Source organism: Gobio gobio (assembly GCF_949357685.1).
Source record: "Gobio gobio genome assembly, chromosome: 25".
In the NCBI taxonomy this organism is placed as follows: domain Eukaryota; kingdom Metazoa; phylum Chordata; class Actinopteri; order Cypriniformes; family Gobionidae; genus Gobio; species Gobio gobio.
The window spans coordinates 14924770-15068948 of record NC_137121.1 but is presented as its reverse complement, the minus strand read 5'-3'; the positions used below and the strand labels follow the sequence as shown (position 1 = coordinate 15068948).

Genomic DNA, 144179 nt, shown 5'->3' with positions numbered 1-144179 from the left:
GGGAAACGGGAGGGGGCAGGCACCATAGGCCAAATGCCTGCCCCGATTCAAGAACGTTTTTGTCAGTTGGCCACATCGTTTCAAGGCAACCCGGGGATTTTCCTTGCTGCTAAATTAGGTGGGTGTGATGTTAAATTGTTACTCGATACGGGTGCACAAGTTTCAATAATACCAAAACAAAGGTGGCTTGCACTCACGAATGGGGGGGCCCGGCTCGAACATCACGAGGGCGTGGTTAGTGTGGCTAACGGGGGGAGGATGCCGATTTTGGGGCGTTGGCAAACTGTTTGCCAATTTGAGTCCCTGGCTGTCATCGCAGAGTTTCTCGTGGCGGAGTTGGAGCCTCAAGAAATTCTGCTCGGCGCTGACTTTCTGTTAAAATTTGGCGCTGTTATTAATCTTGATCAAAAGAGCTGCCGGTTGATGGGAAAACAAATACCCCTCCTGTGTACAACAAATAATGTTACGCAGTCCTGTGACGTGGTCGTGCATGCTGATACATCTGTTCCCCCCCGTGGTGAGGTTCTGATTACAGGGGCGGTGGACGGGGTGTCTGACAGTTTGCAGGGCATGTTAGAGCCGTCGGCCTCCCTGGGTACCCATTGTGACCTTTTAGTTGCAAGGGTGGTATGTAGGGTGGATCAGGGTTTGTTGCCCGTTCGTGTAATCAATGTTACTGATGACACCCATATTTTAAAACGAGGAATGAAAGTTGGTACGTTATTTTGTGACGCCGTGGTTGAGGGAGGGTGTGTTTCTATGGGGGCCACACTCCCCGTTGACTTAGTTATGGAGCGGCTAAATCTGCATGAGAAGGGGTTTGGGGATGCTGAGATGCGCGCGGTGCGCGAATTGTTGTGTAGGAATATGTCGGTTTTTAGCATAAATGAGGCAGATTTAGGGAGGACGCAAGTAATAACGCATCAGATTGAGACCGGGGATGCTAAGCCTATTAAATTACCTCCGCGTCGTGTTCCTCTTCATTTACAAACTGAAGTGACTGAGCATATTAAGGATATGCAGATAAATGGAATCATTCAGCCGTCATGTAGTCCGTGGGGAGCGCCTGTGGTCCCTGTACGCAAGAAGGATGGGACACTTCGTTTTTGTGTCGATTATAGGCGGCTGAACGATGTAACACGGAAAGACGCGTACCCCTTGCCGCGTATCGATGATGCGTTGGATAGTCTTGCTCATGCCCAATGGTTTTCCACTCTTGATCTGGCCAGTGGTTACTGGCAGGTCGAGGTGGACCCTCAAGATAAACATAAGACCGCATTTATAACGCGACAGGGGTTATTCGAATTTAATGTTTTAAGTTTCGGATTATGCAACGCACCAAGCACATTCCAGCGCCTTATGGATTTGGTTTTGGCGGATTTGCAGTGGACGACTTGCCTTGTTTACTTAGATGATATTATTGTCTTTGGCAGGACATTTGGAGAACATCTACAACGGCTTGATGAGGTCCTCTGTAAATTACGCCAAGCTAACCTGAAGGTTAAGCCTTCGAAATGCGCATTGTTTTCCACTCAGGTTCGTTATTTAGGACATGTTATATCAGCAGACGGAGTACGAGCAGATCCAGCTAAAATTGATGCGGTGAGGCAGTGGCCCGTACCGGTAAATCAATCTGAGGTGCGAAGTTTTGTGGGTTTGGCATCATATTATCGGCGTTTTATTAAGGGGTTTGCTGAAATTGCGCGACCATTACATCGCCTCACGGAGAAGGGTAGAAAATTTAAGTGGGACGATGAGTGTCAACGGGCGTTTTTGCAGCTCAAAACAGCCCTTGTGACCACTCCAGTCCTCGCATATCCCGACCCGCATAAGGCATTCATTTTGGACACTGATGCAAGTGATGGGGGGATCGGGGCAGTTTTGTCACAGGAGATGGATGGCTTAGAGCGGGTTGTGGCGTATGCGAGCCGAGCGTTGACGAAACAGGAGCGCAAGTATGCCACTACAAAAAAAGAGTTACTTAGTTTGGTCGTATTTACCAAATACTTCAAACATTATTTACTGGGAAAAGAGTTTGTATTGCGTACGGACCACAGCTCTTTAAGGTGGCTTCATAACTTTCAGGGGCTGGAGGGACAGCTGGCTAGATGGGTCGAACAGTTGGCCAGTTTTCAATATACCATTGTGCACCGCCCCGGAAAAAAGCATGTTAACGCGGATGCGCTTTCACGATTGCCATCATTTCGTGCTAAGCGAGAAGATTCTGTAGATCCGCGTCTGGATGGTAGCGCTTCTGTCTGCGTTGTGCGTAAATCGGCTCCTTCTGAAGAAGTTGAGGTTGACGATGAGTTGGTAGGGGCCGTTTTACAGCTCGTAGTTCAGTTGTGGTCGCGAGGGGAGGAGGGGCTTGCGGAAGCGCAGACTAGAGCAGAGGTGAGGGTTTTTTTGCCTGTGTGGAATCAATTGGCGTTTGAGCGAGGTCGGTTGGTGCGGCAACCACCCTTGAATACTGATGCAGCTTCAAAAATTCAGGTGATCCTTCCAAAGGTGATGATTCCAGATGTATTAAAAATGTTGCATAATTCGGCAACAGGTGGCCATCTTGGGGTGCAGAAATTACAGGCAAAAATAAAAGATCGGTTTTATTGGCCCGGGTGGTTTGAGGATGTAAGGAAATGGTGTAGAGAATGTACTGAATGTGCTTCTCGTAAGTCTTCAGGTCTAAATGTTCGTGCCCCCTTACAGCTTTCTTCTGTTTCTCGGCCCTTTGAACGGGTAGCGGTAGACATTTTGGGGCCTTTGCCCTTGTCTGCGGAGAAGAATAGGTATATCCTGGTTATTGGGGATTACTTTTCGAAGTGGACCGAAGCATTTGCCCTCCCGAATCAAGAGGCAGTATCTATAGCTAAGGTTTTTGTGCAGGAGTGGGTGTGTAGATTTGGGGTCCCACGCAGTATTCACTCTGATCAAGGTCGTAACTTTGAGTCAACATTAATTGCAGAATTGTGTCGTCTGTTGCAGATGCATAAAACAAGGACGACAGCGTATCATCCGCAATCGAATGGGATGGTTGAACGGTTTAACCGGACCCTGCTTTCCATGCTGTCGTTGTTTGTAGATAGTAACCAACTGAATTGGGACACACTCCTGCCTTATGTCATGATGGCTTATAGGAGCAGCACGCATGCTACTACAAAATTTTCACCATATAAGGTTCTTTTTGGACGAGAAATTGTTTTGCCTGTTGATGTTGTTCTGGGAGTGGGGGAGGTGGAACATTTTGATTCCGTAAGTGATTATGTGGTGAAAGTAGCTGAAAGCCTGGCTACGGTAGCAGAAGCTGTGAAGACACACCAATTTAAAGCATCAGGACGGCAGAAACAATGTTTTGACTTAAAGGTTTCTCATCAGTTTTATACAGAAGGAGAATTGGTATGGGTAAATAATATGGCTCGTAAGCGGGGACTATGTCCAAAATTACAAAGGCATTTTGTGGGGCCGTTTGTTGTCATGGAACGAGTTACGGATGTTCTGTACCGAATAGCACCACCGGAGAAAGGGTCTGAGCGAGTTGTACATTTTAATCGCCTTAAGCCATTTGTCTCTAATTCCTTTGTAGGGGTGCCCGAAAAGCAGAATGGGGGGGAGACGGACCCTGTGCTGCCTCCGGACCCTGTGCTGCCTCCGGACCCTGTGCTGCCTCCGGACCCTGTGCTGCCTCCGGACCCTGTGCTGCCTCCGGACCCTGTGCTGCCTCCGGACCCTGTGCTGCCTCCGGACCCTGTGCTGCCTCCGGACCCTGTGCTGCCTCCGGACCCTGTGCTGCCTCCGGACCTTGTGCTGCCTCCGGACCCTGTGCTGCCCTCTGCCCCTACTTTTCTATCTGTCCCTAGGCTGAATATGGGTGCTTCTCTGTCTGGTGATGGACTTATGGAGTCGGTAGCCTGTGCGTCGCGGGCTGTGGCACAAAACGAACTGGTTGAGGGACGGTTGTCGCGGGCCAGGAAGTTACCAGCCCGGTTGCTGGATTATGAGCTATCTGCTTGACTCGAGGACGAGTCCTTTTTGCCTGGGAGGGGGGTAGTGTAATAGTAGGAGAATGGCGATGGTTAACGTACACGCCCCTCAGTTAATGTGGAGGGGTGTCCCGTAATGAAATTAATGTGCGCAGGTGATGCGTGTGAATCCTGATTATATAAGCAGTGTTTGAGTGCCGCTCAAGAGGCGCGCAGGCTGAGTTTTGTGTGGTGAGAGCTCTCACTTGTGGGGAACGCTAACCGGCCGCTCGGGACAATTAGTGTCTCCGGCGGTGAAGATAGTCAGTAAGCGGGGGGCAAATGTGTTAGATAGTTAGGAGTTGACTCGCTGGCTAGGAGAGCTCCCAAGGACACTGAGAGAACTGTTGAGTGACCCGGAACCCGGAAACTGGGCTGCGGATGATGCGAACCTGAGACCAATCTGCCTACTGTGTGACGTAATCGACAAGGGGAACCCCAGAGAGCCTTCCCTGCTGACGTGAGCTCGCGTGTGACTGCGCCTACTGACACAAGGGCGGTAACGTGTTTTATGAGGTTATGCTGTGTTTTTAACGATTAATAAAGTATTGTGTGTAAACTACCATCCTGGTGTAGTGTCCTCTACTCTCCTGGTTTCATCCAGCTGTTACAATACATTTAATAGTTTTGATGTATTATGTAATACATAATGTATATTTGTTAATGCTAAAGGTATGTAGGCTAAGGGTTAAATGATTCTTAAAACAGAAACTCCGTGACTGTGATTTGCCAAAGTTCAGTTTTTAAAGTTTGTTCGTTTCCCAATCAGGACGGTTTCAATCATATTGTTGTGCAGAATTGTGACCCCCGCCAGGTCATCCCACAGAATGTGATCCTTTGTAAATCCACTCGTATGGGGAACATTTGTGAATTGTTTATGATATAGAGGTAGGCCTATATGCTACAAGCGATAGACTGTGATTATTTTTGGTATTGATGATTCTAAATTGGACTGTTTGGAAAAAGGGACAATGGCCACGCTTACATGCGCACTTTTTTGTCTTTCCGATTAAAATCATTCCGATTGAAAGATTCGGTGGACTGTTTACATGAGACGTTATCTAAACCGATCTGGTGTTTACATGTGCTGACTTTCTGTAGGAATCATTTTGTGACATGCGCACACAGTATGTCTGCCGCATCAGATTCGTTACGTATCGTGGATCTGTGTTGGTAATTTTTATATATATTTTTTTTTTCTGTGGGCGGACATGCAGTAGTTTAACCTAATTTATGTCCTATACAATGGCTATTTCAACAGCTGTGAATGATGAATGCGGAATCAAAAATGAATTCAATTCATTTATTTTGAAAAACACAAAATTAACAATAAAATGCACTCAAATTATTAATAAAAACATAGAATATACGGTGAAACATGAATGAAGCATTCAAGACGTGCTCCGCATCATTACTAGTACTAAACATATATATTTCAGATGATTAAGGAACGATACCATAATCACAAAGGTATAAATATTAACAAAAGTAATTAAAGTAGACTGTGGGTAATGTTACTTAACCAATTTGATAGTTGTTGAATTTGTTTTATTTTTATAGCTAACTTAACTAACGAGAAACAGAGAGCAGCTTGTTCCCCGTTGAAATGGCAGCTCTCAACGGCCACTAGGACTTATAGTTTTATAAAAGCTATTTATTATTTGTCGTAAAGTGTAAGAATCACCTCAGAAAAATAAATAATTCTGTCAGGCGCAGTTGAAGCCTAGGACAAACGCTGTAAAGATGAGATGGTGTAGCCAGGCTATGTCTGTGTCATTATTCCAACATCATGTTCATAACATGTTACGAAATAAAAAGTTTAATACCTCAGAAAAATGAACTTTCCTCTCGTGTCAACATTAGCGTGGTGTGAGCGCGTGCTCTTCAGTTGAGGAGGCGCGCGCTGTATATCACGTCACAGAAAGACGTGCACTCAAAGTAATCGGATCAGGTCGTTTACATGGTGGAATTTTTCGTTTGATCGGTTCATGAAAAGGTTTATCCCACCCCTCTCAAACCGATTACAATTTCATTTGGTTTGGCCATTTTTATTCCGATTGAGGTGTTTATATGGAGTATTTTTATTCGGATTGGACTTTTAAACCGATTACAGTGCTCTATGTAAACGTACCTAATGAGATAAATTAAGATTGTTAAAATTGTTATGTGTGCTCTTGAGAAGTAACAGAAATCAACTGAATGTTGTAAATAAATATACTATCAGAGGAGCTGCGACAGAGCAGATGTGTCCTGCTTCTTCATTTTTTCCTCTTCTTAGGCTACTAGGTAAATTCTCATCTGTTTTGATGCAACAAAACCTGCAATATGAGCTCTGACAACTCTACAGATTCTTTCTGTCATTGTGAACAAACATCTTGAAGAATGAGAAGCCTGATGTTTCTGCTGGTCCTGGTTCTCTTCTGCTCTCTGCCAATGACTTCAAGCGGTGAGGACTCTGGTTTTTATTTAAGATAAAATGGATTGTTTTCAGATTTCTTATGGATGTTTTAGTTTCATTTGTTGCATTAGGTGATTTAAACATAGATATAGCAACTGGGCATGGAATAGATTTGTGATGGCCTTATTTGTCTTCATATTTCAGCTGCTGATGCAATTATTGCAGCAAAATCAAAGTGCTGTGAATAGTTCATTAATGTGAAGCTTCCTGTGAGACTGGTGAAGTCTTACTACTGGACCAGCAGTGACTGTCCCAGACGAGCCATTGTGTGAGTGTCATCTTAGAAATTATTTCATTTTCAAACTGCAAAGTGAACCTGAATGAGACTCTCCATTAAAGAAACACTTTGATCTAAATCTTGTTCTTTTACTTTTCTCTTCAGGTTTCAGATGTTTTCAGGGAAAGAGTTCTGTGTACATCCAGAGACCACCTGGGTGAACGGCCATATTACTAAAGTGGACAAGAGAACAAGAGTCTAAAACAAGCTACACTGTTTCTATATTGAACTGACTGTGATTTGCCAAAGTTCAGTTTTTAAAGTTTGTTCGTTTCCCAATCAGGACGGTTTCAATCATATTGTTGTGCAGAATTGTGACCCCCGCCAGGTCATCCCACAGAATGTGAATCCTTTGTAAATCCACTCTTATGGGGAACATTTGTGAATTGTTTATGATATAGAGGTATACAAGCGATAGACTGTGATTATTTTTGGTATTGATGATTCTAAATTGGACTGTTTGAAAAAGGGACAATGAGATAAATTAAGATTGTTAAAAATGTTGTGTGTGCTTTTGAGAAGTAACAGAAATCAACTGAATGTTGTAAATAAATATACCATCAGAGAAGTGCATTTTATATTGTATATTGTGCTGATGTGTATATAAAACTTTTTTTCAGAATAATTTATGTGATTTGATTGCTGTTTTCATAAAATATAAATGAAAATGTTAATCGTCCTGCAGAATTATTTGTATCCTCTATTGCACACATTTTGAATTTTTTATTTAAATTAATTATCTGGTGGATGATCTATATAGAACAACACAGGGCTCGACATTAAGCATGTTCACGTGCTTGTCCTTCGGACAAGTAAATCTGTCATCCACTTGTCCGAGTAAAAAATGTGCTTGTCCTGAAAAAAAAAAAGATTTTTTTTGTGTGTTGTAAATAAAATGTATTCTGAAGCAATATTCTCACCAGTGTTCAATAAGGCTTTGACATATGCATATTTGTGATATTTTTACCTTTTATGAAGGGCATTTTTCCCCTAATCTTATTAAATATTAGCCTGGTTAAAACCAGACCATTCTCAGTAGTAACTGAGTTATGGTCTGGCAAAGCTTCATAGACAAATCATTTCCAAAGGGGCGTCACCAACGGGCGTCGCTCAAATGCCTCTCGGCGCAATTGGATAGACCTAAAACCAATCAGAGCGATGAGGGAGATGACGTATGCAGAGCGACGGAGAAACATATGAGACTCTGGCCATTTCTCAATATGCGTTCTTGTCTGTACCACTGTCTATGGTCTGTGCTTGTGTTCTCAAAGGAAATGTCCCCGGTTTCCATTTCAGAAATCTGGTCACCTTACCTAAACCACATATTAATGTTTAATTATTTTTTAAAATGTAAACGAAAAGAGGCAGGGTGTTTTATACTTCGTTTTATTATAAATATATAAGATAATGAATGTAGGCCTAACTACGCGTTGCCTGAACCACATGTGTGTGGCTAATATGTTTAAGTTTTTTTTTTTATGAAATGAGGCAGTGGTGTTTTATGACATATTTTGTACGCGAACTTCTAACTTGCGTTCGTGACTTACCAAGTTTGACTCCGGAGAATGAACTCCCGATGACGGTAATAGTTATTATATTAAACATATTATAGCCACACAAATGTAGTGAAGGCAATGCATATTATCTTCAATGCATGTATATAACAAAACGAAATATTTAAAAAACCCGGCCTCTTTTTGTTTACATTAAAAAATAAAAACATGTAATATCATGTGTTCATAAGCCTATGATTATCACTGTAATACAATGAGATATGATATAAAACAAAACCCAGTCTCTTTTTGTTAAATGTTAGTTTAATGCGTGATCAATATCCATTTTAAAAGTATAAGTAAAATGTATAAGAAGCTATACAATACATAAAGCAATTCAGTCAAAGAAAGTCAGCGCTAGGAGACTACAACGGTAAAGTTTAATAGCTTACAAATATAAAGTTATGAAACTTCACTTTACCCTCAGACAAAACGATCTGTCAGGGAACAAATTATAGATTAATGAGAGCAAAGATCAGCCGTTAGATCTACACAAGACGAATCATATCTTCACATCAGAGCCAGCGGCAGACGGCAGAAGGACTGGCCGAGGAAAGGCGCCTCTCGGTGGGGTTGAGCAATTGAGCGCCGCTGGTCCACTGGAGCTCACAACTCCAAAAACGGCAGATAAAATTTTCAAAAAGGCGATCTCTTCATAAATAAACCACAGATTTTGGCTTTAAAAACAACTACATTCTCGCCTGAAAGGACTTGAAAAAAACTATATTTTGTGAAACAACACTACCAGAGGGCTCTCGCTAAGACAAGCAAGCTGGTATATCAGACTTTTGCTGAATCCAGTCGGTAAGACAGCGATAACATCTTTTTTAGATATGAAGGCTTCTTGTGTTGTTCTTTGCTCTGGTTTTAACGGAATGGAAAAGTTTAAATCGCTTAAAACAGCCGCGATAGCTGATAGTGATGTTCCACTGCTGCATCCATCTTTGTAGTCAGTGTACAGAATCTGCTTCACTGTCGCTGCGCTGTCGTCATCGTGTAAAGCCCGCCTCAACGTTTCTGATTGGTGCCCCGATTTCTGGGGCTTAGAAATGGGTTTGAATGGGGTCTTTGCCAGACTACTTGCAGAGCAAATCTAAATTTGCCGGAAGTTGTCTGGGTTTTCCCAGGCTAATTAAATATAGGCTATGATTCAGATTTCCTTTTATATTCTGAAATTCGATCAATAAATTAAATTAGAAGACGACACTGGCTGTTACCAGTCAAATTAAATAATTTACACTGAAAAATTACAACTGCATTATATAATGTTATGAGATTGTTTTAAATATTTTTTGAATATACAAATAAATGTTGGAAAGATGAAACAACCACCAGTAGGTGGCAGCAGGTGACCGTCTGAATGAGTGAGTCATTGAGTCGATTCGTTCAAACGCTGATTCATTCAAGAATGAGGCAGTCATTTACGAATAGTTCATTGAATCTTTGATTCTATCGATTCATTCTAAACGCTGAATCATTCACTAACACGCTGTTGCTGTGACACACGTTCTGCTGTGATCTTTTGGAACTATTTTCGCTGCTGAAATAGAACAAAAACACTCAATATTGCATCTAAAATGTAAGTGACTTAATAATTGTTTATGGAACTGTCATATGAAATCAGTGTCATGTTCAGTCGTGATGTTATTCAGGAAAACAGCACTCTTGGTAATGTGACGTTGCAACTGTATCATGTTATAAATATAAATAAACTCCACATTTTTATGGCAGTATGTTAACTGAGTTTCTCTGTGTGAGCGGTGCACATTTGTCTCGATTTCTCCTCGAGAGGCTGCGCCAGCGTCAACAGTGCAATATGAGGCGCCACGTAGGATTTAAAGGGGTCATAGAATGACATTTTTGTACAAGTTAATATGATTCTTTAGTGTCTAAATGAAAAGTTTGTAATATACTTTAATTAAAAATTCTCATTAGTATTGTAAGAAAACCGTCTCAGGTTACGTATGTAACCATGGTTCCCTGAGAGGGAACGAGACGCTGCGTCAAAACGCTTTTGAGAACGCTTCTGCGTGATTGCGTCTTGAAGCACTTGTGGAATCAGTCCAATGGACAGACGGAACGTCATAGACGGGTGACGTCATAGACCGGAAACTATAAAGCACCCGTGAACACAAACAGAAACTAGCTTCTGAAAAAGCCTGAAAGAAGTCGCTCACGGGCACACAGGGAATATGGCAGGGTGACGCAGCGTCTCGTTCCCTCTCAGGGAACCATGGTTACATACGTAACCTGAGACGTTCCCTTTCAAGGGAACTCGCGCTGCGTCAAAACGCTTTTGAGAACGCAATAACAACGCCGCCATAAGAGCATGTGACCGTATGTGTGAAATCAAAAGTGCACACTACTACGATAGCACCTGCACCCCAGGAGTGGTCAAAGCAGATTAGTTTCCCTTGGTCTGACGCCGAGGAGGACAAAGGCCAGCAGTACTATAGGTATTATAATGCTAGTAGAATTTTTTCCCCAGCAACATAGCCTGGCCTAGGATGAAGAGAACTTTCCCTATGCCGGGCGCAAACCCTTGACTGCAGATCTAAGCCTCAAATAAGCCACAAAGGAAACAAGTAACTAGCAGGTTTCTCCTCAAAGAAACCTCACCCAAAAGGAGCGTGGAAAGCAGCTAAGGCTGCCACATACACCTTCAATGTGGCTAGAATACAGTTTCCTTGTGGACGGAGCTCTGGAGTGATATATGGTCTCAACAGCCTCGGCTGAGAGACCTGAACTTATGGGCTGGGCCCCCTCGGAGGCCAGGCCCAGTTTCACCCTCCTGGCAGGGGTGATGATCAAACTTCTCACTTGAGAGTGAAATTCCCTACTGAACGGAATCTCCAGCAGAGAGCCACCCAGAAGAGAAATTAGGTCTGAGCCCTACTCGGGCCCGCCAGTACGGAGCTATTAACAACAGACGAGCCACGTCTTGGCGAATTCTCTCCAGAACTCCTAGAAGCAGAGCAATCGGGTAAAGGTGTACAGGGGTGGCCTCGGCCATTCCCGTATCATGGTGTCCAGTCCCGGAGGAGCTGGATACCCACAAAAGCTCCGCCACCTCGGTGTGGAGTCTAAATTTACCCGGGCCTCAGCCCCTGCCTCAGCAGGATCACTCATGATCGCTCCCCCAGCCCGCAAAGGAAGACTCTGTCGTTAGCGTAACGCGACGAACATGAGTCCCCAATACCGGCCTTTAGGACGTAAACCAAGGATCTTTCCACATAACTAGAGCACGAAGGCATCGCCGCGTGACTTCAATCATGCGGAGCAGGTATCCCCTCAGGGAAACCCCTTGGTTTTGAGCTACCACTGTCATGGTCTCATGCTCAGCAGGCCAAAAAGGTATCCCCGTTGGACGCAACTGCCATGAAACCTAACAGATTCTGCCATGGTGCCAGTCCCTCAAGACTGACCTCTGACATACTGCGAACAGCAAGCGCAGTGCCCTGAAGCACGAAGGCGCAGGAAACAACTGGCCTGACTGCTCTAGGACCCTCCTCGGAGGGGGCGCACATCCCAGGTCCACTACGTTTCCGGGTAGAACCTGAGATATGTGCTCGTCAGGGACCACTGCGCCCCGAAACACACAAGGTGGCGGGGTTGGCAGAATGGTCCCCCCAGACATGATATTGATATCGTCGGAAATATTAGAGATACCAGTCTCTCGAGACTGGCCTCTGGTGTACCACAAGCAGCAAGCGCAGTGCCCTGAAGCACAAAGGCGCAGGGAACAACTGGCCTGACTGCTCTAGGACCCTCCTCGGAGGGGGCGCACATCCCAGGGCCACTACGTTTCCGGGTGGAACCAGAGATATGTGCTCGTTAGGGACCACTGCGCCCTGAAACACACGAGGTGGCAGGGTTGACAGAATGGTCCCCCTGAGGGCACCGAAGGGAGACGGGCACAGTATAATGAGGTAGAGACCGCCTTCCTATGGAGGGGACCCTCAGAGACATGATATTGATATTGTCAGAAATATTATAGATACCAGTCTCTCAAGAGTGGCCTCTGGTGTACCACGAGCAGCAAGCACAGTGCCCTGAAGCGGCGAACCGGCAGGGAACAACTGGCCTAACTGCTCTAGAAACCTCCTCGGAGGGGCGCACATCCCAGGGCCACTACGCTTCTGGGTGGAACCTGAGATATGTGCTTCTTTCTTCTTCTTTCTTTTTTCAGACTCTAGAGAGTGACCACTCATGATTTCTACCCCCAGCCCGCAAAGGAAAACTCTGTCGTTAGCGTAACGCGACGAACATGAGTCCCCAATACCAGCCTTTAGGGCATAAACCAAGGATCTTTCCACATAACTAAAGGACGAAAGCATCGCCGCGTGACTTCAATCATGCGGAGCAGGTATCCCCTCAGGGAAACCCCTTGGTTATGAGCCACCACTGTCACGGTCTCATGCTCAGCAGGCCGAAAAGGTATCCCGTCGGACGCAGCTGCCATGAAACCTAACAGATTCTGCCATGATGCCAGTCCCTCAAGACTGACCTCTGACATACCGCGAACAGCAAGCACAGTGCCCTGAAGCACGAAGGCGCAGGAAACAACTGGCCTGACTGCTCTAGGACCCTCCTCGGAGGGGCCGCACATCCCAGGGCCACTACGTTTTCCGGGTGGAACCTGAGATATGAGCTCGTCAGAAATATTAGAGATACCAGTCTCTCGAGACTGGCCTCTGGCCACAAGCAGCAAGCACAGTGCCCTGAAGCACGAAGGCGCAGGGAACAACTGGCCTGACTGCTCTAGGACCCTCCTCGGAGGGGGCGCACATCCCAGGGCCACTACGTTTTCCGGGTGGAACCTGAGATATGTGCTCGTCAAAGACGACTGCTCCCTGAAACACACGAGGTGGCAGGGTTGGCAGAATGGTCCCCCTGAGGGCACCGAAGGGAGACAGGCACAGTATAATGAGCTGGACACCGTCTTCCTACGGAAGGGACCCTCAGAGACATGATATTGATATCGTCAGAAATATTAGAGATACCAGTCTCTCAAGACTGGCCTCTGGCGTACCACGAGCAGCAAGCGCAGTGCCCTGAAGCACGAAGGCGCAGGGAACAACTGGCCTGACTGCTCTAGGACCCTCCTCGGAGGGGGCGTGCATTCCAGGACCACTACGTTTCCGGGTGGACCCTGAGATATGTGTTCGCCAGAGACCACTGCGCCCCGAAACACACGAAATGGCGAGGTTGGCAGAATGGTCCCCTTGAGGGCCCCGAAGGGAGACGGGCACCGTATAGTGTGGTGAACACCGCCTTCCTACGGAGGGTTTCCCTCAGAAACCTGACATTGATGGCGTCAGGAGTTTTACTTTGACAAAGCCCTCTTTATGACAATAACTGTCTTTCAATACCGCCTTGCCTTAAGAGAACTTCACTCTGCTTCCACATTTTGGAATTAGAAAGGGCACGAAGCACTCAGCGCATGCTCTTACCATAACCATGGATTTTTAGAAATATGTATATATATTTTCCATATATAAAAAATTCTCAAGCCACAAAGAAATATGATTTAATTTGTCAAAATGAAATGCATTCAAAACCACTCAGATGTTCACTCTTTTGGCTGAATATTCATTGCATGAAAAATGCAAAGAGGAGTCAAACATAGGAACAGAGAAAAAGGGCTTCTTTTTTTTTTTTTTTCTCTTCCTTCTTTCCCCCATTTATAAATGCATTGTGGCAACATGATCTACGTGTTGCCTCGGCAAACACGAGATCCATTGATTTCTCTTATATTTCAGAATGTAATCTACGCGTTGCCTCAGCCAACACGAGATCCATTGATTTCTCTTATATTGCAGAATGTAATCTACGTGTTGTCTCGGCAAACACGAGCTCTGTCCATTATATTTTTAGCAGACCCAGATCTATGCGCTGCCTTGGCAAAACGCAAGATCAAACGCTACTATATTGCAGACTGTAATCTACGTGTTGCCTCGGCAACACGAGCTCTGCAAATCCGTTACATTCTTAGCAGACTGCATCTACACGCTGCCTCGGCAAAACGTGATATGCAGTGTTTATATTGCAGACTGTAATCTACATGTTGCCTCTGCAAATATGAGATCCGAGTCGTTATTTTCTCTTTTTCGCTACGTGCTTTTCTTACACATTTGAGAAATTTATCAATGAATGTCCGCCCACTCCTTTTTTATGAAAGCTGACGCACATACATCTCTGCGCTTCACTCGGGGCAGAAGGAACCGCAAGCGTGCTTCCACCCTGAGATGAAACACTGGACCCGGCAGGTGAAGGCTGAGAAAGGGCGATGCCCGTCTCTAACCCCTCTGCCGGACCTATTTGCGATCCCCACGACTGAAGCCGCCGCTCTGCCTCGGCAGAAGGGACCTGAGCCACGGGGAACGCGAGCCGAAGCGCCCTCCTCGGAGAGCGCCCGGCGGCTTAACAAACAGTCAACACACATAGAATACCGGTATGCATCCCCACCCGTAATGAAATGAGGGCAGGGATGAACACATCCAGTGAATTGCTGTCACATTTGTTTTACTTTTATGTTTTTCTTTTACAAGAACAAAGGTGGAAAACTCCTGCCTAACTTTTTCTAAAGACAGACAAAAAACACCAGTATTTTTTTTTTTTTTTACAGACAAGATTCACACAGAGCGCTTCTTGAAGGCAAAGAAGCTAGTTTCTGTTTGTGTTCACGGGTGCTTTATAGTTTCCGGTCTATGACGTCACCCGTCTATGACGTTCCGTCTGTCCATTGGACTGATTCCACAAGTGCTTCAAGACGCAATCACGCAGAAGCGTTCTCAAAAGCGTTTTGACGCAGCGCGAGTTCCCTTGAAAGGGAAACTCATTTTACCTGGTCAAAACCAGCTCAGTTTTCAGCAACTCATTTCAGTGTATGTGACTTTAAATGATAATGAGCTTTGCTGACCCCGCCCCCTCTGCTCTGTGGGGCGTTCGGTTCGACCCGACACAACACCACAACACACGTGGAGTGTTGCCTTGACAACATTTGAGGGTATATTTTCGAGAAATAATGGCAACGGGAGTCTCTGAGGACACATCTGAGCAACCTTATCATTTTGAACCGGAGTCGGACCAGGAACAGATGACGAACGTTTCTGAATGGTTGGTTAACGTCATGTCACTTTGATCTATCTTTGTACTGGCAGAGTAGCGTAGTCGCTATGTGTTTCCTGATGTGTTAGTTCATTGACAGATTGATGTTATGTTATAAGATTTTTTTTTTTTACATTACTTCTTAATCAGTAACAGACACCGTTATAAACCATGTACAAAAGTAAGCTTAGTGTAGTGTTACCACGTTAACTTTATCACCCGAGTACACAGTTTGTAATAACAAACATAACGCGTTGTTCATTATAAACGTGGGATTATGAATTATATTGAGAACATCATACACAGAAAGCATGCCGTAATGTAATTTACCCTGTAAACTTTAGCCTCATTCATCGTGAAGCGTGCAAGCGATTTGCAAAGATTAATATAAAGGTTAATAAAACGTTACACTCACATCTCCCTGAGGTGCAGCAGGAACACGATCCTTTTTTCAAGAGCAGCTTATTAGCAAAACCTGCTTTATACTGACGCTCGTTTATAAAGCAGTCTGCTGAGAAATGATTCGCGCAAACATTGACGTTGATCGGGGGGAATATTCCCTTCTAAAACAAAACTCAGCAGCCACTGGGTCTTCAGCAGTTCGGATTTAGGAACATCAAAATGACTGCTGTGTTCGTTATTACACCCAACAACACAACACCACAATCGCTTAGACGCCATTCTGCTCCAGCATATCAACAATGGCGGACTGATGAGCGCTCGCTCAGGGCGGGTCTGTGTTGAAACGCTGCTGTCAATCAACAATCTTAGGAGGGGCTTACACCGTGTAACGTCACACGGTCAGACGGCTCGATTTGAGACAGGGGAAAATATATAAGGAGATTAAAAAAAAACACTGGATGTATTTTTATCATTATAGGATGGTTGTGTACAGGCACTGCCAACACACATTTCCGTATAATCAACTTGTAAAAGTGCATGTACCATTCTATGACCCCTTTAAATCAAACTTCGCTTATCAATACATACATAACACACGTGCATATACACCTATAAATTACTCGCATATACATGTATACTATTGGATGTTCAAAATACATATATGAAATACACGTGCACACTAATATGAAATCCACACCAATACATATTATGTTAGTAATGAATGCATACACACTCGTGAATAACTTGCATATACATATAAACTTGACGCACGCATAGACCTATAAATACTCGCATATAAACTTCCATGCATATACACCTATAAACACTCGCACATACATATACACTCACTGCACGCAGACACACCTATACACACTCGCACATACATATAAACTTCCATGCATATACACCTATAAACACTCGCACATACATATAAACTCGATGCGCGCATACACATCCATAAAACACTCGCGCACACATACAGAATAAAACGTGGATGCATGCTTAAGTTGTGTATATATGTATATGCGAGTGATTTCATATGTAGATGTGCGTGAACTTTTCAGTGCAAACGGAAGGCATTTCAGTTTAAAAGGAAGTCATTAATGGGGTCTTCCTCATGCAGATCGACATGAATTTCAGAGTGACCTTAATAGCTGTTACGAAGTGTTTTATTTGCTTGTTCAAGGTGCAATGAAGACGATATCAGGCCTCTTAAGTTTTGAACTGAGTTCAGAGTGAGATTTTGGCGACGGCAGCAGGGGATTGGGTGGGGACGAGGTTCTGATCTGAAAAATGACACTAATTTGTATAAATAAATAAATAAATAATGATATTTTTTTAAATTTAATTTAACATTTCTGTGTGTGTGTGTGTGTGTGTGTGTGTGTGTGTGTGTGTGTGTGTGTGTGTGTGTGTGTGTGTGTGTGTGTGTGTGTGTGTGTGTGTGCATAGTATTAATTCTTGCATTTCTCTATTTCCAAGAAATATGTCAGGGAAGAGGCAAATTAATAATCCATAATAATTTGGAATATTTCTTTTCAGAATTTACTGTGTTGTAAATATAATTTATTCTGAAGCAATAGTCTCACCAGTTTTCAATCAGCTTTGAGATATTTAAATCTGCATATCTTTGATATTTTTACCTTTTATGAAGTGCATTTTCCCATAATTGTATTAAATATAGCCTATGATTCAGCTTTCATTTTTATATTCTTAAATTTTATCTATAAATAAGACACTGTAGGGCTGTTGCCAATCAAATTAAATCATTAACACTGAAAAATGTTATGAGATTGTTTTAAATATTTTTGAATATACAATTAAGAATATTTTTGAATATACAATTAAGAAATGTTGGAAAGAAAACACTAAACTAAACCACCAGTAGGTGGCAGAATGTAAACGTTGTTGTTGCGGGAATATCTAAATCTTACCCGGATACAGCAATGCTATTTTCTGATTGGCTGTTCGGTAGCTGTATTTTCTATTTGATTGGCTGGTGCGTGGCAGGGACTTCTGAACTCTATGTGGAACTCACTTGATTCCTCTCTAATAGCAGCGCAATTTGGTGGGCATTATCCTGGAAATTTCTCTGCGTGAGAAATACAAGGAGTGGCATGTGAGCAGGTTGAAATGCGTGTGTGAGACTTGAGAGCCCTGCGATATATCCTACGGCAGATGATGTTGGCCTGTTATTGATGCTTTGTACAGCAGGCGCCGATGGCCAAAACAAAGTGCGCAATTCAGTTTCTGATTCTGACTGCAGTTGAGCAGAAGGCGACACATTCGATTCAACTGAATTAGCAATTGATAATAATAGTGGGCGAAGCAAGCACATTTCGCAAAATGCCAATTGCTTCAGTTGTAGCACGATCCCTCTCCATGATTGCAAAGTTGCAAATGCGGTAAATAGGCAGGTTACAAATGACTTCCTTTTACACTGAAATTACTTCCTTTTACACTGAAATGACTTCCTTTTACACTGAAATGCCTTCCGTTTGCACTGAAAAGTTCACGCACATCTACATATGAAATCACTCGCATATACATATATACACAACTAAAGCATGCATCCACGTTTTATTCTGTATGTGTGCGCGAGTGTTTTATGGATGTGTATGCGCGCATCGAGTTTATATGTATGTGCGAGTGTTTATAGGTGTATATGCATGGAAGTTTATATGTATGTGCGAGTGTGTATAGGTGTGTCTGCGTGCAGTGAGTGTATATGTATGTGCGAGTGTTTATAGGTGTATATGCATGGAAGTTTATATGTATATGCGAGTATTTATAGGTCTATGCGTGCGTCAAGTTTATATGTATATGCAAGTTATTCACGAGTGTGTATGCATTCATTACTAACATAATATGTATTGGTGTGGATTTCATATTAGTGTGCACGTGTATTTCATATATGTATTTTGAACATCCAATAGTATACATGTATATGCGAGTAATTTATAGGTGTATATGCACGTGTGTTATGTATGTATTGATAAGCGAAGTTTGATTTAAATCCTACGTGGCGCCTCATAGTGCAACGTTAGTTACCGTCAGTTCACATTATTATCATTCACTGTCAATCGCCACTTACAGTAATGAATGCAGAATCGTTCTTGCATTTGGGTGATTCCCTAGTTATTTTTGTTAATGACGTTTTATCAGGATACTTGTCCGTCGGGCAAGTAAAATTCTCTTTCACTTGCCCCTTCAAAAAATCCACTTGTCCCGGACAAGCGTTAATGTCGAGCCCTGCAACATGAATTGTCTAAAACTGACTATACTATCTAAAACAAATCTGTTTAAACAACACATTTCCCTTGTAAGTACTAAAATACTATATTTGATATTAATAGAATTAACTAAATGAAATATCTTCAGTAAATAGACACACTTTGTCCTTCCTGGTTCTGTTCTGCAGTACATTTCGTGGTGAAAGTTTTTAGTCTGATAGCCTTTCAGTGAAAAGATAATAGAACTATAAGCTACATTATATATTATGTAACATTTTCTCAAAATATTACAGATAATAAAATCATACTAAAAATCTTGTCCACTGTTGCTGAACCCAAAATCTGTATCTGTAAAAACTGTAAGATTACAATTTGCAATGAACTGTTTGCTATATAATTGCATAATAAAACTAAAATCAAGAAAGAAAAAAGTAACACGATGCATGATGTTTCAGTAACACTTTATAATAAGTATAAAGTAATAAAGTACTTACAAATCATTTTCAAACTAGTTTATGGTTAATTCATATTTAATATATTGTAGTCTCTACATTGTTAATATACTCATAGGCTAAATAATGAGTTCTTCACTGATTGTCACTGTAATTAATTTTTATTGTTTAATTAGCTCATATGTAAAGAGTTAGATCATGTTTTTTATGCTTTGCTAATTTATTAACTGTAAATAGTTAGATTAGGTCACTGAAAATGGGAAAATGTCATTAATTAAAGGTGTCATGAACTGGCTTTTTAATATTTTTGTATACTGTTGTCTGAGGTCAACTTATGACGTTTGCGTGGTTTTTACATTCAAAAACATCATAATGAATAAGTAAAAGGCTATTTTCTGCCATGGTTTTGAGGCTCTCTCCTGCACGCTCGGTTTTGATGGGCGTGCAGCACTGAAGACTTGGAAGTAAACGCCCACAGCTGGATTGGATAGATTTGCATATTTAATGAGCTTCAGCTCCTCCCAGTACAGTAGGCTACAGTACATTGTTTTGAAAGCGTGGGGAGAAACGCTCACAGGGCTCGCAAAATGCCTTTATCAAACAAACACAATGATTCTTCTCGAGCCCTGGCCCATAACGTTACAAGTAGGAGTCTGATCACGAATGAACCAATAACACCTCAAATAAAGGATATGTTCTGTTACACACGTACACATAATCAATACGATCTGTAACAATACATTACTATCACATATAAAAAACATGTTTTACTTACATAAGTGTGTGTTGCACCATTCCTTGTTGGATCCAATATAGAAGGCACAGCATTGTGTTTTATTCTCAATATGTCTGCAAATCCAGTCTCGACCTGTATCTTGTTTAGAAACGTTTCTGCTGTGAAATGAAGCAAACAAACGCGCAATGTCTTACACACGTGAGCTGGAACCGGCTTGTTTATTGCTCGGTAGCGTGATCCGTTTAGCTCCATAGGTCGGTGGGCGGGACTACAGAAGCAGGCGCATTTATTAATCTGTAGAGGCAGCGTTTGTGACGTCAATGGTCGACATATTCTGAGATCGAGTGTTTTCTGGGCCTGGTGTAAATAAAAGCTTTTCTTTGACTAACAAGGATGTTTTCAGCTCTGAAACTTACAGAATATTCTTATATCATGATGAACTTTTATATATCAAAGGCTCAAGGGAAAGTTGATTTCTCAATTCATCACCCCTTTAACTGTTTTGAACCAACCTTTATTAGACATTAATTGCATTAAGTTTATGAAGTGGTCCTTAAAAAATAACAATAAAAATAATGTCTAATAAAGCTTGGGTTAAAGCACTTAATAATGACATTTCAGAAATATCCAGAGATTCTTCTTCTTTTAGTCGGAAAAGGTGAATTATGGTTTTAATCTTAATGTAAATAACATTTTAAAGTGAAATTTTAAACTCCCAAGTAAATCACACCTTTTTTTTCTTACTGTCAGTACAAGGAAAGCTTCCCCTTATCTTGTCATTATGTTTGCATGTTTTAGTTCTGTGAAGCAGTTTAACTGGTGCTTCTCTATTAGCCTATGAAATCTCACTAAACAATAATTCAGTGCTAAGTTTAACAATAGTGGATTTATAGCTTTAATCAAACACACCTGAACCAGTTAATCAGGGTCTTTGGGTTTACTTGTGAGTAAGGGGTCAAGGTTTAGCACTTAATATTTAGTGATAGCAAAATTCAGATTTGACCATTAATCTTTAGATTTAGTAGCCTACATTTAATGCTGAGCCAGACATAAAAAGAGGAAGCCGTGTGTTGTTCTCCTGAAGCACGTTTTCATTGAATCTGATAGAAAAGTACCTTTCTTACACTTTCTTACATGAGCGATAAAGCAGAAAAAGGATGAAGGAAAGGAAGAGCTAAAAACAACTCGCGTCTCACAATGTTGATACTCAGAAATGGATTTACATGAATGTCTTTATGAGGAATTCCTCTCTTACTATGTTAGAAGGAGCTCAGACGTTATTCTGGACACATCAGCTCTGAGATCTTCAAGCTCAAGATTATTTCTGTCATTGTGAACAAACACCTTGAAGAATGAGAAGCCTGATGTTTCTGCTGGTCCTGGTTCTCTTCTGCTCTGTGCCGATGACTTCAAGCGGTGAGGACTCTTTGGGTTTTATTTAAGATAAAAAGGATTGTTTTCAGATATTTTATGGAAGGTTTAGTTTAATTTGTTGCATTGGGTTATTAAAAAATACAGATATAGCAATTTAGGATTGAAAACTTGTTCTTATTTTCATGGGCATGGAATAGATTTGTAATAGGCCTATTTGTCTTCATATTTCAGCTACCAGGGCAATCAATGCAGCAAATTCAAAGTGCTGTGAAAGGTTCACTACTGTGAAGGTTCCTGTGAAACTGGTGAAGTCTTACTTCTGGACCAGCAGCTTCTGTCCCATACGAGCCATTGTGTGAGTGTCATCTTAGATATTATTTCATTTTCAAACTGCAAAGTGAACCTGAATGAGACTCTCCTTTAAAGAAACACTTTGATCTAAATCTTGTTCTTGTACTTTTCTCCCTCAGGTTTCAGATGTTTTCAGGGAAAGAGTTCTGTGTACATCCAGAGACCACCTGGGTGAACGGCCATATTGCTAAAGTGGACAAGGGAACAAGAGTCTAAAACAAGCTACACTGTTTCTATTTGAACTGTGCATTTTATATTGTATATTGTGCTGATGTGTATATAAAACTATTTTTTTACAGAATAATTTATGTGATTGGATTGTTGTTTTAATAAAATATAAATGAAAATGTCAATCGTCCAGGGCTGCGTTTCCCAAAAGCATCGTAAGCCTAAGTTGATCGTAAAAACGATCGTACGAGTGATCTTAATATTAAGGTCTGTTTCCCAAAAGCATCGCAACTTAAGTAGCACTTGAAAATGATCGTAGATCTACGAGTGCTCTGGAGTAATCGTAAAGCTCTAAGTGTATCGTAAGAGGACAGAGTTATGAGGTCACCTACAGGACAACCGGCAGATTACACCTTTAACTTAATTCAAGTGCATTGTGATAATACTATAAGGTTTTGATTGTACTTTATTGTACACTTTTTTATTATTATTTTTATTTTAATATTCTCATTATTATCAATGTTGATAAAAAAACAGTTCTGCTGCTTAATATTTTTGTGGAAACGGACTTTATGATCACTGGATTTTATTATTTTTTTTTTATGAGGGCATGTAACAAACTAAAAAATTATAAATACACATCTGAATTAAATGAGGATATTTATTTCGTCTTTTTGAAATGTATATTTTCGTGTTTTTTTTGTTTTTTTTGTTCAGCCATTTTGTCAGTGCCTCAGCCTGTAGGTAGTTGCTTTATATAGCCTAGACGTGTTTTGATTGCTAATCCACATCAGATGACAATTATTAGGTGAAACGTTCCGAGGAAACGATTCCATATAAGGTTATATTTCAGCACTTCGCAAATGGACAGCGACTCTTAAGTAACACGCGTGTTCTCGCGCGTTCATGTTAAGTACATTTTTGGGAAACACACGTGGAATTGCTGCGAGTGATCATAACTTTGCTCGTATAACACGCTCTTTAGAGCTAAGATGCATCGTTATTGGGAAACCCGGCCCTGCACAATTGTTTCCTCTATTGCACACATTTTGAATAAAAAAAATTCTGGTGGATGATCTATATAAATAACATGAATTGTCTAAAACTGACTATCTAAAACACATCTGTTTAAACAACACATTTCCATTGTAAGTACTAAAATACTATATATTTGATATTAGTAGAATAAACAAAATTAAATATCTTCAGTAAATAGATGTGGCCCTCATTTATCAAAAGTGCGTACACCAAATTTCCAGCGTACACCTGGCGTACACCCAAAACCACGGTGACTTTGAGATTTATCAATATGGACGTTGGCGTACGGCACGCTCAAATCCTACGCCAGCTCAGGAGGTGGTGTACGCACGTTTTGAGTTAGTGCGAAAATGCGCAGAAAAACAATTCCTAACACCACAAAACGCACTGACAAAGATATGCTATATTATGACCCACTGTAAAACAACAACTAAAGCCCTATTCGCACGGGAGAAGTAGGCTATTATCTGAGGACCTCGTGTGATTTAGAAATTACTCCCCCACATCTGAATTTTGCTTGGCACATTCGCACGAGATAAGCTGTGATTTTACTCGAATTTACTGACTTATCTCCCGGATATGATGTAAAGACTTGAAAATCTTTTTTCGTTATAGATATAGCTGTATGAAATTATAAACAGTCGTATCGATATCATTTTGATTGTTTTATAGTAATAAAAATAATTTTGTTCAGTTAGAGAACAGACGCAAGTTCTGTTTTTGTGTTTTTCATTAAGAATAATATTAAACACACCATTCAAGCAATTTACTCCCAAATTGGTGCTCATTCTAAAGTGAAAGTAATCCGCGCGGCCGCACAGGAATAACGGTGCACATACAGGGCTCGACATTAAGCATGTTCACATGCTTGTCCTTCGGACAAGTAAATCTGTCATCCACTTGTCTTATTGTTTTTTTTGTGTGTTTTGTAAATAAAATTTATTCTGAAGCAATTTTCTCACCAGTGTTCAATCAGCTTTGACATATGCATATTTGTGATATTTTTACCTTTTATAAAGGGCATTTTCCCCTAATCTTATTAAATATAGGCTATGATTCAGATTTCCTTTTATATTCTTAAATTGGATCAATAAATTAAATTAGAAGACGAGACGTCAAATTAAATAATTTACACTGAAAAATTACAACTGCATTAAATAATGTTATGAGATTGTTTTAAATATGTTTTGAATATACAAATAAGAAATGTTGGAAAGATGAAACTAAACCACCAGTAGGTGGCAGCAGGTGACCGTCTGAATGAGTGAGTCATTGAGTCGATTCGTTCAAACGCTGATTCATCAAGAATGAGGCGGTCGTTTACGAATAGTTCATTGAATCTATGATTCTATCATTCATTCTAAACGCTGAATCATTCACTAACACGCTGTTGCTGTGACACGCGTTCTGCTGTGATCTTTTGGAACTATTTTCGCTGCTGAAATAGAACAAAAACACTCAATATTGCATCAAAATGTAAGTGACGTAATGTTAATAATTGTTTATGGAGCTGTCATTTGAAATCAGTGTCCTTTTCAGTCGTGATGTTATTCAGGAAAACAGCACTTGATAATGTGACATTGCAACTGCAGAGCTGCCAACTCTCACGCATTGGCCGTGAGACACACGCATTTGATTGGTTTCACACGCTCACACGCCACACCCCCGATTTCTCACGCTGAAGTGCCAACCCGGTCTGTCAAATGCCTGAAAGATGAGTTTATCTAGGCTATATATCTATATCTACATGTTGAGCCGATCATGCTTTCGGTGAGGGGGTTCAAGATAAATGGGCAAATAAATACGGTGTTGCGCGACCTAAAGTTACATACTGTTTTGGGTTCTGACGAGAACGAGCCTGTAATGAGCGAAGTTGAGCGCTGTGACGCTCAGAGGTGCGTTTCCCGAAAGTGTCGTTCGCTAACTATGGTTACAAGTTCCGTCATTATAAGCATAGTTAAACGAGCCGTGTTTCCCGAAACCATAGTTCCAACGAACGTTCGCAAACAGCATCGCAAAGTTGATTTGCATACATTTTGTTCTTGCACTGATGTTAAATTTGTAGCCATTTTGCACTTGGGCAGCCAGTTTGAGATATAGGCTATATTTGAGTATTGTGTGTAATGATTCTGACAATTTTTTCCATTGAAATGACTGGGGAAAAGTGTCCCAATAACCCTGAATTCACCCTATACTCTTTGAAATCATAATTACATTGCATTATGAAGCTTGCACCCCAAATATTATAACATTCTTCATGAACAATTATTCAGTTATTTGTAACAATCTCATTGTAAAAAAAGAAGAAGAAAAAGAAACATGGTTTCAATGTAGCCAGCTACTTTTTGATAGTAACTTGTAGTGTAGCTATTTTCAAAAGGATAGCTTGAATGTAACTTAACTACTCAAAGTAGTTTTTACTACAACACTGTTTTTTTTTAGATCAGCCACAGCAAAAAAGAACCACACAACAGACAGAAGAGCAACAGACAGGACAGACAGTTATTTTCCTTTTTCTTCCCTGTAAATGTATGCTGTAGGTTGATGTATAATCAATTTGTTCTATTTAGACAAAACCATGCCTCTACATAGTGCTTTAAAATTGTGTGTGTGTGTGTCTATAGGATACTGTATACAAAGCGTCATATAGATGCATTTTGTCTTAATAGAAATAATTAATTATCAACCTTATCTATCAAAGGCAAAAAAGAAATCAACAACAAAAACCAATACTACCCCATTCAAATGCTGATGCAGAGAGAGTGTTTTCTGTGATGTGTGTGTAGCTATTTTATATATATATATATATATATATATAATTTATTTTATTTTTTGTTGCAATTTTTGCTTTGTTCGCGGCAAAATTTTGGTTGGCCCCACCAAATCTCACTCTAAGTTTTTTTGAAAAGTTGGCAGCTCTGCAACTGTATCATGTTATATATATAAATAAACTCATTTTTACAGCAGTGTGTTAACTGAGTTTCTCTGAGAGGCTGCTCGAGCGGAAACAGTGCGTTAGTTACCGTCAGTTAAATACATTATTATCATTCACTGTCAATCGCCACTTACAGTAATGAATGCAGAATCATTCTTGCATTTGGGTGATTCCCTAGTTATTTTTGTTAATGACGTTTTATCAGGCTACTTGTCCATCGGGCAAGTAAAATTCTCTTTCACTTGCCCCTTCAAAAAATCCACTTGTCCCGGACAAGCGAACAAGCGTTAATGTCGAGCCCTGACATATGCAGCCTAGCTCCATTCTTCGTGAAAGATAAAGATAGAAATGCGCACAGGACACAAAAACCTTGCAAAAATGATATACGATCCGCCTAATCCCGGCCAAATCACAGAGATGCCGATTCGCACGGGACTAATATTATCACAGGACCTCGGTGTTCGGCGAAATATGGTAGGTAATTTGCGGGGGAATTTTTGCTTTACATATTACAGACATGGCCGATTCGCACGGGATTAAGATCACATACATTCTCTGCTATTATTACAAATCACCAGAGGTCCCCACATAATAGGCTACTAATCCCGTGCGAATAGGGATATAGTAATTATAAACTTCAGTGTTTATTTTTGTGCAACATGGACTCAGTGTTTAATTTGTGTGACTTTACCAAAGCATTTGATTTGTAGGCATATGTATCCCTCCAGTTGCGATAGAGGAGTGAGGGGCCCACAGAGGTGAGTATTTGTGTGTATACCTCTTCAGTAGTGGAGGCGTGCGCGCTATATATCACGTCACAGAAGGATGTGCACTGTAATCGGATCAGGTCGTTTACATGGTGGAATTTTTCGTTTGATCGGTTCATGAAAAGGTTTATCCCACCCCTCTCAAACCGATTACAATTTCATTCGGTTTGGGCATTTTTATTCCGATTGAGGTGTTTACATGGAGCATTTTCATTCGGATTGGACTTTTTAACCAATTACAGTGCTCTATGTAAACGCACCTACTGATTCTTCTCGAGCCCTGGCCCATAACGTTACAAGTAGGAGTCTGATCACGAATGAACCAATAACACCTCAAATAAAAGATTATTCAGCCTTTGACAGCGTGCTAAGGTATATTCTGTTACACACGTACACATAATCAATACGATCTGTAACAATACAATACTATCACATAGAAAAAACATGTTTTACTCACATAAGTGTGTGTTGCACCATTCCTTGTTGGATCCAATATAGAAGGCACAGCATTGTTTTTTATTCTCAATATGTCTGCAAATCCAGTCTCGACCTGTATCTTGTTTAGAAACAAGTCCACGGGGAAATGAAGCGAACAAACGCGCAATGTCTTACACACGTGAGCTGGAACCGGCTTGTTTATTGCTCGGTAGCGTGATCCGTTTAGCTCCATAAGTCGGTGGGCGGGACTACAGAAGCAGGCGCATTTATTAATCTGTAGAGGCAGCGTTTGTGACGTCAATGGTCGACATATTCTGAGATCGAGTGTTTTCTGGGCCTGGTGTAAATAAAAGCTTTTCTTTGACTAACAAGGATGTTTTCAGCTCTGAAACTTACAGGATATTCTTATATCATGATGAACTTTTATATATCAAAGACTCAAGGGAAAGTTGATTTCTCAATTCATCACCCCTTTAAGTGTTTTGAACCAACCTTTATTAGACATTAATTGCAGTAAGTTTATTAAGTGTTCCTTAAAAAATAACAATAAATATAATGTCTAATTAAGCTTGGGTTAAAGCACTTAATTAATGACATCTCATTCTTGACATCTCATGACTCATTCTTCTTTTAGTCAGAAAAGGTGAATTATGGTTTTAATCTTAATGTAAATAACATTTTAAAGTGAAATTTTAAACTCCCAAGTAAATCACACCTATTTTTTCTTACTGTCAATACAAGAAAAGCTTCCCCTTTTCTTGTTATCATATTTGCATGTTTTAGTTCTGTGAAGCAGTTTAACTGGTGCTTCTCTATTAGACTATGAAAACTCACTAAACAATAATTCAGTGCTAACTGTGAGTTTAACAATAATGGATTTATAGCTTTAATCAAACTCACCAGTTAATCAGGGTCTTTGGGTTTACTTGTGAGTAAGGGGTCAAGGTTTAGCACTTAATGTTTAGCGATAGCAAAATTCAGATTTGACCATTAATCTTTAGATTTAGTAGCCCTACATTTAATGCTGAGCCAGACCTAAAAAGAGGAAGCCGTGTGTTGTTCTCCTGAAGCACGTTTTCATTGAATCTGATAGAAAAGTACCTTTCACTTTCCTACATGAGCAACAAAGCAGAAAGAGGATGAAGGAAAGGAAGAGCTAAAAACAACTCGCGTCTCACAATGTTGATACTCAGAAATGGATTTAAATGAATGTCTTTATGAGGAATTCCTTTCCTACTATGTATATAAGAAGGAGCTCAGACGTTATTCTGGACACATCAGCTCTGAGATCTTCAAGCTCTACAGATTCTTTCTGCCATTGTGAACAAACATCTTGAAGAATGAGAAGCCTGATGTTTCTGCTGGTCCTGGTTCTCTTCTGCTCTGTGCCGATGACTTCAAGCGGTGAGGACTCTTTGGTTTTTATTTAAGATAAAATGGATTGCTTTCAGATGATTTATGGCAGGTTTAGTTTCATTTGTTGCATTGGGTTATTTCAAAATATAGATATAGCAACTTAGGATCTAATTGAAAACTTATTCTTATTTTCATGGGCATGGAAAAGATTTGTGATGGCCATATTTGTCTTCATATTTCAGCTACTGATGCAATTATTGCAGCAAATTCAAAGTGCTGTGAAGGGTTCACTACTGTGAAGGTTCCTGTGAGACTGGTGAAGTCTTACTACTGGACCAGCAGCACCTGTCCCATACGAGCCATTGTGTGAGTGTCATCTTAGACATTTCATTTTCAAACTGCAAAGTGAACCTGAATGAGACTCTCCATTAAAGAAACACTTTGATCTAAATCTTGTTCTTGTACTTTTCTCCTCAGGTTTCAGATGTTTTCAGGGAAAGAGTTCTGTGTACATCCAGAGACCACCTGGGTGAACGGCCATATTGCTAAAGTGGACAAGAGAACAAGAGTCTAAAACAAGCTACACTGTTTATTTGAACTGTGTATTTTATATTGTATATTGTGCTGATGTGTATATAAAACTATTTTTTTACAGAATAATTTATGTGATTGGATTGTTGTTTTAATAAAATATAAATGAATGTCAATCATCCTGCAGAATTGTTTGTATCCTCTATTGCACATTTTGAATTTTTTATTTAAATTATTTATCTGGTGGATGATCTATATAAATAACATGAATTGTCTAAAACTGACTATACTATCTAAAACAAATCTGTTTAAACAACATATTCTCTTGTAAAATACTTTATATTTGATATTAATAGAATTAACTAAATGAAATATCTTCAGTAAATAGATACACTGTCCTTCCTGGTTCTGTTCTGCAGTCCATTTCGTGGTGAAAGTTTTTAGTCTGATAGGCTTTCAGAGGAAAAATATAATAGAACTATAAGCTAAATGATATATTATGCAACATTTTCTCAAAATATTACAGATAAAATCCTATTAAAAATCTTGTCCACTGTTGCTGAAACCAAAATCTGTATCTGTAAGATCACAAGGGTTACAACTGTAAGATTAAAATTAGCAATGAACTGTTTGCTATATAATTGCATAATAAAACTAAAATCAAGAAAGAAAAAAGTACAGGATGTTTCAGTAACACTTTATAATAAGTATACGCTAATAAAGTACTTACAAATAATTTTCTAACTAGTTTATAGTTCATTCATAGTTAATATATAGTAGTCTCTACATTGTTAATATACTTATAGGCTAAATAATGAGTTCTTCATTGATTGTCACTGTAATGAATTATTATTGTTTAATCAACTCACATGTAAAGAGTTAAATAATGTTTTTAATGCTTTGCTAATTTATTAACTGTAAATAGTTCTCACTTTAGATTAGGTCACTGAAAATGGGAAAATGTCATTAATTAAAGGTGTCATGAACTGGCTTTTTAATATTTTTTTATACTGTTGTCTGAGGTCAACTTATGGCGTTTGCGTGGTTTTTACATTCAAAAACATCATAATGAATAAGTGATAGGCTACTTTCTGCCTTGGTTTTGAGCCTCTCTCAGGACACGCTCGGTTTTGATGGGCGTGCAGCACTGAAGACTTGGAAGTAAACGCCCACAGCTGGATTGGATAGATTTGCATATTTAATGAGCTTCAGCTCCCCTCAGTACAGTAGGCTACAGTACATTGTTTTGAAAGCGTGTGGAGAAACGCTCACAGGGCTCGCAAAATGCCTTTATCAAACAAACACAATGATTCTTCTCGAGCCCTGGCCCATAACGTTACAAGTAGGAGTCTGATCACGAATGAACCAATAACACCTCAAATAAAAGATTCTTCAGCCTTTGACAGCGTGCTAGGGTATGTTCTGTTACACACGCACACATAATCAGACTACAGAAGCAGGCGCACTTATTAATCTGTAGAGGCGGCGCTTCTGCATTCTATGACGTCAATGGTCGACATATTCTGTGATCGAGCGTATTCTGTTCTTCTTTTCAGCTCTGAAATGTATATTCTTATATCATGATGAACTTGTATATACCAAAGGCTCAAGGGTAAGTTGATTTTTCAATTCATCACCCCTTTAACTGTTTTAAACCAACCTTTATTAAACATTAATTGCATTAAGTTTATTAACTGTTCCTTAAAAAATAACAATAAAAATAATGTCTAATGAAACTTGGGTTAAAGCACTTAATTAATGACATTTTCAGAAATATCCAGAGATTCTCATTCTTCTTTTAGTCGGAAAAGGTGAGTTATGGTTTTAATCTTAATGTAAATAACATTTTAAAGTGAAATTTTAAACTCCCAAGTAAATCACACCTATTTTTTTCTTACTGTCAGTACAAGGAAAGCTTCCCCTTTTCTTGTCATTATGTTTGCATGTTTTAGTTCTGTGAAGCAGTTTAACTGGTGCTTCTCTATTAGACTATGAAATCTCACTCAACAATAATTCAGTGCTAAGTTTAACAATAGTGGATTTATAGCTTTAATCAAACTCACCTGAACCAGTTAATCAGGGTCTTTGGGTTTACTTGTGAATAAGGGGTCAAGGTTTAGCACTTAATATTTAGTGATGGCAAAATTTTGACCATTAATCTTTAGATTTAGTAGCCCTACATTTAATGCTGAGCAAGGCCAGAAAAGAGGAAGCCGTGTGTTGTTTTCCTGAAGCACGTTTTCTTTGAATCTGAAAGAAAAGTACCTTCCACTTTCCTACATGAGCAACAAAGTAGAAAAAGGATGAAGGAAAGGAAGAGCTAAAAACAACTCGCGTCTCACAATGTTGATACTCAGAAATGGATCTACATGAATGTCTGTATGAGGAATTTCTCTCCTACTGTGTATAAGAAGGAGCTCAGACGTTATTCTGGACACATCAGCTCTGAGATCTTCAAGCTCTACAGATTCTTTTTTGTCATTGTGAACAAACATCTTGAAGAATGAGAAGCCTGATGTTTCTGCTGGTCCTGGTTCTCTTCTGCTCTGTGCCGATGACTTCAAGCGGTGAGGACTCTTTGGGTTTTATTTAAGATAAAATGGATTGTTTTCAGATATTTTATGGAAGTTTTGGTTTCATTTGTTGCATTGGGTTATTTAAAAATACAGATATAGCAACTTAGGATCTAATTGAAAACATATTCTTCTTTTCATGGGCATGGAATAGATTTGTAATAGGCCTATTTATCTTCATATTTCAGCTCCCAGTGCAATTGATGCAGCAAATTCAAAGTGCTGTGGAGAGTTCATTAATGTGAAGCTTCCTGTGAAACTGGTGAAGTCTTACTACTGGACCAGCAGCACCTGTCCCAGACGAGCCATTGTGTGAGTGTCATCTTAGACATTTAATTTTCAAACTGCAAAGTGAACCTGAATGAGACTCTCCTTTAAAGAAACACTTTGATCTAAATCTTGTTCTTGTACTTTTCTCCTCAGGTTTCAGATGTTTTCAGGGAAAGAGTTCTGTTTACATCCAGAGACCACCTGGGTGAACGGCCATATTGCTAAAGTGGACAAGAGAACTAAAAGAGTCTAAAACAAGCTACACTGTTTATTTGAACTGTGCATTTTATATTGTATATTCTGCTGTGTATATAAAACTATTTTTTTTACAGAATAATTTATATGATTGGATTGTTGTAGTTTTAATAAAATATAAATGAAAATGTCAATCATCCTGAAGAATTGTTTGTATCCTCTATTGCACACATTTTGCATTCTTTATTTAAATTATTTATCTGGTGGATGATGTATATAAATAACATGAATTGTCTAAAACTGACTATACTATCTAAAACAAATCTGTTTAAACAACACATTTCCCTTGTAAGTACTAAAATACTATATTTGATATTAATAGAATTAACATAATGAAATATCTTCAGTAAATAGATACACTGTGTCCTTCCTGGTTCTGTTCTGCAGTACATTTTCTGTTCAAAGTCTTTAGCCTGATAGGCTTTCAGAGGAAAAATATAATAGAACTATAAGCTAAATGATATATTATGCAACATTTTCTCAAAATATTACAGATAATAAAACCATACAAAAAATCGTGTCCACTGTTGCTGAAACCAAAATCTGTATCTGTAAGATCACAAGAGTTACAACTGTAAGATTAAAATTAGCAATGAACTGTTTGCTATATAATTGCATAATAAAACTAAAATCAAGAAATAAAAAAGTACAGGATGTTGCAGTAACATTTATAATAAGTATACGGTAATAAAGTACTTACAAATCATGTTCAAACTAGTTTATTGTTAATTCATTGTTAATATATTGTAGTCTCTACATTGTTAATATACTAATAGGCTAAATAATGAGTTCTTCACTGATTGTCACTGTAATTAACACAATTATTATTGTTTAAGTAGCTCATATGTAAAGAGTTAGATCATGTTTTTATGCTTTGATAATTTATTAACTGTAAATAGTTCTCACTTTAGATTAGGTCACTGAAAATGGGAAAATGTCATTAATTAAGTGCTTTAAACCAATCTTTATTACGCATTAATTGCATTAAGTTTATTAAGTGTTCCTTAAAAAAATAACAATAAAAATAATGTCTAATGAAGCTTGGGTTAAAGCACTTAATTAATGACATTTTCAGAAATATCCAGAGATTCTCCTTATTCTTTTAGTCAGAAAAGGTGAATTATCGTTTTAATCTTCATGTAAATAACATTTTAAGGTGAAATTTTAAACTCCCAAGTAAATCACACCTTTTTTTTTCTGTCAGTACAAGAAACGCTTCCCCTTTTCTTGACATCATATTTGCATGTTTTAGTTCTGTGAAACAGGTTAACTGGTGCTTCTCTATTGGACTGAACTCACTAAACAATAATTCAGTGCTAACTGTGAGTTTAACAACAGTGGATTTATAGCTTTAATCAAACACACCTGAACCAGTTAATCAGGGTCTTTGGGTTTACTTGTTGTGAGTAAGGGGTCAAGGTTTAGCATTTAATATTTAGTGATAGCAAAATTCAGATTTGACCATTAATCTTTAGATTTAGTAGCCCTACATTTAAAGCTGAGCCAGACCTAAAAAGAGGAAGCCGTGTGTTGTTCTCCTGAAGCACGTTTTCATTGAATCTGATAGAAAAGTACCTTTCACTTTCTTACATGAGCAACAAAGCAGAAAAAGGATGAAGGAAAGGAAGAGCTAAAAACAACTCGTGTCTCACAATGTTGATACTCAGAAATGGATTTACATGAATGTCTTTTTGAGGAATTCCTCTCTTACTATGTATATAAGAAGGAGCTCAGACGTTATTCTGGACACATCAGCTCTGAGATCTTCAAGCTCTACAGATTCTTTCTGCCATTGTGAACAAACATCTTGAAGAATGAGAAGCCTGATGTTTCTGCTGGTCCTGGTTCTCTTCTACTCTGTGCCGATGACTTCAAGCGGTGAGGACTCTTTGGTTTTTATTTAAGATAAAATGGATTGCTTTCAGATGATTTATGGCAGGTTTAGTTTCATTTGTTGCATTGGGTGATTTAAAAATACAGATATAGCAACTTAGGATCTATTTGAAAACATATTCTTATTTTTTGCACGGGCATGGAAAAGATTTGTGATGGCCTTATTTGTCTTCATATTTCAGCTCCCGATGCAATTAATGCAGCACATAAAAAGTGCTGTGAAGAGTTCATTAATGTGAAGCTTCCTGTGAAACTGGTGAAGTCTTTCTACTGGACCAGCAGCTTCTGTCCCATACGAGCCATTGTGTGAGTGTCATCTTAGACATTTAATTTTCAAACTGCAAAGTGAACCTGAATGAGACTCTCCTTTAAAGAAACACTTTGATCTAAATCTTGTTCTTGTACTTTTCTCCCTCAGGTTTCAGATGTTTTCAGGGAAAGAGTTCTGTGTACATCCAGAGACCACCTGGGTGAACGGCCATGTTGCTAAAGTGGACAAAAGAACAACATCTGCTGCCACGACATTATCGACAACAACAACATCAACAACAACTGCTGCAACAACAAAAACAGCTTCTGCTGCAACAACTGCTACTACAGCAAAGACTCAGAGCCCCACAGTCTCAAGAAACTCCACTGTTCCCATTTGAACTCTGCATTTCATATTGCATATCTGATCTATGTGACTGGAGCTTTTTAATAAAATGTAAATTATTATAATGTAGTGATGTTTTTTTTAAGTAATCTTTTTATCTAAATGGTATTTATTTTCATTTAAATTGAATAGTAAAAGTAGATGGGTAAATCTAGTAAATCTAGTAAATAAATATAAAAAATCTAGTAAATACTATAAATATTTGATATAACACAACTTTGTTTTTGAAATTCATTTTGCATCGATAAGGTCAGCTTCATCATGTGTATACTTGTAACGCAACTGCTCCGAGAGACACAGGTAGAGGATCCAAACACAGCTTTATTGAAAGGGTAATCCACAATCATAGTCAAGAGTTCAGGCAAGGTCAAAACTCAGGCAGGCAGGCAGGCAGTCCAAACAAACAAACAAACACAACAAAGCAGGGAACACGGGCAAATAATAATCCAGAAACAGGCAAGAAATCCGAAATCCAAAAACCAAAAGCTGAGCTTAGAAAGGCCTAAGCCAGTTTTTTTTCTTGAAATCATTAGAAATTCACAAGGTCATAGTAGAATAATATGGAAAACTATTGATAAATTGATTGGAAAAGAAAAGTCAGTATGTGGGAATATTTGTCTCAATATAGAGGGAAAAATTATTGAGGATTCTTTTGCAAAAGCATCAAATTTTAATGATAATTTTTTAAACAATGTTCAAAAAATGGCTCATAATTTTCACATTGCTCATCTCCCTCTCACAATCAGTGACAAATCTGATTTTAATCTTAGCTTAATCACTAAAACTAAAGTTGAGAAGATTATTACTGTGCTAAACAATAGCAAATCAAAAGATATTTATGGACTTGATACTTCTTTTCTTAAACAATATAAGGACATCTTTTCTGATCCGTTGACAATAATGATTAATCAATCGATTAGTGAGGGTGTTTTTCCACCAGCCTTAAAATCTGCGATTGTCACTCCAATATTTAAGTCTGGGAACAAACAAGACATGAACACTTATCGTCCAATAAGCATCCTCCCAGCTGCGTCAAAACTACTCGAGAAGACGGTGGCAGAGCAACTGACCACCCACTTTGAGTCACAAGCTCTTTTAAATCCAATGCAATTTGGTTTCAGACGAAAATATTCAACAGACTCCGCCTGTTGTTACTGCGTGGAAACTATCAGGGCATATGTGGATTGGGGAAGGGTGGTGGGAGCAGTCTTCCTTGATCTGCGTAAAGCTTTTGATACTGTCAATCATCAGATACTTTACAGTAAATTAAATCAATATAGTCTCTCTGAGCACACCCAAAATTGGATAAGATCTTATTTGAGCGACCGACATCAGTGTGTACAAGTGAATAATATCCAATCTGCGTTCAGAGCCACTTCGATGGGGGGTGCCGCAAGGGTCTATTTTGGGACCCTTGCTTTTTAGTATCTATATAAATGACCTCCCTGCAGTGTGTTTGGACGTTGACATAATCATGTACGCTGATGACACGGTTATCTTCACTTCTGGGGAAAACGAGCTGGAGGTTGCTGACAAATTATCAAAAGAGATGCAAAAAGTTGCACAATGGTTACATACGTCTTGTTTGACTTTAAACGTTGAAAAAACAGTCTCAATGTTTTTTTCAAATAGACGTAAATTACAAGTAACTAAGGAAATTCGAGTAAATGGACAAACAGTTAAAAATGTAAATGAAGCAAAATATTTAGGTCTAATAATTGATTCGAACCTTGGTTTTAAAAGTCATAAAAAATCTTAGTAACAAATTGAAATTTATTTTGATGGACTATAAACATATTAGAAATTCATTAACTACGGATGCCTCAAATATATATCTCAACACTATGATTGTTCCACATCTTCTATTGCATGTCCAGTTGGTCTCAGGCATGTAAAACATTGTTAAAATTACTTGAATCATTGTATAAAAGGGCCATAAAAATACATGATAAGAAGCCTCGTCAGTACCATCACTGTAAAGTACAAAGTAAATATAACATCTTGAGTTTTGAAAATCTTATTAAATATAATCAAATTTCTGCTTTATTTAAAATTATCCATAACACTGTTGCTCCCCCATTGAGAAAATTTGTCACATTAAATTCGGAGAGAATTTCTAGAACCACACGGTCGACAGTCAGAGGAGAGTGCAGAGTTCCAAAATGTAGAACCACATATGGTCAACAATCGTTCTTTTATAAAGCAGCGAATCTTTGGAATATTCTTCCAAATGAAATTATTTAGTGCACAAACTATAGTACATTTACACGCCTGACCAAACAGTGGTTATTATTGAAGCAAACTTGTACGCACTAAATTGACTATTATATGAATTATGTATATTCTGAGTGAGTGAGTGAGTGAGTGAGTGAGTGAGTGAGTGAGTGAGTGAGTGAGTGAGTGAGTGAGTGATAGATTCCTGAAGTGGAGTGTGTTTTTATGATGTGAGTGAAGTATGATTTTATGTATTATTCTGTATATGTTTTATGAACTTCTGTACATAGGGCCTATAACATCTACCTGTCCAGGGACTGCGGGTGGAAATTAGCATTTTTTGCTATAACCTGGCACATGACATCTCTTCTTTTTTAGACTAATGTTTTTTCTGTGCATTGTCCCTGATCAAATAAATAAATTCAAATTCAAATTAAATTCAAAATTCAAAAGACATGAAACCTTATCAATTTAAGATTGAACATTGGTCTGGGGAGTCTGCTCTGTATTTTCTACTGCACACGTGAGCATAAACATGCATAAATTAAATAACTCACGCAATTGGATAGTCCTTCAACCAATCAGACCACAAGAGGAGTGATAAATGAGCATAATTCAAATGACTCTGTACGCAATTGGATGGTCCTTCAACCCGTAAAAGTGTAACAGAAGCAGTAGAAATGAATGTACAGGTTTCCAGACTGAGTTGCCAGGCGAAATCAAATCGCTGGCAGATCAGGCTGGGTTTACCCAGTCTACATGAAACTGGGAAGAAAGCTTAGAATTGCATGTGTTACACTAGACAAGACTTAGCAATGAGTGACAGAATAGACCAGGCTTTCATAGGGTGAACTAACAAGGTAAATGAAACACAGGTGAATGCAATCAGGAATCATGTGTCCGGGCAGTGAGTATTGTGGGTAATGTACTGTAATGTACTGTAAGTCTGTGGTGATATGGAAATAGTCTGAGGTGGAGTGCCCTCTGGTGGATTGCACGGGCACTCTCACTGGTGATTGTGACAATACTGGGGATGTTAGCGATTAATCAATGATCGATTAATTGTCGATAATACATTTAATTGATAAAACTTACAGATCGCCGATTAAACATGTCATGTTCAACCGCTGCTCAACCGTTGTGTTATGTTTGGGACCATTATAGTCATCATGAATATAAGTGTGCGTGAGCATTCACAGCCTTTTGTTTTGTTCAAATGTTTTGGGCGGATCTGACAGTTCAGTGTTATTTTGTGTAGGCCTATATGTATCTGATTTATCTCATATAGGCCTAGGATGCATTTGGTTAAGAATTAGAGTAGTAGTAAAGCTTAAACAGCAATGCACAACTAATATGATTGGGACTGTCATATTCCATAACATTATAAAGAGAACAATATTTTAATAAAACATTGTGAATTGTTTGGGTTTAGTTGGCAGTAAAAGCACGTCCACAACATGAGCCATTCTGAATAGCACGTAACTTAATTCAAGTTCACTTGTGCATTTGCATCATTTTGTGCAGATTTTTTAAATATTATGTTTAATTTGTATATATCTGATTAATCTCATATAGGATGCGTTTCGTTGAGTTAAATAACCCGCTAGCAAGGGCTTCATTTTCCCGGTGTTCATTCAGCGCACGCAGCTCAAACAGCAATGCACGACTAACAATAACTATGATTGGGACTGTCATATTACATAACATTAAAGGGATAGTTCACCCAAAAATGAAAATTCTGTCATCATTTACTCACCCTCATGATGTTCCAAACCTGTATGGGTTTCTTTGTTCTGCTGAACACAAAGGAAGATATTTTGAAGAATGTTTGTAACCAAGCTGAGAGAGCAACCATTGACTACCATATTTTTTCCCTACTATGGTAGTCAATAGTTGCTCTCTCTGCTTGGTTACAAACATTCTTCAAAATATCTTCCTTTGTGTTCAGCAGAACAAAGAAACCCATACGAAGACCGTGAGGGTTTAGGATGCCATTTGGGACAGGAGCTAAGGCAAGGGGGCGCTCGCGAGCACCCTTCTGAGATCTAAAATGACAAATGGGACACTCTGCGGTCTCATGGACTTAACGGATACGAGCACGCAGTGGCCATTGTAAGTCCACAAGATCGAAAGTGCACATGAAGTGTGCCATTTAGGACAGGGCCTAAGATCGTTTCTCAAAACCAAGCATGCTAACTTCGGACTTGCGTCCTTGGTAGTTCAGACTTGCCAAGTTTGACTCAGGAGAACGAACTCCCGAGGACGGGAGGGCACAAGCCTGGTGATTCTGCTAACGGAACAGCAGCGTTCTTGATAGCGAGACTCAGCTCGCTCTGGGTACTCCGGTTATCAATATGTATATTTTAGGCTGTACATTTTTTTTTGTATATTTACATATTTACAAAAAAAACGAAATATGTCGTAAAACACCCCTCTGCCTCTTTTCATTAATAACCACACAAATGTGGTTCAGGCAATGCATAGCCTACATTGATTATCTTCACTGCATGTATATTTATAACAAAATGAAATATATAAATATATGTTTTAATGATCAATAATAGCCATTATAAAAGTATACATCAGATCCAGCGACAAAACGCCAGAAGGACTAGCCGAGGTAAAGCTGCTGTTGCCGGGGTTAATGAACGCTGAGCGCCCGGTGATCGCCTGGATCTCATCACTCTGAAAACGTCAGATCAAGGTTTCAAATAGGCACTATCTTTATAAATAAACCACAGATTTTAGCTTTAAAGGTCCCATGGCATGGCATTTTTCTATTATTTTATAGTGTTTTCTGAGGTGTACTTATATTATTAGTATGATTTTTACATCATAAAATGTCATAATTTAGAAATAAAAGGCATTTTTTCTATACTGCTGTTTTCCCTGTGGCTGAATGCCCTGCTTCAAGAGGCGTGTCTGCTGTGAGACTTCAGTAAAAACGCCCACTGTTGTGATTGGCTGACATCTTTGCATTTTAAATGAGCGGAGGGGGCGTGGTTTAACGAGGCACGAGCAGGCACGAGTCTGCCAGAGAGACGGATGGACCTGTGTTCACTTCTCATCAGTTCTCTCAGCATGTCTCAGTTCAGGGTGAACTGTTGTAGTTACTAGCATATACTTCAGGTTATTAGTTTATTTCTAGTCGGAGGGGCTGTCACTCATGTCAGAAAGTTAGTAACTTTAGTAAATTATGGATCAGCGCTGACTCGAGACGCGAACCGTTTAGAACGATTCAGTCCGATTTGGTGAACTGGTTCCGTTCACTAAAAAGAACCGATTCAAAAGAATGATTCGTTCGCGAACCGGACATCACGGAGACGAAGCGATTGCTAACAAAGTTATTTATAGTAACTACTGAGTTATGAGAGCACTGTCAGTCAGCGCGAGTTTATTGTGTTTGTATCTGAGAGTTCTGAATAAACACGAGTCCCAGTCACACCGAGTCCTCTTCATCATTATTCTACCAACTTTGTAACACATGCAATGTACCATTACAGCGAGATGAACGAGTTAGTAAGTGTTGAGTACAGCATTATTTCTAGATATGTTCCAATCATATGAATAGCGTCATTGACGCGCATTGAGTAACGTTACACAGCGCAAACAAAGACACAACAGCTGTAATCGAATGTAATCCAGTTTATTGTGGGGAAAGCTGGCTAGCCTAGCCGGATACCCTCACGCTTACCCTCCTTCTGCTTAATCTCACGCCGCGTTTGGTGCCTCCGCTGTGGGCCAGATGCAGTACTGGGGGTCGGGGATGTTGGAGGCCGAGCTTCGGCGTGTGTGAAGTTTATCTCTAAAGATGTGGCTGCTGATGTTAAACAGAAAAGACTGTATGCACATTTTAGAACAGATAGACGCGACAAGGACGTACAAAAACACTGACTCACAAGATAGAAAACACAAAAACACTGTTCTGTCGGGAGAGAGAGAAGCCGCTGCGTGTCCACAAATAATAAATAATAAGCTACACATAAGAAATCAATGATCACAGATCAGAAGGAACTGAAGAAAGACTTCTGTTTTCATTTGTACATCCAAACACTGAGAAACTGCCAGTGTTCACTCGTTCACAAGTAACGTTAATGATCTCGAGTGTTTGCATGGGCGTGCCAGATTCTCTGGGCGGGGGAAAGGGAGGAAACCGTTCCTGCTTGGACGTCAAACCAGGAGACTTCAGGATTGGCTCGTCTGGCCTGTCATTTTCTCAAAGGCAGAGAAAGACAGCCAGAACTCGGTTTTACACCGATCAACATTTCTATCCACTTGGGGACAATATTCAGGCTAGGGGAACTCATATTAACGTTGAAATACCTCATAAAATGAAAATTTCATGCCATGGGACCTTTAAAAAAGTACATTCTCGACTGAAAAAGTCTTAAAACTACATTTCGTGACACAATAACAGTAGTATTTTTAAATTACGCTGGTTTTCTCATCTGCTATTGATAGTTACCTCTCGATGCATCCTCGATAAAAGGGGCGGATCAAGGACACATCCGGGGATTTTAACTGTACTTGGCTTGAATTGAACTTTGAATTAGGGTGCGTCTCAGTCAGCTCCCTAGTTCAGTAGTCAGGGCACTGATCAGGGAGTCAGCCAGTTGATTGATTCCATGATCAGTGCCCTGACTACTGAACTACACTCTAAAAAAAAAAGGTTCTATATGGCACCAAAAATGGTTCTTGGCTCATAATCATAGGGGAACCTTTTTTAGTGCTATATAGCACCAATTTTGGTGCTTCAGTGGTTCTTCAGTGGTTCTTCAGAGGTGCTATAACACACAGTCAAAGAACCGGTGAAGAACCGCTGAAGAACCACTGAAGCACCAAAATTGATGCTATATAGCACTAAAAAAGGTTCCCCTATGATTACGAGCCAAGAACCATTTTTGGTGCCATATAGAACCTTTTTTTTTTAGAGTGTAGGGAGCTGATTGAGACACACCCTTGGAACAGAACTTGGGTAGCGACTAATGACGTTTCACAAGTCCATAAGTACAGACAAGAATGCATATTGAGTAACGGACTACACTCTAAAAAAAAAAGGTTCTATATGGCACCAAAAATGGTTCTTGGCTCGTAATCATAGGGGAACCTTTTTTAGTGCTATATAGCATCAATTTTGGTGCTTCAGTGGTTCTTCAGCGGTTCTTCAGAGGTTCTTCACCGGTTCTTCACCAGTTCTTTGACAAAGGTGCTATATAGCACCTCTGAAGAACTGCTGAAGAACCACTGAAGCACCGAAATTGGTGCTATATAGTACTAAAAAAGGTTCCCCTATGATTAAGAGCTTTTTTTTAGAGTGTATAGTACCTTAGTCAAAGAACCAGTGAAGAACCTCTGAAGAACCGCTGAAGAACCACTGAAGCACCAAAATTGGTGCTATATAGCACTAAAAAAGTTTCCCCTATGATTACGAGCCAAGAACCATTTTTGGTGCCATATAGAACCTTTTTTTTTGAGTGTAGGTGAGGGGAGGAGTGAAAAAAGTGCAGGCAAGATGGACAGTTCTCTCTTCTCGTTGAGAATCAGACACCTGCGAGATCAAGGGCGCTTTTATATGGAAAAAAATAGGATGAACAAGACACCGAAAGTTTTGGTTGTTAGCCGCGTGCAGGTGGGGAGGAGCTGGAAACGAAGACGTGAAGTCGGACACTTTCTGATTCCTGTAGTGACGCTCACGCTGGGTTTGCTTTGCATACTTTATCTCAGCTGAAATGAAATAAATGCAATATTTGTCAAATACACAGATGTTTCAGAGAAATTTTCATTCAATACTTTATGTACTGCATACTACAGCATCTGTTTGTTTAAGAATAAAGTTCAACATAAGCCTATACTATCAATGAAGTGAGGTCTATGTTTTTTTATCAGTTTTATTTTGATAAACATGACACAAAAATACATCGCGACTACATGAAAAGAGGTTTTACAGTTACTTTTTTTTATTTGTGAGCATTAGTGGCACTGAAGGTTTTAGAATACACACGAAAAACACTTGGGGTTACTTGACTGTAACCCTGTTCCCTGATAAAGCGGAACGAGATGCTGCATAAGCTGATGCAAATGGGAAATGTCTTTGACATAACCAGCTGTGAAAATAGTGTGAAAACACGTCAATGAAATTGACCCGGAGGTATTTATAGCCTCGGCCGGTGACGTCATAGGCGCACCTGCTGCACGAGGCTATAAATAGATGAGCTTCCGCTGGAGCAAACCAGATCTTCTTTGTTTGAAGACCAGTCCTGAAGCATCATCAGCACGGCCTAGCAATGCAGCATCTCGTTCCGCTTTATCAGGGAACAGGGTTACAGTCAAGTAACCCCAAGTGTTCCCTTTCAAAAGCTACACTCAATGCTGCATAAGCTTATGCAAATGGGAACGAGAATACCCACGCCGCCGTGCTTGATGGTGCCTGGACCCCTTACGGTTGTGTAGGTGTGCACAAGAACGCAAGAAGCCTCAGGCATTAGCCTGTGATGTCGACTCAAGGACATGAGAGCCCAGAGTGGCATGAGCATCCAAGCTATAAAGTCTTAAGAATGTGTGCGGAGAGGACCAACCTGCCGCATCACAAACACTTTGTAAGGGAGCACCCCTTGCTAACGCAGTAGAAGAGGCGACTCCCCTGGTGGAGTGAGCCCTTAATCCTATAGGCGAAGCTTGACCGCGCACCTCATAGGCAAGAGCAGTAGCATCCCTGACCCAATGTGACATTGTTTGATGGTGGCAGAACCTCTGTTACGGCCCCCATGGCAAACAAACAGTTGCTCTGACTTACGCCACTGGCTAGTGCGGTGGACGTAGGCCTGAAGAGCATGGACTGGACACAGTCTATGAAGTTTCTCCTGATCCGGCGTTGTGAACGGCAGAGGGCAGAAGGTTTCAAGAGTGACAGGATGTACAGTCGACAAAGGAACCTTAGGCAGGTAGTCAGGGTGGGGATGCAAAATCACTTTCACCAAACCTGGGGCAAAGTCTAAGCAGGATGGCGATATTGACAGAGCCTGCATGTCCCCAATTCTTTTCAGAGAAGTTATAGCCATAAGAAAAACCATCTTTAGAGTCAGAAGTTCGTCATACGCTGATTCTAGAGGTTCAAAGGGGGTCTCAACCAGACCCTCGAGGGCTAAAACTAAGTCCCATGAAGGGATCTTGGCTCTTAATGGAGGCCACAACTGCCTGGCACAACAAAGTGAGCAGGCAGAAGATGCCTCCCAAGCGGCACCCCATCCACCAGGGCGTGGCAAGCCAAAAGAGCGGCCACATGAACCCTGAGAGTGGAGGGGCAAGCTAATGTTTCAAAGGGGGTCTCAACCAGACCCTCGAAGACTAAAGCTAAGTCCCATGAAGGGATCTTGGTTCTAACAGGTGGCCTCAACCGCCTACCCCACGAATGAAGCGAGCGAGTAGAGGATGTCTCCCGAGCGGCACCCCATCCACCAAGGCGTGGCAAGCCGAAAGAGCGGCCACATGAACCCTGAGAGTGGAGGGGCAGGTGCCTGATGACAACTTTTCTTGCAGAAAATCCAGAACTGAAGTTACCTGGCAGTTGACTGAATCTACATTGTGTCGTACACCACCTTTCAAAGACACCCCATTTATTAGCATAAACTTCCGAGTGGAGGAAGCTCTAGCACTTGGTCTCAATAACTGCAGGCGAAAGCCCCGTGTCCCTCAGTTGGTGCCCTTCAGGGGCCAAACATGAAGGTTCCACAGGTCGGGCCTGGAATGGAATATCGTGCTCTCTGCCTGAGACAGAAGGTCCCTCCTCGCCGGAATCGCCCAAGGCGAGCCGTTGAGGAGAGACACTATCTCCGAGAACCAAACCCTGTTCGACCAACGCAGCGCTATTGATAAGAAGCAAGACCCTTGTTGGCGAACCCCGGCTAGAACTCCCAGGAGCAGAGCGACTGGAAGGAGGGCATACAGACACATTTTGGGCCATGTATGAACCATCACACCCAGACCCAGCGGGGCTGGGTGACAGAGAGAAGCAGGGACATTGCGCTGTCTGAGAAGAGGCGAAGAGGTCCACTCCCTGTGGTCAGCTCTGTAAAATCTGATCCAGATCTGCTTGACTACTTCTGGGTGGAGTTTCCACCCCCCCATCTGTAACTCTATCTGGACAGTAAATCTGCTCCTGCCCTTGAATGTACACTGCTCGAGTGACAGGAACTTGTTCTGAGCCCAGAGAAAAATCTGTCTCGCTATTCTGATAGCGTGAGCACAGACCCCCCTGGTGATTATATACAAGATATTTAGCTGTACTGTCCACCCGCACTAGGACATGACAGCCCCTCAATTGGGGGAGAAAGTATTTCAGGGCCAGAAATACAGCCGTCAACTCGAGGCAGTTGATGTGCCAACTGAGTTGATGACCCTCCCATTCCCGTTGGGCTGGACGACCACTTAAGGCCGCACCCCAGCCCGTCAGGGAAGCGTCCGTCGTTAGCAACTTGCGACGACAAGGTACGCCTAGAGTGGGACCCAAGGCAAAAACCGGGGTCTGAACCACATAGTTAGTGTACGAAGCCACATGGCGCGCCACTTTATTTGCCTGAGGATTGGCCCTAAGTCCTCTGGCTTTGAGCCACAACTGAAACGGTCTTATGTGCAACAACCCCAAAGGGAAACCCGTGGATGCTGATGCCATTAGACCTAACACTCTGGTGCTGATGATCAGTAAGATCTTGGTCTAGCCTGACTTTGCTCAGGGAATACTGAATGGTCTTGATTCAAGCGGGAAACCATTGTGCCCACCTTGTGACAAAAAACCGAACAAACCCTAGATAAGTCGTTCTCTGGGCAGGAGAAAGAACACTTTTCTTGGTGTTGAGTCTCAACCCTAGAGAAACTAGATGAGCCAACACACTGTGTTGAAGCACCATCTCATGTGATTGTGCTAATTTTAGCAATCGCCTTTGTAATTCAAAATTTGAATGTCCCGGAATCCCAATGGAGCCAGTAATACATCCATACATTTTGTTTATGTGCGGTTACAAGGCTAGCCAAATGGAAGACCCGAAATTGGTAAGCTTTTGCCCCCAAGAGCGAACCTCAGGAACTTCCTGTGTTGTGGCAGACTTTATATGCGAATACATGCGTCCTTCGGATCAATCGTGCCGAATCCAATCACAATGTTGAATATGCGACACGACCGCCTTCACTGTAACATCTTGACCTTGAGTACTTTAACTGCTTCACGGTTTAAGACTCGAAGATCTGAGATTAGACACCCCCCCCACCCTACTGGGGACCAGGAAGTAACTGCTGTCACTTGTGACAGTACGAACGCCAACTCCGCCTTCACGGAAGTGGAGACCACGCCGTTCAAACAAGGAGGATGACAAATAAATTAGTTTACTAATTTTTACTGTGCTTAACACCAATGCAGAAACGCCTGGCAGAAGTTAACACGCTGCCTGAGACTCTGAGAGTGACAATTTTAACACTTCCTGTTGAGGGGATGTTAGACGTTCTATGTCCTGGATGATAGCAGGATTTAAACACTGAACGTCTAACATTTCACTGGAAACCACTGCCCCCCCGATACACCAGAGGCGGCGGGGATGGAGTAGTTTTGAGGATAACGGGGTGGGGCGAGCAAATGTTTGACACGCCCTGTCCCGTGGGGGCAGACTGGGCACCAGACCACCGGACTTCTTATATTGATGACAGTCCCGAGGTCTGCCCTGGGAGGTTGTTGAGGATGACGAGCCGGTCTCCAATCTTTACGAGGGAGAGCGCGACTCGCCACACTCTGCTTATTACCCCCCTAAATCTTGAAGGACTGAAGAGAGGTTGTGTGGCTGATAGCCCCTCCCCTTGAGTGCATTGAGGAAGAAACTGAGTGAACACTTCATGTTTCTTCCACTCCTTTAAATCTGGCCACTACAGAGTTAACTGAGTCACCAAATGAACCACTCAAATCCTTCAGAAGGTCAGCCTGATATGCTTGCAAGACAGCCATAGTGTGCAGCGCAGCACCAGCCTGTCCCTTTATATTTATTATTCTTATATAAATCATATACAATATATATTGATATAAAATAATATATTATATATATATATATATATATATATATATATATATATATATATATATATATATATATATATATATATATATATATATATATTCCATATAAAATAATATACAATATATAATTCATATATATAAGCTTTGCCCATGACAGCCGATGTTTATTTTCTACATGGCTTTATGGGGAGGTATGTCTCTTTAATGAAAATGCAGACCCAGGCGAGAGATAGCTCGTGGGCGTCTCCCACCTGGGGTATTCTCACATATCCACGCGATTTCGCACCCATGATAGTCGAAAATGTCGACGTCAAGGGTACAAAAACACGTGAAGTAAATGTTTTTTTTTCTAGACAGAAACCTCAAGCTCACTGCGTTCGGGGATCTCTCATTCACGGTACCAGACAAACTGCCCTGGCCACCGCGCGAACAACCACCTCGATAAATTCCTCGTATGGATTCACCATCATGTGAGGAACGATCGCAGGTGGCTGCTCGAGGTCCGCGGACCCAGAGATTCATCATCATTCCCCGCGCGAGCCGAAGAAACGCTGGAGCGCGCTTCGGGATCACGCGGGGAAACATGCATTTGTTGAGCGAGCAAGCGAAAGGGACGGACCCGTCTCTTGCTCGTCAACAAACCCATTCGAGAGCTCCGAAAACTGGTGCGGACTGAAAGTAGCCCAGACGAGCATAAAGCATTCTAACTGTAAAGGCTTGCAATGCTCGCACTCGTCTGACTCAATGCAGCAACCGCATGCTCTTCCCCAAACACACACAGCAATACACGTGTGCATCCAGTTCTGTTTTTTGAAAGAGAACATGGATGTACAGCGTTTTACTCTGCTGACTCGTTTCCAACTGATCAGATTTAACTAGAACTCTTTCCACTTATGTTTCTTTGTAACAGAGATGAGAAAGAGAGAGAAATCTGCACACTGCCATGTTGAAAACTAACTCCTAACAAAGATCTCGAGTTGAGTCTTGAAAGAGAGAGAGAATTTTTTTTTTTTTCAGAGACTTAACACAGAGTTGGTCTGAAAACAAAAAGACCTGGTTTGCTCCAGCGGAAGCTCATCTATTTATAGCCTCGTGCAGCAGGTGCGCCTATGACGTCACCGGCCGAGGCTATAAATACCTCCGGGTCAATTTCATTGACGTGTTTTCACACTATTTTCACAGCTGGTTATGTCAAAGACATTTCCCATTTGCATAAGCTTATGCAGCATTGAGTGTAGCTTTTGAAAGGGAACACGTGATCGCTGTCATGAGGTGAATCCGGCCAATCGTGGAAAAGTTGTGTCGTCATCAGTGCTCGTGCAGTCGCTCTGGAGAAGCTGCTCAGAATGAACCAGCTGCTCTCGAATCACTCTCGCGGTACTTTGTTGACATACGTCACAGTCACCTGGCATTGGCGCTGTCTCAAGTCAGACACATTTCTAACTGGCATGGACTGCTTTAAGTCAGCCGCCGATCGGTCTGCACAGTGCTGTATAAAGTCAAACAAGCCTTGTGTCAAACACACCAGGCAGTCATATGCAAAAGTTGTTGCCCATGTGAGTTGTTGCCCATTACAGATCCTACAATATCAAAACAAGCTGTTTTTGGGGCTTGATTAAAGGTCCCATGGCATGAAATTTTCATTTTATGAGGTATTTCAACATTAATATGAGTTCCCCTAGCCTGAATATTGTCCCCAAGTGGATAGACATGTTGATCGGTGTAAAACCGAGTTCTGGCTGTCTTTCTCTGCCTTTGAGAAAATGACAGGCCCGACTAGCCAATCCTGAAGTCTCCTGGTTTGACGTCCAAGCAGGAACAAGTACCCCAGAGTGCAGTATGGACGATGGGGCGGGGCGACACGTTGGGGCGGGGTGACACGTGTCGCCCCGCCCACCTCAATGTTTATTGGATTCTGATTAAGATGAGCTTATTGGTGTAGAGAAGTATGACGCCATGGGCAGCCTTGGAATGCGGAAGTAGAGAACAGACGAATAAACTTGTATACATTTTGCGTTTTTCGTCATTGTTGCGTTTCCACAATTCCGTGGAAGTAGAAATAGAAAGAGCGGTGGTCATTACTCTGTTTTTTTGTAAGTTAGCGACACAGTAATATAATGCCAAGTATGGATATGTACATGTACCTTAAATATATATAGCAAACTATGACACGGCAAGTCTCTGAACACCACAATAGTAGTAACCACATAAAAAAATATTGTAAACTATTGTAACCACAGATTAACAATGGTTTTGCTACAAAAACTAGTTTAACTTTCTTTGGCTCCACAAATAGTAATTAATGCACCAAAAAACATTATTTTACTATAATAAAATCATGGTTATTTTTTAAAGGGAGAATCTCTTTATTCTCTTAAGAGCTTTAAAAAAAAAGACAGGAGGACTCTCATTTTCTTTATTACTGCACTTTACTGAAAATCTCAATCCTGAATTTACATAGTAAATGTATAAATCAATATATTTAAACCCCTTTGAAAAAAAAATCTAAAATCATTGGTTACTGAAATATGGCACAGAATTTTCAAAAGCAAATGAAGAATTGATTCGTTAAATTTTAATACATAGCAAATGTTAGCATCAAATATAAGAACAGCAGAATGGAATCTATACAAAAGAAAGAACCAGAGAGATTGAAATGACTAAAACTGTAAAAATGTGATACATGTTTGCCATAGCTTTTCATTATTCCCCTTCTGCATAAGTTATCGATTCAACACATCAATGTGTTTCCTGCTGCAAAAAAACAGTCCTGGGAGCAAAATCCTGTGCAAACATCTTCCGAGTAGAAGCCCAGCAGTTCACCTCGTCTACCTCTTCCCCTATACCCTGGTGGATAGGACTTGAAAAGGGCTCTGCAGTCCAAGCATTCCCTGATGCTGTACATCTCTCTGAACTCTTTGCGGTAGTCCTGAGAGAAACATTTCCAGTTGACCACACCTTAAAGTGTAAAGAAAAAATACAGGAGAGATAAATAAAGATTTTGAGTTTAAATGCATCATACCACAGAAAATCTGAATATATGTTCCTTGTACAAGGGAGGGGAAAAAAACATACTGTCTAGCCAGGCAAAGTGTGCAGCTTTCCGAAAAACTTCATCTGTGACCACATCCCTAAACCTCCTGCATACCAGTGAAAGGGTCAAATATGCAGAATCACCAGTTGTTAAAATAACTTCCTTGAGGACGTTGGAAAGGATTTCCAGGGGAAGCTGTTGAAACAAAAACATAAATGTTAACTTGTATATAAAAGTTGTTGAAAAAAAAAAAAACATTGACTAAAGACAACCTTGGTCCAGACAAACCTGATATATTGTTGTCACAACAGCAAGATCTGAAAAAAAAAAAAAAAAAAAAAAAAGAGATTAATTTTCTTTTATAATAATCATATAATTAACACACATTAGCTACTTTCCCACTGTCAGGCCAGTGTGAGCAAGGGCTTTCAACAGACCAGGCGGAGTTAAGAGCTTTGGACCTGTAGCACAGAGACCAAAATCACTGCATTTTCATCATCAGGTCAGCGAGATCGCAAAACAAACATTTGGGGCAGTTTGATTGCATAAAGTGCCCCATTATGCTTTTTTTAAAGTGTTCTCATTTAGTTTTGGAGGTCTCCTACAACAGGTTTACATGCAAAGGTCAAAAAAAGTGTTTCATTTTCTCATAATATAACGACTCAAATGACTCTATGGATGAATCAGTCTCTCTCCCTCATTTTCATGAGCTTACTTTGGTCTGATTTGGTCAGATAGCCCAGTCTGTTGTGAATGGTCTACCGCGTACAACGCATATTTCGGAAATAAACGCCTATTACCATAATGGAACTCCAGCTCAATCAGGAGGCTTCTTAAAAGATCAGCTATTGTACACTGTACAGACAGTAAGGATGATGTTGATTTTATATCAATTCCAGCGAGAGTCCGAATCGATGACGAAACATCAGAAGAACTAATTTTTTTTTCAAGCCCCAGTTGGCCCGCATTGGACCAAGTTATTAGGAGGCCCAGAAACCCCTGGCCCTGAGGAAGCCCGAATGAGGAACGAGCAAGGCCTGGAAGTGACAGTGAAGGCGTGTCGCTTTGGGCCAAACAGTGGAAACGCTGCTATTGGATGACCAACAGAATCCTTGTACATCCCTTCCATTGCATATCTGACAATTATGTAGCTATAACATTTAGAAAAAAAGAAAAAAAAAACCTAGACTAAAAAAAGAACACTCAATTCATAATTATTAGTGCACAAATAAATAACCTGCTTTGTCGGACTGTCCCTGTAGACATTGGCTTTTGTTTGGTGAACCTCCTCCCCTCAGTGGTTGAGCGCTAAAAGAACAAATGACAAGAGGTAGATTGGTGGATATAGTAAAGAGTATTGTTTAATGTAGGACCATGCAAACAGCTACACACATTTGCAGAGTGAAGTTGTCCAGTATAAGAGCACACCACCACCTCCTGATCAGGGGCATGTCATTCTGAAAAACAAAATAAATATATACAATCATCATTGTAAGAGCCACTTAAGGACTAGTTCATCTGAAATAATAATTTAGTTTAAAAACAGTACAAAAATATATATATATATATATTTCATGAAAATTCATAAGAAATGTATTGGTTTAAAATGCATAATTTAGTAATGTTTAGATCTGATAACATTTCAGTATTTTGAGCTTCCAGTCAGATAGCACTACGTCATAGCATTGGATGTATAGTTCGTTTTTTAGTTTGAAGTTAGAGACGTTGGAAGCAACACAGTTTTTTGACCGTGCGTACCATGTCTATGTACAATTTAATTTTTTTGGAAGTAAACATTTAAAAAGAAGACTTTGTTTTGCTCGTGTTTCAAATACTGGTTGCAGTTAGACTGGCTTCAAAATGTGGTACAGAAGAATTAAAAGCAACTAACGTTAGGTGCCACAACATTAGTCAAAAAACTCGCTAATACGAAGCTACGCTGGATTACCTGGATAACGAAGAGGACGTGGCTAGATTGTTGCTGGTTGAGGAAGCAGCGGATCGGACTTTAACTATAACCAACTTCAGACGAGCTGCCGGGTCTGTACGCACCAGTGAGCCGCGACGGACCGAAACGAGCACGCAGTTTCGCCGCTGCTTATCGAGCTTTTCTATGCCCCGCTAGCTTATGGCTAGTGAGAAGTGACGCTGCGCGCTGAAGTGACATTCTCAAAGATAAGGTAACGAAAACTACTTCTTACCTGTGTGGATTGTCAAGGAAAAACGTGTTTTGGATGCACGAAGATAATGAGTGAGTTTGGAAGAGAACGAAAATATATAAATTTCTCCCTGCAAAACGTATGCTGATAGAAAGCTCTGATCCAGTCAATGCGGAGTTATGGCGATCTTTAAGAAGTTGTTTTGCACTCGGTTTATTAAGAAAAGTACTTTTGAAGAAAGTGCTTGAAACGTTTGCATACAATTAGAGCATTAACTATTCAGTTTGTAAGATGGCTGAGGAAGATGAACATAGATGTATCAAAGACACTATGGAACAGAGAAGGTCACATAAGCTGACAGAGAAGGCATTAGAAGAGAGATTGCAGAGGTGCATTGCACAGAGAAGAAGAACATTAGGAACTCTGACAAGTAAAAGAAATGAGTTAGAGACAATGATGAGTGATGCTCAAAATTTACAAGCGGTGAAATTTGTGATGGAAAATGATTTTGCAACATCATTAGAGGAGTTTAACCGTCTCAACAATGAAGTTGCAAATCTGCTGACTGAAGATGAAAAAAGCCATGATCAAAAGAACTGGTTCGAACCTAAAATGGCAACTATTAGAGGATTTATGAAAACGACAAAAAAATGGATTGCAGCTGAGCAGGAACCCACAATGCCAGTGGAAAGAGTGCTGCAAGAAGAAAATAATGTGGATGATTATCTGCAAGAAACTGTTAAATCAAATGACAGCGTTTCACAGGTGGGGGTCGGCGATGTTAGCCATGCCAGCTCACATGGATCACGAGTAAGTCGCACCTCAGCTGCGTCACGAATATCATCAACAAGAGCTAGACAGGAAGCGGAACATGCAGCCCTGCTCGAACGTGCTGCAGCGCTAAAGAAAATGCAACAGCTTGAGTTTGAAGCAGCTAGAATCAAAGCTGAAAAAGAAGAATTAGAGTTGGAAACTGCGTTAGCTGAAAGTAAAGCAAAAATAAGGGTGCTTAAAGAATATGAAAGATCTGAAGATGGTTTTAGTAGCTATGCAGCAGAGCAAAAGCCGCAAGGTGGTCACATCAAGGAAAGAGCAAGCATTGTGTCTCCTCAACAAGCTAACACGAACACTCATGTTCAACCACAATCACGGTACTCCCAAATACAACAATCTCAACCGATCTCCAATTATGTGTCTAATGCACAACCTAACAGAGGTGGAGACATGCTAGCAGTTATGCAAAAACAGAATGTAATCACTGAGCTACTTGTAAAACAACAGCAGCTATCTCATCTACCAACAAAGGACATTCCTGTGTTCAAAGGTGATGCGCTACAATACAAATCTTTCATGAGGGCGTTTGAGCATGCAATAGAGCAGAAAACCAGCAATGATCAAGACAAATTGTACTTCTTGGAACAGTTTACGGCCGGTGAACCTCAAGAGCTTGTTCGCAGTTGTGCTCATATGACACCTAACAAAGGCTACTGCGAGGCGAAACAACTACTACATAAGCACTATGGGGATGAGTTACGGATTGCCAGTGCATACATGGACAAAGCGCTTAAATGGCCTCAAGTGAAGTCGGATGATGGGAAAGCATTGAGCGCCTATGCAATGTTTTTAATTGGATGTCGCAATACTATGGAAGACATTGAATTTTTAGAGGAGATGGACAATCCAACCAACTTACGGACAGTGGTGTCTAAGCTCCCGTACAAATTGAAGGAACGTTGGCGCGCTGAAGCTTATGATATGAAAGAGCGAAGAGGCAGGAGAGCAAAGTTTTCTGATTTGGTGAGCTACATAGACCGCCAAGCTAGAATAGTGATGGATCCACTCTTTGGTAATATTACAGACAGCCGTCCAATCCAAAGTGGAAAGACTGACCAAAAAGAAAAGCAGTATGGAAGGAAAGAGGTCCGTGGAAGCAGTTTTGCAACCAATGTTTCCACCGAAAGCAAAGGGCCTCAAAAAACCCATGTTAAGCCAGCAAACTCAAGTAAAACTGTGAGTGCCTTTGAGAAGCCATGTTTGTACTGCGAACAATCTCACACTCTTGCCTCATGCAGCAAAATCAAACATCAACCACACAAAGAGCGTGTGGATTTCTTAAAACTGAAGGGCTTGTGTTTTGGATGTTTAGTTCCGGGTCATCTTAGCAAATTTTGCAAAAGAAGAATTGAGTGTAAAGAGTGCGCTTTAAAGCATCCAGACATTTTGCACATAATAAAAGAAACAGGTTCTGTCTCACCTGAAAAGAAAGATGATCATCATGGAAGTGAAATATCGTGTGCTCAAGTTTCTATTCTGCGAGAGTCCTGTAGCCTCACGGGGGCCGGAGAAGCGGAATGTGTGTTGTCTATAGTACCGGTGAAGATCAAATCGAAAAGGAGTGACAAGTGTGTAGAAACATACGCCTTTCTGGACCCGGGAAGCACAGCAACATTCTGCACAGAAGACCTACAAAGGAAACTAAACATTAAAGGGAAACCGACACGAATACTTCTAAGCACCATGAGTCAAGACAAACCTGGAGAACAGAAGCTCATGAACAGTTTTGTCATATCAGACCTGGAAGTGTGCGGGCTGGAAGACACCAAGTTCATTGAGCTATCTAAGGTGTTCACTCATAGTAACATACCTGTTCACACCGAGAACATACCTAAACAGGCAGACATCCAGAAGTGGCCTTATCTCAAAGAAGTACGGTTGCCAGAGATTAAAGCGGATGTAGGTCTGCTTATTGGAGCTAACTGTTCAAGAGCAATGGAGCCATGGCACGTTATTAATGCAGAGGATGGAGGCCCTTATGCCGTGAAGACTGCTATTGGCTGGGTTGTGAATGGGCCCGTAAGAAAGGAACTGGATGACACAATGAATGAAACGCCTACCTTTTCAGTTAACAGAATTTCTGTGATGGAAATTGAGAAGTTGCTGGTCCAACAGTATAACACTGATTTTCCAGAGCGTAACTACGATGATCGAGAGGAAATGTCGCATGAAGACAAACAGTTTTTGCAGTCTGTGCAGAAAACGACAATGTTTGAGAACGGGCATTACAGCATTGGACTTCCCCTCAGGAATGAGAAGCTCCAAATGCCTAATAACCGTTGTGTGGCGGAACAGCGCATAGCCTGTTTGCTCAGAAAGTTCAAGAAGAATCCTGATTTCTTTGAAGAGTACAAGGACTTTATGGAGAACATCATTGACAAAGGTTATGCTGTCAAAGTTCCAGTCAAACAGCTGAAGCGTGACGACAACAGGCTGTTTTACATACCACATCATGGGGTGTATCACCCGAAGAAAAGAAAGCTGCGGGTGGTTTTCGACTGCACAGCTTCGTTTCAGGATAGGTCTCTGAATAGAGAACTGCTCCAAGGACCCGACTTGAACAACACGTTAGTTGGTGTGCTTTTAAGATTTCGTGAGGAGCCAGTAGCTATAATGGCGGACATCGAATCGATGTTTTATCAGGTCAAGGTGCCGGAGCGTGACGCAGACCTACTCCGTTTTCTTTGGTGGCCCAACGGCAAGTTGAACGAACCTATGGAGGAATTCCGAATGACCGTGCACCTCTTTGGAGCCACTTCTTCACCAAGTGTTGCCTCATATGCACTGAAAAGAACTGCTGAAGATAACAAGGCTGATGTATCTTCAGAAGCTGTCCAGACAGTTCTGCGCAACTTCTACGTAGATGACTGTTTGAGGAGTGTAGCTAAAGAAGAAGATGCGGTGACCTTGGCTAAAGATCTTCGTACCCTGTGTGCCAGTGGAGGCTTTGCTTTAACAAAGTGGATGAGCAATAGCAGGAAGGTGTTAATGTCAATCCCTGAAGTACATAGAGCTAGCGAAGTGAAAGACCTAGATTTAAGACATGATGCTTTGCCAGTTGAGAGGACCCTCGGTGTACAGTGGGACACAGAAACTGATAGTTTCACCTACAGTATGAAACTGCAAGACAAGCCGATGACCAGAAGAGGCATCTTATCAGTCGTGAATTCCATCTACGACCCCCTTGGCTTTCTGGCTCCGGTTATCTTGCCCGCAAAACTCTTGCTGAAAGATCTTTGTAAAGAACAATATGGATGGGACGAGAACATTGGCGGAAAACATGCTGAAGATTGGAAAAGATGGATCGAAGATGTCGTTCATCTCTCTACCTTCCATGTGAGCAGGTGTTTGAAGCCTACAGATTTTGGATGCACTGCAGCAGCACAGTTACATCATTTTTCGGATGCTTCAGAGTCCGCATATGGCACTGTGTCTTATCTGCTGCTAGAGAATAGTCAAGGTGAGAAGCGTTGTGCATTTCTCATGGGGAAGTCAAGAGTGGCCCCACTCAAACTGGTCACCATTCCCAGACTTGAGTTGACCGCAGCAGTCGTCGCTGTTAAAATAGACAAGATGTTACATCAAGAGCTTCAAGTTCCACTGCAACAATCTATTTTCTGGACAGACAGCACTACGGTGCTTAGATATATTGACAGTGAAACTGCTCGTTTCAAAACCTTTGTTGCAAACAGAATCTCGTTGATCCGAGAGGCAACCAAGCCATCACAATGGAAGTACATCAGAACAACGGAAAATCCTGCAGATCAAGCCAGCAGGGGACTGAAAGCTAAGAGTTTGGTGCAAGGAGGAACCTGGATCAATGGGCCGGACTTCTTGCTGAACAATGAATGTGACTGGTCGGAACAGCCTGTGAGAAGGAGAGAAAGCCTTGAAAATGATCCGGAAGTCAAGAATGGAGCAACAGTCAACATGATCAAAGCTGAGGAAAACATAGAACCAATCGACAAACTGATCAACTATTACTCGGACTGGCATAAATTAAAACGATCAGTGGCCTGGATTTTAAAGGTGAAGGAAAATCTGTGGAAACTGAAAGAGAAAAGAAAGGAAATATCAATAACGATCAGGCAAGCTGAAAAGAACCCTGAAAAGGAAAGATCAAAGTTAGAACAACAAATGAAAAAATTCAAAGCAACAGAAAAGAAATCACTTACTTTGGATGATCTGGTTGCCGCAGAATCGGAAATAATCAAATTCAGTCAAAGACAACAGTTTGGAGAAGAAATCAAAGTACTGGAAAAAGGTAAACAGCTCAGTCGCAGCAGTCAGCTGTTTAAATTGGATCCAATTTTTCAAGATGGCACGTTAAGGGTTGGTGGAAGACTCCATAAATCTGCCATGCCAGAAAATGCTAAACATCCAGCAATTCTTTCAAAGCACAGCAGAGTTGCTACACTGATTTTGAGAGACATACACCAAAGAACAGGACATTGTGGACGAGGTTATGTCTTGGCACAATTGAGATGCAGGTATTGGATCCCACAAGCCAATTCTGCAATTCGAAGGATAATCAGCAAATGTACAGTGTGCCGCAAGAACAATGGAAGGATTGGTGAGCAAAAGATGGCAAACCTGCCTGAAGATAGGCTCTTGCCAGATAAGAAACCATCATGCCTCCTTTCACAAATACCGGCGTCGATTTCTTCGGGCCGTTTGATGTCAAGAGGGGCCGGGGTACAGTCAAAAGGTACGGCGTGATGTTCACTTGCCTCACTCTCAGAGCAGTGCACATCGAAGTTGCAGATAGCCTCGACACAGACTCCTGCATTAATGCAATCCGTCGCTTTATATGCAGGAGAGGTCAAGTTACCATCATGCGTTCTGACAACGGCACAAATTTTGTGGCCACTGAAAGAGAGTTGAGAGAAGCCATTCAACAACTGAATAATTACAAAATTGAAAATGCTTTGCAACCAAATGGAATAAAGTGGATATTCAACAGCCCAGCCGCTTCGCACCAAGGCGGGGTTTGGGAAAGACAAATTCGGACTGTGCGAAGAATCCTTAACTCCCTTTTGAAAGAGCAAGCGGTGAACGATGATTGTCTTCTGACAATAATGTGCGAGGTCGAAAGCATCATCAACGGCAGGCCGCTTACAACGCTTTCAGATGATGTGAACGACGTAGAACCTCTAACACCCAATCACTTGTTGCTGTTGAAATCTCAACCCAACATGCCTCCAGGGATTTTCAGCAAAGATGACATGTATTCAAGAAGGAGATGGAAGCAGGTTCAGTATCTTGTGGATTTATTTTGGACTAGATGGACACGTGAATACCTTCCACTTCTTCAGGAGCGCCAGAAATGGCTAAAGCCAAGAAGAAACTTCATGACGGGAGATGTTGTGCTACTAGTGGACAGTTCTTCCCCACGGAACTCTTGGCTCATGGGAAAGGTAGTTGAAACGTTGCCGGACTCTTATGGAACAGTACGAAGAGTGAAGATAAAGACCAAGACCAACACTCTGGAAAGGCCTGTAAACAAACTGTGCTTATTGGAAGAGGCGATGTTAGAAGAGTGAAGAAAGAAGAAACAAGTTGATTGTTCATGGACATTTAAAAACTGTTTGGCTCTCAGTGTTTAAGTTTATAATTGCTTAGTCCTCCTGCCTAACCAATTAGGGGCCGGATAATGTAAGAGCCACTTAAGGACTAGTTCATCTGAAATAATAATTTAGTTTAAAAACAGTACAAAAATATATATATATATATTTCATGAAAATTCATAAGAAATGTATTGGTTTAAAATGCATAATTTAGTAATGTTTAGATCTGATAACATTTCAGTATTTTGAGCTTCCAGTCAGATAGCACTACGTCATAGCATTGGATGTATAGTTCGTTTTTTAGTTTGAAGTTAGAGACGTTGGAAGCAACACAGTTTTTTGACCGTGCGTACCATGTCTATGTACAATTTAATTTTTTTGGAAGTAAACATTTAAAAAGAAGACTTTGTTTTGCTCGTGTTTCAAATACTGGTTGCAGTTAGACTGGCTTCAAAATGTGGTACAGAAGAATTAAAAGCAACTAACGTTAGGTGCCACAACAATCATGTATGTCTATTCAATTAAATTGATAGATGTCACATGGTTATGACATACCTCTGTAAAATCAAATCTAAGCCCCAAAGCCATGTACAGAGTGTACTGTTAGAATCCACAAATAACAAGAAAATGTGCATGTTATTAGCATGTTATGAGCTTACAAATTTAACTAAAATAACTATTCTGATTTAACCTACCATCAGTATGTACATCCCACAGTTGTTTCCACCCATCTGCTTTGGGATTCCCTGTGAGGTTTGGAGTAAAAAAAGCACATACTTTTACCATCACAGATTCTAAATCACATCAGTTGTTAATGTTAAATATTTTTGTAATGAAATAGACTTTTGTTTTCATTTAAATATAATGTTTCACTTCAAATGTAATCGCAGCTTTCTCTGTCCACTCTCGGCTGTCAATTAGTTTTGCAATGTTCCTGTAAAGAAAAATTATGTACAACTGTTAGGGATGTAGTTGTCCATATCAATTAACCTATCTACATCTCATTTGCAAACAAGTGTCATAGGTGGTTTGTTATTGCATAACTGTTCATGCACATCACTGAAAACTCCAATGAACACAAAATAAAGTTCTTGAACAAAAATAGAGGTTACGGTTTAAAACAGAACAACCGTAAACTCTGAACTCATTCTGAACACTTCTATAACCTGAATGTGTCAATGTATGGTCCAAATGCTGCTTGTTGCATGGAATCGAGAAAATAAATGGCTCTTGTCTTTGGTTTCATAATCTGTAAAACGCACATGCAATGCTTTGTACAAACATCTCTGAAATGGTTTACTGTATATGTAATTAATTGTAATGTGCAAATAAACTAAATTCAACAGCACATTATTGGATATATTAGTGCTAAAATTACAACTAACTGTTAACTTAGTTCTCATCTGAATTACATTACTTACACACAGTAGCCAGTGGCCAGGTAGCCAGGCTGGCAGAGCCACAAGGTCCGTCTGGCTCACATTAGCCTAAAATGTATGTACAAACATATCAGAGCCTAGAAACTATAATGTTTATATTCAATGACAGTACAATCTTTCACAAGATAAAACATTCCAGAACTCACCGGAAGGGACAACTCTGGAAAACAAGAAAGTGGCGGAAGCCAGGTCGCTACCACGTAGGGATTAGCAACATGCACATTGATATCCTGTAACAAAGGAACAAGTGTCAGATACATACAAATGTATCCTGTTTTCAATAAAATCCTTGAGACTGCTACCTTACCATGCGGAAAGCGATGTTCTCAACGATTCTTAGGCAACACTTCAAAATCTATAATTTAATAAAACAAAAAAAATCAGTTCCTTTGAGATTTTTAATCTAATTTTACTTATAAAAATGTATTTTACCGTTGCTTCAACTTCTTCTGCCAATCCTAAAGTCATGAAATCAGAACGCAACAACACAGTTGATCCCACAGACGCAATACGTTCCTCCGGGTCACTGTTAGGGTCCAATACATGTGCAACCTGGAAAAAAAAAATTTAAGCAAGCATAAACTATGATCATGTTAAGATTTTTAGTGTCCACAAACAAATGACTACCATTTTCTGAAGATGTTCTGGTAACGGTTGACCCCACACTGCTTTATTTGGAAGCATGTCCTCCACGGCCCAGAAGGGCTTGTGGCTTGTAGTCCCACTTTGACATGTGTGCTCTTCGCATGGTGGCTGGACAGCAGCTATAATAAAAAACGACAATGACGACATCATGAATTATCACTTCATAAACTTACTACTACAACAGCACATTCATACCTGGAATTTGACTGCATACTCCAGTATCAATTGTGTTGGAGGGTTGAGGATTCACGGCCAAGGATGCATCTAAAACACATCAACATATACATACACTCTCTCTCGCAGTGTGCATCTTATATTTTCAATCATAGATGACTGATCTTCCTACCACAACAACATTACATTCATACCTGAAATTTGACTGCATGCTCCAGTATTAATTGTGTTGGAGGGTTGAGGATTCACGGCCAAGGCTGCACCTAAAATACACAGAAGCATATACATACATACATACACATATATACATACACATATATATATACACACATACATATATATATACACAAAAAAAAAAAAAAATTATATATATATATATATATATATATATATATATATATATATATATATATATATATATATATATATATATATATATATATATATATATATATATATATATATATATATATATATATATATATATATATATATATATATATATAAACACAGTGATAATATATTACCCAAAATGATCTTTCCATTGCAATCAAACTGTAATTCGGTGTTCTCATCAGCAAGTTTTCTTAACTGTTTTACAACCTTATTGTTACGTGCAACATTTTTATGGTGCAAAATATTTCTTGCAATGAAAATGTGGGATGATGGTTTCATCATGTTCAGGAAGTAGTTCTTTTTCTTCATATCTGAAAAGAGTTGCTCAGCTGTCTGACTGTTTATTTTTCCAGCAAGCTCAGGGACAAGGCCAATCCTCCTCAAGGAATCCCTAACGTCTTTGCTATTGTTCTGATGGAACACATCACACAACGCGTAGTGGTCAGATGAACCAGTAACAGGGTGACCATCTTGATCAGCTGGTTCTTTTCGGTGGTTAAGCCATGGCAAACTGACTTCCAAGTCATTTTCAGATGCCGCCTTGATATTTTCTTCTGATGGATGCAGTAAACGACCGTAAAAAGGATGAAAAAAATTCTCTGAACGTTGGTTTGCATGTGAGGCTAGTCCCCTTGGGTAGTCGTACACTGTAACATTGGGTACATGTTTCCACGAAAGCAGGAGGTCAGCATAATCACGAGGGCTCTCTGCTCTGATGTTAAATTTAACAGAATACACAACCCCACAAGGGCAGGTTATAACAGCCCAGCCACCTAAAGGGGGAAAAAAACGATGAATACTCAATATGTCTGTCTCAGAACTGTACAAGCAACTTGGTAAACAGTAAATAACAACCCGATAACAACAAAACGAGCTGGTCTGGCTGCATTGATAACATGAGGCTACCGGTTTACCTGCTGCTCGCTTATGTGCTGAGCTCACCAACTGTGGACGCTCTCGGATCTGGATCATTTGCATCTTCCCGGATTATTCTCCCAAATTCTGTGACTATGCTGTTTTCTGATGCCGGATTTACATCAATCCACATGGCTTCATCTGACTTTTCTGACTGTTCTACTAAGACCTTGCACAAGTACGGACTTCTCAGTTGGACAGAAATTCGGCAGTTCCAGTCCATCTCCTGCAAGCGTGACTATGGAATCATCAACGCACGCCCGACAAGATCAACAGGTTTTTGGATTATTCTACTCCTGTTCCTATCAGGTAACATCCATCCTAACCCAGGCCCAGAATTGATTGAGCTTTTGAGTCCTAACGATTTGAAAGATAGCAGTGGCTTGCGTTTTATTCATGTCAACGTGCGCAGCCTGATTAATAAAATCGATGCTATTCGACTGTGGGCTAAACTGACAGAAAGTGACATAATCGTCTTGTCAGAGACGTGGCTCAAACCATCAATCACAAACAATATGATTCATATCGAAGGGTATAATCTCTTTAGGACGGATCGTGTGGGTAAAGGAGGGGGAGTAGCCATATATGCTAAGGCTTCGTTGGAATGTTGTTCCATTGAAACAATAACAAAGCCAAAATTCTTCGAACTATGTGCAATCAAATTAAATCTCCCCAATGGCGCTTCTCTGACTGTGGTAGGATGCTACCGCCCACCTTCGGCTACAGCTGGTGCAACTGCCCTGCTGTCTGACTTTTTGCATACACTGCCTAACGAGTACATTGTCCTAGGAGACCTGAATTGGGACTGGCTATCGACTCCATCAGCGTTAAGAGACTTATGTGATGCGTTACATTTGACCCAATTAGTACAGTCACCTACACGCTTAAATGCAAAACGAATGGACAAATCTACATTAATTGACGTCATTCTGACCAATGCTCCACATAAGTACTCAGCTACTGGAGTTTTTTGTAATGATGTCAGTGATCATTGTATGGTTGTCTGTGTTAGAAATTGCAAACTGACTAAAACCAAGCCACGGTTTATTTTTAAACGAAATTATAAACGTTTTAATGAACAAGCTTTCCTTCATGAAATCTATCAGAGTGATTTAAACTTAGTTTGTGATATGGATGATGTTGAGCTGGCCTGGAGTTATTTTAAAAATACCTTTTTAGCCATAGTTGACAAACATGCTCCTATTAGAAGATATAGAGTGAGGGGTAGAGATAATCCTTGGTTTAATGACTCTATTGCAACAGCTATTAGAGAACGGAATGAAGCATGGATCAAAGCAAAAAGAAATAATAATGATAAATGTTGGTTAAATTATAGGGTATTAAGAAACAAATGCACAAGACTAATAAAAAGTACAAAAAGTGAACATTATCTGAATTTAATAAATGAAAACCTAAATGACCCCAAACATTTTTGGAAAGCAATTAAATCTTCTTCGGGTGATGTGCCACCCCCCACTATCCCTGAAGTTATAATGGCAAGCCATGGTGAAGTAAGGGGTAAACAAAATATAGTAGATACTTTTAACAAGCACTTTATTAATGCAGGAATAGCTACTCAGTCGGCACTCCAAACCAACTCTACAGATAGTGTAACCTCTATCACAGACTTGTCTAGTGTAGGTTTAAATAATTTTAACTTTACTCCTATATCTGTCTCTGAGGTACGAGAGGCACTGTCAGGCTTGGACTGTAAAAAGTCGGCTGGCCCAGACCAGATTGAGCCATATTTCCTCAAAACTGCTGCAAACTTGATTGCTGATCCTATTTCCTCCCTTTTTAATCTTAGTTTATACAGTGGTTCTATCCCCAAGTCATGGAAATCTGCATTTGTCCTCCCACTATTAAAAAGTGGAGACCCGTCAGCCTTAGACAATTATCGGCCAATCTCCAGGCTATCTGTCTTGGCTAAATTGTTTGAGTCTCTTATAAATGAGCAACTAAAACATTTTTTAGCTGACAACTGTATTTTAAGTCCCACTCAGTCTGGTTTCCGGCAAGGACACAGTACAATTACGGCTGTAACCTCTGTTATCAATGACATTGTTAATGCTTTAGATGATAAAAAGTCTTGTGCTGCTTTATTTATTGATTTATCTAAAGCATTCGACACTGTTGACCATTATCTTCTTCTGCAAAGATTGCAAAACATAGGTTTTAGTAACACTGTGCTAAATTGGTTTTCGAATTATCTGAGTGGTAGAACTCAGTGTGTGGCATTAGATAATTGTACTTCATCCTTGCTTGAAGTAAAAATGGGTGTCCCCCAAGGATCAATTTTGGGTCCTATTTTATTTTCTATTTATATAAATAATTTAGGTTTGAATCTGAATCAAGCAAAGGCTCACTTGTACGCAGATGATACTATTTTGTATACCTCGGCTATGTCATTGAAGGAAGCAATTCATAACTTACAGTCTGCCTTTAGTGAGGTACAAAAATCGCTGGTAGGATTAAAGTTGGTATTAAATGCTAAAAAAACAAAATTAATGGTTTTTACACGTTCACATTCACTTATCGATTTCCCTATTTTAACACAAAGTGGTACTCCAATAGAGAGAGTGAGTTCCTACAAATACCTAGGTATTTGGTTGGATGATAAATTGTCTTTTGGGGTCCATATTGAGAGCCTTTTAAAAAAAAACTCAGACCCAAGTTAGGTTTTTATTTTAGATTAAAGAAGTGCTTTCCATATTCAGCAAGGAAAAGGTTGGTGCAGAGCACATTCTTATCAGTTTTGGACTATGGTGACCTAATTTATATGCACTCTTCTTCATTTTTATTAAAAAAACTAGATGTACTATACCACTCAGCTTTACGTTTCATTACAGGTGCAGCAGCTAGGACTCACCACTGCACTCTGTATGAAACTGTACAATGGTCCTCCCTCTCCCTCAGAAGGAAATTCCATTTATTGATTTTTATTGCAAAAGCACTAATGGGTAAATTACCCATCTATATTTCAAATTTGCTTATTTACCAAAATAGTGTTTATAGGACAAGGTCGTCAAAGAAAATACTACTAATTATTCCATCAACAAGAACAGCCCTTGGTAAAAAAGCGTTCTCATCTTATGCACCAAATGTCTGGAATGAACTCCAAAACACCTTAAATCTAGTGTCACTTCCATCTATCAATACTTTTAAAAACCTTTTAAAGTCAACTCTGACTGAACTGTACAGTTGTTTTTAACTAGGTGCCTTTTACAATTGTATGTTTGTATCTGCTAACGTCAAGTAAAATGATTTGTTTGTGTTCTAGTATGTATAGTGTATGTATAGAGATTTGTGGTGTATTATGTAATTTATGTTTTGTCTTTTATGTATTGAAACTTTTGGCCGCCAGTCTTGGCCAGGACTCCCTGGGAGAAGAGTTACTGTAACTCAATGGGACTTTTCCTGGTTAAATAAAGGTTAAATAAAATAAAAAAAAATTATACATTTTAGAACCCCACATCTTCACTTCACCTCAATTTGAACAGCAAATGTATACAATTTATGTATTTACATATTATATGTAAACAATAACATATCAATACTTGTGGCACACCCTAATACACAACTGTACAGTCTGACTTACCAGATGCACCCCACACTTTCTCAAAAACCTTGTTGTAGGTGACTCTATTTGACATCCTCTGTTTTAGCCGGATGATTAAATCCATCTTAGAACCTTTGTGATCTATTCCACACCCCTTACAAAGGGCCCTTATTTCTCCAATCTAAACAAAAAGAAAAATGGCAACTATAAATTACACATAATTACAGAACAAAACATCTCAATTAACAAACCATACCCGGAGATTTAGCAGCTCATCAGCAAGCCTTTCTTCTGTAAGTGGTATGTCATCCTCAGTTGAGTCTTGTGAAACATGAAGCTTTGCATTCTCTGTATTGAGAACCATGTTGGATGACCTAGTATGAACACCAATCCATGGAGCCCAAAAGCTGTAGCTTGGGTGCACAATGAAGGGGTTCGTCCTCCCACCTAATAAGGAAATAAGCTAAATTGCAGTAAAGAAATAAACTTGGGTTTATTGTATATCGGAAAAGTGATCCAAGGCATACTTGTATAAAAACCTCGGCTTATCATCTCTACTGTTACTGCCTCCCAAAACTTCTCACTATCCACATGGCCATCATAATTTGGCGGAGGGGGGTCGATTTCACTCACTATAATCAATCAATAAAATTAAATGAAACATAGAACATAGTATTTAAAAAGGATACATTTAGATTAGATTCATTTATATTGCATTTTATGAATCTATAATGTTTTTTTTTCATTAAGCTCTATGAAATGATAGGTTTATGTAAAAAAGTCTTAAACAAAAACATTAACAATGTGGACATGATTAAAAAATACAGTTATAAACACACATTTAAATAGATCAGTTATACTATAACATATAAATAAATTAAAAAGGTACCAGGCATGCCAAAGGCTCCCTTCTTGTGGAGATCCATTATGACTACACTAGGGTAGTGCCCACAGTTAACACAATTGTAACTGTAATCTAGTTCCGTCATGGCCTCAAAGTGCAAATAAGCTTGTAGGACAAGCTCAGGTTTAGGGAAAGGCCCACCTTCAGTTGCATGTAATGTTTCCATTACCCTACTTACAGCAGTACTATTCTGAAATTAAAAATAGTAAAAAAAAAAAAAAATAGATTGAATGAATTAAATCAATAACAGCAACTTGAAAAGTTCATGTAAAATTAATAGAAAAACAACGAACTGGGACTATGACATACCTGTACAGAGTTTCTTAGGAACACGCATAAGTGTAATGATAAAAGAATATGGTCATTGAAATTATGCAGCCCGTCTGACCACTCTTGGTACCTATATGTAATTTCACAGTTTGGGCACTGTCTGTAGTAAGTTGATATTCCTAAAGTAGAAAATAAATGCATGATTCTAAAATATCCATGAAAAATATCTGAAAGCACATGTTAAATGTAACAATGATCACACATACCTTGGATTACACCAGAAAACGTCAGGATCTTGGCATCTTTTGTGATGAGTCTTGGATCACTTAAGCTTTGGGTTCTACACTTGGTACATTTCAATTCTGTGGGAATCAGATGTCTTGGAAAGGACTGATTGGAGTTTGCATCTCTGGAAAGATTTAGTAAGGTCTTGGGAAGCTCACTGGGAAGTTTTTTGTGTGTCATCGTGTAGTGGATCATTTCTTTGATGTTGGAGTCAGATGGTGGATAGCTGTTGTCATTTTTTTTTCCTTCAGGTGATTCAGGTGGAACTTCCTCTACACTTTTCACCTTCTTGAACAACTCTTTGTGATGGTGAAAGAGATGCCACTTTGAAACAGCCTTGTGAATACAAGATTTCCTTGGCATTGAGCAAGGGCAGTACCAAGAGTTTTTCTTAACATCATACGAGACCATTACTCTGCCAAGTCTGCTGTAATATGAGCGTTTTTTTTCAAACACAGACACATGCAATTTGTTGAGTTGGTCTCCTATTTGTACAGACACTGACAATGGAACTCCTTCGGCCTGAGATTCCTTCTTCAGATTAATTAATTGTTGCTTTCTTGCCTCTCCAAACCATTTCTGGTCAACCATCACACACAATGTGTCTTCTGTAAGATCAGTCTGAATTTGACCAACACGTGGACAATAGGATAAAGACTGCAAGTGGTCACACTCAAATGGCCGAATACCACTTCTGTGGGCAAAGTCTCTAGTAATGCAGCACTCATCCAATTCACACTCCGACCTTTGTGATTGTCCCCAGGTATTTTTCAAGACGTGGATTGGAGTGGATGCACCATGGAAAGACTTTTCAACAGCAAAAATTCCACTTTTGCCATCAACGCACTGGCATCTTAAATACCTTAGGGATGATACAGTCTCCTTGCATTCTGTGTGTCGTCTTTGGATGTGCTTTCTTAAGTTGTTTTTTAATAATGTCAGATTACAGTGCACACACACAACCGTTTTAGGCTTCACAGCAGCAGTCCTCAGACCTTGGTTTTCTTTTACTGGACAAGTTGGACGACGACGACGACGACGACGACGACGACGACGACGACGACGACAACGACAACGACAACGACAACGACAACGACAACGACAACGACAACGACAACGACAACAACAACAACAACAACAACAACAACAACAACAACAACAACAACAACAACAACCTTTACTAAGTCTTTACTACTTAATGTGGCTAATGTTTTTAAGATCACTGTGCATACTGCCTTTTATACAGTAGGATTAAGGTTGCAGCGGTATAAAATTTCATGGTTAAAAGTTCATGCCTTCCCATGCTATCGGAATCATTGTAAATACATTTACATTTATGCATTTAGCAGACACTTTTTTCCAAAGCGACTTACAACTTGGAATAGTATTATAGTAAATTGTATAGTATTATATAGTAAATATTAGTTTCCTAGCTAAAAGATGGGACATGAATGCCCTCTCAAGTCAAAATTTGAATGTAATGAGCTCGTAATCACAATTTCAGAAGTGGGAAGTAGGACATTTCAGATAGCACGTGAAAGCAGCATTAAACTGTAACGTTAGTTGGGGTAAAACTGTGGCTCTGCGGTCAAGACCCTTCTCGATTCAAGTCTACATCCATGTCAGCACTGAGCTGAACTAAATCATCGACTACACGTTCCAAACTAAATAGAAGGTAGTCGCTTGGTGCATGATCTATATCCTGTTAAATGCAAATCATTATCAATGGGACTTAAAGTGATAGTTCACCCAAAAATGAAAATTCTGTCATCATTTACTCACCCTCAAGTTGTTCCAAACCTTTGTAAATTTCTTTGTTCTGCTGAACACCAAAGAAGATATTTTGAAGAATGTTGGTAACCAAACAGTTAATGGACCCCTTTGACTTCCATAGTATTTTTTTCCCTACTATGGAAGTCAAAGGGGTCCATTAACTGTTTGGTTACCAACATTCTTCAAAATATCTTCTTTGGTGTTCAGCAGAACAAAGAAATTTACAAAGGTTTGGAACAACGTGAGGATGAGTAAATAACAGAATTTTCATTTTTGGGTGAACTATAACTTTACAAAAACCTAATAATTATATATATATATATATATATATAAAAAATTATAATAAACTTAGTATCCACAGTAGTACTACAGTGTAGCGATGATAGCAATCCTGTTAAACCAATCCTGCATTGAGAGAGGTTAGGACTGCCTATGAGACAGAAATAGCACAGTTCAAAATGATACATGACAATTTATTCATTAATTCATTTATGCATTTCTACATTTATTTAATTCTGCATTTTTATTTATTTATTCATTTATTTATACTTAAGTATTCTCGTCCTCCATATTATTGTTATATTCACCTGTAAATTCTGTTTATAGTAATAGCCATCTGTATATTATATTCTAGTACATATTCACCTGTAAATTCTGTTTATAGTAATAGCCATCTGTATATTTATTCACTGTATATATTCATCTGTAAATTCAGTTCTGCTTATAGTAATAACCATCTCTCTACTTATACATATTTATATATATATTCAGAACATTTTTATGTCCTGCACTTACGCAACCATTGTATATCCTGCACTTGCTGCTATTGCACTTCTGGTTAGACCTAAACTGCATTTCGTTGCCTTGTACTTGTACTTGTGTAATGACAATAAAGTTGAATCTAATCTAATTGTACCGTTAAAATCTTGTACCACTGCAACCCTGATTAGTATACGTTTACCAGTCTGTTACCTGTAGAACTTTTGACATTTCCACACTGAAGCTCGGATTCTGATTCAGCTGTAACTGCTGGCTTGGTCTCCATGTTTGGAAGAGACCCTTAAAGCAATAAAAGAAATACCAGATAGAACAGATCACTCTACATGCAGAGGATTATGCCAAACAAAAATGTAATATTTTGTTTTTGTCAAGAAGTCTGACCACTGTTTGAAGAAGCGAGAGTTATCGATGTGGGATCTTGTCTTTTTGCTGTGTCACAAATCCTCCGCACTTTCAATGCAGGGCTCTCTCGCATGCAGGAGTCCGATCCAAACCTCTTTGTTCCGGAGGTGTTGTGGATGTGCTCCTGCTGTATGCTCAAACCCACTACAAAATGAAAAATTATTCATATAAATAATTTGATGAAGTGATTCAAACATTGAATTATCAAATAATTTATCGCTCGACCTCAAATCTCTAAATCAAAATATTTAAACAGTTTTAAGACAACGAAAGACATTGCTATTGTCTATTCAATTACCTGTGGTGTCTTTATTCATGACATTCTTATGATTGTCTGATGTAGTGAGTGAAGCAACTCCTGGTTCACCGACATCACAAGGTTCAGGGTGGCTTGATATGTGAGTCATTAATTGTGACCTATTAATAACGGTCTTCTCACAAAAACAGCAGTGAAAATGTGACCTTGCTCGGCACTGGCCGCTGCATTTGATAATAAGGAAATCTGAAAATGTAAGAACTAAGCACATTACCAAGCAAACTTAATTTATAACTATAGTAGTAAATAGAAATAACCAGTTTGGGAAAAAAACCCACAAACCTTTGTATTTTACTGCTGCTTCAAAATGTCTACGAACATGGATCTGTACCATGTGAGCAATTGAGTTCGTAAAGTCACAAAATGGGCACAGTTTATGAGTAGACTTCATATACACCTCATGTTCTGCTCTGGTTACGACGGTGTGGTGCGTCATGTTTTTATAGAAAAGATTTTCTAAAGTAGAAAAATACAGTTTAATTTTATTATGGGATATGCTTCAGAAATTATACTCCAGATTCGACTCTCGACCACCGTGCTAAACGTTTAAATATAGCTATATTAACTTACACAGCCATTTTACTCACCTCGTTCAATCAACTTGCTGTCTCGTTACTATTACTGCTGTTGCTTTCTACCGTTCTGCCATAGGTTTCGACGTAAACTGCCCCCTGCTGGGTCGGAGCAAAATGTCAAAGGCGGGAAAATAAAATATAGGCGGGGCGACACGTGTCGCTCCGCCTCGATGTGTCGCCCCGCCCCAATCGTCCAGACTGCACTCTGGGGTTACTCAGCAGGAACGGTTTCCTCCCTTTCCCCCGCCCAGAGAATCTGGCACGCCCATGCAAACACTCGAGATCATTAACGTTACTTGTGAACGAGTGAACGCTGACAGTTTCTCAGTGTTTGGATGTACAAATGAAAACAGAAGTCTTTCTTCAGTTCCTTCTGATCTGTGATCATTGATTTCTTATGTGTAGCTTATTATTTATTATTTGTGGACACGCAGCGGCTTCTCTCTCTCCCGACAGAACGGTGTTTTCGTGTTTTCTATCTTGTGAGTCAGTGTTTTTGTACGTCCTTGTCGCGTCTATCTGTTCTAAAATGTGCATACAGTCTTTTCTGTTTAACATCAGCAGTCACATCTTTAGAGATAAACTTCACGCACGCTGAAGCTCGGCCTCCAACATCCCCGACCCCCAGTACTGCATCTGGCCCACAGCGGAGGCACCAAACGCGGCGTGAGATTAAGCAGAAGGGGGGTAAGCGTGAGGGTATCCGGCTAGGCTAGCCAGCTTTCCCCACAATAAACTGGATTACATTCGATTACAGCTGTTGTGTCTTTGTTTGCGCTGTGTAACGTTACTCAATGCGCGTCAATGACGCTATTCATATGATTGGAACATATCTAGAAATAATGCTGTACTCAACACTTACTAACTCGTTCATCTCGCTGTAATGGTACATTGCATGTGTTACAAAGTTGGTAGAATAATGATGAAGAGGACTCGGTGTGACTGGGACTCGTGTTTATTCAGAACTCTCAGATACAAACACAATAAACTCGCGCTGACAGACAGCGCTCTCATAACTCAGTAGTTACTATAAATAACTTTGTTAGCAATCGCTTCGTCTCCGTGATGTCCGGTTCGCGAACGAATCATTCTTTTGAATCGGTTCTTTTTAGTGAACCGAACCAGTTCACCAAATCGGACTGAATCGTTCTAAACGGTTCGCGTCTCGAGGCAGCGCTGATCCATAATTGACTAAAGTTACTAACTTTCTGACATGAGTGACAGCCCCTCCGACTATAAATAAACTAATAACCTGAAGTATATGCTAGTAACTACAACAGTTCACCCTGAACTGAGACATGCTGAGAGAACTGATGAGAAGTGAACACAAGTCCATCCGTCTCTCTGGCAGACTCGTGCCTGCTCGTGCCTGCTCGTGCCTCGTTAAACCACGCCCCCTCCGCTCATTTAAAATGCAAAGATGTCAGCCAATCACAACAGTGGGCGTTTTTACTGAAGTCTCACAGCAGACACGCCTCTTGAAGCAGGGCATTCAGCCACAGGGAAAACAGCAGTATAGAAAAAATGCCTTTTATTTCTAAATTATGACATTTTATGATGTAAAAATCATACTAATAATATAAGTACACCTCAGAAAACACTATAAAATAATAGAAAAATGCCATGCCATGGGACCTTTAAATAAAAATGCTTGTTTTTATAACAAGGAGGTTTTAATGGTACAAAGACCTCTTAAGATCAAGGGTCGAGGCAAATTTATTTCCTCATGTCATGATCCATTTAATGCTGAGCACAGTAGACCTGAAAAGAGGAAACGTCTCTGTTGTTTTTCTGAAGCACGTTTTCAGTGAATTTGAAAGAAAAGTACCTTCCACTTTCTTACATCAGCAACAAAGCAGAAAGAGGATGAAGGAAAGGAAGAGCTAAAAACAACTTGCGTCTCACAATGTTCATACTCAGAAATGGATTTACATGAATGTCTTTTTGAGGAATTCCTCTCCTACTGTGTATAAGAAGGAGCTCAGACATTATTCTGGACACATCAGCTCTGAGATCTTCAAGCTCTACAGATTCTTTCTGTCATTGTGAACAAACATCTTGAAGAATGAGAAGCCTGATGTTTCTGCTGGTCCTGGTTCTCTTCGGCTCTGTGCAGATGACTTCAAGCGGTGAGGACTCTTTGGTTTTTATTTAAGATAAAATGGATTGCTTTCAGATGATTTATGGCAGGTTTAGCTTCATTTGTTGGATTAGGGAATTTACAAATATAGCTGTAATGATTTTATTCATAATTTTTTTTGTTGTTGGCACTATTATGGTATAGATTTGTGATATTTTGCATGTCTTAAAATTTCAGCTCCCCTTGCATTTGAGGTACATTCAAATTGCTGTGGAGAGTTCACTAATGTGAAGGTTCCTGTGAAACTGGTGAAGTCTTTCTACTGGACCAGCAGTGACTGTCCCAGACGAGCCATTGTGTGAGTGTCATCTTAGACATTATTTCATTTTCAAACTGCAAAGTGAACATGAATGAGACTCTCCATTAAAGAAACACTTTGATCTAAATCTTGTTCTTGTACTTTTCTCCTCAGGTTTCAGATGATTTCAGGGAAAAAGTTCTGTGTAGATCCAGAGGCCACCTGGGTGAACGGCCATATTGCTAAAGTGGACAAAAGAACAACATCTGCTGCTGCCACAACATCATCAACAACAACAACACCTGCTGCAACAACATCTACAACACCTGCTGCAACAACACCAACATCAACAACACCTGCTGCAACAACATCTACAACACCTGCTGCAACAACATCTACAACACCTGCTGCAACAACATCTACAACACCTGCTGCAACAACATCAACAACACCTGCTGCAACAACATCAACAACACCTGCTGCAACAACATCAACATCAACAACACCTGCTGCATCAACATCAACATCAACAACACCTGCTGCAACAACACCAACATCAACAACACCTGCTGCTGCATCAACATCAACAACACCTGCTGCTGCAACAACATCAACATCAACAACACCTGCTGCAACAACATCAACATCAACAACACCTGCAGCAACAACATCAACAACACCTGCTGCAACAACATCAACATCAACAACACCTGCTGCATCAACATCAACATCAACAACACCTGCTGCATCAACATCAACAACACCTGCTGCTGCAACAACATCAACATCAACAACACCTGCTGCAACAACATCAACATCAACAACACCTGCAGCAACAACATCAACAACAACTGCTGCAACAACATCAACAACAACTGCTGCAACAACAAAAACAGCTTCTGCTGCAACAACTGCTACTACAGCAAAGACTCAGAGCCCCACAGTCTCAAGAAACTCCACTGTTCCCATTTGAACTCTGCATTTCATATCGCATATCTGACCACTATTTTTGATGTGTATGTGAAAATATTTCCTAGTAAAATAATTTATTGATTTAATTGATTGGACTTTTTTAATAAAATATAAATTATTATAATGTAGTGATGTTTTTTTTAAAGCAATCTTTTTATCTAAATGGCATTTAGTAGTTCAGTAGTAAAAGTAGATGGGTAATATCAAGAACTGACAAAATGTAAAATGTGTACCTTGAATGCAATGTAAGTCGCTTTGGATGAAAGCGTCTGCAAAATGCATAAATGTAAATGTAATACAAAAAAATCGAAAAAATAAATATAAATACAATAAATATTTGATGCAATACAACTTTATTGTTAGTTTTCACGGAAATTCATTTTGCATCGATAAGGTCAGCTTCATGTGTATACCCACTCAATTTACATATATATTCCATTTACAACATTTACAACACAAGACATGCTGTTCATACAAAACATACTCCAAAAAATAAACTCTAATTTATCACAGAACTGTTCCTGGTTAAATAGTCTAATGCAAAGAGTTTTTTAGTCCAATTATACTGAGGGCTCTAAAATGCCTATTTGATGTTAGAAGTTCATGCTCACTGTAATACATGTGAGGGATCAGAAGAAGCACTACGAGCCACTCTGATCATACTTGAGTTGTGATCTATCTGAAGAGATTGTCCCAGTGGTAAGCCAATGATCTTTGCACAAATACGAACTTGCTTAAAGGGGTACTTCAGCGCTGGGAAGATGAATGTGTATTTAAATGAATGAGTCATTTATGTAGTAGAATTAGAAATGTGAAATTATTTTTGAATTTGGTGCCTTTTAGACTGAGAAAAGACAGAAAATTGGTGTTTGTCTCAAGTGGATGAAAGACAACAACTCCCAGAATGCACTTGCTTCGCTGCCCAACGAGGCCACTCCCAAAGCTACAGCTACTGGTTATCACTTGCCCACCATGACACCGCCCCCACCGTTGTTTGGATTTTCATAGTAATTAAATAATTTTGTTCAGTTAGAGAACAGACACTACAATTAAAAACTGAACGTGTCTTTTCAATAAAGTGTGAGTGAGCCGAACAAAAATCATGCCACAGATGCAGCAGGAGTCAGATTTCATTCATCACGAGAGAAGAGCAGAGCAGAGCTGAGGTAAGCGCGACACGTTTTTTTGGAAGTTTAACTTTCACAGGAATTCATTGAAAAGTTGAAACACTCGCTTTGCTCCGCACTACGCCGAGCGGCCGTGCGCATTTACATTCTGTGAGTGAGATCCCACCCCTATGGGCGGGTTGATAACATGCGTAACTAGCTCCTTCTACTGGCTGTAGTCTCTAGCCTCTGGCCAAAAAATCCTTTGGGATTTAAGATTTGTTTCCAGAAATAAAATGCATAATTCTCTCGTCTCAGGGGGGCATGAGGGGGAAAGTACGATCATTCGAATATACTACCGGGTAACCCTTTAAATAATTTAGATTTAGATTTACAGACAAACTACTGGCTTTCTTTGATTTGGTACACTGAAAGACACATCTGTCTTCCTCCACAGTCAATACTGACAATACTGTGCACTAGTAGGTCTCTAGGTAAATCGGCACATTTCCAAACGCTTTTCTTTTACATCACGTAGATGAAGAAGGCAAGCTGGCAGGCAGTGTGATGCTTTGGGCAATGTTCTGATGGGAAACCTTGGGTCCTGCCTTCCATGTGGATGTTTCTTTGACATGTACCACCTACCTAAGCATTGTTGCAGAACATGTACACCCTTTCATGGAAATGGTATTCCCGGGTGGCTGTGGCCTCTTTCAGCCGGATAATGCACCCTGCCACAAAGCAAAAATGGTTCAGGAATGGTTTGAGGAGCACAACAATAAAAATACATAGACATTTTTTTTACTGTGTGTCACCCCTTCATTATTAATCATTTTATTGCTGTCTAATATGCATCATGTTATGGAAATTGGTTTGTTATGAGGGAAACAGAAACGTCTTTCCTTAGCATTTTTGAAAAGTTCTGCGTAGAGATGATAACATTGTCAAAACGATGCCCGTTCACACAGATCCCCGAAACAACTAAAAATGCTGTATTATCCAGGCGAAGCCATTGGTTGGCAATGTCCCTTTGTAAAGAAACGCAAAGCGCCTACAATATAGACTGAACATGTAATACGCATGTGCATGACGTCTCCGTTTTCACAAATGTGTACTTGACAAGGAGACGATAACGATTTTGTTTTCAAAAACTTGCACTTTGAAACCCATTTTCAAAAGTTTGCATTTTCATGCCCCCCAAAACAATGTTGTCGTGAAAAAGAATGGCCAAAAGACATAGCAGGTTTTCCGTTTTTAGTTGAAAATGGAGTAAATGCCCCCGATGCAAAAGCTTAAAATTCTCCCTTAATTTGACACTAGCAAGGCCGATCTTGAGCAAAATGTTCAGTGTGTTGCAGTCTAAGATACTACAGCGCACTACAATAAAGAGCTGCAATTGTGACGCAATACAAAGCAGTGAAATACGTGAACGTAAGAAAATGCTGAGGAGGTGATTTTAATGATGCAAGATCATATATTCCATTCACAAGAAATCTACTTCCTCCCTTCTCAGCGTGAAAACACTGTCTCTCTGTGTCAAAAATTTGTTTTTCCATTGAAATTATTTTCACAGTTATGAGTATGGTCTAGTTATTAAACTAGAAAAGTACAGAGCTCCTAAAGGGACGATAGAAAAATATGAGATGGGAATAAAAATGTGTTCACTTGCCAAAGTTTTGCTTTCCCAGAGAAACTTTATGTTTGCTTGCAAAACGCAAAACATCGACGTAATTTTTCTTCCCATCACATATTTTTTCCTTTAACATGTCCATTTAGGCGTTCCGTATTAAAGATATTAAGCAGAAGGGGAAAGTCAAGTCTAAAAAAAAAAACTAATGAAAACCATTACGAATGCGCATAAATGCCTGATGGACATCCGCTCTTTCTAAGAATATTTGCCCCTGTGAATGCTGAGCAAGGCAATTTGAAGAAAACATGAATTGGACCCTTTCTTACGCAGAGGAGAAACAGAAGTAGAAAGAGGATGAGGAATGGAAACAGCTCAAACCATGATATGTTGATCCTCAGAAGTGCATTTACTTGAATATATATTACGATTATCTATGAAGTTACCCTCTGCATGACACTCTGAAATGTTTTCTCAGAATATATTTGCTTTCACTTGGGTTCCTTTTAAAATGAGTTCAACTAAAAAACACAATTATTTGATTATTTACTCACCGGCATGTCTTTCAAAACGTGAAAGAGTTCCTTTAAACAAAAATAAAATAAAAATTAATCGCTGAATGTTCAAGATCCCCTTTACTTAAAATGTAATTGAATGGTGATCATGCTATAATAAAATAAGAATGTCAAGGCAATATTTCTAATAAACAATGAGTTTCATTCTGTTCCTCTCACAAAGCTACCATGTCTTCAGATGTTTTGAAATATGCACACAGGCTCACTGTAAACCCTAATGCTCAAAATAATTCATTGGTTTGAGTAGAGCCAACTCAAATTAAACACATTAGTTCAAACAAATGAACTTGTTTGAGTATTTAGAACTTTTTATTTTGAGTCCTCAAAACAGACACATTTTAAGTCTGAATTGTTTCATTGTTTTGAGTTTTATGAACTTGTTTCTTTTAATTTAGACAAAATTAAATTGAACCGAAACTTGGCTTGGATTTCTATTTCCCAGCATGCTTTGCCACGACACTCAAAAGGGGAACCAAATGCCTAAATTTGGTGTTGTTTTTTTGTGCAAGTTCAGCAAATCCGTAAAAATAGGGCACAATGTACTGTATTAATTTAACATAATTTTCCGTATTATTTTTAAGAGTGCAGAGATATTGACTCTAAATCTGTTTGTAATTAGCCACTTGCAGAATACCTGCACAAAACTGCACATGTATCTATTAAAAATATTTATTACATCATTATTCTCCCAGAGCCAAAACATAAGAATTTTTTTTTTTTGTGTAATTGTCTGTAAGGGACAGACAAAAAGGGAACAGATATTGATCCTCATGTCACAGACAGAGTTCTGAATGTCTAGTCAATGAACTTCTCACCTTCAATATATAACGGGACACAGATGTCATTCGGTAAACACTTTCAGACCAGACTCACGAAGGGCTGAAACGTGTGAGCCGATTCTCCTGAAGAATGAGGAATCTGATGTCTCTGCTGCTCCTGCTGCTCTTCTGCTCTCTTCAGATGACTTCAAGTGGTAAGTAATGATCTGACATTATATACTTCAAGTTATTTGTGCTATTATAATGCAATTCATTTTGGGCAACCTCCAACAGTCTATTTTATTCCATCAGCATATGTCCATAAATGCATTTACTGTGTGTTTATTAAGTTTAAAGGTGAAACCTTTTGAAATGTTTTATGAAACACTTTCAGGTCCTATAGCACTTGAATCTGGATCAACATGCTGTTTCCAGTTCTACAGTTTTAAAATTCCTCTGAAACGAGTGGTGTCTTTTTACCGGACCAGCAGCCGCTGTCCCATATCAGCTATTGTGTAAGTGTCCTCTGAAGATTTCCAGAATCCAACTCAACGATTCAATCTGATCAGATCTTTTACTTTTTTTTGGCCTCAGGTTTCGGACAGTTATCGGAAAGGAGTTCTGTGTACATCCAAAGACGTCCTGGGTGAGCGACCATATTGCTGAAGTGAACAAGAGAAACAGAACAACAGCTACAGCTACAGCAAAGACTCCAAGCACTACAGTCTAAATATCTATTTAATGGAGAAAAATGTTCTGACTTATTGTCCTATTGTTTCTCTACAATGCTTTTTATTAATCTATAATAAATGTTATTATTAATATTTCTTTTGTTTCAATTATCTTACATTGTACACCAGCTGCATCGAAAACATTTTCTTACGCAAATTTGAAGTTGTTGTATAGTGTTTTGTGGACATTAAAATGACTTTTAATAATAAAAGTGGATTTAAGGTGTCTTCTCATAGTGATCTTTCATAATAATACATACTAGTATTTATTTCTGAAGTCTTTTTGTTTAGGAATCATTAAAGGGTTAGTTCACCCAAAAATGAAAATTCTGTCATTAATTACTTACCCTCATGTCATTCGACACCTGTAAGACCTCCGTTCATCTTCGGAACACAAATGAAGATATTTTAGCTGAAATCCGATGGCTCGGAAAGGCCTCCATTGGCACAATGCACTTTACACTCTCAAGACCCATAAAAGGTACTAAAGACGTCATTACAATCCATCTCACTACAGTGCAGGTTCTACAATAACTTTATAAAGCAGCGAGAATCGTTTTTGTGCGCAAAAAACCCCTAAATAACGACTTATAGTGATGACCGATTTCAAAACAATGCATCATGAAGCTTCGAAGCGTTATGAATCAGCGAGTCGAATCATGATTCGGATCGCGTGTCAAACTGCTGAAATACGTGACTTTGGCGATCCAAACCGCTGAATCGACTCACTGATTCATAACGCTTCGAAGCTTCTTGATGCATTATTTTGAAATCGGTCATCACTATATAAGTCGTTATTTAGGGTTTTTTTGCGCACAAAAACTATTCTCGCCGCTTTATAAAGTTATTGTAGAACCTGCACTGTAGTGAGATGGATTGTAATGACGTCTTTAGTACCTTTTATAGGTCTTGAGAGTGTAAAGTGCATTGTGCCAATGGAGGCCTTTCCGAGCCATCGGATTTCAGCTAAAATATCTTCATTTGTGTTCCAAAGATGAACAGAGGTCTTACGGGTGTCCAACGACATGAGGGTAAGTAATTAATGACAGAATTTTCATTTTTGGGTGAACTAACCCTTTAAATATATTTCCTTTTAAATGTATCTTCAAATTACACAGCGGATAAAACAATTAAATGAATCATCCCAAGAAAAGTGCTTAAAATTCAACGAAATGTAACATAATTTCTACATCTACACAGATACATACCCCCCCGTACATATGAGTAAAATTGTGAAATAAACCTGCTGTCATGATCACCAGTGAGAGTGCCCTGTGATTACCACCAGAGGGCACGCCACCCCGGACTGTCATTCCATCAAAATGATAACCTTGAGAACCTTGTTTATAAATAGACTCCATAAATAAAATAAAAAAATAGCTGGATGCTTTTTACGGAAGTTTACTACACTGGCATCGATGGAATTAAATACTAAATACTACAACTTTTTAAAATTAAAATAGACTATGTGTTTTTATGTCATATATATTTTTTTATTTAAAATGTTTTTCAGTGAATATTACACTAACTGCTACTTGACATAATCTAATAAAACTGTCAAGTTACCTAAAGATACAGATACTTTAATCATGAAAAATCTTAACATATGACAATATTCAATTTTCTCTATATTAAAATTAGCGGTAACACTTTACAATAAGGTTAACATTAGTTAATGCATTAGTTAACATGTACTAACCATGAACAACACCTCTGTTCAGCGTTAGTTCATCTTTGTCACAGTGCATTAAGTAATGATTTTAATGACAAGATTTTAATAATGCATTAGTAAATGTTAACAAAGATAAATAAATGCTTAATAAATACAAAAGTGTGGTTCATCATTAGTTCATGTTAACTAATGTAGTTAGCTAATGTTAGCTATATATTAACCTTATTGTAAAGTGTTACCAAATTAGCAATAATAATACAGCTCATTCAAAGTTTACATTAGATCAGTAAGGTTTATTATTGAGAGATAATCAGATGAACACAGTTTATTAAAATAATAATAACTCTGAAATCTTACAATACTATATTGCAGGTGTCAAGATCCCAGCCTGTGTTCCCCTGTCTTGTGTGAGGACTTTTTTTTTATTGGTGATTTCCTGTCTTGGTCTTGTGCCATGTTTTGCTGTATATTAACATTCTTTTTCTAAAGGCAATAGAATGTCCTATTTATAGATTGAAGCTACTAAAGTAGTTCATTAGAGGGCATGTGTGGGTAATTACAAATATTTCCCCCTTTTCTCTTTTCCTGTCTGAGCTCTCGATGCTGACATATACTGTATATATTATTTTTACATTTTTTTAATATTGCATATGCATATGCATCTGCCGTGCCGAGGCAAAGTCAAATACTACATATTTTTCATTTTTCCTCCGTCCGAGTGCCTGCCACTACAAAAACCACAATCCATAGTAAAATCCAGTGAGCCAATGAAATGCAAGTGGGTGGAATTCTATGACATCACCAAGTGGCCAGTCAATAGAGGTTGATTTCTCTAGGAGGAGGACAATCGCCTTTCATGCTCGGAGCATTGTAACATTTTTCTCTGGCCGATGCTCGCATGCTTGTTTTTGTCCTGTGCACGTTTACCTCCCATAAATATCTTATCACCAGCTCAGTCTTTTAAGATTGAATTAGTCTGGAGAGTCTGCTCTGTATTTCCTACTGCACAAGAGGCGGGATCAACGGGCATAGTTCAAAAGACTCTGTACGCAATTGGATAGTCCTTGAACCAATCAGACCAATGATCTGTCGATTCTCTATTCGTCATCGTGTTAAAACCGCCAATAGCGTGCCAGGTGGATAAGCCGGTTTGTGATTGGTCCCTGCAGATTTGTAACGGAAGCAGAATAGAAAAATGTACAGGTTTCCAGCCTGAGCTGCAGGGCAAAATCAAATTGCTGGCAGATCGGGCTGGGTTTATCCAGTCTAGTAAATATCCATTAATTTAGTCCAAATCTACGGTGGCCCAGTATAGTGCACAACACAACGCAATATAAAAAGCAAACATAAGTTCACAACACAACGAAAACAAGCCACAACACAAAGAAATCAAGCCACAACACAACGAAAAAGCCACAACACAATGGAAACAAGCCACAACACAACGGAATCAAGCCACAACACAACAAAAAAGCCACAACACACCGAAATCAAGCCACAACACAAAGGGAATGCTCCCAACCACTCGGGGGCACTCGGAGCGCGGTAAAGTTGCCACTGTTCTATAGAATCTGCAATCTTACAAAGATATCAATAACACAATTAGTTTTAACAGCATGTAGGCTAACCATTGTTTATAGACATTAAATATTAATTCAAAATCACCTACATCCATTATAGCTGCATATTTATGCAAGAGAACGCTTTCTTTGACCCGATACCACGGCGCTAAGGGAACATCTGCCAATTCCACCAAGTGTTTGAAACGTATTGTATTAATTAAAATTACTTTTAACATTTAAAAACAGACATGTTAAAATTCCACAGCTTGATTGTATTAACTGACTTAGTAATGTACAACACAACATTGGAATTTGAAAATTAAGTTTCAACTTGGAGGAATTGGCAGACATTCCCTTAGCGCTGTGGCAGCGGGTCAAAACGTTCTCGTAATAAATATATAAATATGCATCTATAATGCACGTAGTGTTTAAATATTTGTAAGACTGGCGTGGCGAATCTATAGAAGGAAAACTAACTTTACCGCACCCCGAGAGTCCCCTAGTGGTCGGGAGCGTTTCCGTTGTGTTGTGGCTTTTTCGTTGTGTTGTGGCTTGATTTTATTGTGTTGTGGCTTGATTCCGTTATGTTGTGGCTTTATTTCTTTGTGTTGGGGCTTTTTCGTTGTGTTGTGGATTTATGTATGCTTTTTACATTTCGTTGTGTTGTGCACTACTGGGCCACCGTACAAATCAGAATCAGGCGTGAGGATTCATCATCAAGTAAACGTAAAATTATAAAGACAACTAATTAATTATATATGAAAATTAACAAAACAGAAAAACTAAAATAAGATACATTTTATTCTATAGTTTACAATAAAATCCAAAGTACTGTATCTAATAGATAGTATATAGGAAGAAGGATCCAAAAGAAGTAAGATATTTGCAGAGGAAGAGGAGTAGCAAAAGTACAAAATAATAACATAGAATATATATGCAGGAAACTTGCATCTTCCTAAACTTGTGTTTTGGTCTGATAAGAAAAGGTCAAACAGACGTTTATGTCACATGCTAGAGTCAAATGCTACAGTTGCAAAGAGAGACAAAAATAGATGTGGTTTGTCACCTTTAAGAGACTCTCATATCTGCGGCGATGGAAACAGATTATATTTCGAAACAAAGGTACATCACGTAATCAAGGGAAAATACACCCTCCCGCTCGTACAGTAAAGACGAGACACCAAAGCTCTTACATTTGGAAAGAAACAAACATATCAGAGCATATAGTAGAAAATGATTAAAGAAGTCAATAACATGTAAAAGAATAATAATTAATGATGATTAAATGAATACACTATATTGCCAAAAGTCTTGGGACGCCTGCCTTTACATGTACATGAACTTTAATGACATCCCATTCTTAATCCGTAGGGTTTAATATGGAGTTGGCCCACCCTTTGAAGCTATAACAGCTTCAACTCTTCTGGGAAGACTTTCCACAAGGTTTAGGAGTGTGTTTATGGGAATTTGACCATTCTTCTAGAAACGCATTTGTGAGGTCAGGCACTGATGTTGGAAGAGAAGGCCTGGCTCACAGTCTCACCTCTAATTCATCCCAAAGGTGTTTTATCGGGTTGAGGTCAGGACTCTGTGCAGGCCAGTCAAGTTCCTCCACACCAAACTCGCTCATCCATGTCTTTATGAACCTTGCGTTGTGCACTGGTGCGCAGTCATGTTGGACCAGTAAGGGGCCATCCCCAAACAGTTCCCACAAATTTGGGGGCATGAAATTGTCCAAAATATTTTGGTATGCTGAAGCTTTCACTGGAACTAAGGGGCCAAGCCCAACCCCTGAAAAACAACCCCACAACATAATACCCCCTCCACCAAACTTTACACTTAGCACAATGCAGTCAGGCAAGTCTTGGCAACTGCCAAACCCAGACTCGTCCATCGGATTGCCAGACAGAGAAGCATGATTGGTCATTCCAGTGAACACGTCTCCACTGCTTTAGAGTCCATTCCATGAAGCTCTCTACGCACTGTTCTTGAGCTAATCTGAAGGCCACACGAAGTTTGGAGGTCTGTAGCTATTGACTTTGAAGAAAGTTGGGGACTTCTGCGCACTGTGCACCTCAGCATGCGCTGACCCCACTCTGTGATTTTACGTGGCCTACCACTTCGTGGCTGAGTTGCTGTTGTTCCCAATTGCTTTCACTTTGTTATAGCCTAATTAATACCACTAACAGTTGACCATGGAATATTTAGTAGTGAGGAAATTTCATGAATGCACTTATTGCAGAGGTGTAAAACTATAACAGTACCACGCTTGAATTCACTGAGCTCCTGAGAGCGACCCATTCTTTCACAAATGTTTGTAGAAGCGTCTGCATGCTTAGGTGCTTGACTTTATACACCTGTGGCCATGGAAGTGATTGAAACACCTGAATTCAGTGATTTGGAGGGGTGTCCCAATACTTTTGGCAATATAGTGTCGCTATCAATCACTAAAGAAGAGATAAAGATTCATAAAAAGGAATAATTAAAGTCATCAATCAAAAGAATAAACTGAATAATTTTGAATATGAATCATTTGATTTTAAATAAGATTTAGGTTTACAGACAAGCTATTAAACCAGGTCATACTGCAATACAAAATAACACTAATTATTTGCTCCAAAAGATCTGTTCTGTCTTCTTACAGAGAAATTCTACACGAGGAGACCATGACAGATCAGAATCTATCATAATACCAAAATATGAGGCTTGATTAATTTCCACATTGTGAATTTTCATTGGATGTAACTGAATATCATCAGAAAACTAGTAATGCAGTCAGTATTATAAACCATAAAGGTAACTAATGGCAGTTACAATTCAGAGAGAAACATGTATTGTTTATCTTTGCTATCTGTATTTTGTTTCTGTGAAACACATTGGATAATATATAGATTTAGCTGTAAATTAATTTTATTTCTCACCAACAAATCTAGTTGATTATTATTAAAAGCTGCTGAAAACTATGGGAAACTTTATCAATACGTGGTATAGCTCTGAAGCGCAACTGCATTATTTTAAGGAGCCTGTGGAAGGTCATTTGAATTGAAATAGGGTATTTACGTGAATGCATTAGCTGCATTTTTAGCACATATAGCAACACCTTCAAGAAAAGAGGAAGAGGGTTCAGAGACAAGTGCCGTACTTAGAAAAGGCTGCGTCACTGGTCCAGAGAATCAGCATATTGGGGATTTCTTTCAACACAAAAAACTAATTCGCTGTCTCTATATAATGGAGTGCTGGCAGTTCACCGTATCCACCTTTTTCCTGGTTAGCGAAATTACCCATGACTCATAGCGGGTTTGAACCGGAAGTCGGTTGTCCTTTTCCGGTTCGAAGCTTGTGTACGTTTGATAGCTTGTAGCTCGCTATCTTGTTTGCTGTAAACGCCGGTGTTTCTCCATGGATGACGCACAAATGGACAAAAAACGGAGATGGATACACACTATGGATGTTTTAACAAGTCGTGATGACAGTACTGTAACAGTCCCTCATCCATCCCGTCTGACGGACTGGTTAGATGACATGAAGCAATGGCCCGATGTTAGCTACATCGACGTTGTTAATTACCTTTTATTTTCTGAAGGTGTTGACGGCGAAGAATTGCGTAATTACAAAAGCACAGAAGCATATACTTACTTGCATAGTAACAAAATAGGTACAGTATTGTTGAAGAAACACAGCGGTTTTATATTTTTGAAGGCAGCAGTAGAGCCCAGTCAGAGTGTCAATAAAGCTAAACATACAGCATGGGTAATGCTGAGGGAAAGTGGAGTCATTGAGACAGTCGGCTGCTCTTGCATTGCCGGGTTAGGGAAGTCATGTAGCCATGCAGCAGCTATTCTATGGAAGGTAAAAATAAAAAAACTACATATGCACAGCACTTGACAAAATTTACTTTTACACTTGTAATTTAATATACTTATGTTCATGCTTACTGTCTTTGTATTAATAATAGCAATGTTAATAGTAAGTGAATAAATAACCAAGACAGTATTGACAATGATGCCATTATTGCAGGTGCAAAATGCAGTGATTGGTGGAAAGACAGGGCTTGCATGTACAGATGAGCAGCGCAGGTGGAATGCAGGGACATCAAAGAACCTTGAGCCTAAACGTCTGAGTCAGATTAACTTCAGGCACCACAAGGCAGAACAGCAATACAGTGTTAACTGTAGGGCTGTAGCCAGTCAACCACTCCCAAATACACCACATCATATGTCACAAAGATTTCAGAGACAGTGTGGACAAAGCCCCCCTCCAACCACTTTTTGTCCTAAAGAACACTTTAATTGGGAAGTGTTATAATGCCTCACCATCAGCAGAACAACCTAGCGCTAGTTACAGTGCAGTTCATGACAAATTTCTTCAGCCACATCAGATACACAATAACGAGCTTAGCTGTAATTCATGCAAGGCATTCTACCAGGCATACGTTGAAGTTAGTGATGCCCAAGCAGCTCAATTAGAATTAGAAACCAGAGAACAAAGTGCCTCTGATTTGTGGCACAATTGTAGAAAAATCAGACTTACAGCAAGTTCTGCAAAAAAGGTTCCCGTCCATGCAACCACAAGCAGTGACAAATTTCTATGCACATATATCCCTCATTTCGTGGTAACTATGCAACTAACTATGGAAAAGCAAATGAATGTAAAGCTTGCCAAGAGCTAAAAGAAGAGGGCATGAGCATTACTCATAGGGGCACTGTTGTGAGTGTCCAAGAACCATGGCTCTCTGCCAGTCCTGATGGGGTCATTGACTCGTGTGTGCTACTGGAAGTAAAATGTCCAGTGCCAAATCAGCCCTAACTTACTGTTCAGCTTACTCAGAAATGCAGTGATGTCAAACTAGTAGATGGAGAGCTGCAATTGCAAAAAACTGGCAGTAGGGGATATTACATGCAAATATAGCTTACAATGTTTTGCACAGGTCTAAAATCTGCTACCCTTTTGATCTGGACACCCAAAGAGCATGTTTCCCTTACCGTGCAGTATGATGAGGCATTTGTGAGGGAGCAAGTCAAGCGATTGAGAGGTTTTTATTTCTCACGTATGCTACCTCGGCTTGTACATGAATATGCTGCAGGACGGTTCAAGCTAAATAAAAGATACATGGAGGTAATGGACAAGGTTCAGTGAACATCTGCACATGTGGCATATAAAAAGGAAAACATTCACACGTCATATTTGAAAAGTTGTTAACATTGAATGTAGTATACAGTATACCAATTTAGTTGAAAAATACATATTTACATGCTGTACAACAACAAATGTTCACATACACTCTACACTTTTTGAAAGCATTTAGCCATTGTGGTATCATTTAATTTTCATCAGTTCATTATATACTGTAAATACTATTGTATATGCATGGATCACATTAAATCATTAAACTTTGTTAGGCCTATATACAGATCAGTCTCAGGTTGACACTTGTAGTTCTGAAAGTTAAAATGCACAACATAAGGTAATGTTTATGTATGTTTAATGTATGCCTTAGTTTGAGGTAATTGTTTTTAAAGAAAACATTTTCTGAAATGCAATGTAATATGGCACTTAATGTTTCGTTTTTGAGTGATATTTTAAACAATGTAGGCAATAAAAATGTTGCTATTTCCGCAAATTAAACTAGCTCTTCAATTTCGCACAAGATCCTCCCTCAGATTAACAAGAGCAGCGCACACTCTTAGAATCTTGTCAATTTTAGGAGCCATAGTGATTGGAACAACCTGGGACAGTATTTTGTAAACTTTCAAACGGCGAATTGCTCTTTCACCTGTTCCTCTATTAGCTGTCCACGCTTTTTTGTGAAAGACGGCATTACTAACTTCACCTTTCTCTCAAACAGCAAGTCTTTTATGGTAAAGCCTCTATCTGCCATGACCTCATCTCCAGGCATTAAGTAGTCCAATATGCCCGAGTCCATAGTGATAAACATGTCACTGCATCGTCCTCCATATGCTGCAGAAATGAACATAATTAGTCCACATGGGGCAACAGCTACCAGGTATTTCACAGTGTTATGCGAATAATAATGACTGTATGTTTCTCCTCTGGAATCAAGGTTTTTGGGTTTCTGTAAAAGGCTCTCACTGCAGTCTATAATACATGTTGTACTGGGAAAATTCCTCTTGAAGGCTGCAGGCATGGTTGCCCAAATAGTTTCTCTTGGAAGCCATGGAATTAGAGGTCGTAAAACTTCTTCTAGTTTGTCGATCCAATATGAGAGTATCTTGCTAGCCATGCTCAGTGATACATGAAACTGTCTGCTTAGATCACCTATTACACGGTTAGTTTTTAATTTCATAAGTGTCATGAGAACTTGATCTCGAACAGGCATTGCAAATGAATTACTGGCATGTCCTTCCAGTGTTGATGCAAAAATGTCAAATGTTTCTAGATCTAGACCAGTGTAGAGCAAAGCATCCGCGTTACATTGAAGCAAAAAGTAGGCAATATCATCACATTGAGTCATCTTATCCTGCACATCTTTTCTGCTGGCGGCCTTGCAGTAATTATGATCTTGCCGGGCAGGGTCCTCCCACTGTGTATGGACTGAGTGTAACTGTTGATGAATGGGAGTTGCAGAACTTGAGTTGCTGATCTGGTCTGAAGCAGTTGTGGACAGGTCCGCTGAGCAGTCTGACCAAAACAAAAGTATTGCCAAAGTTACACAGTAGGAAAGTAAATACTAGAAGTACAACATGTCATAATTTACCAGTAAATGTACATTTTGTATTAATTATTATTATTTTCCGTTTCCAGCCCAACGTTATATAACCAGTATTTATATATATATATATATATATATATATATATATATATATATATATATATATATATATATATATATATATATATATATATACACACATACATACATACATGCATACATACATACATACATACATATATACATACATGCATATATACATACATGCATATATACATACATACATGCATACATACATATATACATATATACATACATGCATATATACATACATGCATATATACATACATACTTATATACATACATACATACATACATACATACATGCATATATACATACATGCATATATACATACATACATAAAAAATACTGGTGTGTTTATATATATTTAAATATAAACTGTAAAGTTACAGTTTAACTTACGAGGTCTGTTTTCGATGTCTTCATTGCTGCTGCTAGCCGTTTCCGACACAGTTAGCCGGACTAGCTTTCTCCTCGTCTTCGGAGGAGGTCGGTCATAGCCCAGGTAAAGCTCCGGATCAGGATACAGTTCGGTTGGCTTTTTTTTTTACGAAATGGAAAGAGCAAACATACACTTTCTTTGGAGGGTGTTTTAGTTTCAAAGCTGCAAGCCACGCTGTTTTGCGTTCCTCATTCCTTGGCATGGAGTGCAAAGCATAGGGCGATGGACACGGACAATTTCTTCGAAGTTGTTGATGTTCGAAGCAAGACGTTTCCGACAAAATCTTCAATTTTTTTGAATTGTTATGGCAACCAACAACGGCACAAGTTGAACCTGAGCTCATGTTAACAACATTTAAACAAAACTTATTCTAATCAATGTAATGTTGCCTTCTCTGTCGATATCATGGCACGCTAGTAGAGGTTAGCCGCTGAACAGGAAACACAATACCGGAAACCGGAAGTAAGTCAGGACCCATTGGTTGCTGGAGAAACAGGCGGATAAGTTACTCTCACAACATAGTCTTGTGTGGTTTATCATACCTGGAGAATGATGACCATCTTGAAGATTTCGTTAGTGTTTCTGATGCTGTGCTGTGCTGTGCAGCTTACCTCAGCTGGTGAGTGTCTGCTTCTGACATCTTTTTTTCTTTTTCATGTGTAAAGCATTTCAGGCTCCAGATTAAAACCTTTCCAGAGGAAACTTAAGCCATCCTTAACAGTTGTTTAGTTATCTCTTTTTGAAAAAACTGTATTTTAAAAACATATACTGTTTAAAAATGTGTTGAATCACATTTTACAAGTGAATCATTCACTTTTTCAGCTCCTCAGGAAGGTCAGGCTGCAAAGAGAAAATGCTGCTCTGAAGAAACCAGTTCCAGAATACCTCTGAGAGTGCTGGAGTCTTATTACCGGACAAGCAGCAGTTGTCCCAGCAGACACATTGTGTGAGTATCCTCTCCATAGGTTTAGATGTATATATTGCTAACATTTACTCACATTCATGTTTTTTTTTTATGTTTTCGCCTCTCATTTCCCGTAGGTTTGTAACAATTCATAAGAAACATCGCTGTGTGAAACCTGATAATATGTGGGTCCAGCGGTACATAAACCACATAGACAAGAAAAGAGTTTCAGGTTCACTGAAATGAACCTTCTACAAAATTTCTACATCTACACGGATACACCCCCCCCCCCCCATATATGAGTTAAATTGTAAAATCAACCTGGAATATTGTATTGTAACATTTCAGAGTGTTGTTATTATAATGTATTTTATTTGAATGTGTTGATTCAAATGTGTTGAGCTGTATTAATATTATTGCATATAGAAGTTGTCAAATGTTAAGATTTCCTTTGTTTTACTGTCCATTATTTAATTATCTGTCCTTATATTTATACGTGAAAGTTTTATTAGATTCTGTCAGTTAGTGTAACTAATATTTCAAATAAAAAACATTTATTTTAATTTCAAAAGGTCTTTGATTTATTTTGTTCCATTGGTGCCAGTGTTGTCTCCAAGAAAACTTCCTAAAAAACATCCTGCAAATACAATATATACACTACCAGTCAAAAGTTTGGACACACTTTCCCATCAAAGAGATTGGGAAAGTGTGTCCAAACTTTTGACTGGTAGTGTGTATATATATAATTTTACATTTTGCTATTTTATGAACAACCGGTTATCGAACATTTTAACATAAAAAAAATCCTATAATTATTATGAATAGGACTCATTACAACTACTATTTGAATATTTCACTAGAGGGCACACAAACATCATTACCAGACCTCTAATGGCTGAGATTCACTGTGGGAACCTTAGTTGGGGACAAATAGATGTAAAACATCCTGCTATATTTATGAATGAAACATGCATATTGTTTAGAGGCTGGATAGAAGATGGAAGTCGTCTACATTGTGAACTGGAACTGCACCCCCATTGAAATTCACTCCCTGGACTCTTGCAGTCCCCCCAAAAACATAGTCCTAGCTCTATCCCTATCTCTACCCATAAATCTAACCCTACCTATAACTTATCCGTAAAATCAGAGGGAAATGATATTGGTGAAAATGTTTTTGTAAAGGGATAGTTCACCCAAAAATGAAAATTACCCCATGATTTACTCACCTTCAAGCCATCCTAAGTGTATATAACTTTCTTCTTTCAGGCGAATACAATTGGAGTTAAAAATAGAAAATTAAATGTCCTGGCTAATCCAAACTTCATAATGGCAGTGAATGGAAATTTCGTCAAAATTCGTCTGAAAGAAGAATGTCATTTACACCTAAGATGGCTATGGGGTAATTTTCATTTTTGGGTGAACTAACCCTTTAATTGTAAACCTATCCCTCAAGTCTGATTGGTTGATTAGAATATTGTTCCAGGACCAATAAGGATGTTTGAGTTCTACTTGGTTAAATCGCATTCACCATGCTCCATACTAATGTACTCTATTTTGAATTGCACCTGTTAACGTAGCTGATGTCTTGGCCCGAGGAGCTGCGGGGACACACTGATATATAAACATATTCTCATTGGCTGCATTCTGGTCATTCACAAAAGTTAATATAGCGCAACCACAGACGCAGACGATCCCTTATGTGAGGAACTTGCATAGGTTTCCTAAACTATTGAGTGGATAAAAAAAAAGGAAATAATTTCATTTTCCTAAAAGATGTAACTAACTGAAAAATGTTTACTCCACCCCCTACCCTTTTCCAGCAGCTCCTGGGAGCTTTAGATGCCAAAAATAATATTACATCAAAGGTAAATGTCTACCCTCTGGTTTTTAATGGAAATAACTTCTACCTTTAAATAATCATATCAGACAATAACACACAAGGTGTTTCTCAGAGTGTGTATTTTCACTAGCATGATCCAAACAGACGCTGACAAATGAACAGTATTCCGGTTCATCATCTGAGCACAAGGTCAGTTTTAAGGTGCCTATAGGGGATAGAAATATTATAGCTATTTCCTATGTGAAATGCACTGAGCAGCTCTTATACATTTTAGCACCTTGTACAACATCAAATTTAGAGGAAGAGAGTTGAGAGACAAGTCGTTGTTTCTACTCAGAAAAGATTGACTGGTCCAGAGAATTAACAAGGGGTTCTTTCAACACAAAAACTAATTCACCATCTCCATTTCTGCTGGTAGTTCACCACATATTCTTTTCTTGAGGTGTATCATACCTGGAGAATGAAGACCTTCATGGTGTTTCTGATACTGTGCTGTGCTCTGCATCTTACCTCAGCTGGTGAGTTTCTTCTACGCTTCGGTCACATAGGTTTTAAAGCATTTCAGGCTTCATTTTCTGAAGCACAGTCTTGTATTTGAGTATTTGTAAATTGAAAAATCTCTCAGTTGCTGAGCTATACAGGATTGTGCTCAAATGTAACATTGTATCTCACCAACAGCTCAAGCTCTTCCAGTCTCTGAAAGGTGTTGTTTAATTTCCAATTCCACATAACATAATTTTTAAAGCAGCACTAGGTAACTTTTCAACCTTTATAATATATTTTCAAACCTCTTGTGATGATACATCGACTTACAATAGGTTGAATGACACGTCTGCCATAGCCTGACGGGGTCTGTATAATTTAAAATCGTACTTTTAAACTTCGGGTTTCGGGTAACCCGGGAAAAAAAAAGAACTACAAAATTCGACTGCTTTACGGCATATACGTCACTTCAACCACTTCCTTAAATTCGGACTACGAGCCCAACTATCATTTATTTGCCGAATGTTATAGTCATGACCGAAGCAGCACAGAAAAATAAGAAAGCAAAGGTTTTGTCGGAGGAGAGCAAAAAGAGGAAACGAGAAAGTGATCGGATTAAAGGCAGGACGAGGATCAACATTGGGCCAGCGTTTGCTCGTTGGCGTGAGCTGGAGGAGGAGGGGCTACATTCTTGCAAGTAAATACGTAAGACGTACAAAATCATATTTTAGGATACCTAACATGTCTGTGATATTGGTTTATTTGTCTTGCCTCAAGCTATAATGCAAATCGATTTTTCAAATTTGCAGATTCATCTATGGTAGCTTGATATTATAATATTGACGATATATGGTTATTACCTACCACTCAAACATTGAATTGAAGTATAGATTCTGTAAAACGGGAACCAATAGACTAGGCTACTATAATGACGCTGGCTTGTAAACGTGAGCATCGCGATCATTTGGCGTTTGAAAAAAAATAAAAACCATGAAATTATATTCATATGACATGCTGAAACATATGCCACTGTACCTGGGATGAAGGCATTTCACACGCGACGCAAGCAGAACACCTGCATGTGAACTCCGGCAGTGTTCAGGGCTATCATGGTTGTCATGTCAATAAATGCAGTTTACGACAGTAGTAGAGGACAATACTGTTTCTCAACTGTAGGGGGACCCCGAGAGCAAAACCTACCTAGTGCTGCTTTAACATGTTTATTATTTCAACACTTTAAACCAACATTTCAAACGTGAACCTTTTTTCCCTCAGGGTCACAATCCCTAAAACCCAATTTTGTGTGAAACCAGATAAAGAGATAAAGAGAAAAATGTGAGCTTTGCCACTGAATGCAACATATGTCCACAATTATGCTGTTTATGCTTCTGAACCACTCTCGGTTTTTTACTAAACATATTTTTGTTCCATCTCCTCATTAACAGAAATGGTGTGACAACAGAAGCAACCCTCACCACAGTCATGCCCTTGGCCTCCCACACCGACCCACCTTCACTGTGCCCTACCCAGCACCCAAGCACCGTCCCAACATCTCACTCAACATATCACCCCTCCAATTCCATGACCACCCCAGCAACACTTCCTCCCATCCTGCCAAAGGAAGATGCACACCGCCCTCATGGTTGTATTGTCCAGAGAACATTTTTCATTTAAATATTCTGAAACAGTTTTAAGTTCTTTATCTATTTCGGAAATATTGGATAGCCCTTCTTCATATCTTCAAACCATATGTATGTCTAAAAACATGTTGAATCACATTTTGCTATAATGAACCCATCACTTTTTCAGCTCCTTGGGAAATTGAGTCCGCAAACAGAAACTGCTGCTTTGAAGAAACCAGTGGCAGTTCCAGAATACCTCTGAGAGTGCTGGAGTCTTATTACTGGACAAGCAGCAGTTGTGTGAGTATCCTCTTCATAGGTTTAGATATGGTTAGATGTACAACTATTTTGCTAACATTTAGTACTACTCACATTCATGTTGTTCAAATGTTTTCGTCTTTCATAGGTTTGTAACAATTCATAAGAAACAGTGCTGTGTGAAACCTGATAATAAGTGGGTCCAGCTGTACGTAAACCACATAGACAAGAAAACTGTTTCAGATTCATCAAAATGAAACTATTGTATTTTAACATCTCAGTGTTATTATTGTAATGAATGCTATTAAAATGTGTTGATCTCATTATCTGTCAATAATACACCTTACTGATCTGAAGTAAACTTTATATGAGCTGTATTATTATTATTAAGAGTAAATGAAAAAATATTGCTTATAGCATTTATAATTTGTTAAGATTTTGTTTGTTTTATTGTCAATTACAGTATCTACCTTTTATATTTAGGTCTACTTTCCCCAGTTTAGGGAAAACAACAGTTTTATTATATTATTTCAAGTAGCAGTGTAACTAATATTTACTTCAAATATTTTAATTTAAAAATATTTTGATTGAAAAAGTATTGGATTTATTTCCTTCCACTGATGCCAGTGTTTCATCAAGCAAACTTCCTAAAAAGCATCATGCAAATGTTTTTGTTTTATTAATGAGGTTATTTTTTATGAACAAAAGGTTATCAAACGTTTTAAATTATTTATTTAAGGCAATAATAGGCTAGTATTAATTGGTATACATCACAACTACTGTAGTATTCAAATATTTCACTAGAGGGCACACGTTACAGATCATACAAGGCTCATAATGTAGCCTACTCTCCCGAGTCTGTTGATAGCCTAATTAAAAGTATTTTCTTTTTTCTTTTACTGTCTGAGATCTCTCTGCTGACACATTTTGTTTTGTTATTTTTTTTATTTTGTTTTGAAGTATTGCGCATGCATCTGTCGAGGCAACGTCAGATACGGGCATCTTTTTCACTCTTCCTCCGGCCACGTGCCTGCCACTACAAATACCACAATCCATTGTAAAACATCCAGTGAGCCAATGAAATGCGAGAGTGGGTGGAATTGTATGACATCACTACAAGTGGCCAGCCACTGACCAATAGAGGTTGATTTCTCTAGGAGGAGGACAATCGCCTTTCATACTCGCAGCATTGTAACATTTTTCCCCGGCCGATGCTCGCATGCTTGTTTTTGTCCTGTGCACGTTTACCTCCCACAAATATCCATTCATTTAATCCAAATCAGAATCAGGCGTGAGGGTTCATCATCGCTTCTGCACTCGACCCTTTCTGAGTCGACTCATCTTTTATGCCTGATCTATTGGGATTCAGAGTGGGTGTTGTCACAGGACGATGATCGAGAGACCCGACTCAGCTGTTTCCAGCGTTGCAGTGAGTACAGTATTCATGCATTTATCTAAAGCTGTCCAGAAAATACATTTAAGGCACATCTGGCTCATTGATTCATGGATTTGTATGGTGATGGGCGAATTGATTCCTAGTGTGACTGTCCCCTAATCATCTATCTGTTATGGCAAGCCGCATTCACATCCATTGCTTAAAACTAACTAGCATCTATTTTTGATACAGTTTATTTCACCAATAGCTACTCGTACATTTTTAAACGTTATGTTATCCAGTACATATTCAATTAGTAACTAGTACTCTATAATTACATGCATTTATTAATTTGCTGTTTATCACTATATAAATAGTAACTATTTCTTTGATACAAGTAACTTCTGTGACTGTCACTTCTTCAAATTCTGTGGTGAGTTGCATTTCAGGAGGTGTCTACTATTAATAGTACTAATAAAAATGCTATTGGTAACAACAACAGTTGGAATACTTACTAGTTGACAGTGAATCGCTGCTATCTGAACCACAGATCCCTATAGAATTCAATGGCAAATATTTGCAATTTGGCAAATATTTAATAAGGTAAATGAATAATAATATTATGTCTAGTACTACCTTATGAAAACCATTCTAGTCACGATTAGATTACGTAAAAATAAGTATTATTAATGTAAAAACAGATGCTACTTGTTTTACAGAACTAAATGTTAAAATGGCTTACCATAATCTGGGGTTCTGCGATCCAAAGCTCACTGGTTCTTGTGTATTATTGATAATTATAGTAAAGCTCATGTAGTAAAACATTGTACTTTCATCCAAACCATGCAAAAATTAAGAAACAAACTCTTCAGAATCTACATTTTATGTACATGGTACAATATCTTATAACATAATGGCGTCAAACACAATATCCATATTACCATACCATGCTGTAGGCATTTTAAAAGTGAACCAAAATTGTATTTCAGGCCTTGTTGCTGCTGTGTCAGGTCCGACCATACACGTGTAATAACATGTTGAATATGTTGAATGTTCATTGACCTCAAGACAAATGATCGTGATTCCAGATGCATAACAAATGTGTTTTTAGAGTAAATAGCTTTTAATAGTTGTTTGGAGAAGCAAATGAGAATGACAGGCTCTAAGCGTGATGCCCAGCTCCCTTGCGGAGAGCAGTGAGTGGAGATGCATTTCAATAGGGTTAGAGAGAGAAGAGCAGCCAAAAACTGTCACCAAGCATATATCACAATCCCCTCTGTGTGAACTTGAAGGAAACTGACTTCATATATCTACTTAAAATCAACATGGGGCCATTTGGGTAAAAATAAGTGCTCAGAAAAGGGAAGTATTTTGTTATCTAATGCTTTGACGGTTATACATTTTAATGCTCCAAGTGCTTTTTGTCTCTGCTATAGTTAGTGTCTTCATATCAGCTCTTTTATACATCCTTCAAAGGATTAATGAATTGCACAAATGCTAAACCTATTCTGAATAGTAAGCTTGTGAACACCCACAATGTTTTCCCACCTAAGCCATTTGCATCCTTCAATCTAACATGGATAGGGGTTCAATAATCAATGATTTGATTCACTCATCTGGTCAGATGTTGTATTGTTTCCCATGTTGGGCCATGACATCAATCTTACAGTTATGTAAGAGCGCATCAAGAGCGAAAGCATGGAAAATGCCCTGAGCTGTTCACAGAGCACGGCTATTTATAGACTGGTGTATGAATTATATAGTATAGATTTGAAGAAGATGCAATTGCGTTTTGGGATGCGAGTGTCCATAAACTGTCAGAGGATTCGTATCAAATCCATTTTGATTTATTGTTCTTTTAAAGAGAGAGTTTTTTATCCCTTAAATTCGGTCATAATTTATTTATGCATGTCGTTCCAAAGCTGTATGATTTTAGGCATGCACCGATATTCAAATTCTGGCTGATGATTATTTACTGATTCCTGGTGATGATTATTTTCTGATAACTATAAATTGCTATTATATTATACTTTTTTATTATTTAATTATATAAAAAAGAAATATAATGGTTATTTTGAAGTTTTTAATTATCGACAATGACTGGTAAGTTTTTCCGTTTGGCTGTAAAGTGTCAGAAGCAGCTTTTATTTTGACAGCGACATGACTTTTATTTTGCGAGCGGCATCCAAGACCAAGTCCTATCTATTTGAACGGGGAAACTTGGAATCTCAAAAACTGCTTGCCGAACTGACAATTAAATAATAACATATTTCAAATCGGCAACAAAATCTGACATGAACTGTCCCCTAAATGTTGTTTCTTATGCTCAAATAGCATTAAAAAAACCGGCTAGACGAACCAATGTGGCTAGGCTAGACGAACCAATGTGGCTAGGCTAGACGAACCAATGTGCATGTGCAGTCCTAAGCATGAGTCTCAGGTTTCTATAGGAACCGGAGCTTCTAACAGCAGCTGCAGTGATGCAATGACTTTACCAATCAGCGATTGGCTCTTTTAGTTTAGAAGGTGGGACTATTCCACCATATTGCGCTTTGCAGTTTCTCCGATTCATAAGTAATAGGAGTGAACCGTCTTTCTATATCTATAGTTTTTGGCTATATCCAGCATGCCACTGATATATTTGTGTCATATTAACTGTGTACTGTATGTAAAATTACTGATACCCTTTCTTTATTTCAGAAAATATGATTGCGTGCAATTTTACCTGATTACACAAATCTGTTTATTTTATAGATTTACTTTTAATTGATGACATTTCTAATTGACTAAATATGTTACATAAATGTAAATGTCATTGCATCAATTGTAATGCATGTTATTTCAATTAAATAGCGTAATATCATATATATAACTTTATTGCCATTGGCCAACCTGCTTTCTTTAATATAATATATCATATAATCGTTTGTCTAAATGAAAATCTAAAATCAACCATTTTAAATGCTACAAGTGAAGTTTGTCGTTGAAACCTCATAATGTTCAATATGAAAAATTTATATTTTGTAGGGCTGCCACTAACGACTATTTTTATATCGATGAATCTATCAACTAATTTTAACGATTGGTCGATTAATCTATCGACTAATTTATTAAAAAAAGTATAAGTGTAAACAAGCCCTTGACAAAATGTAAAACTAAAAGAGTAAAAATTTAAAAAGGAACAAATTTGTAAACCAACATAACAAAAAAAAAGAGAATATCAGCAAATACTTTTTATATGGAATGGTATTGTCACGATACCAAAATTATGACTTCCATACGATACCAGACTAAAATACCTCAATACCGATACTGAATCAATACCATGGCAAAAAACTGTAAAAGTAATTGAATAATATGACAGAACTTACTATTCATTGTTTTAGGGTTAAAAAAAACCCTAAAAACTCACTTGGCCAGCATGTTCCTGCCCTGCCCTGCTTCACATAGAATATTAGGTCCGGCCCTTAAAGAGCTGCACCGATCGAATTCATTGTAACACCCGATTTCTGTATACGTTCACTAAAGACATATCCGACTGCGTTTACCCGAATACTCGCCAGGACGTGCATTTTTAAATATTTTTTACCATTCAAATGCAATAATCCGCAAAACTGGCGTCGCGATCAGTCTGAATGAAAGGTGTGTGCGCGCTTCAGGACAGAGTCCGGCAGCGTGCGCGAGCACGTCCCGGCTGCGGCGCACTTTTCTGTTGCTTTCTTTTTCCTGAGCTGCGCGTATATATTTGACTGTTCTGCTTGATATTTGACTGAGTGCTGTCATTTTTAAAGTACCGTTATACAATTTCATATCGTACCCAACTTACCCAGTCGACTACAATTTTTGACGTCGACAAATTAACAGCGTTGATGCAGTCGATTGTATCGACCAATCACGACAGGCCTAATATTTTGCTGAATATTGTATTTATCAGTGTTATTAAATTATTAGTGTTTTTAAGGTTTGAGCATCAAGTGACTAAATGTAAAATTAGGGGAAATAACAACAATACCGATAAACTAGAACAATTATTGGCCGATAACCGATATGGTACCAAGTACAACGTGACATGCATCCCTAATGATTTTTCCAAGAATGATAACAAAATTTACATTTTTACATCAACCATGACATACACTGTTTCCCAAAGAGTCTATTGGCTTGCATTTGTGGTCATGGTCATTTATTCAGGCCAAAAAGAGTTAACTCGCCCTGGTGATTCTAGCCCTCCCCGTTCAAACTATCTGCCTCTCTCTAAATGATCAGCATGGCCCCTACTAGTTAGTTTTCCATTGGCCTACCATGCATGAAGCTCAGCGGAGCCAAAGCAGAGCGATCAATTGTGTTTGCCTCGCCTAGCGTGTGCTTCAGCGCTGTGCTTCCGACAGCATGAGATTACAAGAGGAGGAAAGCGACGGAGAGAAAGGGATGGAGGAGCTTAAAAAGGAGAACTTGCATCTGGACAAGGCTCTGGCTGTGATCTGGAGCGAAATTCACTGTCTTCATGATGACATTGAGTTCATGATGGATTTGATACGAAACGTAAATGAGCATGTGAAATAGGCTTCACCTCATGTCTGTCTGTCACAAAATCCCATGTGTCCTCCCTTCCCGAGTCTCCAAAAGCTGTTTGGGCAAGCAGTTTTGGTGTGTTACTTTCATACGTGCTTAACGCAGATCTGTTTACTTATCCTCAAATTAGCAAAATTCCATGTAATCCTTTGTTGTGGTATCCCTGCATGTTAGATTAGGAGTTTGACTGTGCTAAGTCATTATATTAGCATAGCCTTTAATATATTTCCTCTGAAGTCTTCTTGAGCCCTGTTTTGAGAGGGATAACAGTAATGGAGGATCTGTTCTGCTCTTTAATCAGTGGAATGTGGAGTAAAGCTGTGTTCTCTTCCAGCAGAGGAATCTGGAGGGTTATGTCGGCTTCGCCAACCTCCCGAACCAGGTGTACAGGAAGTCCGTGAAGAGGGGGTTTGAGTTCACACTCATGGTTGTCGGTAAGTCGCAAAATTATTTTGCTCACCTCTGAGAATGCGTTCTGTGAAATGGGTGCATGTTCCAGTTTGATAGTTTTTTTTTTTTTTTGTTGTTGTTGTTGTTGTTTTTTTTGGTTGGGTATATTTCTGTACAATTTTAGACCTTTTATCAGATAAAAAAAAGTGTGTTAATCAATTGCGTTGTACAGAGCCCCGCGCATGACAAGAATTTATGTTGTGATGTTGTCACGAATTACCAATTTGTTTCCATGACGTACTTATACGTCAGCGCGTTTTACTAATTAATTCCCTGGGTTTTACTAAATCGTGGCCACTGTGTAATTCATTCCTTTGTTTCAGTTAAATCAATACACTGTAAAATCCAACAGCGATTCTAACTAACTGTTTTTAGTTAACTTTACTAAATGTCTTAATTTCATTGTAAAAATGTAGTAATCTGTACTATTCACATACTATACCTTTTTACTTAGAAAACCAAAGTTAAGATTCATTGATTGATTTGAGTGCCATTTTGTTCAAGCAAAAAAACTCACCATTATGGTGATGAGTGTTCCCTTTGGTTGGGCACTTAAACTTCATTCCTATTGATGCAGCGATGCAACAAGAAATCAGTTATTTGGTTACAAAGGGAGGGAAGTAATAAATGGGTTGCTTTTAAAAGTTTCTGACTGAATAATGAACTATAGTTAATGATTTAGTCAGAAATTAGGTCACCTTTTAAAAGCAACCTACGTAATACTTCCCTTCATGTCATATAATGATTAAAATGTGATAAAAAAATGATAAAAAATTGTATTGCTAACACTTCTATCATAAACACCTTATGACAATTTTAATTGGGTTGATATAATCCTCTATATTTGTAACAATATCTTGCAGTTGATCATGCTTGAGTCACACACTTCAACATTCAGCATGCAAAACACAACAAGGTAACAACAATGGTAGCTATACTAAGTCAGGAGTAAATCTAAAGTAAATTTTCAAGTACACGATTTAACTAAAACGAATATATATTTTTTTCGACCTCATGGGTGATCTTCACACCATTTCCAACTTCACTGTAAACCCTAACACTCAAAATAATGACTTGGTTTGAGTAGAGCCAACTTAAATGAAAGAAATTAGTTCAATCAAATGAACTTTTATGAGTATTTAGATCTTTTTTTTTCTTTTGAGTTCACAACATTTTAGGCCTGTCACGATAACAAATTTTGCTGGACGATAAATTGGCCAAGAAATTATTGCGATAGACGATAATATTGTTGTTCTGAGACCATTTTCATCTAAAATAATGATAATGGCATAATAATGCAGGTATACCTTTTGAAATATCAATAAACTTTTATTTCTAAAGACTATTTAACACAGAAAACGGAAAGCATTTTAAATATCCAAAATAAATGAACAAAACAACCAAAACAAAAAAAGCAATGGACTCTCAGTCTGTTAACAAAAAAATGCACTTGAATAAACAGCTAAACTGCAACAGATTATTGTGTTTTAGGTAGTGCTGGGAATCGATAAAATTTTTTTTATTAATTAATCACATTTTTATTTCACGAATTAATCACGATTAATACGTTATTAATGTTTTGATATTGTAATAATTTCAGTTACTCTCCAAATTAATGTAGAAACAATTTATTGACAGCATATTTTAAATGTGTTGTATTGTCATGTTTTTATGAATTAAGTTTTCATTAATTACGTTACATTACAGTATAACTGAAAGCTACCAATTTCAACATTTATTAGGCTTTAAAAAAACAACTTTTAATTTAAGTGAACTTTACATTACCCCATTATAATAAATGTTATTTTTACCTGTTTCTTCCCTGTTAGACATAAACAGAAATGTAATAGTTATCAAACACCTTTCTTAACTGCATAAATAATAAATGAAATATAGATTAATCATCATTAAAGCTACTATTTTCTCTGTTCCCGTTGTTCTTTGATGAACATTAATGACAGGCATCATCAGTGCTCCTGTCACTTTAAGAACAGCCGCTGACGAACATGACGCGGATCTCACGCGCTGTCCCGCGCATCTCATTTCCTCACAACTCTTTAAGTTCATTTAAGACGTTATATAACTAATTTAAAACTCCTAATATGAGAATACTCAAAATTCTCTGTGTTGTTATTGTTTGTTCATGAGCAAAAGAGAACTCGACGTGAGCTGGACTCAGGAGACTTGACGCGAGACTGTCTGTGCTTCGAGTCTGTCTGTGTGTGTCAGAGTGTCCCTCGATTAGCTGACATGAGACGCAGCCACACAGACAGGACACTGACACACACACACACACACACACACACACACACACACAGACAGGACATTGACATACAGCCAATTCTCTTGTGTCTTGTCGCGCTTAGAAGCATTTACATGTATAAGAGCGTGATCATACAATGTAACGCTCTGCAAAAATGGATATAAAAACGGAAAAATTATCGAGCTATTTTTTTTTATCGTGCGATTAATTGATTTATTGACTATCGCGACAGGCCTACAACATTTACACATTTTAAGTATCTGAATTGTTTCATTGTTAATGGTTTGGGTTTTATGAACTTGTTTCTTTTAATTTAGACACTTACATTTAACTAAAACTGGGCTGGGATTTATATTTCCCCGCACGTTTTGCCATTACATTCAAAAGGGACAGTAAATGCTCAAATTAAGTGTTATATAATGTTTTTTGTGTGCAAGATTAATGTTAAGTGGGAGATTTTGTAGTGTTTAATGTTTAGCTATGCTAATTTAGAGCTTCTGTTATGTGGGTTTTTATTGGGTTACTATCATGGAGTGGAGTATGAACTTAGTTAGAACAGATACAGTATGTTAAATGTTTTCTATTGCTGTACTCATTCAGCAAGTGCTATGCTGTGCTGATGCAATCAAAGCATTGTATTACCAATGAGCAATTTAGTGTTTATTGTATTAGTTAGTTTAATCTAGCCAAGTTTCCACTACAAAATATTTAAATTGAGATTACTTCATAGTTTTAAGTTAAATGTACGAATTAGCTTACTCAAATATTTCAAGTTAAGAACAATTAAAATGTATGAGTACTAAATAAAAAACTGCAAGTTCTGCTTACCTAAACTTTGAATTTATTAATTAAAAAAAGTTTTGCCAACTTATTCAGGTTTACAGTGTATATTAATATATTTTACTGTAATTATGTCTTCATGAAACATTTAGGAGACATCCAGGAAGCGTTCAGTTAACACTAACATGTCATTGCGCTCAATGTTGTGAAATTAGTATATATTACTGAAAAAATGAATGCTGAAGTTTTATAAACGGTTATATATTATTTACTATATAATCATGGTAACAGAGTTACAGATAAGAGAAGATACTACTGACATCAAAATATGAGGGTTTTAAGTTCTTTCACAATCATGTCTGGAAATGATGACGATGCTGATGTCATAATGACAATTTTTTTTTTTTTTTTTTTTTTGGTAGTTCATTATAACAGGGTTGACACAACCTGGGGCAGGTTACAACTAAAACTTACATTGTCAACTAAAATAAACTCCCCCTCATAGATATAAATATAAAATTTGAGTGTTTAATTTCCATACATATTTTCATACAAATTTGCATATTTCCTCATATAGTAAGGAGAAACAGAAGTGAGGCCTTCAAATTAAATTAAAAATGTCTGTAATACAGTAAAGTGTTCTTATTTTGCATGCATGAGAACCACAAATGGCACTCGTTTTGTAAAATGACATACAATGAGCTTTCTGTTTTTACTTTATGTAAATAATCTGTGGCTTTGAATGAAAGTGATTTTTTTGCTGATGAACACATGAGTTTATTCCCACATATGAGAGTAGATAGATGACAAGTGTTTGGATGATCAATACTATTGTCATCATCACACTCTCCCTCTGTGGTTTGGATGCTGTGACTAAAGCTATATTGGAAATATGGATCTCGGTGACATAACTGCTGTGGCGCCTCACCATAGTAACCGGGTGCATGTCTGTTAGCGCTTGAAGTGGGTTTGCTTTCCAGCTCTGGAGCAAAATAATCTATTTAGTTCACTCTTCCTCTATTCCTCTTCCAAGTTGTTACTGTGTCTTTGTCTCTCACTCACTCACTACCTCTGTTTATAGGCTAGTTGTCGAGTTTGGGGTTTCCTGTTTGGTAAAGCGGCCTATTGAGATGCTTATACTGGTATCAGGAGACATAACATCATACATCTTCCTCAGATTTAAAACTGTCCTTGGGCACGTCCAATGGCCTTTTAAAGAACAAAGCTGAAAACTGTCGTCTTGTTCTCTTGTCACTCATCCTGACGGACACTACAGTGCCTTGGCTGTGGACTCCAATTTTCCCTCCAAAATTTTAGGGAGGAAAAAAATCTGTTTCCTGTCTTTTCTCTCTCTCTCTCCCTTGTGTTTTTTTCCACAAGCATTTCCTTTCTTGAGCTTTCCCTCTCACACCAGCTGGCAAAATGTTTCTTCAGGGAGAAAGCGTTGGAAAATGTGAAGAGTTGTCGAGGTTCGTTTTTCAAATTGAGTTATCTAAGGCGTGTTAGAGGTGGTAACGCAGGCCTTGCAGTTTCTAGTTTTGTTTAAAATATGATTTTATTTGTACAAAGTCTCTTTTAATAGCCTTTACTCAAGCTGTGTAGGAGAATTCACACCTGTACAAGCAACGAATAGAAAAAAATCGTATACATTTCACCCATTTTTTCGTTAATTGCACTGTTTGCATTCCTTCGCAATAACAACGCCGACAGCTGTGTTTGGACAACTTGATGTTTTAAAGTGATGATTTTTCCAATCGGTAGCTGAAGTCTTCAGACATGACATGTTGTTGAATTCCATGTCATTCACAGATACAAGGGCAGCAATTTGTCTAATGTGGCTGCGTTAACATAGCTACCGCTAGGAGCTGCTACTTTACACATACATTACTATGCTGTAGGTCCGTTTAAAAGGTCCCTGGCTGAAACCCGGACACACACATGGAGGATATTTAATCCCTGGATTATGAAGCCAAAGCTTCCCCTCTGTGGCCTGCCAACAGGTCATCTAACAACCTGGTCATGGAGCTAAGCCTGTCAGACGGTTTTCAGCCAACACATCGGCCAATGCACAAACAAACACTGGCGTATCTTTGGGTTTTCAAACAAACTTTCTTTTAAAGTTTAATTCAAGTCAAATATGGGAATATTTAACGTTTGTTTTTTGTCTTTTTTCATCAGACTTGGACTAAGTCTATGAAGTAGAGTAACACTATTATGTTGATCTTCTCTCACTCTACTTAAGCCATTGATGGGTTTCATCATGCTGGACAGGTTTTTGTTTAGATGGGGGTTTTAGATACAAACATCATATTTTCATTTTTGGCAGTATGAAAGTTATAAGTGGTGAAGATTTTGCTATTTCCAGTGCAGTCCGCTTTGCTAATTATTAAGAGAATTATATATATACATTTATATATATTTATATTGATTATCTTATTATTATCAATAATCAATGTTTTTGCTGCTTAATATTTATGCGGAAACTGTGATGCATTTTATTGAATAGAAAGTTCAAAAGAACAGGATTTATTTGAATTATAAATCTTTTGTAACATTTTTAATGTCACTTTTGATAAATTGAATGTGTTCTTGCTAAATAAAAGTATTACATAATCATTTTATTGACCCATTTTGAATGTTGTATGTGCATTTACCGAATCTATCCATATTTACTACAAATAATACTGCAATAATGACGTGTTCACTTGTTAGCCATAATATTTTTTAATTGTTTTTTTATTTGTATTTTATTTAGATTTTTAGTTTTAATTAGAAAAATCTGCTAACTCTTTATCCCAGTCTGTCCAATTGTCCTTTAGTTACTGTTATCTTCAGCATGTTTATGAATCATTCTGAATCATTGCAAAACAATGTTGAATCAAAGCGACTTGGACCAAATTTAGATTTAGTGAACTGGAATTGAATCGTTGTCTGAGTTAATATATATACACTCCAACTCATTGTAATGTAGTTTTTCTGTCACATTATGGGAAGTGAAGTGTTTAAACTAACTGCGTCATTTCAACCACTGGTTTCAGATCCATAATGAAAACATGCAGTAGTGCTGAGAGGTCACAACTTTAAATAGTGGTGTAGGTTTCTGGAAAGCTGGTTTGGACCTTCTAAGAAATTACAAGCCCTTTAATATAATGTGGAAAGTGTATCTTACCCGACTTTTATTTTGCGTGAAGACAGACGGATATAAATGAGAACAATGCCATTTGGAGAACTAATATTCTAACAGTTGAAGCATTTCTTACTCTTTTATTAAGGCTGTGTGTATGTTACAAGTTCAGAACAGAAAACAAGAAATTGATGCACATCGCAGAAACAGTCCATAGCTTAAGGTAGAAGATGTATGTGTGTGTGGGGCAGAGTCCTGCACGGGTCCGATTTTAAAAACCCGCACCCGCCCATACCCGCAGTGCTTAAACCCGCATCCGACCCGTTTTCCGACAGCAGCACTAAATAAAATCCGCACCCGACCCGACCCGCTTAAAATAGAACCGACACCCGACCCGCACCCGCAATAAAATCAGTTTAGCATATCACATTATAGACACACTTACAAAAATGTTTATATACAGAAGTTATTACACGACCATTAACACAAGGACAACTTCTGCCGGGAGCTTAACGTGGCTTAATGTAGTGTTATTAAGAGACCAAACTCAGTAAACATAATACTAATAACGTATACTATGTACAAAAAATCAGATGAGCCCAGAATATGAACGCAACGCGTATAATTACACGTTAAACGTTTTCCTACCATAGAAAACCATTATTAAAAAAACACTTAACGTGGCTTAATGTACTAAGACAGTGTTATTAAGAGACCAAACTCTGGAAACATAACACAAATACTGTTCGATAGAACTGCTTGTGCTTGGTTTGTTACCACAGTTATCTGCGTGCTTCCTCAGCGATGAAGTTCCACATTTGCGTCTATCTTCTCTTAAACTCCTCATGATCCATCTCGACGGGTGCAGGCAGAGCGGTTGTGATTCTTCTGTGAGGGCACGCGCGCGCCGCACGGCCACAGATAAACTGATATGGATTTGAAATTTTTATCAACTTGGAATACAGGCAAGGCATATTTTTGTATATGCATATTTTTAGGAACACATCTACAATATACATGCATATGTTTATATATAGGCCTATATTCGTTTGCACGTGACTGTTTAAAACCCGTGTTTAGACCCGTGTTTCTCCCTTGTCCGACCCGACCCGCACCCGTATCCGACATACTAGGATGTTTTTCACCCGTTTCAGCAATATTCGCGGGTCACCCGGGGTACCCGCACCCGTGCAGGACTCTGGTGTGGGGATCTCACATTGCCCTTGGAAGCGGGAACTTCCACCATATCTGCATGAGGCTACATCTTCATTACTCTGGAGACATTTGATGCCACAAGACTAAACATCAAGGCAAATATGCCGTTTTCAAATTTATCCACTTGGGAGAGCTTCATCAAAGCTCAATTTTCGCAGGAAAAACAATGCCTTCTCCATATGGAGAAGGCCAAAATGTAGAGAAAATGATGCATTTTCAAATGTATCAAGATTAATGTAGACCAGTGGTTCTTAACCCTAGTCCAGCACATTTTGGGGATCTCCTTTGTCTAACACACCCATTTTAGGACTTGGAGTTTCTACTAATGAGCTGATGACCTGAATCAGGCGTGATTGATTAGGGAGACATGAAGGACCAGGACCAGGGTTAAGAACCACTGGTGTGGACGTAGCATGAGTTGATATAGAGCAGGGATGTCAAACTCAATTCTGGGAAGGCCACTGCCATGCAGAGTTTAGCTCCAACCCTAATTAAACACATTTGATCAAACAAGCTAATCAAGGGGTGTGTCTCAATCAGCTCCCTTGTTCAGTAGTCAGGGCACTGATCAGGGAGTCGGCCATTTTTAGGGCTGTCTCAATCGCAAAATCCTACCTGTGTACTGACTCGTTCGCTCCCTAAAAACTAACATTTATCATTTATTTACTGTTGCATGTATATGTAACAAGTTATCACAGTGTACTTTTAAATAACATTAACAAATAATGTCAGATAGATATCAGTTCTGCTGTTGTTCATAAATACCAATAGTGACGTTGTAGAATGAAGATGTTGTCATGTAGGACAGAACTAGAGTCATTAGTGTCCCAATGTGTAGTGAGCCAGGGTCCTTACTGGCCTTACCAGTGCCCGAATTTGTGTACACAACAGATTCATGACCTAGGAAGCTATGGAGATGATTCAGAGGCATCCATGGTCTTCTGGAAACTTCCAGATAGGTATTTTGGAACTACACTCCAGTGGCCCTCCAGGAGCGGAGTTTGACACATGATATATGTCTATGTTGATTGTTCACATGCAGTGTGTAACATCACACGCGTCACCTCATAGATCTTATTTTCTATGTCTAGGACAGATTGATTTTTCCTATTTGACGTGACTTTTGTGTTTGTGTGTGTCCATGGGAGTTTTTACAGGGCATTGCTGATTGTTATCTCAGGCTGTTCGGAGATGAACTCTGACCTTTGTTGCTGAACAATGGATCTTATCACTACAGGAGCCCCTCTCCGCAAACCAGTTAAACACACACTAACTACCATGCGTGCATTCTCACGTCCTATAAAATCAGTAACTGTAGTAAATACTTGATGCGAGTGTTTTCCAAAGCTATAGTTTTTGCGAAATTGTTCAAATGATCATAGTTTTCCCTGTTCTCAGTTTATCTGTTGGGGTAGTGCGACTCTCTTTCGCTCTCTGTCTGCTATCTGTTTGTTAAAGAGTTAAGCAACTGTATGGCAATGGTACTAGAGCCCCTTTTATGAGGGGAAAAAGAGTGAGTAAGGAAGAAAAGGGATAGCTGGGATTAGATGGGGGCAGGGCAGTGGAAAAGGGGTGGAGGTGGGGGATTGTCAGGATATCTGAGCCCAGTAATGGGCCCTGGGGTGTTTTCTGGCCCATAGCATGATGACAGGAAGAGGTAAATAGATGAAAGTCAAGAAGAATGTGTGGAATCTCCTGGAAAGTTTGTTCATTTGTCCCTGTCCTCCCATCCACCCGTCCATTCAGGGTAGCAGTAATGAATAAGAGTAGAAAATACATATAAAAAAAAACGAATCTCTAAATCTGAATAGGGCCGTTTATGATTGATTGATTGATTGATTGACTGATTGTCATATGACATTTTTTGAAAGTCCATTTTTAAAGGACTTTTCCAAATGATTAAATGAAGGATTCACCCAAAAATGACAATTCTGTCATCATTTACTGATCGTTCCAAACCTGTGATGTTTTTTATTTCTTCTGTTGAACACAAATTAAAATATTTTGAAGAATGTTTGGAACTAAACAACATTGCAGCCCATTGACTTCCATTGTATGAAGAAAAAAAAACTATTTCTCAAAATACCTTATTATAAGTAATACCGTATGAGTAATTTTGTGCTTTTGTTTTTTTATTCGTTTTATTTTTGAAATATTTCTATTTAAGTTTGTTATTTTTCATCTAATAATTATATTTTATTTCAATTAATGGAAGCAATTTATTAATAGTTTTACTAATGAACGACATGAGGTTGAGTAATTGACAGAATTTTCATTTTTGAGTGGATCTTTTTAAATGTAAAGGTAATTTTTCTGTGCAATCTGTTTGAGGTTTATGTCATGTAATGCTAATTTGATAGCACTAGCTCTGCTAGCTAAACTATGTAAAATATGTTTATTGACGTTTTTGATATGTAAATATGTAATAAAATGAAACCTTATGATGGTGCAGGACATGCTTCATCAGCATACTGCACAAAACACCGGTTATTCAAATGCTTTTGATAACCACTTTTTCAAGCTAAAAGCTAACTGTGTCAAACTGGGTCAGGAAGTGATCCTAGCATGCGTTTTTTAATTCGGAAATGTCTGTTCCCCTGGTAGCCTGGCTGGGTCTAGTTCAATGTAAAGCCAGTGGAAATAGGGTTTATTTATCCGCATAATGTGGTTGTGCCAGTCTATTAGTGCTACTATATAACTTTTCCTCTATTTAATGCTTTTCTAGTGTCTCTATTTGTCCCCTCTGGAGAGGCACATGGGCTGTAGTACTAAAAGACAGATGATAGAGGACCCAAAACGAAAAGGGGAGGGGAGTTCACTCTATTCATCCATGGGTCTGATAAAGGTCAGCCAACTGTGAACTAGACCTGGATCCTTGCTGTGTGACTGAAGTGTCTCGTTTTCAGAGATCATGTGGACCGATATTTAATTATAACAGGGAATGAGGCTAATTGGGTCTGGCTTTACCCTGGGGGAGTGAAAGAGAAAGAGAGGGAGAAACGGGGCATTAGAGATAGCTGGAGCTGAAGCTGGAGACGCTTGCTAATCTACTCATTCTCACCCGTTAAAGCAGTGGCATCAGGATTTCATGAACACATCCTGCGTGTGTGTGTGTGTGTGTTCCTGTAAAGCACAAGCTAACCTCTGGAAATGGTTTGAGCAATCGGATTTGTAATGAATTTTCACAAATATTTTATTTGGTTTTAATCAATCAGCTATGTAATCTAAAGTACACTACAATAATTAAAATTATTAATATTATGAAAAGTTGTTTATATGATTGCAACATATATTTTTGTCTTGTTTTTGGCTAAAGCTATCTGCATATATTAGCAGAAGAGAAGATGCTTTTTCCCATTGGGTGTTGGGACATGGCTTCCATTAAAATGCCAGTGTAAGTGCAGACAGACCAAACAACACTCTGTCTCTCTTTATCTGTCTATCCTCCCCCCTTTACTTCTCTTCCACTGGTCGCTGATGTCCTTACACCCCACCCCCCTCACACACATACACATAGATGCTCTCACAGTCCAGTCACTCTGTCTTGTTTAGGTAAGTCCACGTAGCCTTGGGCATGGAGGAGTACATTTACTTAACAGACAGAGGGTGGGTTTGGTGTCTGTGTGTTATCTCTGGCATTGCACAGAGAATCTTTAAGTGTGTTGAACCGTTTTGGCTCCATAGGACACACTGGTAACTGCTCCTGCTTTGGCAAAGAGAGGGAGAGGGTCCAAATGAGGGGGTCAGGGTTGAAGTTTGAGCACTGATATCAGGGCATTGGATCATCTGGGTCTCATTTTCCAATTGAACTGCTGTTTGTTTTTTTCTAAACTGCATTGCGTCATAAGCTTAAACACAACAAGAAATCAAATTTTTGATTAATATTATTTATTAATGCATATAATAGAGCTTCTGTGGATGAGCTAATTTTGTTATTTATAGTTTTAGATTTAGTTCATCTGAAGCTTTAGAAACAAACGTAAAAAAACAGACTATATGAATCAAATTAAGTTTCACCTTACAGAAGGTAAATTCAAATGTCTAGTCCATATTTATGACATTATAAGCAATGATACCGGCATTTTCAAGCCTATTTGCTTTAACCAGGGTCTGGTGTGGTACATGAATAAGGCAATAATTGAAAGCTCAGAAGCTGAGGACTGTCAGTGGGAAGATTGTTTATTGAGAGAAGGAGCTTTCAACACCCCCTCTTGAAGCCTTGGATCAAGCTTGTGTCAAAAATGTGGAGTGAGAATGTGTATTTGAGTGGGTGAAGATGGTGTACACTTCAATGAAGCATTGGTGGTTTGCTCCAGATGAGCTCAAGTGTCCGTCTCCGTCGCCCCCCCCCCCCCCCCAATTCAAGAGATGTTCAAAATTAAACCGCCTCATGCTCATCAGTTGTAGAGAGAAGTCTGGAGTTGGCTAGAAAGAATGCAGCAAGCAATGTTTTATTCCTTTAGCATAAAGGAGCTTTCTCTCTCACACACACACACACACACTTCCTTTTTGTCCACAACATTTTCCCCATGAATCCGCTGTCTTTCGATTGCTGTCTTCAGGAAGAAACTATTGAATTTCTGGCCAGAGTCCCACATGTGCCATTGGTTGGCTCAAAAACAACAAACTAATTGTGTGTTTCTGTGTGGGTGGATGGATGTGAGAAAGCTTGTGAGGATCTGTGGGGAATCTCATATTCATCACCTCCTGTTTTTAAGTATGGATAACTCAGTCTCTTGCATTTGGCATTTCATCCTCTTCTTTTTGCCTGTATTAGTGCATTTCATGCTACCAGTTGAGCATGGCAACTTAACATTTTTGTTTGCCTCTTTTCTAGGTGAGTCTGGACTGGGCAAATCCACGCTCATCAATTCCCTCTTTCTGACAGACCTGTACTCCAAAGACTACCCTGGCCCATCTCAGAGGATCAAGAAGACTGTTCAGGTATGCCCTCTTTAGCTGACCTTTAACTCCTGATACCGATCCTCTGGCCTTTCCTTAATCTACCATTTATATATATTAGGCATGCTCTGGTAGTCTGTTACATGGTGTTCGGCCATATACCGATTACATTACTTGCCCACCGTGGTACAGCCCTCATTGGCTTTTTTTATAGAAATAAAAACCATATAGTCCAGTTGGACTGCTCTATATTAGTCTTGCCCGCTCTTTCTTCCCTACCTTTGACCCTTTATCTAGAGCCACCATATGAGCCAAATGCCAAGAGCCAAATGTGATATAGAGAAGCCATGAGGGAGGCTCCTGGGGTCTGATTTCTTAACCTTACCTTGGACCAGGAGTTAGCAACCTTTTTTTTAATGATCAAAGTGCGCCATTCGAGTGGAACTGTGCAGCCTGTTTTCTTGAGTGCCCCCACTGTTGTGCTGCAGGAACCAATTTGTGGTCTGTCCATGGTGAACTTGTTGTCAAAACTGGCTTACATGGTGCTGTAAGCAAGCTGTGCAAGTAAACAAATCCACTCTGCGTTGTACAGACAATTGGGACCAGTTGAGTAGCAAAGTTTTGTAAAATTTTTAAAGTGCTTAGCTTCTTATGCAGCTCATTAGATTAATGCGATAAGGCCCAAGGATACTTCCTTATAGTCGTGCAGGTAATCACATTCATGCACTCAGTGTTGTTTTTTTGCCTCTTCAAGTCCTAGGCTGAATCCAAAATCGCCCCCTAAACCCTCAATCACTGTTCCCTATGTTAATCCACTAATACAGGTCACTTGAACTGAGTGAATGAAAATGAGTGAGTGAATTCAGACAGCCGTTAAGAGTTCATCGGTTGTACACGTTATTGCGGTGCAATGTGGGATAGAATGAGTGCACTCGATAACGTCCACTATGATTTTGGACACCACTACAAATGGCTGTCCCCTCGAATAATGCCATATTTGCGTTCCAATTTCGGATTCATCCCTATAGGCAACCAACACCAGAATGCATTCAGACAGCTGGAGTGCAGAGCACCAGTCAGACTCAAGCAATCACAAACAGATTGCTGCCTTCTGAGAGTTCCAGGCCAGAGCAAATGCTCCCAGACTCACCAGAGGAAAGAGACAGCAGAGTTTTGACCTTATATGGATTTGATAAACAGGGTAAGAACAGATGCTGAGACTAGAACATCAGAAATGGGGGAGGATACACTGCAAAGGGCTTGCGGTATGATGGAGTGACTCAATTGGAGTGTTGTTTAAAGAGGATAGGAGGGGCGATTATGAAGGGGTCTAGATTCCTCTGGAGGCTAGTAGGGTTCAGTAGGAGGTCAAGAATTTTCCCACGAAACCCAACACCCGTCATTGACTTTCCCACCACCCTAGAGATGGGACGGGTTCTGAGGTGGCCCAGCCCTTTCTGGTATCTAAGTGCAGCCACTCTCGTTCCTCTTTTATTATGACAAGCTAACAATCTCTTGTCTTTGCTGCATTCAAGACTAAGTTCACGGTTAAGGTTCGGAACAACGTTGTTTTGAAGCTTGGTTGAGCTTGGATGACATGACAAATACTTTCTGAAGGACTTGGTGGCAATCTTAAAAATAAAATAAAAAATACCCTAATCATGCAAGTACAGCTCCAGTCTACTTGAATGGGGAAAGATCAAAATCTCAAGAACTTGCCTGCCATGATTATTTTGCAATAAACAAATGCCAAATTCTGCTTCTCGAGGGCCACTATACTGCAGAGTGTACTTCAATCCTAATTAAACACACCTGAAACAGTTAATGAAGGTCTTCAGAATTACTAGAAACTTCAGTCACAATTCTGCATGACATTGGCCCTCAAGGAGCAGAATTGGGCACCTCTGCAATAACATGTCAAATGCACCAATAAAACCTGACTTGTATCATATATTTTTCTTCTTTTGCTCAAATTAGGGTGGTCAAATTCATGTGTGTCCTGCAGCCATCGTGTCTAACCCTGTCTCCAATGACCCCCTAAGACCTTGCAGTCCTTCTCCAAGTCCACACTTTTGGTGACGTAATGTCAGATAGATTGTTGGGTAGAAGTCTGCAGTGGAGATCGCATCAGTAAAGGCTCGTGAGCACCCTTCTGAAACCTAAAATGATGACTGGGACACCCTACAGCCTCATAGACTTCACATATACAGTGACTATTGCAAGACCTGCAAGTACACAATAGCCGCATTTACACTGTCAGGCCAAATGCGGGCGTGCTAGTGTGTGCCAGGGCCAGGCGCGTTTCCACTGTCACTTCCGGGGCTTGATCAGAACTCATCGTGGGGTTCCTAGGGGCCAACGGCCAGGGTTTTTCGGGCTTGAGGAGTGGTTTCGAAACAGTGAAAAACAGTTTATCTGAGTCTGGAGACGGCCGCTTGAAGAAATCAGACAAATTATATTGGCTATCACAATTGTGTATTTATTTTGTCTGTCAGTACATCTCATCTCTTTATACCGGTCTGATATCCATGTTTAGCTCGACATATTTCGGGAACTTCCTCTGTTTCTGTAACTGTATTGGGACTGTCACTAGAGAGAGTGCTAAAGCTCCTCAGGTCATATTTTTCGTGGAAAATTTTTATGAATTATTATTCTTTCTAAATGTGATGTAAACATACTGTCCTGTGACTACAAATAAACAGAAACAGACACGACTGAATAAGTACATGTGTTCTCTTTCTTTTGTTTTATATGATATTATGAATTAAGATCAATGTATCACTTATTCTAAAACTGTGGTAAAACATTGATTCTTGGGTTTTAAATCTTTAAGCAAACGACAAAAATGCCAACAAACGGCCGCTTTTATCATGTTCGTTTTGCGATCTCGCTAGTTTCCGGTGATTTCTTTCTGATTCGTTTTCTGATAAAACTTCCATTTGTTAGTGAAGTGATGGGTTTGTGTGACGCTGTTCCAGAGAGGCATATTACAGGCGGGTTTTAGTTAAGCACTTGGTGCTACAGGTCCGAGGCTATTAGCCCGACCCGGCCCGTTGAAAGCCCTGGCTCGCACTGGCCCGATAGTCAAAAAGCGGCTTATCTGTTCACATCTATCATAGTTTGTTGGGATCTTGTTTAGGGTTATTTGCTTTTCTCAGCACTGTGCAGAAACCGTCCAAACACAAACTTCACATCTTACAGTTTGAATGCAACTGTGGCATCTGTCACCCAACATCTAAACAAATCCATTCTCGTTTGGATAGATGATCTAAAACCAAAGGGGCTTTGCTTTGCTGCCGCTGGAATTCAATGGAAGCTTCATCCCAAGGCACCACACAAAACAACTTAAGTTTTAGAGATTTTAGATTTCATCCTGTCACTTGGTGTACGCTTACTCAGACTTCACATTCCCAACATCACTACTTTCACAGATGAAATCTGTCAGACATTTTAATGTTTCCCATGTTCATGCTTTCCTCTTGAGACCATATTTAACTTTCTCTGGCACTGTCCTGGGTGGCAGGATGCCTTTGCGCGATGCACTTGCTCTTGAGTTGTTCCGCCATGAATGCCCGTGGTATAAATTTGTCAGCCTGACCAAAGGACGTGTTGTGATGTGTGGCTGTCTAGTCCTCTGTGGTCAGTTTAGGCAGGACATGGAGACCGCGGTGAGAGTATTTATATTCCAAAACAATCTGCAGTGTTTGTGATAGCAGCCACACAAGGGCCACTCTGGTTGCATTTGAATGAAAGTCTTTACATTTTTGTGGCTTTGTGTTTCTACATTTGAATTCATTTCTTTTTCTGTGTTTTTGCAATCTGAAGTGGCCCGATGTGCCTCATAAACGTCCTAGCATGAGCGAGAATGGAAGTGTTTTATTAAGGTTCACTCCTCTTCTCTTTCCTCCATTGCCCTCGTTTTCTCTTTCTCACTCTTTCTTCTCCTTGAGTCTCTCCTTTCTCTCCTTCCCTCTCTCTCCTCTTTTTGAAGAACTAAGAAAGGTTGTGGTTGTTTTTGTTAGCGAGAAAGTTGCGCACATGTGAATGAGAGTGCAGTTTTAGAAAAAGAAGGTCAGCCAAAAATAACCAGGCCTGTGAGAATAAGCGTTTTTACTGAAAGCAGCTGAAATAACTTCAGGAGATGAAGCTGAAACGACGGAGATGACTATTTCGGTGTCTCATCTCAACTCTGTGTCTCACACATGGCCTAACCTAGAATGCAACTAATGCACATGGTTGCCTCTATTATTAGTTGACTAATGTGAAGATACCAACTAGTTGATTTTGGATACTGACTACTTTAGTTTTTTTTTTTTACTTGATATTTTAAAACTGTAACTGACTAGTTTATTTTTTTATGATTTAAGTTATGATGTTACTATTTGTTGGACAATTAGTTGACTATCATGGCTTATCCCTTGTTAATGCATATCTGTCATTTACCTGCTTTTGTATTAGCTATAAGGCTATAGTGTTCATGATGTTTATGTTCTAGAGCCATCCATTTTTTTTGTAGGCTCACTTTTGGTTTGATGCATTGCAGATGTAAATGTACAAACTGTACAAAACTGTATTAACCTCCACTCCTCCTTAGGGTTAGTTCGCATTAATGTTCTGTCAATGATGTGAATCTGGAACAAACAGGCAAGGTCGCTGTCTCAGGCTATGTCACACATCCTGTTGTGACAATTCTGGTCCTTCTTTCAGGTGGAACAGTCCAAAGTGCTGATAAAGGAGGGGGGCGTTCAGCTCACGCTCACCATCGTCGACACACCAGGCTTTGGAGATGCGGTGGACAACAGCAATTGGTGAGTTCAATTTCAAGGGCCTTTCAGACTCTTGCATAGACGCTGACAGAGACATAAACTCCATTAAATCTCTGACTCATCTCTTCTCCCCTTTTTCAGCTGGCAGCCAGTCATCAACTACATCGACAGTAAGTTTGAAGACTTCCTCAATGCTGAATCCCGAGTAAACAGGAGGCAGATGCCTGACAACAGGGTGCACTGCTGCTTGTACTTCATCGCCCCCTCTGGTCACGGGTGGGTACTGCACCTTCTACAAATGAAGCCTGGCATGAATCAACCAGCTTAAAATAGAAGCACCACACACACATGTCCTGATTTACACATTTTGCACTTTGTTCAGGAGTGGGATGATGTTGGAATGTTGTACGTGAATACTATACAACTGTGGTACAATGAAGGCATCAGAAAACTGATTTGAATGCATTAACGAGTGAAATGGAGAGATGGAGGACATATGAGCACAGATGGAGATGCATACTACCCACACCCATATCCAAAAGCATGACATAATGCCCACTAAACTGGGCCTGACGTATGATAGGCGTTGACATGTTTATTTTTTAAAAATGATTAGCTTATTTGGCTTAGTTTTACTAAGGAAAGGAACGTTTGTCATGACAGAAATAAGATTTGTGATAAAATGTGACTTTTCTTGTGATGCAAGAATGCTTTATATGTTTTAGGGAATATTTATCGCAATATTCTGTACATCATTGAAACATGCATTTAAATTTTTTGGGGATGTTTTTTATTTATCTTTTCAATTCAGCTGTCCATTGTTTTGTGATTTAATGGCATTGGCATGTGGGAACATTCTCTATAATCCTTTAGTGTATAATTCATCATCTACACTCTGAATAGATAAAACAAATCACTGTTTACTTAATATTCACATTCAGTGACCCCGCGGCCCTATGTGTTCAAACAGCCCCGCACATTTTCTTGCGTGGCCTTTTTGAGACGCCACTATGAGGCAACATTCATATCTCTGTGACCTTTGTGTTGCATCTTCAGTCTCGACATTCCTGAAATGTATAAACAGCCCCTCAGCTGGCCCCCAAAGCCACACGAACACACACAAACACAGCTCAGTGTAAAGAACAGCCTCTTTGTCTGGAATCCCAAATGAAAGTGATGCAAAGAGAGACAGAGTAAAGCCCTCATTCCCTCCATGACATAATTTTTCTGGTTTGGAAGGAAACGATGAGAAAACGGTCAGTGTTGTGTGGTGGCTCTGTGCTGACTGTGGCCCCTCTGCGCTGGTCTGTTTATTCATGCCTGTTTCTGGTGTCTGACTTGTTGTTTTTAGTTCTATTGCATTACTTCAAAAGGACATTTTTGTATTTGGTTTATGTGCAAGCTTTGCAGGCTTATCTAATGTTTTACTTCACTTTACTGTTCATTATTTATACATATTATAACATTAAGACCACTGACAGGTTATCTCTTCATCATGTTAGTGGGTGGGATATATTAGGCAGCAAGTGAACATTTTGTCCTCAAAGTTGATGTGTTAGAAGCAGGAAAAATGGGCAAGCATAAGGATTTGAGCGAGTTTGACCAGGGCCAAATTGTGACGGCTAGACAACTGGGTCAGAGCATCTCCAAAACTGCAGCTCTTGTGGGGTGTTCCCGGTCTGCAGTGGTCAGTATATATCAAAAGTGGTCCAAGGAAGGAACAGTGGTGAACCGGAGACAGGGTCATGGGCGGCCAAGGCTCATTGATGCACGTGGGGAGCGAAGGCTGGCCTGTGTGGTCCGATCAAACAGACGAGCTACTGTAGCTCAAATTGCTCAAGAAGTTAAAGCTGGTTCTGATAGAAAGGTGTCAGAATACACAGTGCATCGCAGTTTGTTGCCTATGGGGCTGCATAGGCGCAGACCAGTCAGGGTGCCCATGCTGACCCCAGTCCACCACCGAAAGAGCCAACAGTGGGCATGTGAGCATCAGAACTGGACCACAGAGTAGTGGAAGAAGGTGGCCTGGTCTGATGAATCACGTTTTCTTTTACATCACGTGGATGGCCGGGTGCGCGTGTGTCGCTTATCTGGGGAACACATGGCACCAGGATGCACTATGGGAAGAAGGCAAGCCGGCGGAGGCAGTGTGATGCTTTGAGCAATGTTCTGCTGGGAAACCTCAGGTCCTGCCATCCATGTGGGTGTTACTTTGACACGTACCACCTACCTAAGCATTGTACAGGGCTGTTTTGGCAGCAAAAGGGGAACCAACACAATATTAGGTCATAATGTTATGCCTGATGATCAGTGTATAATTTTTTCCCCCATTGTTTTATATAGTTGTAGTGGTTTCTCTACTTGTAAAACTTTTGCTGCATCATTCATACACTTGGTTGTAAAAGGATTTTACGATATGCCTTATTGCCGTACTACACCTTGTTATACAATAATTAATTGAATCATCTAAATAATAATGCATTAATAAACAGCTACACAAAACAAATATAAAATGTTAGACGCAATTCCATTGTATTCTGAATCTTTTTTTCAGACTGAAGCCTCTTGATATTGAGTTCATGAAGCGTCTGCATGACAAAGTCAATGTCATTCCCCTCATCGCCAAGGCCGATACTCTCACGCCAGAAGAGTGCCAGCTTTTCAAGAAACAGGTGTGTGTTAGTGTGATTTCACATTTTACTGTTAATGATTTACATTTGAAAATTTTTCTTTAAGTATACTACTTTTTTTTTCATCATAAGATTATGAAGGAGATCCAGGAGCACAAAATCAAGATCTACGAGTTTCCCGACACAGAGGACGATGAGGACAGCAAACTGATCCGAAAGATAAAGGTAAAGAGTCAGTCCGTTAACTTAATACAGAGCACGGAAGAAACTGTACATTGTACTAAACTTAAAGTAAAATTATTAAATCGGGAGTGCAGCGGATAATTACAGACAACATTAGTTAATGCATTATGAACTACAAATGTGTATATTTATATTATAACAGTATATTTATACAATAATTAACCAAGATTCAAAGTTTCCCTGACTGTGAGATCTCGGTTCATGTTAGTTATACTCTGAAATATTTAAAATTCTTTAAAATTATATAATTATTATATATTGTTGCTGTCGGGCGGAAACCTCGTATCTCCATATTTAATTTATATCATTACTATTGGTCACCATTTATGTCTGTCTGTGGGTTCTGCAATTATTTAATCAATGATAAGTATTAAAAAGCTTGTGAGTTGATGAAAATGTAATGCGTAACATTTAATGCCTCAGCCCAACGTTGTTTCTCTTGGTCAGCTTGAGGTTATTCTTGACGAGATGCGAATTGCTACAGAACTAATTTAGTTGTCTGATCCGGCCTGATCTGGATCTAAAGTTCAATGCGAATCTACGTTAGACCCCCTGCCATCCGTTCACTTTCCCTGTGTGTGGTCGATACCGACTCTCTGTAATTAACTGCGGTTTGCGCCGACAGGAGAAGATGCCTCTGGCCGTGGTCGGTAGCAACGTGGTGATCGAAGTGAATGGCAGGAAGGTCAGAGGTCGCCAGTACCCCTGGGGTGTGGCAGAAGGTACGTCCTTGCATCAGCATGACCCATATGAGTTTGTCATGTGGACTGCAGCATTTCTAAGGGAATAGGGGTGTTCCAGTGCGCACAAAACAAATGCATGAGCTTGCTTGGATGATCTCCCTCCCAGCTGAGGGATTCTGGAAAAGGGAGGACAACGAGGTATAAGGTTTTCCAAAGAGAAAGACTGTCACCCCTTCTCTTCATCATGGGCCACAAATGACTTGTTGTTGTGGTTTTACTTTCCCCACCTTTTTTTCTTTAGAAATCTCTCCTCCCTGCGAAAGTTTTTCATCTGGAATTGTTGTTGGTGCGCGAGTGTGTGTCTTTTTTCCTCAGTTGTTTACGTGTCATTCTTTCTTTTCTCTTTTTTTCTTTCTGTCTGCTCTATTCCATGACTGACAGAGGGCATTATTGGTAAACAAAACCATTTTTCATTTATCCTCTCTTCGTTAAGGCCTCCCCCTCCTTCCTCTTTCACCTTTTTGCTGCTCTGAAACTTTGCTGATTGTCAGATGTGTGCTCTATCCATAGTTATGGAGAAACCTATAAGCTGCAGCCCCCATAGAAAATAGAGCAGCGCTGCTCTCTAACATGTTTATATGTTCTTAATTACCCTACATGTAGGGCTGGACGATATATAGCAAGCAATTATATCTCAGTATTTTACAGTCTTTTGATGATGCATTTTAATAAAGTAAAATGAAGTAAAATATAAATTTGAAAATGAATGTTAAAAACTCAAATTATTATATTGTGGCATGAAAGTATTTTGCTCTCCAATGCTGCATTTATTTGATATTGTTAAATTATTAAAAAAAAGTTTTCTACATATATAATTATTCCTGTGATGGCAAAGCTGAATTTTCAGCATTCACGTGAGCCTTCAGAAATCATTCTAATATGCTAAACATTTCTTATTATTAGCAATGTTGTAAATAGTTGTGCTGCTTAATATTTTTGTGATAATTTTTTTTTTCTTTGAATTCAAAAGAAAAGCGTTTATTTGACATTGTTACATAAAAACTAGTGCTGTCAAATCGATTAATTGCATCTTACATAAGTTAGTGTTTATATAATGTGTGTGTGTGTATATATATTATATTAATAAGTGTGTGTGCGTGTCTGTGTATATACATGTACACACACACACATTATGTAAACAAACTACAGCTCGATTTAATCGATTTGACAGCACTAATAAATGGGTCAATGACATGTATTTTTTTTGTGTCCGAATTCATTATTTTCCTAAAAAAAAATTAAATAAATACGTCACATATCAAATTGATCTAGAATATTTCCTTAATAAGATACTCTTTAAAACATTTTTTAAATTCTATTGACTTTTTGAGTTGTGGTGTTTCAAAGACCTAAAATGTCAGATGGTGCGACCAGCAAATTTACATTAAAAGTATCAATTCCCACTGCAATTGCAAAATGAAATGAGAAATATAAATGTAAACCATTATATAATGTATTAAAAAAAAAATTGTGTTCTGAACACAGAAAAGTGTCAGCTTATATGAATTGGACTAAAAGGGCAATACATAGAAAAGGGAAAGGGAATTTACCATGTGATATGCATTTTACAATGATTCATATGTATATTGTATATGTATTATTTTAAATGTATATATGGTCGCACTACCTGACATTTTCTGGGTGGTAAAATCAGAAATCTTGTTTAATAAGGAATTAATGCTGTCTTAAAAGCTGTAAAACCAATATGAATCAACACCATACATTTTTTGGACAAAAATGCATTTTAAAACTTTTTCTTAAAATTATAATTTTTTTATCTTAATATTTTTTTTTTTTTCTTATTTGTGATTGACCCAAATATATTATATTATAAATATAATCAATTTGAGTTTTTGAAAAGATTTTATACACACACACACACACACACACACACACACACACACACACACACACACACATGTACAGTGAGGAAAATAAGTATTTGAACACCCTGCTATTTTGCAAGTTCTCCCACTTAGAAATCATGGAGGGGTCTGAAATTGTCATCGTAGGTGCATGTCCACTGTGAGAGACATAATCTTAAAAAAAAAATCCAGAAATCACAATGTATGATTTTTTAACTATGTATTTGTATGATACAGCTGCAAATAAGTATTTGAACACCTGAGAAAATCAATGTTAATATTTGGTACAGTAGCCTTTGTTTGCAATTACAGAGGTCAAACGTTTCCTGTAGTTTTTCACCAGGTTTGCACACACTGCAGGAGGGATTTTGGCCCACGCCTCCACACAGATCTTCTCTAGATCAGTCAGGTTTCTGGCCTGTCGCTGAGAAACACGGAGTTTGAGCTCCCTCCAAATATTCTCTATTGGGTTTAGGTCTGGAGACTGGCTAGGCCACGCCAGAACCTTGATGTGCTTCTTACAGAGCCACTCCTTGGTTATCCTGTCTGTGTGCTTCGGGTCATTGTCATGTTGGAAGACCCAGCCTCGACCCATTTTCAATGCTCTAACTGAGGGAAGGAGGTTGTTCCCCAAAATCTCGCAATACATGGCCCCGGTCATCCTCTCCTTAATACAGTGCAGTCGCCCTGTCCCATGTGCAGAAAAACACCCCCAAAGCATGATGCTACCACCCCCATGCTTCACAGTAGGGATGGTGTTCTTGGGATGGTACTCATCATTCTTCTTCCTCCAAACACGTTTAGTGGAATAATGACCAAAAAGTTCTATTTTGGTCTCATCTGACCACATGACTTTCTCCCATGACTCCTCTGGATCATCCAAATGGTCATTGGCAAACTTAAGACGGGCCTGGACATGTGCTGGTTTAACCCTTTCATGCATGCATTATGGAAAACATTATCTAGATTTTTTTTAAATTCTTTTTATTACTGTAATATGATGCTAAAATTTAAATCCATTTTAATTTTTACAAAATTCAGTTTTATTTAAAAATTATTTAACTGTCCACGTATGTGGACACCATGCATCAAAGGCGTAAAATGGGACAAAAAGCCACAGATGACAATATGGAATATTGTGCTTTTATGATGTAATTTTATGCTATGCATAACAGCTCAGATATTTAAAACATTAATATTACAATATAACAACGATAAAACACAGAGTGTAGGAACTATAATGCTAGTTACATATATGTGGAAACCTAATAGCAATATGGGTTGGGCTTTGCTGGCATACACTCCTCATCAGTGCGGTCACTGTCACACACACTGTCCTCTGGGATATTCTCTGTTATTCTGGACTGAGTGATTGACCTGTGCTGTCCCTGTTTGGTAGGCAAAATGCAAATTTGTCTCGGTATGTATGTGTAAAGTTGCCATTTAATGCCATAATATGTCACTTTTAATGGTTATTTATGTTGATATATTTGTTAAATGTCTGTTTTGTTACAATATAAGACAATTCAAAACATATTTGCAAAAACAGAACACATATACTAGCAGGTTACAGAAATCAGACTTTATGCAATCTGACTCCACTGTTGCATGACAGTTAGTTTTTGGTGTATAAAAAAAACATTTTACTCTAAAATTTAGTTTTTAAAATACTAACATATTCATCATACTTTACTGTACATACTAATATTTTTTTAGCTCAATTGACCTCCTTATGTAAAAGTTTTTCACAGATATGCCTGGGGCATTTGGCACATGGCTATCGCTGTCAGCCATCTTGGATTAATGATGTCATCAAGCAATGAATATTTGGGTTACAAGACAGTAGCCATTGTTAAAATATTGCTGTCAATCTACTGACACTGCCCTCAAGTGGTTTGGAGAGAATTACCAAGATTAATGAACCCTAAATGGAGTTAAATTAACTGTCCCCAAATGTGGACACCATGCATGAAAGGGTAGGGTAACCTTCCGTGCCATGCATGATTTCAAACCATGACGTCTTAGTGTATTACCAACAGTAACCTTGGAAACGGTGGTCCCAGCTCTTTTCAGGTCATTGACTAGCTCCTCCGTGTAGTTCAGGGCTGATTTCTCACCTTTCTTAGGATCATTGTGACCCCACGAGGTGAGATCTTGCATGGAGCCCCAGTCCGAGGGAGATTGACAGTCATGTTTAGCTACTTCCATTTTCTAATGATTGCTCCAACAGTGGACCTTTTTTCACCAAGCTGCTTGGCAATTTCCCCGTAGCCCTTTCCAGCCTTGTGGAGGTGTACAATTTTGTCTCTAGTGTCTTTGGACAGCTCTTTGGTCTTGGCCATGTTAGTAGCTGGATTCTTACTGATTGTATGGGGTGGACAGGTGTCTTTATGCAGCTAACAACCTCAAACAGGTGCATCTAATTTAGGATAATAAATGGAGTGGAGGTGGACATTTTAAAGGCAGACTAACAGGTCTTTGAGGGTCAGAATTCTAGCTGATAGACAGGTGTTCAAATACTTGCAGCTGTATCATACAAATAAATAGTTAAAAAATCATACATTGTGATTTCAGGATATTTTTTTTTTTTTAGATTATGTCTCTCACAGTGGACATGCACCTACGATGACAATTTCAGACCCTTCCATGATTTCTAAGTGGGAGAACTTAATAGCAGGGTGTTCAAATGCTTATTTTCCTCACTATATATATATATATATATATATATATATATATATATATATATATACACCACACACACACACAATTTTTTATTATGTTTATTCATATTTACCAATGTGGCAATGTTAATAAGCAGCAATGTTTACCTACTGATATTTTGTGAATCAGACGAGGAGGGAACACAAAGCTAGCCAACTTGGACAGTCTAGGAAACACAACTGACTAAATAAAATTGTGACTATCTGAATATTTATGATGTTGCCTAATTTGATATGGCCAACAAAATCATTGCGAATACATCATACATATTTGATATATCATCCAGCCCTAATCTTATTTTTAAACAAAACCTTGCATTCGACATGCATGCCTCCCATTACTTATTTCCAACTTCCATTTAGGATTAAATAAATTGAGGGGTACAAAAGGCGCAATGGGTCCGGGGTCAATCTTTTTTTTTTTCCTGTTACATACATCATTTTTTATTATAATATTTTGACATCATCATTTATAAGCATTTTTGCCTCGGAACTCTGATGCGGGTTTGACTGAGTGCTAATGTTTCCATCCTAACCTCTGATCAACACTATTCTAACATATGATCCAATATATGGGACATGTTTTTGAGGCACCATTCATACCTGTCAGCATCAGGAGTTTGCTGTTTTGCTGTCCCATCAAAAAAGAAATGACAAATCCCATGATCCCTTTAGACATAAGACTCCACCTCCTGCCCCACCCCTAGCTCCATTTGGCTGGTATCTCTGCTTGTCATCGCTATGCCATGTAACCCTTCCTACAACACACCATTTTTAGACTTAGTAGCCCATAAATCACAGGCTGAGTGGGGGTTCCTACAGGAAAGACTTTAGTCCCGCCCCTCCAACTGCTCTCTCACAGGTAGGTGGTTGTAGCAGATGATTGACACGTGGGGCAGTCAATCAGAATGAGTTCTCCGTATAGGTAAGGTTCTCGCTTGGTAAAGCATCGTAGGACTCTATAACTGTGCAGGTTAGACTTGCAGAAGAACTTTCATCCTTTAACCATCTGTCAGAAACCAGTGTCTCTGGTCCTTTTCCAGAATCCCATGTGACGACAGCGATGTTTGATCATACATACCTGTGTATGATCACATAACAGCGGTCTGAACTGCTAACCTGTTGTTTATTTTTGTGACTATTTAACCTTTTTAGCATTTTCAGTTTGGTATCTAAATACTAAATTGTGTTTTCTTTTAATTGACAACAACTGACATGTGTTTTTTTTATTTTTCATTTGTCTGATGTTGTTAAATTTATGTTCCGTCAACAAACTCAGTGTCTGATCCTGTTTGCTTTTAAATGTTTAATTTCTCTCCTGTATTATGTCTGTTTTTAAATATTGTAAAAGTTAGGGATGCACTGATATTAAAATTCTGGCTGATATGATAAGCACATTCATTATTTTCATGTTAAGCTTGAAAATTAATAAATGTCTAGTAGTATAATTCTATACTATTTTGCCTTAATAAATACTCAAATTAAGTATGATGCTAAAAGTGAATTATCACAACATTATATTGTACAGTATGAAAGTTTTGAGAAATATTAAAGATTACATTTAACACTGTTATTAAAGTTTTTGTTTTTAAATATTTACACGGTCTAAATGTAAAAATATTGGAAATGAGCATGCGCAATCAAGTATACACTATTGATAAGTTTAAAAAATCATTGGTCGATAACCGGTATGGTATTGGAATATCATGCATCCCTACTAAAAATTTGTTCCAGTCTCATCATACATCCACAAAAATAATGCATTTCATGTCGACTTTTATTGTTACATGTAACAATTTTACTGCATTATATGTTGTAGTCCTACACGTGAATACGTAAAAATTTGTATTTTCACATTTTAAATGAAATCTAAAAAATGACTTTCAGGAATTTTAAAGTTTTGAAGGGTTTGGAAGTCCTTCTGATGATGTTATTGGGCTAAAACATCTATTTCTTCTTGTTTCAGTGGAGAACGGTGAGCACTGTGACTTCACGGTCCTGAGGAATATGCTTATCAGGTGAGATGAGATTGTTTTGAACTAATACTGTGTCCTCACAGGTTTCCAGCATGAAGTCGTTTATAAAGTAAAATACTGAGGATGCCGATACAGTGCCTCCACTAATATTGGCACCCTTGGTAAATATGAGCAAAGGCGGCTGTGAAAATAAATCTGCATTGTTTATCCTTTTGATCTTTCATTAAAAAAACTGCACACAATTCTAACCTTTCATTGAAGTAAAAGTGGGGGGAAATATCATTATGAAATAAATGTTTTTCTTTAGTTCACGCTGGCCACAATTATTGGTACCCAATTATTGCAGCGGCCTTTTCCCACTATAGCAGCTCTGAGTTTTCTCCTATAATGAATTTGGCAGAGGTGGTAAGTAATGAAGTAAAAATACTTTGTTACATTACTTAAGTATTTTTTTCGGGGATCTGTACTTTACTTGAGTATGTTTTATTTGCATCTACTTTCACTCTTACTCCACTACAATATTAAAGCCAAAGTTTACTTTTTACTCCAATACATTTCCCCATGCCCGCTCCAAGTATTTATTACACTTGCTTTCCAAACCAACAAAAAAACGTGGGTGCAGGAGAGAATCAAGCTAGTAAGCTGGTTCTCCCCGCATGCTGTCGATCAGTCATGGATGATCCAGTCGGGGCTAGACTTGGAAAAGCTGACTAGGTTTGCCACACTAACGTTAGCTCAGTGTTTCCCAAACTTTTTTCTTTCGCGGCACACTATGAAAGCATCTGTAACACTTTACAATACGTGTGCACTACTATGCATTAATTCATGCATAACTAATGCACAGATGATCATGAGTTAATGTGTTACTCATGAAGAACCAAATCATTTATTAATGATCACTGCATCAGCAACTAATGAACATTATATATGATTAATATGTTAAGTAATACATGCATTTCTATTAATTAAATATGACAATGTATTAATTCCCTAATAACATATTATATTAACTAATAAATGTAAATTAATCTGTTAATTATCACAATGGGTCAAAGCCATTTATTTCAATATCCAGTTGTCTGCTTTAATTAATCATTAGATAACGATTTTGCAAAGGTTTCATTATGTCATGACTTCACTTTTTGAGGCACATCACTATTAACTAATTGTTAAATTAGTTAATAGTATCTTGCACATCTTCTTTTTGATGCAGCTAATGTTATGGAGCATGTCTATTTTAAGTTCAACCCCTATACTGTGTTAAGGTGCATCATTGTCTCTTATGATTGCAAATCTTACAAATTCTTAATTGCAGTATCTAATCTTATAATTTGTTCAATTAAAGCATTGCATATCACTCCCAAAACAATTGATCTGCTAAATTATTGATATTTACAGTTAATTTGAATATTTACTTTTTACTTTCGGTACTTGAGTATGTTTTCAATTTGATACTTTTGTACTTTTACTCAAGTGATGTTTAAATGGAGGACTTTCTACTTTTACTGGAGTAATTTTTTTTTTTGGTATATATACTTTTACTCGAGTATAACTTTTGAGTACTTTTACCACCCCTGGAATTTGGTGAACACCTGACAAGAGCTCAGAGACCATTCCTCCATACAGAGTCTCTCCAGATCCTTCAGATTCCCAGCTCCATGTTGGTGCTTCTTCTCTTCAGTTCACCCCACTCATTTTCTATAGGGTTCAGGTCAGGGAACTGGGACGTCCATGGCAGAAGCTTAATTTTGTGCTCAGTGACAAATTTGTGTGTTGATTTTGATGTTTGTTTTGGATCGTTGTCCTGATGGAAGATTGAACCATGGCCCGTTATAAGAATTCTAGCAGAGGCCGTCAGGTTTTGATTTTTTTTATCTGTTGGTATTTGCTAGAATCCAAGATCCCATGTATCTGAACAAGATAAGCAAATAAATAGGCCCATCTGGTGGGTTTGCTGGCAAAAAGCTCTTTTTATAGTTTCATCTGACCATAGAATCTGGTCCCTTTTGAAGTTCCAGTCTGACAACTGAATATGCTGGAGTTTGTTTTTGGGTGAGCGAGGAGGATTCTTCTTGAAACCCTCCCAAACAACATGTGGTGAGTTCAACAATCTATTGCTGCACATCAGAACTATATTCTTTGGTTTTACTCATTGCGTAGCCTGACGTCGTCATACTCAATTCTAGTCAGAATTTGAGTCTGATACTGCTCCGTTGGGCTGTGATTATGGGGCGTGTTTCAACCGAACCAGGAAAGACCTCCATTGGATAGACCTACAACCAATCAGAGCAACGGAGTGACGCATAACGTTAGTTGTCAAATGTCAACAGAACTCGTCTGCACTGTGTTGTCAAGTCCGCAGGTTTTTCCATGTCTGCGGGTTGAAGCGACCCCACTTATGTGATTTACAGACCCAGGAATGCGAATTTAAGCAGGCAGCCCTGCCAAAATAACACATATTTTACCCCCCAAATGCCATTTATTTTCCGGAGAACCCCCCGGAAAGCTATTGGGCTTGTTTTTGGCTAGTTTTGAGTAGCAATTGGGCGGGTTTTGTTGTAAAAACTTGGCAACCCTGTCTGCCTGCACACTGGAATAAGTAACGTTAGAAGAAAAAGAGTGTAAACGATCTTTGCCGGTGTTGTAAAAAAATAATTTAAGGATACACAGAGTACTTACCAACACGATCATCATTTCTGAGAGAAATAGTAAAGGTGAATGCATATACGAACAAGTTCTCCTTTAGGATTAGAACAAATTCAACCCAAGCGCCTTTGATGACGTGGATGATTACGTTACTGTATATCATCTGTCCATCATCGTCTAAAGCCCGCCCTGACAATTTATTTGGTCCGAACAGTTTCTGTTCGGGCATAATTACTCCTCTACGAATCAAGTCTAGACCGAACTGCCCGAGTTAAAATGTTGTGGGCGGGGCTAAGTTCGGCTGGCATCCAGGCTACTCATTGTGATGAATGATTAATGGAATTTGGCCTTTGTGTTTCCTCATATTTATATCCTGTCATGGCTGGACAATTTCAAAACGTAAATATGAATGGGATACTGCAGAGATATTTTACTCATAAGAATCTCTAGGGGTGCCAATAGTTGTGGTCAACATGCATTGGAGAAAAACATTTCATAATGTAACCCCCCAACTGTTTTATTTCAATGAAAGGTAATAATTTTTGAATAAAAGATCAAAAGGATAATCAATACAGATTTATTTTCACAGCCGCCTTTGGTTGTATTATATTATTGGAGGGCACTGTAATTTATTTTTCTAATAAAATGCATGTTACATTTCTTTGTTAGAGTTTTAACCTGTCATCTAACTGTCCATTGCTGTTCTAGGACTCACATGCAGGACCTGAAGGACGTGACCAATAATGTTCACTATGAAAACTACCGCAGCAAGAAACTAGCAGCCGTCACCTGCAACGGGGTCGATGCCACCAAGAACAAAGGCCAGCTAACAAAGTACGAGAACAGTTTTATTTTTTGTTCAAATTTTGAACAAACATAAGCTATGATTCCATCAACCTATTTTTATGCAAATGTTGTGTTTATGCAACAACAAACTCTTGTGACTTTGCCTCAAAAGCGGATGTGATTTGCATTACTGGACTAACCAGTGGAACAATTTCATTACACAGCATCTCAAATGTTGGTTTGGTCATTCTGAAACACTTGAGCCAATGTTTGCCATCAAAATGGTTGTGTACAATGACCTCCCAGAATTCACGATTGCATTCTCAAACACCAGGCAATCGAACGGCTGCTAACATGGCAACGTTTATTGCGTTTCTTCTGCGTGCTCTGAAGTGCAAGTGTTTTATGGTGCACGAAAGAAGAGCCACAGTGGCCACATCTTTCATTTTATTACAGATAATTTGCACCAATTTCCCAGGAAGTGACGATTTTGCTCCCTTAAACGCATGGGATAGAAACAGTACTTTATTCGCGAATGTTTTTTGCGATTATTCCAATTTTATTCATGTTTTTTTAATCAAAATAACTCTTCTTTGATGATGTGTTTCCTGGCATGAGGGCGGGAAAACCTGTCACTCACATGAGATCACGGCAATAGCAAACCTCAATAAGCCAATGAATCCAATCGATTTCCCATGGACAAAATCAAGTTTCACTCGGATATTCACAATAGGGAAGAAAAGACTATCGCAGCTTCCGTTTCATGTTGAAGTTAAAACATCTAGTCTTAACATTTAAAAAAGTTCCTTGTTGCAATGTCATTCTTGTAGGAGTCCCTTGGCCCAGATGGAGGAGGAAAGGAGGGAGCATGTGATGAAGATGAAGAAGATGGAGACAGAGATGGAGCAAGTCTTTGAGATGAAGGTCAAAGAAAAGAAGCAAAAACTGAAGGACTCTGAGGCAGAGGTGTGTATGTGTTCGGTTTCTAGTTACAATTAACATGGAATATCACAAATACTCAACTGAGTTCATCCCTGTGCTTCCTCGATGCAGTTGGAACGGCGTCACGAACAGATGAAGAAGAATCTAGAAGCTCAGTATAAAGAGCTAGAGGAGAAGAGACGCCAGTTTGAGGAGGAAAAAGTCAACTGGGAGGCACATCAACGCATCCTGGAGCAGCAGAAACTTGATGCATCAAAGTGAGACTTCCTCTGTTCTTTCATCTCAATTCCTCGGTGCCCTGCTTTCTCTCTCTTAAAAGAGTCTTTCTGTAACTCTCTGCATTATTCAGTCACTAAATAATGCAGTTAGCAAGGGGGAAAATGTTTTTTAAAATAAGGAACTGCACTCATGTATCGAAGTAAATTCAAGCACGCTTATAATCAAAAATCTGGACCACATTGAAAATCTGGAATTCATAATTAAATGTTAACCAGGTAATAGTGTTAGTGTTTTTTTTTTAAGTAATACAAAATCTAATTGTTTTTAAATTTATTGAATTTTAATTATTTTAATAAAAATAAAATTTGTATTAACTTTATGTTTAATACATTTAATAAAAGGTATGATTAAAAATGAATTTAGAATTCAAAGATATTCTGCATATTGTGGTTTATATCTTTTCTAAACTCACTTTCAAAATAATTGATTACTATTATACATTTATTATACAAGATTTGGGGTCGGTAAGATTTTTTTTTTTTATGCTCATATCAAGGCTGCATTTATTTAATTAAAATACTCAAATAAAAATACATAAAATCATTTTTATTCAAATATTTAGTCCTGTGATGTAAAGCTGAATTTTCAGCATCATCACTCCAGTCTTCAGTGTCACATGATCCTTCAGAAATCATTCTAAAATGCTGATTTACTGCAAAAAAGACACTTTTTTAATTTTTTCAATGTTGGAAACAGTTGTGCTGCTTAATATATTTATGGAAACGTGATGCATTAGAAATAGGATTTTTTTTACTGTCCCTTTTTGATCAATGTATGGTGTCCTTGCTGAATAAAATAATGAATTTCTTTTAAAGTTTCAAAGTTTTGAAGGGTAGTGTATATTATCGCCAACAGATCAATACACAATAAAAGCAGTGGCATAATAGGAATAGTATTAATTATAAAAACTGAAATGGGAAAATATTAATAATTACAATAAAGTTACAATAGCTTTAAAGGTGCACTGTGTAAATTTTAGCAACATCTAGTGGTGAGGTTGCGAATTGCAACCACCCACCGCTCACCCCTCCCTTTCAAAGCACATAGAGAAGCTACGGTGGCCGACACAGGACAAAGATGTCGTTGTCTGAGACAGCAAAGAGTAGCTAGCGCTCTGTAGAGAAGTTTGTCCGTTTAGGGCTACAGTAGAAACATGGCGGCACAAAATGGCGTCTTCACTGTCAGGGGACCCGCTGTGTATGTAGATAGAAATGGCTCATTCTAAGGTAATAAAAACATAACGGTTGATTATCTAAGGTCTTTATACACCACTGAAAACATAGTTATGTATATTATATTGCATTTCTGTCAATAGATCCTCATAAATATTACACACTGCACCTTTACCTAATATTTTACTCTTGTCTTATTAAATTTACATTTGAAATGGTTCCTATTTGTTAATTAATTTCTTAATGTTTTGTCTTTCTTTGTTTTCAGGACAATGGAAAAGAACAAGAAAAAAGGGAAAATCTTTTAAAGACGTCATGAAGCTCCATTCCTCTTAAAACCAGAAACTCCTTGCGTCTCTTTTGATGCTCTGATGTTCTATGACCCCACAAGAAACACACGCACAAGTACTACGGTACACGTTTACTGCAAACTCTATTGCAACAAATGAAATGAGTTTATCGCCATCTTGTGGTTAACTGCCATATTACACCACATGCCCAGTGTGTCAAGTGCATGTTCTCACCTTGACCAACATTCCCTTGAAACGTTAAATGATGCTTATTACAAACAAGACTTTGTGTTTGTAATATTTCCTAACAGCGCAGGCTGTTTTTAGACATTTTCAGCGCTGACATCATTCACACACACATCTTAGTGTTAAGAAGGTCTCATAGTAGGTTTGTAAGGATGTGATGGAGAATGAGACAGACGGACAGAAGCATGTGCAAAGAGTTAATACAGAGTTAAGCATGTATGTGTTGAAAAGCAAAGCTATGAATAGATGGATTATTGCGTTTGAGACCTGCTGGTGTGTGAAATGATGATGTGTGTTTCTTTGGGGTCATAGACAAACCTGTTTTAACATTATTGCACAGCTAAATGATGACAATAACCGTTTTCCATGTTTTTAAACCATTTGCTGGCTGTGTACGTATATAATTGTGTCCCTACCATAGATGGTGTTATACAAAATGGCATGATTGTCAACATTAATAACAAAAAATTTTGATATGGATGAATATAAAATAATTACAATAATATTTTCTGCCTTAAAATTGCAGACTGTTTCGGCATTTGTCTGCTCATGTTTTGTTTTTATTGTGATCATGTCAGATGTCCCCAAATCTATTCCTAAACTGATCTGAGACCAGTTTGTTTCATTTTAATAGTTGGGACTTGGCTTTTTAGTTGTTGGGGCTGGTCCTGGATCAGGGCTTGGTGGTCAGTTTTAACCTAAGTGAGTTCAGTATATCTAAACATCTTATTTTAGCCATACTTACACCCCTTTATAATACACTCACTTTACATTCCAAATGTTGATGAGAATCTAAGCGCTCTTTGTTTCTGTTGGATAGTTTAGATTGAGGGCACGCAGGCTCTATCACATGCCAAACAGCGTATAAACCGCAACGTGCACAACACTCTCCACCTACCCATTGCAAAGAGTCCCTGTTTGCCTCATGTGTTCACACACTATTATATATTTTGCAGGTTTGTCATTTATGCAAGTTCGAACACTCAGTTCTTCCTGTCGTGGATCGCTAAGCCACACAGATGCTCTGAAGTACATGTTTGGTTTTTAGTAGAACAGTATTTTGGAAAAAAGGAAAAACTCTTTTCTTTAACCACTCGACTTTTTTTTATTTTATAGTAGACCTGAACATGGCTCTAGGCATGTTTGTTTTCTTATTATTTTTTGTACATGTATACGGTTTTCAATCTCCAGTTGTTATCTTTGTTATTCTTTCTGCCTAACTGTACATTATTAAACTTGAGATGTTATGCTGATGGTTGTGTTGTCTTTTCTTATCTTATGTTATGACCATATCGAGACACCAGGTAATATCTTGTGCATTTTAATATTCATTTGCATTTTAGAATGTTGAGCAATATTTCGGTATGATTTTTTTTTAAGCTGCCAATGTCAAAATATAGCGCTGACATCTTGGAGCCCCAGAAATCGGAGCCCCGAGTCTGCACAGTAGTGAGCATGATGTGGAGCTGCCGTATCAAGGCCCCGCCCACACTCCCGCATTATCGGTTAATACAGTTTACTGTAGAACAACTCATTATATCAGTGTGAAATAAACAGTTATGGAAATGTAGAAATTAAAGTTTAAGCTCCAATCTCCTCCCAAAAAAAGTAATTTGGTACCTCACTTCGCTTTGTCAATCTCAGCTGTCAATGATGCATTTTTATAGCATCAAATAACTAACTAAAACCAAACTTATTAAACAAATTAACCATTGAACTTACATCAGCCTGATAAAAACTATGTATAAAAAATGCATTTGAAATGTAATCTGTTTAGTTTGTCTCGCGTCCCATTAAATTACATGGAGAGGGCGGGGTTTATGAGCTATATTGCATTTGGCCACCTGGGGGCGATCAAAACATTTTGGCTTCACTATAGAGTGCCGAAGTAATGACGTCACTTTGTAGGCCAAAACGCGGAAGATGAGTCAGCATTTTAGCCCTACCAGTTCCCTCGCCCTAAAGTCTATAGGTTTTTTGAATGGGTTTTTGCTAAATCGCCTGAAATAAGGTCTGTGGTTAACAAAGCCTCTAAATATTTTCACGTTTTGATCTATGACATAAAACACATTAGTTAAAACCTGCTTGTGATTTTTTAAAACTTTATTGGGTCTTAAAGGTCCCGTTCTTCGTGTCTTTTTGAAGCTTTGATTGTGTTTACAGTGTGCAATATAACATGTGTTCATGTTTCGCGTGTAAAAAAACACAGTATTTTTCACACAATGTACTTATCCGTGTACCGCTGTTTTCACTGTCCTAAAAACGGCTGGTGATTTCCTCTTTCTATGAAGTCCCTCCTTCAGAAATACGTAACGAGTTCTGATTGTGCCAGCGCTTACCGTGTTGTAATTCGACCGCAGCTTAGCGCACGTGCCAGCAGTTCCTGTGTTGTGATTCGACAGCAGCTTAGCGCATGTTGGAAAGGTCACGCCTCTTAACGGAGAGATGTATGCGTTCAATAATCTCTACAGCGTCCCTGGGAAAGCCAAACAAAGGTGATTTGACTCCTGGATGAAAATAACAGCGTCTCGACGACATGGCGATAAACACACTCAACGCAACAGTTCCTTTTCTCCACGCGACACGTCCGCTTCTCCACGTGGGACAGCAACAAGACCGCGCCCCCTTTTTCGCGTTTCTTTGTGGGCGGAGGTTAGTCTGTTCTACTGCTCTACTGACGTAATTAAAGCAGGAAGTACCAGGATGTAGTCCAAGCCAGCCGTTCGCTGTAGGCTTTGAAAGGGAACTTCTGTTAAATAAAATATCTCGCTCAGCATTGAACTTTGAGCTTTATAATTTTACAGGTATTATTTATGCTCTAACAGCAACATTACACACTAACTAAAGTTTGAACAATGGGATCATGCGGAATGGGACCTTTAAAAACGATGGTTGCTAACAAGTTGCTAAAAGGGACTACATCCTTTGGCGGGGACTTTAGACGTCATCGTGACAAACAGGCAATCTCTCACTAGCCCACGTTTCAGCCTAGAACTGAAGAACTTATGTGGCGTGAATAAATCGCGCTATTCGCGCAAAGTTGGATGCTTGAACATTTGGAGTTTACTCTCTTCACATGTTCGTCTCGTTGAGAAATGGCTGACATGGGCTGTGTTTACACGTCTTTTTGTGTTAAAATCTACTGTTAATGTGTGACAAAACGTAGTTTTAAGACTTTTTCAGTCGATAATGTAGTTGTTTAAAGCTCAAATCAGTGGCTTATTTATAAGAAGAGTGCCTATTTAAACATTTTATCTGGTGTTTTCGGAGTTGTGAGCTCCAGTGAGTCAGCGGCGGTCAGCGCTTGTTTAGCCGGCGAGAGTAGACTTTCCTCGGCTAGTCCTTCTGACGTCTGCCGCTGGCTCTGATGTCTCTGTGGCGTCTCCAGCTATAATTAGTCTTGTGGAGATTTAACGGCCCATATTTGCTCTCATGGATCTATAATTTGTTCCCTGGCAAATCGTTTAGGCTGAGTGCAAAGTGAAGTTTCATTACTTTATATTTTTAGGCTATAACTGTACGTTACCGTTTTAAGTTAGCCGACTAGCACTGACTTTGAATTTTTGACTGAATTGTTTGCTTTATTTCATGTGTAGCTTATTATACGTTTGTATTATTGATCATACATAAACTTGCATTTAACAAAAAGAGACTGGGTTGTGTTTCATGTCATTTAATGTTATCACAGTGATAATCATATTGTCTGAAAAAACATGAACAAAAGATAAATCTCAGAGAGGCAGGCATAAACAAAATTAGTTTCTAACATTTTTGGAAAAAACGAATGGGCAATATTTCTCATGAAAAAGTGGATAAGTGTTCATACACAGCACAGATCATAATGAGCGAGCATGCTTTTAAATAAAGTTTGAGAAGCTTGATGATGACGTTGATCCGCGACCATGGTGTGCTGTAGTCCGTTTATAGCCTACCGTTAGCATTTTATATCTGACGGCTTTATTTGGGCTTCAAAATGTATACATTTTGGATTAACTTGTAAATATTATCTTGGTAGACAAAACGTGTAAGGGTCATAACTCTTTGTTGAACACAGATCTTATTTTTTGCGATTTTACAAAAGTCTATGGGGAAAATGAATGGCTTTTTGATCGAGGGAACCCATGCGCCGCTAACTTCCGGGTTGGCCTACAAAGTGACGTCATTACTTCGGCACTCTATTCAGGACTAGTGTGACTCCTACACTGTTGATATATAAACACAGTGCAGCGCTTCTGGGTTCAATGTCATTTTTGGGTGAACTAACCCTTTAAGATGAACACATGATCCTTATTTTAAATAATATTTTAGTCAAATGCGTACACAATGCCTACATCATTAATTTGACTGAATGACTGAATTTGTCTTCGCAGCATTTCATTTTGTTGTGTGGAATTTGAAAGTCAATAAAAATCAAAACAATGCATCTCAGAATCTGGTCTAAAACTGTTCTTGTTTTTTTTAAATGTATATTTAATTGAGTTTTAGTAGCCTAGTATACAGCAAATATACACAAAAAAAGTCAGAAAACAGCAGAATGGCATTTGAAGGTTCTTTAGACACTGTGTAACTTTTTTTGTTTATTCTTAGCTAAAAACACTTAGGTCTTTAAAAAATATATGTGCTCATTAATGTATATTTACTTCTTTCAAGTAATAAAGTATTCTCGTAAGTTTATAATATGCCATTTAAAATACATACAGGTAGGAGTTCGAATGCAGGTCGCCATGTTGCCCCTCCATCTTCAAAGTACATTAGCCAAAGAGGGACATACCCGTAAATTCAAGCTTCGCCTTTCGCGTTTTAACACTCGATGGCACTGTACAAAATTCTCTGCCTCGCGCATGTGCGCGTCAACTTGTTTAGACTTGTCTGGTGCATGCGCAGAGAGTTTTCATCTCAGCGGCGTCCAGTAACAGAGTTATACAGAGTTTTTCTGGCTTGTTTATTCCTCAAAAGTCTGTTTTTCCTTGTGTGGTATTTCTGTGCGTTAATAACTCCGTTAAGTAATAATAGTTATTGTCATTGTAGATATGTTTCAGAGTGTGTAATTCAGTTGATGTCACCTCAGAAGTATTTTTGTGTCAACATACAATAGCGTAATGCTCACCTATTTGAATAATCATTCAGTTATTTTGTTATCAACAATGTTTATTCGTTTATAGAAAATATTTGCTTGTTATGTATGTTGATGATGTATCAGGTCTGATCGGCATATTAACAATTGTTATACAGAGCGCACTGCAGTGCTAAAGCTGCACACACACTTTTGTAATCCGACACCGCTTGTTAGCAGCGGCAGCTCCTTTTAATGCAGCTGCATTTAGCGCCTATATATGGTACAATAAGCTCTGGTTTACTGTTACATTATACAAATGTAACTTATAAGTATAGTTATAACAGTTCTTAACTGTGTATCTTCTGTCATGTCATTATCATGTATATTTACCATCAGTGGTGTAGTGGTGCCTGGAGAAGTAGGTATAGGCTACTCTTAATTTATGCCCCCAATTTTTTTTATAGTGGCCCAGCAATAGATGAACATCCTGTGTTATAAACAGTGTTAAGTGTCAAGTCTAGTCTTGCATATTTAGTTAACCCGAAAATGAGCCAGTAGTATTTGCACATTGTCTCATGACTTTTGCTGCTTGACTTCACGGAGTAAGGATCACTATAACATTAATATTAGCCACGGAAGAGGTGCAGATTTTGCAATCAATACTGGCATACAGACAATAGAGACAACTACATAATTATACATTTTGACTATTCCTTATTCCAGGGGTTTTCAAACCTGTCAAACAACTATTCTTTCAAAACAGTCTCTGCCAGTAGTTTATTTTGTGAACTATCTCTTGGAATGGCTCATTTGCAACAGATAGTGTAGGCCTGAGTGTGCCAACATTATAAGTTTAAGTTGCAATTTGCAAATATTACTGGTCCTGCGCAGGCCTAATGAATGAATATAAGATATATTCAAGATGAGGCAAGCATGGTGTCAGAGATTAGTTTATTTTTTTTTAAATATCATCTTTAAAAGAATTCAACAATATATTCAAAACAATATGTTAAACTATTATACAGGGCTTGACATTAACTTTTTTGTTCAGCAGTCACTGTGGCTCGTGGTTTTCCAAAGTTACTAGCCACTCAGCATTTTCACTGGCCACAATTTTGCTGTTTGGAAAGGAAATTTTATATGATTAAAGTTGACTTTGGCATGCTTAAATTACTTGATTTGGAGTCATTTTACTTGATTTAGAAGATTTAAAACCCTTTCAAACTTTCAAATGCAGAGTGACCACCCAAATCAAGACTACATTGCATATCAGCTGGTATGTGCAGGTGGGCAATATGAGCATCAGGCTAATATGAGAAATGTAATATGATATGAGTTATTTTTTTAGGCTATATAAAAGAACAAAGAAGCAAATAAGCAAATTACAAAAACAATAGTAGCCTAAATTTTAAAAAAAATCAGATACAGTAGGTTTATTTAATATGTATACATTTATTTAACACCTGTAGTTGTTTGATTAACATTAATGACAGACAGGTATTTAATTTGCCTGCTGAATAAATCGACGTAATATTCTGACACACATCCAGTTATTACCCACCTGTTTACGTACACTTAAGCCATAACCGACTGTGTTCTTGTGAGATACTCCACATGATGGATATTTTGACATCTGTGTGCGCGTGTATTTGACCATTCAGGCGCAAGAGAACTGATTGCGCGTGCAACAGAGAGAGAGCGAGAGAGAGTGCTTCTGTTGTGTGTCATTCAGCACGATTCCGCCTATCCCGCCTTCAATAACAGCAAGTTAATCGATAAAGAATTGTAATTGAATTTTAATTTTGTGATACGACGTTATATACATATAATTATAAATTATGTGCTGCATGGCTAATGCAGAACACTGCTGGATGATGCGCATCAGAGGGGATTTAAAAGTGGGTATACGCAATGCCGACTGATAAAGAAGAGGGCATACGCCGTATACCTGCGTATAGCCTGCACTACACCAGTGTTTACCAACCTTATTTGTTCTCTCACAGAAACCACATTTATGTACATATCCACGCAAACCTGTTTATGCCTTGCAATTGGATGACTGAATAAACATTACTATCATCAAAGTTCACTCTGGATTAGCTGCAGTTCTTTCTAGCCGAATAATTAGGCCAGTTGAGTTCCAACCATCCCACTGCGCACAGAATATCCCACAGGCACCGTGTCGAATGTGGACGAGGTCGAACTGGAAGCCATGTTAATCTTGGACTAAATCGGCCACCGTAGGAGTTAAAACGAAATCGGAATTGAGAGGAACAGAAGCTACAATTCACTGGATGGTCATATACCTTTTCACCGCTAGATGGGGGAAAATATCACAGTGTAGCTTTAAATGGTTCTTTGTAGGACTTCACATTCCATAAAGAACGTCTCAGGTTACTTGTGTAACCTATGTTCTCTGAGTAGGGAACGAGACGCTGCGTCATTTTATGACGTAATGGGAACGCCCTCTGGGTGTGCCGATTGTCTGAAGCCCTTATAGAATCACATCAATCCAATGGCTGATGGCGCGGGCGCCGCCCCCACACTCTGACGTTGCCACACTATACTGGCGCGCGCGCCATCTGCTCCTCAGATTTCTCTGCCGAAAAGGAAGGCCTGTCAGCAGCGCGAGGAGCTTGGCAGCGTACGCAGCGTCTCGTTCCCTACTCAGAGAACATAGGTTACGCAAGTAACCTGAGACGTTCTCTTTCATAGGTTCACTCGACGCTGCGTCACTTTATGACGTAATGGGAATGATATACTATACCAAAGCCAAGCGCTGTCGTATCTGGCTCAAAGAACACCAGATAAACTGCATGGCCAGGTTAAGCAGACAGAACATGCGAACCCGGAGCCATGTCGAGATCCAAGCTATAGAATCTCACAAAAGTGTGCGGGGAGGACCAACCTGCCGCTACACAAATATCTTCCAAAAGAGCCCCTCTAAAAAGTGCTTGAGAGGAAGCCACACCTCTGGTAGAATACGCCCTAGTGTTAAGAGGTGAAGGTATACCACGCACCTCATAAGCCAGGGAAATAGCCTCTGTCACCCAATGGGAAATCCTTTGCTTCGATGCGGCAAGCCCGCGGCGGCCAGCACCGAAGCACACCTAGAGCTGGTTAGATTTCCTCAATCCGGCAAAGAGGTCCACTTCCGCTTTCCCGAACACCTCCCAAATCTGTGACACAGTTTGAGGGTTCAGCATCCATTCCCCCGACCTGAGCTTCTGCCTCGACAGGTAATCTGCTGCGAGGTTCAAGACTCCGGGTACATGGACTGCTCTCAGGGACAGAAGCTTGTCCTGAGACCACAGGAGGAGACGGCGCGCATGCCTGTCCAGGGTGCGTGACCGTGATCCCCCTTGGCGATTCACATGAGACACCACCGCCATGTTGTCTGTCCTGACAATGACATGATGTCCCCTGAGTGAGGGGAGAAAGTGCTGAAGGGCCAGGGACACAGCTCTCAGCTCTAGGCAATTTATGTGCCAGGAGAGAACTTCCCCTTCCCAGACCCCGCATGCCGGTCTGCCCTCGAATACCGCGCCGCAGCCGGTTAGAGAGGCGTCCGTCGTGACCATTTGGTGACGGAAAACAGCCCCCATCTTGACCCCCTTCCGAAGAAAGAGAGGGTCCCGCCATATTGATAGGGCACGGAAGCAGACGCGCGACACCTTCAATAGGCGAAGGGTCGATCCTGTTGACCGAGCCCCTGAGCGTTTCATCCACCAAAGGAAGGGCCTCTTGTGTAGCAGCCCCAGGGGAAGCACCGGGGAAGCTGTGGCCATGAGACCCAGGAGCCTGCAACACGTACCCACAGATACATGATGGTAAGCATGTTGTAATGCTGGAAATCTGAGCAGGAGCCAAGCGGGCCTGCATCGGAACGGAATCCAGATGAACACCTATGAAGGTGGTCTGCTGAGCCGGAGTAAGAACGCTCTTGTCGGTGTTCACTCTCAAACCAAGAGATTGAACGTGCCGAAGAACGACATCTCTGTGGTGAGTCGCCAACTCCCTGGAGTGGGCCAGAATGAGCCAATCGTCCAGGTAATTGAGAATACGGATGCCCTGGAGCCTCAGCGGGGCCAGAGCAGCATCCATACACTTCGTGAACGTCTATAAGGGCTTCAGACAATCGGAAGTAGTCTGTAGTAGTAAAGTGACGCAGCGTCGAGTGAACCTATGAAAGAGAACCATTTTCTGATCTAGAACTGTAAAGTTATTTCGTGAAGAGAACTTGGATCTGTTTTCATCGGCAGGGTCATTATTGGGGGTCTTTTGCTGGAATGGGCATAGGGAAAGGCCTTTGGGTTTCCA

The 144179-nt window shown here is 39.1% G+C and overlaps 7 protein-coding genes and 1 long non-coding RNA gene across 13 annotated transcripts; 4 read left to right on the top strand and 4 right to left on the bottom strand.

The window, feature by feature from the left end:
* Nucleotides 1–28588: 28588 nt before the first annotated feature.
* LOC307121892 (regakine-1-like) lies at nucleotides 28589–29287 on the top strand. Its single transcript, XM_079809673.1, has 3 exons — nucleotides 28589–28712; nucleotides 28907–29030; nucleotides 29142–29287. The coding sequence occupies exons 1-3, from the start codon at nucleotides 28649–28651 to the stop codon at nucleotides 29236–29238; spliced, it is 285 nt and encodes a 94-aa protein (XP_079665799.1). The 5' UTR covers nucleotides 28589–28648; the 3' UTR covers nucleotides 29239–29287.
* Nucleotides 29288–31640: 2353 nt separating this feature from the next.
* LOC307121542 (C-C motif chemokine 22-like) lies at nucleotides 31641–34908 on the top strand. 3 transcript variants are annotated; one of them, XM_079809151.1, is made up of 3 exons: nucleotides 31641–31762; nucleotides 31957–32080; nucleotides 34605–34872. In XM_079809151.1, exons 1-3 carry the CDS (start codon nucleotides 31699–31701, stop codon nucleotides 34834–34836), a joined length of 420 nt encoding a protein of 139 aa, XP_079665277.1. In that variant the 5' UTR covers nucleotides 31641–31698; the 3' UTR covers nucleotides 34837–34872. The 3 variants fall into 3 exon arrangements, with proteins under 3 accessions (XP_079665277.1, XP_079665278.1, XP_079665276.1); XM_079809152.1 differs by lacking the exon at nucleotides 34605–34872 and adding an exon at nucleotides 32192–32347; XM_079809150.1 differs by lacking the exons at nucleotides 31641–31762; nucleotides 31957–32080 and adding exons at nucleotides 34037–34171; nucleotides 34369–34492 and having other exon boundaries at nucleotides 34605–34908.
* A 24350-nt stretch (nucleotides 34909–59258) lies between these two features.
* On the bottom strand, nucleotides 59259–62125 carry LOC307121757 (uncharacterized protein). The gene is made up of 11 exons (XM_079809514.1): nucleotides 61489–62125; nucleotides 61156–61224; nucleotides 60983–61051; nucleotides 60770–60906; nucleotides 60575–60694; nucleotides 60450–60497; nucleotides 60289–60372; nucleotides 60125–60190; nucleotides 59577–59637; nucleotides 59399–59449; nucleotides 59259–59303 (listed from the first exon to the last, which is right to left on the bottom strand). The coding sequence occupies exons 1-9, from the start codon at nucleotides 61664–61666 to the stop codon at nucleotides 59617–59619; spliced, it is 792 nt and encodes a 263-aa protein (XP_079665640.1). The 5' UTR covers nucleotides 61667–62125; the 3' UTR covers nucleotides 59259–59303; nucleotides 59399–59449; nucleotides 59577–59616.
* Nucleotides 62126–62282: 157 nt separating this feature from the next.
* LOC307121828 (uncharacterized protein) lies at nucleotides 62283–67881 on the bottom strand (the record flags this gene model as incomplete). The annotated part of the gene is made up of 8 exons (XM_079809584.1): nucleotides 62283–62510; nucleotides 63444–63472; nucleotides 65871–66012; nucleotides 66088–66278; nucleotides 66359–66463; nucleotides 66721–66925; nucleotides 67045–67184; nucleotides 67272–67881. 8 exons carry the CDS (start codon nucleotides 67879–67881, stop codon nucleotides 62283–62285), a joined length of 1650 nt encoding a protein of 549 aa, XP_079665710.1.
* Nucleotides 67882–69424: 1543 nt separating this feature from the next.
* LOC307121540 (uncharacterized protein) lies at nucleotides 69425–71204 on the bottom strand. The gene is made up of 6 exons (XM_079809148.1): nucleotides 71149–71204; nucleotides 70844–71017; nucleotides 70544–70747; nucleotides 70225–70389; nucleotides 69709–70122; nucleotides 69425–69650 (listed from the first exon to the last, which is right to left on the bottom strand). The coding sequence occupies exons 2-5, from the start codon at nucleotides 70995–70997 to the stop codon at nucleotides 70010–70012; spliced, it is 636 nt and encodes a 211-aa protein (XP_079665274.1). The 5' UTR covers nucleotides 70998–71017; nucleotides 71149–71204; the 3' UTR covers nucleotides 69425–69650; nucleotides 69709–70009.
* Nucleotides 71205–73691: 2487 nt separating this feature from the next.
* LOC307121827 (uncharacterized protein) lies at nucleotides 73692–76207 on the bottom strand (the record flags this gene model as incomplete). Its single annotated transcript, XM_079809583.1, has 3 exons — nucleotides 73692–74311; nucleotides 74342–74431; nucleotides 76189–76207. The coding sequence occupies 3 exons, from the start codon at nucleotides 76205–76207 to the stop codon at nucleotides 73692–73694; spliced, it is 729 nt and encodes a 242-aa protein (XP_079665709.1).
* Nucleotides 76208–90150: 13943 nt separating this feature from the next.
* On the top strand, nucleotides 90151–91182 carry LOC307122130. The gene is made up of 3 exons (XR_013816003.1): nucleotides 90151–90330; nucleotides 90534–90657; nucleotides 90753–91182. It is a non-coding gene; the product is annotated as an uncharacterized lncRNA (long non-coding RNA).
* A 4772-nt stretch (nucleotides 91183–95954) lies between these two features.
* Nucleotides 95955–136057, top strand: septin15 (septin 15). 4 transcript variants are annotated; one of them, XM_079808956.1, is made up of 13 exons: nucleotides 95955–96247; nucleotides 101100–101199; nucleotides 113435–113541; nucleotides 118207–118307; nucleotides 118407–118541; nucleotides 120820–120937; nucleotides 121028–121120; nucleotides 121764–121860; nucleotides 128433–128484; nucleotides 131797–131922; nucleotides 132705–132840; nucleotides 132928–133073; nucleotides 134536–136057. In XM_079808956.1, the coding sequence occupies exons 1-13, from the start codon at nucleotides 96209–96211 to the stop codon at nucleotides 134573–134575; spliced, it is 1290 nt and encodes a 429-aa protein (XP_079665082.1). In that variant the 5' UTR covers nucleotides 95955–96208; the 3' UTR covers nucleotides 134576–136057. The 4 variants fall into 4 exon arrangements, with proteins under 4 accessions (XP_079665082.1, XP_079665083.1, XP_079665080.1 ...); XM_079808957.1 differs by having other exon boundaries at nucleotides 95975–96247; nucleotides 101103–101199; XM_079808954.1 differs by lacking the exon at nucleotides 95955–96247 and adding an exon at nucleotides 100477–100735.
* The last annotated feature ends 8122 nt before the right edge of the window (nucleotides 136058–144179 follow it).

Coding starts and splice junctions, on each gene's coding strand:
- LOC307121892 (XM_079809673.1), top strand. CDS start 28,649: ATGAGAAGCCTGATGTTTCTGCTGGTCCTGGTTCTCTTCTGCTCTGTG. Junction 28,713..28,906: donor TGTGCCGATGACTTCAAGCG/GTGAGGACTCTT, acceptor TTCATATTTCAG/CTACTGATGCAATTATTGCA. Junction 29,031..29,141: donor TGTCCCATACGAGCCATTGT/GTGAGTGTCATC, acceptor TTTTCTCCTCAG/GTTTCAGATGTTTTCAGGGA.
- LOC307121542 (XM_079809150.1), top strand. CDS start 34,108: ATGAGAAGCCTGATGTTTCTGCTGGTCCTGGTTCTCTTCTACTCTGTG. Junction 34,172..34,368: donor TGTGCCGATGACTTCAAGCG/GTGAGGACTCTT, acceptor TTCATATTTCAG/CTCCCGATGCAATTAATGCA. Junction 34,493..34,604: donor TGTCCCATACGAGCCATTGT/GTGAGTGTCATC, acceptor TTTCTCCCTCAG/GTTTCAGATGTTTTCAGGGA.
- LOC307121757 (XM_079809514.1), bottom strand. CDS start 61,666: ATGAAGAAAAAGAACTACTTCCTGAACATGATGAAACCATCATCCCAC. Junction 61,225..61,488: donor CAATGGAAAGATCATTTTGG/GTAATATATTAT, acceptor TGTGTATTTTAG/GTGCAGCCTTGGCCGTGAAT. Junction 60,695..60,769: donor CAGAACATCTTCAGAAAATG/GTAGTCATTTGT, acceptor TTTTTTTTCCAG/GTTGCACATGTATTGGACCC.
- septin15 (XM_079808954.1), top strand. CDS start 100,583: ATGAGATTACAAGAGGAGGAAAGCGACGGAGAGAAAGGGATGGAGGAG. Junction 120,938..121,027: donor GCCAGCTTTTCAAGAAACAG/GTGTGTGTTAGT, acceptor TTTCATCATAAG/ATTATGAAGGAGATCCAGGA. Junction 131,923..132,704: donor AACAAAGGCCAGCTAACAAA/GTACGAGAACAG, acceptor TCATTCTTGTAG/GAGTCCCTTGGCCCAGATGG.
- LOC307121540 (XM_079809148.1), bottom strand. CDS start 70,997: ATGACGCACCACACCGTCGTAACCAGAGCAGAACATGAGGTGTATATG. Junction 70,390..70,543: donor CATGAATAAAGACACCACAG/GTAATTGAATAG, acceptor TTCATTTTGTAG/TGGGTTTGAGCATACAGCAG. Junction 70,123..70,224: donor TCTCGCTTCTTCAAACAGTG/GTCAGACTTCTT, acceptor TATTGCTTTAAG/GGTCTCTTCCAAACATGGAG.